The 131873-nt window shown below is 39.2% G+C and overlaps 14 protein-coding genes and 1 long non-coding RNA gene across 22 annotated transcripts; 6 read left to right on the forward strand and 9 right to left on the reverse strand.

Moving 5' to 3' along the window:
* Positions 1-921: 921 nt before the first annotated feature.
* Positions 922-9440, reverse strand: LOC108143539. Of its 2 annotated transcripts, XM_017268039.2 has the most exons (7): positions 9224-9440; positions 8979-9047; positions 3475-3643; positions 3114-3400; positions 2185-2427; positions 1673-1801; positions 922-1133 (listed from the first exon to the last, which is right to left on the reverse strand). In XM_017268039.2, exons 2-7 carry the CDS (start codon positions 9036-9038, stop codon positions 1029-1031), a joined length of 993 nt encoding a protein of 330 aa, XP_017123528.1. In that variant the 5' UTR covers positions 9039-9047; positions 9224-9440; the 3' UTR covers positions 922-1028. The 2 variants fall into 2 exon arrangements, with proteins under 2 accessions (XP_017123528.1, XP_017123529.1); XM_017268040.2 differs by lacking the exon at positions 2185-2427 and having other exon boundaries at positions 9224-9438.
* On the forward strand, positions 5064-5696 carry LOC108143541. The gene is made up of 2 exons (XM_017268042.2): positions 5064-5237; positions 5300-5696. Exons 1-2 carry the CDS (start codon positions 5064-5066, stop codon positions 5483-5485), a joined length of 360 nt encoding a protein of 119 aa, XP_017123531.2. The 3' UTR covers positions 5486-5696.
* Positions 9441-10234: 794 nt separating the features above from the next.
* LOC121466860 lies at positions 10235-11123 on the reverse strand. The gene is made up of 3 exons (XR_005977028.1): positions 11069-11123; positions 10899-10999; positions 10235-10787 (listed from the first exon to the last, which is right to left on the reverse strand). It is a non-coding gene; the product is annotated as an uncharacterized LOC121466860 (long non-coding RNA).
* A 738-nt stretch (positions 11124-11861) lies between these two features.
* On the reverse strand, positions 11862-26047 carry LOC108143465. 4 transcript variants are annotated; one of them, XM_017267905.2, is made up of 4 exons: positions 25968-26047; positions 13226-13357; positions 12330-12632; positions 11862-12257 (listed from the first exon to the last, which is right to left on the reverse strand). In XM_017267905.2, the coding sequence occupies exons 2-4, from the start codon at positions 13340-13342 to the stop codon at positions 12072-12074; spliced, it is 606 nt and encodes a 201-aa protein (XP_017123394.1). In that variant the 5' UTR covers positions 13343-13357; positions 25968-26047; the 3' UTR covers positions 11862-12071. The 4 variants fall into 4 exon arrangements, with proteins under 4 accessions (XP_017123394.1, XP_017123392.1, XP_017123391.1 ...); XM_017267903.2 differs by lacking the exon at positions 25968-26047 and adding an exon at positions 24259-24552; XM_017267902.2 differs by lacking the exon at positions 25968-26047 and adding an exon at positions 16746-16902.
* On the forward strand, positions 17979-96810 carry LOC108143461. 4 transcript variants are annotated; one of them, XM_017267896.1, is made up of 14 exons: positions 17979-18293; positions 55216-56914; positions 67373-67680; positions 75655-75829; positions 84824-84956; positions 85432-85575; positions 85699-85899; positions 87492-87560; positions 88560-88669; positions 88720-88934; positions 90234-90372; positions 90910-91015; positions 91082-91244; positions 94522-96810. In XM_017267896.1, the coding sequence occupies exons 2-14, from the start codon at positions 55539-55541 to the stop codon at positions 95676-95678; spliced, it is 4296 nt and encodes a 1431-aa protein (XP_017123385.1). In that variant the 5' UTR covers positions 17979-18293; positions 55216-55538; the 3' UTR covers positions 95679-96810. The 4 variants fall into 4 exon arrangements, with proteins under 4 accessions (XP_017123385.1, XP_041563239.1, XP_017123384.1 ...); XM_017267895.2 differs by lacking the exon at positions 17979-18293 and adding an exon at positions 40507-40830; XM_017267897.2 differs by lacking the exons at positions 17979-18293; positions 55216-56914 and adding an exon at positions 59934-60372.
* Positions 29646-31114, forward strand: LOC108143464 (melanization protease 1-like). Its single transcript, XM_017267901.2, has 4 exons — positions 29646-29902; positions 29969-30011; positions 30072-30250; positions 30307-31114. The coding sequence occupies exons 1-4, from the start codon at positions 29680-29682 to the stop codon at positions 30747-30749; spliced, it is 888 nt and encodes a 295-aa protein (XP_017123390.1). The 5' UTR covers positions 29646-29679; the 3' UTR covers positions 30750-31114.
* On the reverse strand, positions 35578-36772 carry LOC108143463 (odorant receptor 59a). The gene is made up of 2 exons (XM_017267900.1): positions 36048-36772; positions 35578-35992 (listed from the first exon to the last, which is right to left on the reverse strand). The coding sequence occupies exons 1-2, from the start codon at positions 36770-36772 to the stop codon at positions 35578-35580; spliced, it is 1140 nt and encodes a 379-aa protein (XP_017123389.1).
* On the reverse strand, positions 57418-58082 carry LOC108143466 (S-phase kinase-associated protein 1). The gene has a single exon (XM_017267906.2). The coding sequence runs from the start codon at positions 57981-57983 to the stop codon at positions 57459-57461; it is 525 nt and encodes a 174-aa protein (XP_017123395.1). The 5' UTR covers positions 57984-58082; the 3' UTR covers positions 57418-57458.
* On the reverse strand, positions 70874-72780 carry LOC108143462 (odorant receptor 59b). The gene is made up of 3 exons (XM_017267899.1): positions 72011-72780; positions 71598-71955; positions 70874-71531 (listed from the first exon to the last, which is right to left on the reverse strand). Exons 1-3 carry the CDS (start codon positions 72778-72780, stop codon positions 71463-71465), a joined length of 1197 nt encoding a protein of 398 aa, XP_017123388.1. The 3' UTR covers positions 70874-71462.
* LOC108143281 (putative odorant receptor 59c) lies at positions 73677-74968 on the reverse strand. The gene is made up of 2 exons (XM_017267596.1): positions 74193-74968; positions 73677-74136 (listed from the first exon to the last, which is right to left on the reverse strand). Exons 1-2 carry the CDS (start codon positions 74966-74968, stop codon positions 73677-73679), a joined length of 1236 nt encoding a protein of 411 aa, XP_017123085.1.
* LOC108143468 lies at positions 78525-79352 on the reverse strand. Its single transcript, XM_017267907.1, has 2 exons — positions 79208-79352; positions 78525-78787 (listed from the first exon to the last, which is right to left on the reverse strand). Exons 1-2 carry the CDS (start codon positions 79335-79337, stop codon positions 78609-78611), a joined length of 309 nt encoding a protein of 102 aa, XP_017123396.1. The 5' UTR covers positions 79338-79352; the 3' UTR covers positions 78525-78608.
* Positions 96811-105326: 8516 nt separating the features above from the next.
* LOC108143358 lies at positions 105327-106154 on the forward strand. Its single transcript, XM_017267680.2, has one exon. The coding sequence runs from the start codon at positions 105393-105395 to the stop codon at positions 105981-105983; it is 591 nt and encodes a 196-aa protein (XP_017123169.1). The 5' UTR covers positions 105327-105392; the 3' UTR covers positions 105984-106154.
* Positions 106155-109064: 2910 nt separating this feature from the next.
* LOC108143334 (cell death-inducing p53-target protein 1) lies at positions 109065-109779 on the forward strand. Its single transcript, XM_017267653.2, has one exon. It carries the CDS (start codon positions 109305-109307, stop codon positions 109683-109685), a length of 381 nt encoding a protein of 126 aa, XP_017123142.1. The 5' UTR covers positions 109065-109304; the 3' UTR covers positions 109686-109779.
* A 230-nt stretch (positions 109780-110009) lies between these two features.
* On the forward strand, positions 110010-110804 carry LOC108143344 (lipopolysaccharide-induced tumor necrosis factor-alpha factor homolog). Its single transcript, XM_017267664.2, has one exon. It carries the CDS (start codon positions 110299-110301, stop codon positions 110632-110634), a length of 336 nt encoding a protein of 111 aa, XP_017123153.1. The 5' UTR covers positions 110010-110298; the 3' UTR covers positions 110635-110804.
* An 11225-nt stretch (positions 110805-122029) lies between these two features.
* LOC108143323 lies at positions 122030-123301 on the reverse strand. The gene is made up of 2 exons (XM_017267642.2): positions 122651-123301; positions 122030-122232 (listed from the first exon to the last, which is right to left on the reverse strand). Exons 1-2 carry the CDS (start codon positions 123275-123277, stop codon positions 122134-122136), a joined length of 726 nt encoding a protein of 241 aa, XP_017123131.1. The 5' UTR covers positions 123278-123301; the 3' UTR covers positions 122030-122133.
* Positions 123302-131873: the final 8572 nt, after the last annotated feature.

Genomic DNA, 131873 nt, shown 5'->3' on the forward strand with positions numbered 1-131873 from the left:
TTTGTGCGCCCCATCTAAATTTGGGGCACCCAAGTGCCTGCGGTGGCAGAGTGTGAAATATTTTGCTCTCTCACACCTAATGCTTGGTGGTGTGTGGCGTGTGTGTGTGTGTGTGCCATATCTTGTCTGAGGTCTGGATCTCCAGCACACTCGCACACACACACATAGCCTAAATAAACAGACCCCCATGCCTTGGTATTTTCCGGAGCATCCAACCCGAATTTCCAGCGAATTTTCACAGTTCATGCCGGCAATATGTGGTTCGTCCTCATATGCGGATGCCATTTCAATTCATTTCCCTGCATTGTGTTGTGGCATTTGATTTAATGGCGAGAGACCCTTTTAATCAACAACAAACAATCCGGACTGCTTGTCGGCTGTAAAATAGTTGAGTTTTACTGGCAGGCAATTACCAGGTAAACACTAGAAAGCCCAGGAGCTGAGTGCCCTGACCAACTCAATAATTGACGGATAAGCCGAGCCACGTAAAAGCCTGATTTTCTGTTTGCATTTCAGGCAGATAAATCGTTAAGGGCACAGCACTTTTAATTATTTCCAAGCATTTACCAAGAGTTAAAGAAACATAAAAGATAAGGCTTAATTTATCTCACTCTGGCTTTCTGTTTGATTTTGAAAAAGAAAAATAGGTCAACACGTGTCAGCTTAGCACTTCCAATTACTTGACTAAATTATCAAAGTATTTCAGTACACATTAAATAGGTTGTAAGTTCAAGTAAGAAACTTCAAATTGACTTTTTTATTTTGTTTTTAATTTTACTCTAGTGTTTTATTTAGTTATAAGTGTAGCTAAAGGTCATGATATGTTGAGAATTTACTGTGGAAAAATTATTTCCTTATACATCTTGCTGCGTGATGTTGACAATATAAAAATGTTTATTTTACCCATCATACTCAATGAAATTGGATAGCATTTTTGCGTAATCGCTTTATTTATTATTATTGGGAGATATATGCATCAAGGGGATCTTAAAAATACCGAAACTATATTGTGCAATTATTTTTCTAGCTTAGTGAATGTGGACTTGAGCAGCTGCTGGCTGTTGTTGCTGAGGTGCTCCGCCGGTCAAAGCGCCTAGAGATTGCTGCAGCGATCGCAGAATGCCGATTGGAATCTGTAAGAAAAGGGGGAAGTATACATATTATATAAGTTAATAGCTCTGACATCATTAAAACATTTATTAAAAAACAAAATTTAAAAATCAAGAAATTAAATTTTAAATAACAAAATAAATATGAAAGTTTAAAAAACAATGAAAGAAATGCAGAATAAGAATATAAAAACCTTTAAAATATTTTCAATTGTAATAGAGAAATATTAAATAATAATAAAGATTCCAGGCAATGAATTTAGGTCTTTGAATTTGTGAGTAATTTCCTTTTTAATTGTATGTGCACCAAAATAAGAAAAAAAATGTTTTAAAAAAGTACTTTCAAATTAAGAACTGTAAATTTTACAGAAACTTAATTTTCTTTGACATTGGGAAAATTAATATATGTTGTGGAACAAGCTTTAGATTTAATCAGGAATAATGTTAATACATTTACATTTAATTTATAGGTGCTTTTATTCAAAAGTTTTGTGAGCTAACTTTAAATATATTTTACTGATGATTAAATAATTGTATTATTTTCTAGAGGGGTTCAAACTCACATCGAGGGCCAGGCCCACTGGTCCTTGGGCCTGAGGAGCCGAAAAGCGTTTGTTCACCACGGGCTGAGTTCGCTGGACAGACTTGTACTTGTGGGCCTGGACGACCTTGGCCTCGCTCTTCTCCGGCACCTGTGGGGATGGTGGGATATTCATAAGTTACGAAAACTATTTGTAAAGAACCAGAGCATCACATGCAAGCAGTACTGGGGGGATAAATTAAAATTATATTAAAATATATTTCACGGAAATGTAGCGCCAGCTGACCCACACCCCTCCTCCTCCTCCTCCTCCTCCTTCGCCCACATTGTCCGCAAATGTTTTCAAATAAAATTACAGGCTCAAAGCAAAAGTTTGAAATTCAGCCCAGCCTCACCAAAAAGCCAACAATTTGTTTACGTTTAAGTGTGCCAGCGTGTGTGTGTGCGTGTATCTGTGTGCTGAAAAGTATCTGTTTGGGGGCTTTTGTATCTGTAGTGAATTTGTATCTGTATCCGCAACGCAGTTGGTGTTACCTCAATGGGCGACTGATTCTCGTCCTTTTGTGCTTCCTCGTCCGGAATTTGTTGCTGCTGCGGCTGCTGCTGCTGCATCACGTATACGACGCGTTGCCGCTGACGATGACGCTTTGCGTGTGGGCGTGGCCGCTTGACAATTATCAACGAAGTGGGCGGAGCAGTCGGGGGCGGGTGTTTATCCACCGCATCGACATCTGCGGCCACTTTAACATGATTTGCAATGATTTCGCTGTGGTCCGGCTAAAACATCAATGGCAAGTGGATTGATAGCTTGTTGTTGGCTCACCGACACGAGAGCATTGATCAATATTTAACCGCATGTCCCAGTTAAATACTACTCGAGGATTTATTGCCAGCAATTGCGCAATTGAAAAGGCATTTCAGCCTTCAATTCCCTTTAATTTCACCACAAAAGTTCAACCCAATATGAGAAACTTTTGAAAAAAAAACAGATCTTAAATATCCTGTCAAATTTTTAATTGCCTGACTCTCGGAGTTGTTTTCCATTTCTGACAGGTCCGATGGTCTCGTAAATTAAACGCAAACAGTTAATTACTTTTTAGAGAACATACATTTTTATAACGACTGTTTGAAAAGCTCTAAAAAACACTATGAATCCTTTGTGTGTTCTCTTATTAGCAAATCAAATTTTACATATAATACAATTTCTTTCAACTTTAACTCTTTCAAATAATTGGATATTGGTTGTTAAGATTTTCTTGAAATCTTTAGTAAAGATTTCATTCGATAAAAAACTTTTGTATACCAATATTTCATCAATCATTTATTCTGAATAATTTTAATAAAAGTTTGATTTATAAAAATTTGTTTTTCAAAGGAGGTTTGATGCAAGTTAATAATAAAAATTTGCTGTCAACTTTTCTTATATTTATGACAAAACTGAGTGACAATGTATTATTACTTACATGGTCTGGTCTGATCAGCGAGTACTTCTTGGGAGGCTTGACCTTCTGAATGTGGCTGCTTGTAGTTGGCACCGCAGAGTCGGGACCGGAAGTGACGGAGTCGGGGACAGGACTGTCGGCATATGTCGGCTGAGCTGCATGGTGGGAAGAGGAAATCACCTTCCTACCAGGACTGTGAGCCTCGGCTCCGATGTAGCCGTTTTCGCCGGCACTGCCGCCCAGGAGGGCACTCGCTCCCACCGAAGGATTAGCCTGGGCGGCGGCATAGCCCACGCCGGCGGCTCGTCCTAAGGGAAAATCGCAGTTTAGGATACCCAGGGTGTAGATCGAATCAATTAGGCGCAGGGCCAACGACACTTACCGTCCAGAGTGCCACCCAGTCCGGCGGCTGCCCGGGAACCCCAAGGAGTTCCGGCTGAGGCGCTGAGTCCGCCGTGGGCGGAGTTGCCCGTGAGGAGTCCTCCGAGTCCCGCATCCGCGTGATATCCTGCGAAATTCACGCCAACCTTGCCGTCGTGCAGTGTAATCAGCTGCGGGTAAAGAGTTGGGATGGCGAAAATGTGAGAGCATTAGCACAAAGTTCTGGGCACGTTGCGTATACTTAATACTATTCAAAGTTAGCCACGACCTTCGAATTTCGCGTACACAAACTTTTCGGCTCAAGATGTTTGGTCCTCCCTTTTCCATTCACCAATAGTTGTAAAGTTGTGCCTGAACTTTGGCCTGACCAGGAAAAAACAGGCAAACACCCTTTTGTGCCCGCTTAACTAAGTTTGTAAACATTTTGTAAGTTGGTGTGAGTTTTAATCAATTTAAGCAAAATTTCTCAACAGCTCAAATCGGTGAAGGTCGAAAGTTTTGTTACGCAGATATTAAGTCAGTTCGGAAATGTTGACAAATATTTGCACAGTTCGTTTAGCCGTCATTCAAGAAATAAAAAAATGAAATGTTAAGAACAAAGATAAGCTGGCACAAAACCAAACTACAAAAAAGCGATTCAATGATAACGAATGTTATTGGGAGAGTTCAGTTGAGCTAGATAGTGAATAGTAAAACTCCGGTAATGAGAGCACTAAGTGAGTTCTAAAAAAAAGTTATCAATAATTGTGACATTTAGACACAGCTAGCACAACAAACCCAAACAAACACATGAGTTGTTGTTTCCTCAGTGCTTTGGTGACCTATAAATTCTCTAGTTTTTATTTTTAGGAGAGAAAATTAGTTCTTTCCGCAAACATTAAATCAAAAACTTGGGACAAATGTTGATGGCAAGATTGTAACATTAAGTAAAACCTAATAAAAATTAGAAAAAACTTATCTTGTGCTTACAAACGGCAATTGATTTATACTTTGTAAGTATGATTTCTTCAACTTATAGATGTAACCACTCAATCTTGAGTTATAGGGAATTTTATAACCGAAAATCAGTTGGTTGGACTTTTAAAAATATTCGAGTTATTAAATTGAAAAAGAAAGTGTTTCGCAGAAATTGAAACAATGAGTGACTTCTTATTTAGTTGTTGAACAATTGCTTTCCTTCTATTATAGTAAGCATACTTCTTAAATGTTAGGGTACCAAAAGTGTGACAATAAACTAATGGCCCTGGCCCAAAGAGAGCGAACGAGAGAGCATACCACACCTGTCGTTGATAAGACTTTTTCCAGGCAGACAAAACGACAATATTTAACTTGGCCTCCTGACGGCAGCTCATTTGAGTTTCACACGCCGACTAGAGGAGGAGGAGGTGGTTACTTTACTAGGTGGAAAGGCTGCAACACCCCAGTCAGAACCAGAATCGGAATAAGAATCACAATCACCACCCCAGCCCCAGTCCAAAGTGAAAGGTGGGGAAAATCGAGAGGCGAACACATGTTGTCATGTTGACAAGTGCGAGGGAGTGGAAATTGAAGGGCCGTCAGCGGTTGTCTGCGGTGTTTTGGATGTTTTGGATGTGGCTGCCGGGGTTGCTGCTGCTTTTCGTGCCTGGGCAAATAATGCTCGGCGATGCCGCCTCGGTCACCTGGGGACATGTCAACAAATACGCCAGTCTGCTGCACACCGAAGATGTCTATCTAAGGCAGGGCATCCCTGGAACCCCCCATAACCTCGTCTACGGCTCGCAGGTGAGATTTATATCAAGCTGTTGCCGTGCAAATTGCTTAATCTCCCTGGAAATCTCCGGCAGAATGCCAGCGATAACTACCGGATTACGGGTATACATGTCGAGGATCTAAATGGTGGAGCGGAGGCTGTTGTCACGGCCGGCGGCATTGGCCATCAGTTTGTGGTCCTGCGTTGCCAGAGAATCGAGGAGGTTGAAAAACCACAACCAGCTCATCTCGAGGTGTCCATCTATGGAGTGGACATATGACGAGTCACCATTTTCTACAGAGGGAGCACTCCACACTCGCCATTGTAAATAATAATTAGTGTAAAAAGTTTTAAGAACTTCAGCTGTGCAAGCCATTTTAACAAAGAAAAATTTGTTTAATAGATTTTTATTGAGATTTATTTTTAATAGAGCTATATAGTTTAAAAAAAAAATTTTAATTCAATAAACTCAAGCAAATCTTCTTATAATATTCACAGAACATTTGTATATTTATGAGTGTATAACAAGTCTCTAAATATTTTGTCTGATTTACTGAAGTTTTCGTTTTGATTACTTATCTATTTTTAGAGTGAACTAAAATAATCTCGAATTCATCGCCTTTCTGATTTTATAAATTCATTCATGGTTTTTATCAACGTCAAGATTTTAAATATTTAATTATTATTAATTATTACTATTGTTATTGTCATTTATTATTTCGTTTGGACTTTGTAAAAGCTGCCGCATACAAAGTTAGTTTTATTTTTGTTTTGTTTTAAACAAGCAACAAGTAATTTTCTTTGTTCTTTTTAAGCGTATTTAATTTTTTCTATGTACGAGAAGTAATAAATGTTTAAGAGCTACGTTGTTTGTTACATGCACTTGTAAACATTGGTGACACTGAAACTCCCGCAACGAGCTATTATTATCTTAACTGAAGTCGAAAACATTTCTCATTGAGATAAAATGAAGTCGTAATTGTAACGATATGTTTTTAATCATCGAGAAATATGTTGATGTTCTTTCTTACAAACAACATGTGCTGCGTTTTCGACAGTGAACTTTGTTACTGACTGTGAAAAGTTGGGACCACAATAGTATTAAAACTGAAAACTTGCCAGTGGCTGCGAAGTTTGAACTACGTTTTAAGGCTGTCGGGTTTTATAATTTATTTAAATAAGGCACACAACTTTGTAAGTTGTTGACAGTAGATAATAACTATATAAAACCAGAAAGCTGCTGTCAGTTTATCCTTAATAAGTTCCGTTTTAAGCAGAATTCCAATCAACTTATTTATGGCTATTTTAAATAATAAAAAACACTTTAAACAGCAAAAACATCGTGTCATGTTAGTTTCTATAAAGTTTTCTTTTTAAACAAAACCCGGATTAATCAAACCATTCCTCTCATTCTGCTGTCCCCAGACAGAAAGTTTTTAAACTAATTTCAATGGCATACTAGGTGTGTAAATAAACTAAATAATTTAACTGTTTTACCTCTCTGCAATCAACAACATGTATAACTAATGCAAACTAATAATTGATTAAATTATTTACTCAAACAACAAGCGGAACTTGTTTAATATTTCGATGGAGTAATTGACAAATATATTTTCAGGGAGTAATTTAATTGCTTTCACATGTCCGCAATCTGAAAGATGTAAATAAATACATTTGCCATATTTGCAGAACTTCCATCCCACTGATAAACATCGCGATATGACTATTCTGAGTTGACAGTAAAATGCCACAATTGTGTTCTGCTAATTTAAGGTGGCAGTAAAATGCCACAATTGTGTTCAGTTAATTTAATATACCAAAGGGAGATTAAATATTGCCGCTAGGAGTTCCCTAAATTCAAAAGCTTGGGTCATGACCCACAAAGATAGAGAAAGAACTGAAAGGATTTCTTGGTTAGACCTGCGAAATGGAAAGGCTAGTAATTTGCATGAATTCCTAGAAATGGCTGCCTCAAATTGTAAGTTGGCTGGCGGCAAACCCTTCTCAGGACTTTTTACGTGCGCTTTTAATTTCAATTTCCACGACCCACACAGAAAATCAACAAAAAATTATTTGGGGTTTTTCCATTTAGCTGGCAAACGCAAATTTCATGCATGCGTTGATTAAAATCTAATTTCTTGCAGCCCCCAAGCGGCAAACAGGAATAAACTTTTCTGTCCATTACAAAATCTCAATGAATGAAAACAAAAGAATACAGGGATGAAGGGTGCAAAACTCTTCTAGCGAAAACAATGTGCAAGGCAAGATGTGTAAAAATTCTTTTGGTCAGTCATGTTCACCTGAAAGTGTTTAAATGCTTAGCTGAAGCCCAAAATTACTCAAAATAGCCAACTTAAATAAAAGAGTATTTATTAAATTAATATACGGAAAAGATTTTTGGATTAATATTTAAACAGATTTTGTAAATTGTTTTTTAAGATTTAAGCTATAAATGCAAGAGCTTTTAAACTAAATAACAATGTAATTTAGTTTGTTCAAATTAAAGAGTTAATAAACTGTTATTTTCTGCCTAATTTAAAGCCTAGAGTTAAAGCCATGAAACATAATATATATATATGGCACTTCCGTCTTAAACTATTAATTACCATAAAGTAACGATAGTTAGCTTTAGCGCTCCTGCAACTTGTGTGCAACACTGCGTATGAGTAATCGGTGGTGAAAAATGCAATTAAATTGATATTAGTTAGCCTAGGTCGCCAAAGTTCAAGGCAGCCACTAAAACGGTAGCCACTAAACCAGCAGCAGTTATTAAAATGATGCATAATAGTTGGTCGCGGCTCGTGAAGCCAAGATTAATGATAAGCAAGTGGTGTTGAGTGTGCCATGTAATTGCCATCCAGGCAGGTAAGAAAAACCCAACGAGCATTTGCCTTGGCCTGCAATTAAAGGCTAGGCGTGTTGCGAAATCGCACACTAAAAATTCTTCATTACCGGACATTGTGCAATGTTTTTTAGCCGCAGCAAAGTTCACACTGCTCTCCCCTCGAAATCGAATATTGCACTTTCGCCTTTTCCCTTAATTTGTGGCCACGAACCACAAAATAAAATCATCGCTAGGCAATGGCATTGATTTCCGCGCTGCGGCCCTGATGGTCAGAGGCTCAAATGCAAAATTTGACTTTGTGGTGGCCAGCACTTTACGGAATAAAAGTCGTGCAACATGGAAATTCTATCAAATTTAATTAAGTTAAATGTCTGCGTTTGAAATTGAAGCTTTTTCAAAACCAACAAAAATTATATCTAGAACAGCGCATTCGTTTATACCTTATAACTCAGTTAAAAAACCCATATATTATATAAATATTTATGACTTTCAATACATATTTGTCTTGGGATATTTGGTTATTAAATATTTTTTTAAATAATCAAAATAAACAATTTAAGAACCTTATATTTTCAAATGAAAAATCATTGTATATTATTATTACATTTCTTCCCCTGCTTGAGCGATAGGAAATGCAACTCATTGAGTGATCTATTAATCAAGTTGATGAATAATTCAATTAGAGCCGAGAATTTTATACGGCTGATGGAATTTTTTGAGTCAGCTGCGTATTGACTTGCTTACGCAGGGGTTTGGTCACCAAATAAACGTAATACTGCTAAAACAGATAAATCAGCGCGACTGCAAAGTAATTAAAATAATTTCGAACCGCACTTGGCCGATGGGCAAATTTCTGGCCTGTTGGCAGGTGTCAGTCAGTGAGAGCCTTAATTAGTTTTTGGAAACCGGAATCCGGAGAAGGACTCACCTGGGCTGGCACCAAGCTAACCGCCTGCAGCAGACAGAGTACTCCAAGCAAGACGAACATTCTGCGCACCTAGAAAACAAAATCCAAAATTCGAATCAATTCCAGGTTCGTTTTGTATGCGAGTCGCGTCTCAAAGAATTCTTCCTCGCACTTTTATGGGGAGCGGCCGAGCATAATTGCGGGCTTTCACATGCGAATCGCACTTTTCTGATTAATTAACAAAGCTCTCTTGCTCTTTGTTGTACCTTTCCTAGACGCTTTGCGTTCCTATTAAGTTTTATTTTATTTCTTTAGTCTGAGCTGCCGGCTTTTCGTTGTTGTCGCTTCGCGATTTCGCTTTGAACTGAGTGGTCGAGTGGCCTGAGCCGGGCTTAAACTTGAATTTTGCCGAGGGGAATGGAATCCACTGTCTGCCGCTTACTGTCTGGTGCTTGTAATGCTTCGCAAAACTGGAATTGTGTCGCAATTAAGTATGCAGGCGTCTATTTATATAGGAGACTCTCTGGGTTCTGGTAGCTTCCTCTTTTCTCTTTCCTTTTACTTATTATAACTTTTTATCTCTAGAGCTCGATGTGCAGGGAACTCTGGACGCTGCAACGATGATGCAAGACTTTTGGGTACTATGTATACAGTGTTTTCGGCGACCTATTAGCACTTTGCCCGCACCTGTCCTAACAACTGGGTGAGAATTTGGTAACTTCTCAGGCATGACAGAATGGGTCTTTTTTGTGGTCAGTAGTCTGTTCACTTAACCCATCGAATAGATGAAGTTTAACCGATTCTTGTCACTTAAAAAAAAAGGAAATTAAGCAAATTCATAATCAACTTCTTATATTTTAAAACAATATTTTTTGATTTCTTGTTATTTGTAGTTTTATGTTGTTTATTTTAAATAATGAATAATTTTTCAGTTGATATAGGGATTGTATTTGTGCTTTAAGCTAAACCAAAATAGATTTATTTACAACGGTAATAAGAAAGCCCAAAGGTTTTAAAAAATCCATAAATTAGAAAGCCTAAAAGATTCATAAAATTTGAAAAGCTTGTAAGAACTAGCTTGATTTGTTTTTTAATTAGATAATCAGAAATTTACAGTTCAATGGAATTCCAAAAATAATTTTGATTTTTGCAGCAGATTACAAAATAATCAGAACTGCTGTTAAACTACATACATTTAGAAAAATATTTAAAATCAATACTGATGTTTGTACTATACAGTTCAAAGCCGTTTGCAATCGATTAACCTTCATAGATAACATAATATAAACTAATTTCTGATTTTCCATGCTTCACTCAGAATAACAGAATCAAACAATTGTTGAAAAACAACTATATTACTCATACATAGGCCCCATTAAAGTGCATCCGATTTGGCGAGTATTGGCCAACCGGCTTTTGTGTTTCCCCGCCCCTTCCTCGTTCACTTTTTGTTGGCTTTAAAATGGTTCGCAATTGGCTGCATTTGGCCATAAATTCGGCTTTGGTTTTGTTTTCATTTACGCTTCAACGAAGCTGCAGGCAAATTGGGTTTGCCAATTGCAGGCTGACAAATTAATAGGTACTGAATGGTAGTGATTTTATTTGTGCCAAAGTTTCCATTATAATTTTATTCCTCCTTTGGGGTTTCTCCAATTCGGCTGGCTGATTTTGAACTCCAGAGCTTATCCACTCCCAATTTAACGCCATTGGACTCTCTTCTTTTGTCGCAGCGATTCGTTCATTATATATTCAAATGACAAACAGAGCCGCCTGTGCTAATGTGCTTTTGCCTCTGGCTCCGCTTTCTGGCCAAAATTCGCAGCGCACGTGCTGGATAATTTAGAATGCGATGGCCGAAATCAAATGCCATCGAAAAGGGTCCAAAAAGAAAAATATAATTAAATTGAATTCAATGCCAATTGGGTTGGCTCTGATCCTTACATCACGCATGATTACCTAAGGAAATACCAGATAGTTGGCTGAACAAATCACTTGACGTTCTTTTTCATCATACGTTTTTTCCACGTTAATTTCGCGAGAACCTTTTTTTGCCAAATGGAAATCTCATTAAGCTTAATTTAATTAATTTACTTTAGCCAAGTAGTACGTACATATTTGAGGAGAGCAGTGTTTGTAGTATTCGAGTCCTAGGAAGTGCCATTGGCTCTATTGAAAACCTCTTTATGTTGGTCAATGAATGGGGAAGCGCTTTTTGTCGACTTGCTGATATGCGTTTATTGACTCGTCAATGCGACATAATATTTGCACAAATCCTCTAGATTAAAAAATGTATTTTTTTAATTGAGTTCCATTGCACAGCCATCATTTCACCATCAATGAATTAACTTATATTTCTACCGACATATTAACAAAAGATTAAACATATTGCTGTAAGCGATAAAAGTATGCAGAGCAACAAGCAAAACCAAAATGTTGATGATTAAAAAATGGGTTGCCTACTTTGGGGCTGTCTATATGTAAAATGTACACGGTGAACAAATTTTAAATTGTATCTTAAATGGTGCATATTCTTTTTTCAATTTTATAATTTTATTTACTGTGTATAAAAAATTTGCAAAAAATATATTTTAAAAATGTTGATTATTTTCTGTGCAACTAAAATGTTCGTTCATGTACATACATTTTTTCTTTTTTCTGTAGGAAAAGGATAACCAAACAATGTTGATTATTTTTTGTAATGTATGTAAACTATTTTCAGTATTTCTGCGAAAGCAAAAACATTCGACTGTCCTTCATAAAAAACATTCGACTGCAAAAAAAAAAAAGAAGTATATTAAATCAAATGGTTTTAGTTATTTATATAATAAAAAAGTAATCACTAAAGCTTACTTACTTTTTGTATAAATTAATTTTCAATTATCCCCTTTCATATAAACAATTGTGTACGTTTTCTTTTCTGTAGGAAATACATGTATTCTTTAATCTTATTTTTTTGGGATTTTTTTGTGGGTGGACATAAATATCCTATGTCTAGACTTACAACAAGGTCACATATATCACAAAGGTACAAATGCACACGAAAACTCACTCGAAACATACATTGACAGGAATTACAACATTCACGCAGAGTACTGACTAAAATGGGGCCTTAAATTACGCCATCTCCTCGCGCATATGATGGGTATTGGGATGGGCATGTAGAGTGGGACTTTGTCTGCCGGAAGGCAGCGCCGTTCCTGCTGCCACGGATTTCTGCGACATTTCCGTCGGGGCCTGGCGATATCCTCCGGTCAGTCGACCCACCAGATTGTTGACAGCGCGCAACGTCGAAATCGGAATCTGGGGGAAAAAATCGGATGAAAAGTGGTTTTTGTGAATGCAAATACTGCGGGGCAAATGGCGTGGGCTCACCTCGAAAATGCTGTCGATCAGGGGTCGCAAACTGAACACCGGGTATGTGTTCTCGGCCGTATGAGCCGGTTGGCTATCGCCCAGGGCCAAAATGGCCGCGTTGCTGCCGGGAACAGCAGATCCCGCTGCAGTTGCTCCATTTGCCGGGCTCATTCCGGCCGCCAAGCTGCTCAGCAGCATGGCTGCATTCTGCTGCAGGCTGCTCATGGAGCCCGCGGAGGAGGAGGGTCGTTGCTGATACTGCCCGTAGTCCTGGCTGGGATAGAGGACCATGTTCTGGACGGGCATCGGCTGCAGCAGCGTCTGTAAAAGGTCACCAAAATGTTAGCACAGCGCGAAGAATCATATCTGATTTTTAATTATCTTTAAATATTTTAAAGTATTTTCAAATTACAGCAATTTGAATACCAAATATATTTTTGTAAATTTTTTATAATAATAAATATTTGCTTTTTAGAATGTTTTTGTTCTCTCTGTGCAAAAAAAATTCTCAAAGAATAAATATAGTATCATAAAAATTTATCGTTTATAAGATTATGAACAACTGCGAGAATATTAAAAAAATATATATTTCCTTCAGTTTTGAACTTGTTATAATAATGAAAAAGATGGAGGAATATTTTTTATTAAATTTATTAAAAAATAATTACTGATTAATAAAACACTGGTTGGAAAAAGTGTCGTTTAAAATATTTGTTTTAATAAAATACTTGGAATTATTTATTTTTAGAAACTAGAAAAAGTTTAAAATATTTAAGTGTTAGATGCTAATCAAAGGTCCACTTTCTAAAATTATTTTTCCCTAAAAAACTGCCTTTTCTGATATTTTTTTTTGTGCCAGTCACCACCGCTCAGCTTATATTTTTAAAGACCTCCAAGCAGGTTTCGATACTTACATCGTTCAGCAGCACGATCTCGTGACGCTGGCCTCTTGCGTATCCGGAGACGCGGGTGAATTCGGTGACCAGATGCGACATGACCACCAGGAGGACAAACCAAACAAATCGGTCCATGGCGGTGATGATTATCTGAAAGAGCAGATGTGAAAAGTGGCATTAAGGGATGTGCATCAACTTGAGACGACAGACAGCAATCCTACATCATTGTTGAAGCTCATGCTGTCGACACATTGATCTTGGCAATCTCCGCACTTGAACGTCACTTGTTTGGTGTGCTGCGGTCCAAAACGGTATGACTGCAAAGCCAAGTGGCAGCAATGCAGCGACGAGATTTTCGTTCTGGCCAGCAGCAGCCATGGCAAAAAGCGTAGGCCAAACAATCGAGTATCAAGTTTGGAAAAGCCAGTCGAGACAGAATCTGCTGCCTGTTGCTGCTGGCTGGAGGTTCTGAAATGTGGATTAGACCAAGGCCAGCCAACCAGTTTTCAGCTGGATGCATCGAGTTTTTCCACTTGGCAGTGAGTGAATTTTCCCGCCCCAAGTATTTCGAAAGCCGTCCAAGGCGAAAGGTTCAAATCCAGCGGACTGTGAGCCCGCATTTAGTTACGAAAGCACGAGTATATTCAAAGTATAAGTATATCCATCAATGGCTGTCGCTGTCTATGTTTGTTGTGCCGTCTGGGTCTGGCTACGTAAAACAGCAATCAAAAAATGGAAACATAAAAGGCGAGTGCAGAGCAGGTCAAAGCAAGTCCAGCGGACCGTGACACTGCATGACTCTTGGCCAGCAGCGGCGGGGTACGAAGGGGGCAGCAGTTAACCCTGCAATTGCTGTTGTCTAATTGTTACTCGAAAGGCATTTAAACGAATATCTGTAAGCACTGCGAGGCACTGGAGATTCTGTGGCAGCCCTGACACAAATGCAGCCACATGCTGCCGCTTAATTAAACAAATAATTAAACAAATCTCAGCCCTGACCCTAGTTGGCCAAAAAGATTCTGTTATGTATTGTACTTGAAAACTTTAAAAAACGCCAACAAGAAATTAAAATTATACAAGGGTTTTGTTGTTGAGTAAAGAAGAAAAATATAAATAGATCTTATAATTTGCTTTTTGTTTGTTTTGCTAAAGAAAAACAATACATGGCATAATCATGCGCATATCAATAGAATCTGATATTTGACCCGCATCTATTTATTCACTCTTTAAATGCTAACGTATCCCTTGAACAAAGTTTTGCACAACTATTTAAGGGGAGTGTGGAAAAAATGTGTTTAAAATTGTAAAAACATTCCATACCATTAACACATTTTTGGTCACATTTACTATGTAAATAGAAATGGCCTGGCTTCCAAAACGATAACTTTAGCAATTTAAATCAACCAGAAGGACAAAAGTGTACAATTAAAAATACATAAAAACTATTTCCAACAAATATAAATAACAGGACTAGGACTTAAGTCCTTGTTTTGATTTATAGGAAAGGTTGCCAATCAAGCAGTACACCCTTTTACTAAGTGAATTGTGTGTTAGAATTTGAGATTCCATTTGCATGACAAAAACAGAACAAATGCCACAAAATAAAAGGGACAGAAAACGAGAGAAAAAGAAGAAGTTGTCCGAGGCCAGATCTGAGTATGGGATTTTATTCTGACCAATGCATTTGCATTTCGCAATGCAAATTGAATCTGTTTGCAGCTGGCCAAGTTGAATTACGGTCAGCCGGACTGCAGACGGGCTGGGTACAAGACTTGGCCAAAAATATTTGCTGTCCAAGCAGTTTCCGTCTGCATACAAGGCGTATGCGTGATATTTCGGCTAGCTGTATCACGCATACGCCCCAATGTCTGGTAATTGTTGCCATCGATAGTCCATGTGCATATGTACACATCTGTGGGTCTCACTGTCTCGCCTCACTGTGCCACTGACACTCTGTTGACTTGGGCGCGCAAAAATCTTTTTGTTATTCTTACTTAAAATTTTCGGGCAAATATTGGGCAAGCAAACAGAAGTCTAAACGCGCGGTAAACAAACATTTTGTGGGGGCGTGACCGAATACGAATACCAGGATCCACATATGAATATATGTTTTCGAAAGAAGATTGAATTAACGAAAATAAGCAGAGTGTTCAGCAACTCGAGGCGGCAGCCAGCCCACGAACTTCTTGTTTGTCCGCAGCCAATAAACGTTAATTACTTTGCCAACAAAACTGGGCTGCAGCCTATGAGGGTGGCAATTGGCGTCTTCTTGCGTCGCTCAAGCTTAATTATAGTTTCGGTTGCATATTAGTTTGTGAGGGCAAAGGTATTACACAATCTCATTTAACTTTGGTTTTGAGGAAACCGTAGCACTTTGCTCACCTGCTCGAGTAGATTCTATTTTTAGCCACATGAAACTTAATGCGTTTCTTAATTTCCTCATATGTTAAGCGTACAAGATTTTCAAAATTACGAGTATCTTGAAATTAAACATGTTTGACGGATGATAAAGACGCAAGCGTCTTTAAAGATTCAAAAACCAGAAATAGTTATTTATATTTGCGGGTATTTGTATTTGTTCTATTTTTGAAAGTGCAAAATGTGCAAACTTTCCAACAAGAAGATTCGAATTTATAAATTAGTTTATTTTCGTTTTGCCAGTAAAACGATTTAAAATCATTAAGTTTGTCCTTCAATAATTGATTTTTCACTGTTTGTTTTCATTACTTTAAGGCTGTCAAGTCTGTTTTCCACTTCACTGCCAATGACCGGTTTTATTTCGCTTTGTTCTTCTTTCTATTAATTTGATTTCCTGAAATTTCACTCATAATTAGCCACATTATTATTATTATTTCTTTATAATTTGCATTTGATTTGATTTTATTTTAGCCTCTGTTTCGTCGTCTCTTTTTACGTTGGCCCGCGGGCATCTCGAAAATCTGGATATTTGTTGTTTGCGTTTTACTGTTACTTTCTTTAAGCTTTAAGCCCGCAGCTGTTTGCTCGCGAAAATGAATACTAATTTATTCTAATCATTTAAAATCCAATATTGCGCCAGCGTTCTTAGAATCTGTAAGACTTTATGGGAAAGCGAAAGCAAAAGTGTTTTGGGAACGAGTTTTTCCTCAAAAGCATTTCGCGCGCTAATTGTTTTCATTGATTATTAATTTGGGTTTTTCGCTCAGGACGGAAACTCTGACCTGGCGTAAATGGGGCTTTTGTTTTGCAATAACAGAGCAGAGCAGGGCAGTCACAGATTTGTTTGCCCGACATTTTGCACTGTTTTCAATTTCTGGGTTTCTGGCATTTCTGAAGAGCGTTCTCGAGTGTCCGAGCAACTGTTTTGTTCGTTTGGGTACGCTTTTAATGAGGCAGCACTAATTAGCAGCCAGTTTCGGAGTGCCAATCGTCGGACACACAAGTAGAATCAGAAGCAGAATCGTAATCAGAATCAAAAGTGCCCGGGGCAGACTCAGTAGATTAATTTATGCCGGCGCATTCCTTTTGTGCTTTGATTTTTGGCAAAGCAGGAACTCACCTCGTTTGTGATGTAGAAGCTGCGCTGCGTTGTTGTTGCTGTGGTTCCCCCTGACATTTTGGCAATGATTTGAAACTGGGTTTTTCTTTTTATAGAAAAAACTTATAGCCCGATCGAGGTGTTCTTTTTGAGTGCAGCTGCGCGACTGCGGAAAACTCGCAGCGCATGCGCCGCTTTTATAGCTTGCGCTCCTCCGTTACAAGAAGAGAGTAACAGCAGCTCATCTGCTCTCTTTGCACCGCAATGTAACAGCTTGCACGTAAGAAAGGTGGACAGAGGGGAGGGGAAGTGTTGGGGTGCATGCATGCTTTCTCGCTGTTATTAGCCCAGCTGCTGTATATGTAAGAGATTCAGAGAGATCGCGGATATTGCCGCACTGTTAAATTAACAGTGAAAATTGTAATGCAGATGCAAAAGAGAAAAGAGAGTATTTTTACTTTCTTCCTTGTTTTTCTGTTGCACAGTAGCGCATAAATAATAATTTTAAGCAATGTCCGTTTGAAAAGCAAATATTTGAATACTTAAATACAAATATAAAAACTAATATAGTTTTAACCATTCTGCGGGAACTAATTTATTTATTATTATTTTTAAGCTTAAATATATACATTTTTCAACACAAACTTTTGCAATTGCAGTTGTATTTATCTATAGGTGGCACATATTTGAGCCTTACTTTCCTTCACTTTTCTTACATTTATATTTAACTTTCAAAATTTACTTCAATAAAGAAGATTATAAAATTAAAATTTTGAAATAAAATACAGACCACAGTCTAAAGAAATATAGAGATAATTACTTTCATTCTGTAAGTTAACAGCTTTTTTCCAGCAGCCTTTGTTGTTGTTAAAGTTATTCAAGGGAGAGAGAGAGTGCTGAAATGTTACTTTTTACAGCCAATGTTGCAACTTAATGTTTCGCAAATGAGAGAAAGAGAGCGCACGGGAGCTGCAAATTTCTTTCATTCTTTCCGTTTCCCCAGCTTTCTTAGCATCTGCCGTTGCTAACAGTAAACGGGTTTGAGGAAAAGTGGACCGCCTACTTTCAGTGTAATTGTCGGTCTGACCCACATATTCAGCGAGCTCTTTGCACCCACTGTTAGTGCGCTTCACGTCTCGCTCGCTCCCAATGCCAAGCTGTAGGTGACTGCAGTTCAGTGAACCTGCTCCAACGCTCAGCTGCTGAGTGGCTCAGTGGATTCAGTGGACTCAGTGGATCACTGGAAGAGCAGCACTACGCAACTGGCTAGCCTCATCTGGCTGACCGAGTTTCGATCCCAGACCAGGTTTCATTGTTCTACGACTTTGGCAATTAAAGTTATATGGCTTTAAGCCGATAATAATCGGTCTGCTTAATGAAACTACACCTGGAATCGACCGGAATCGACCGGAACTGCCTTGAACTCAGGCCCCAAAACAAGATATGAGGAATACAACAAATTAAACTGGCAAAAAGAAAAATAAAGCGCCTTAACAAAATTGGAAGAACGGAAACCAATTTGGCTATTCCTAAAATAAACAAGAAAGGAGTTAAATACGGCATGAAAAAGTTTGTATACTCTGTATAAAACACTTATAATATACATATTCCATCAAATCGTTCGACACAAATGTATATTGTCTTATGCAATTATTTTGTAAATTAACTTATTAGCGGTTCCACATATAGCAATATTAAAATGTAGTCAAGGATTTTATTTATATTTTCTGCAACTGTCTAAAAAAGCGAACTTTTCCACGGTTGGATCAATCATTTCTCTGTCCGCTGCGTAAAATAGTCCATCTTTTGTTTAAATAAACTAGTCCAGCTAAAGTATTTCTTTCGATCCCCAATTAAAATGAAAATTCTCTAAAGCAGTATCTTCCTTTGTAGCACCCTTGAATACCCTTAGCAAAGGTAATGAAATTCGAATTCAAAACAAGTTCAGTGAGTTCCATTCAAAAAATTATATTTATAACTTTTATGGCTAATTTGCATTAATCTGCATTAATACCTATGCTTTCCGTGCTTTGCTTAATTATTAGTTAAAAGTTTGGCTCATTAATAACATTTATTTCAGAGAAATCAATCATTTATGGTAAGACCAACAAGGAAGTACTAGCAAGCATGTTTAGTTTTATATCTTTTTAGCTAAAGACACTGGTCTTGGATATATGTAATTCCTTAGATTAACCTGTTTGGTTTATTAACTTGATCTACCCCAATACAAAATTGATTTGACGGCAGACAAATCACTCACTAAACGATCCATTCAATTGGCCAATTAATATTCCTAAGCAACAAGCAGGAGAAACTTTAACCGTCATCCCAATAATTGTTTGCTAGACTACTTATGCATTAATTATTGATATGTCGCACATCAAGTCACGTGTAGCCCTCACTTCCCACCTTGTTTTGTTTACTTCCCATTCTGAATTCCATTTTGTATGCCCTTTTTGTGTCTTTAACCTTCTCACCTGGTCGGAAAACTGAATTAAGTCGCTACACTTGCAAAAATTTCAATTTCCAAATTAATTATTTAATTATGATTTACAATTTTAGAGGGTTAATATTTAAACTGATATTTAAAAGTCTATCCTTATTTGACATTTCTTATGATAAATAAAACAAATCTAATAAAGTGTATAGTTTTCATAATATCGTAGTATATATTAATGAGGAAGTTTTCATTACAATATATAACAAAAAATTAGTTTTTAAATGGTACTTCAAAATAGTATTACGTAGCTAGAGATTATCTACATTTTCTGTGTACAAAATTGAACCTGGGAAAACTAAATAAAGTCGCTGCACTAGCAAAAATTTCCATATGTAAATATAACATTTTTGTTTACCATTTAAGGGGGTATTACAAAATCCTCTATCTGCTAATCAAATCAAGATTTTAGAAAGATATGTCAATAGACTTTAATATACCGAACTGCAGTGAGGGGAAATTGATATTGAAAAATAACAAATCAAATGAATAAATCAAATTTAAGAAATGGTATAGTTTTCATAGTATCGTAGCCAATACCAATGAGGTAGTTTTCATTATATTACAAAAATCAGATTTGAGTCAATGTAACTAGTATTGCGTAGCTAGAGATAACATATTTTTCTGTGTAGCAAACTCGACGGATGATGCATTAAGCCTGGGATGAATCACGCTGAATCGGCTCCGCCCTTAGGAATACCTCCCCTCGTCCCGCTTATACAGTTTGCCCTGGCTAAATACAAACATTTAAGGTGGGGCAACTGATGGGAGCAACAGTGAGATTTTCGCAGTTGTCGACAAGCAGCAGTAACGGCTATTTGGATTTGCCTTTTTTCGTCCGCCAATCAATATTTGTTTGGCAATTTTACAAATTGCAAACAAACACACAAAGCCGGTCTAAAATGCAAGCCAAATCAGCTATTGACCCTCAACTTGAACTAGAAAACCAAATAACCAGGCGCGCCCGCATAGCGTTAAATTGAATTGTATGTTCAACCGGCTGTTTACCCCCACTCATATTATTTCATTGTTGTCCGCTGACAATGCATAAAATCTGAATAACCAAACAACGAGCTCTGGCAACAACAAACATTGGCCACAACGGGGAACAGCATCAAATTTAGTCATTCAACAATTTTTACACCTATTTTTTTTGGCTGGTCACACTTATGTGTTTAAAATTAAAGATAGAAGTAAAATGTTTATTTCAATGTCTTGAGAAAAATGTTTACCAATAATGGGGTATGGCTTTCAAAATTAATAAAAATTATTAGCTTGGCCTGTTGATGCTGGCACAGAGCCACAAAATGTGTTTTAGCTAGTGCTAGTGCTAGTGTAAAAACTGTAGAAAAAACATAAGGACTTTTTCATATTTTAATGTTAATTTAAATGTTAAATTATTTCAAGTAAATTTTGATTATGCCTGCGTTTAAATCGATTTGCTTAATCCTATTTTAACTAATGTGATTTCTGTGCATTAGAGTCAATATTATAAATGAAAGGCGTTTATTTAATAAATGCCTCATTATATATTTAAGTTTCGTGAAATATTACACTTTTATTTAAGCCGAAAGCATTAACATTTTTAACATATTTAAAGTTTTATATGAAATGGTAGTGGAGTTCCCAAAACTAGTTTAATGCATTTAAATGCCCCCCTTTTGTAAGCCACTGTTTGACATTGCTCAGGGTCATGGAGTAACTGTAAAATCCGAAGCTAATCAGCATGGCGAAAGAGTAAGCGAAAGGGAAAGAGAGAGAGAGAGAGATGGAGCGAGAGGGCCTTGACTTTGCCAGGGGTTACCGACACACACACACATGCCCATAAAAACAAAAAAAACACTACCCATTCTGTAAGCTTGATTTCCAGATTTTGCTTTAATTTCATTACTTCTTTTTTTATGTTTGTTTGAATCGCGTCTTTTGCTTTTTGGCGTCGAGTTTAGACTTTTGTTTTTGTTACGTGACCTTTTAGGGGAAAAATCGGTTGATATTTTTTAGCGTGTTGACTTGTTCTTCTAATCTTCTTCTTTTCCGTTCACCCCGACTCCGAACCGAAACACGTGCAGATAAACGTTCGTTGAGATATAACAATAACTACATATTTTCGCTTTCCAGCATTGATTATTTGCTTAGCGGCTTTGGCGTTTGTTGTTAGATTGTGTTGATGTTGTTGTTTATGTTCGCACATGTATAATTTGCTTAGCTAACGTTTTCTTCTTCTTGGCGGATTTGATTTAATTACCGGGCCAAGTTTGTTTTTGTTTCGAGTGGTTAGCGGATAGCTAACCCGTAATTGAGATAATATTCCGAGTGCTCAGGAGAAATGAACAAGGTTCATTGGCAGAGTTAAAGTACAATTAAACCTGGTTTAACGAAGGGGCAAGTATCCCTCGTGCTATCGTTAATCATGCAGCTAATTAATATCAAATGCTTCCACTCCCATTCATCGGCATCGCCATTAAATAAACCCATTGGAGTTGCAGACACACTTGATGCCAATAAAATCAATTTCATCAATTCACTTTATATCAATTGCCAAGAAAAAGTGGGTATTTTATGTTTATTTAATTTACTACTCAGGACGAAATTAATTTTCATTTAACCCGGCACTAAGACTTTAATAAAGCTTTTGTGCTTTTTTTTAATCAAAATGTGTTCTTGTGATTACTTATTTAAAAGGTTTTCCCTATTTTATCAATCAATGTCTATTTTTTTTTATGTATTTCATTAATAATTAAGTTATTAAAAATGTTGATTTTTTACTGGTTTTTAATTGCATTAAAAATATTAATTTGATTTAAATTTTTTTTCAAGCTAAATTAAACATGAAATATAGCCACAGAACGATACACATCCAACAGCGTTGACTTTTTAGATTTAAAACATTTTTTTTAAAACAGTGAAATTAAACGTTAATTGAGTGCAATAAATGCTAATATGATTATTTGTTTTAAACAGCGCGTGATAATCTGATTAGGCGTGCACATGCTTAACCTTTTGTTGATATCAAACCAGTTTGCATATCCCATATAATTTTTAAAAAATAAAAAACCTTTCATTTTTATTCAAATAAGATTCATTTCACTCCAAACTAAAATTCTAGATAAAGTGTCTATTTAAAACTTTTAAAATAAGGTCTTAGGAGTAGCTTTACTTAATTTGTTTTAACCTGCTGAGAGTCTTGCCCTGAAGCGATAAGGTACACAGCTTTCAAAATCTCATCAATAATGGAACTTTGGCTTCTCTTCCGCTTAGAAATCTGAGATATAGGGGTTCCCGATATTCCCCCACTGCACGTGGCTTTTGATCAAAGACTACGTGACCTGAAGCACGGTCAAGAACAAGAACAACTAATCACAACTCATTCAGAATCAACTTAAAGCTCCATATGAATGCAGCTGAGCATGCGCAGTGACGCAGATCCACCGACGTATATCTATATATAGCTTTATATCGATCAGTTGGCCAGAAATACTGTCGCATTTCCGCTGAACGCTAAAGATCGTCATGACGCTGAGCGCTTTAAATACATTGTAAGCGAAACGATCGCTGAGAACCCGCATAAATTAGACATTTGAGCGTTTGCTTTCATTTCAGTCGGAACATCTTACGTAATTTGACACGCACATAATTAATTAGAATTTCAAAAATTTTGCAGAGCCCTGACTAGCAAATACATTGTAAGCGAAACGATCGCTGAGAATCCGCATAAATTAGACATTTGAGCGTGTACTTTCATTTTAGTCGGAACATCTTACGTAATTTGACACGCACATATTTAATTAGAATTTCCAACATTTTTCAGAGCCCAGACTAGCAGGCAAACAAAAGCAAAAGTTATTAACTGCCAAACAAATGCAAATGAGTCGGAGCCACGACTGAGTCACTTCCAAGTATGTGAATTCAGCTTCAGCCACTTTTGCGAATACAAGTATTCAGATAAGCAGGCGAAGATACAGAAAACATGGCACACAGAACTCGGTTCTCAGATCGTGCGAACTGGCAAAAGCTTAGAACCTGAAAAGAAAATCTCGCACATGCCTGATTAATCAGATTGCTGAGCCCAGAATAAAACCTGAATCAGAGGTCCGGCAATGAGAATCGCAAGAGCTATCACCTCACCAGCCAGCACCCTTTTGCTCTGATCGCAATCAAGAAAATAAATATGCTCTGTGTCTTGTATCATTGAAACTATAAAACAAACACTTAAAGCCGACGTAAACCGTCAGCATGAATTTGGTTATGAAAAATTAAATACTCTTTTTTTAAAGTTACACAATTTAATGGTCAATAATAAAATATTTTTCTAAAATGTAGAGGTTTCTTACTAATTATATTAACTGTTGTAATGTTACTTATTGAATTAAATTTCTTAATATGACAAGATAATTTATGACTATATCTAAACAATATTTCTTTAAAATAAAATGTTTACTTTATGCAATAGAAAAACTAATCATCTAAGTCTAAAAAAAGTTTATATCAACTTTTAAAGCTTTTATACGTTAAGTCTTGTCCAAGAAAATAACTATTTAAAACCACCACATTTTATAAGAAGTTAAGAAGACAATAGAATGTATTTTAATGCTCTTAATGATTTCTTAACTTTTTAGAACTTATTGTCTGAAATTTGGTCTTGTTAAGGAATACATCCCAATTTTGATTTTAATAGGCTCACCTATTAAGACAATTCTTTTATCAATACAGAGTGAAACTTCAAAGTATATAAACGCCCTAAAATAGTTTAAATATTTTGTATTTACTTTGAGAACTCAAGCTCAGTTTGCTAGCATATTGTTTGTGGGAGGCTATTGAGTTTTGCAACTACGAAATTCGCATCAAAAACTTCACACGTTTTGACAAAATTTTGTCATTTGTGAAACTTGCATAGACAATAACTAAATTTTATATACATTTTTTAAGGGTTGTGTACATATAGGCAGGCCACAGGAAAACTCTCATGTATAAGTTTTATTAATTTTGTTATAAAATTGAAGTTGGCTAAGAACGTCTGAGTTAAGGTCTAGGTTTTACCTTATCCAGTTGACTGCGCCTCTCAATCATTTTGAACACTTATTTTGGCACACTCCCAATTTGAGGAAATTAAGCCACTTTCGCGAGCACACACACTTGAAAACTTATTTGCTTGACCAATTTCCGCCTAATCGCGAAACTTCTTTTTTTTGTCGTTAATTTTTTGGCGTGCTCTGTTGCGGAATCGAAGTGGAGTTTTGTTTGACTCGTATTTTCGACTATTCGCCAGTAGAACGCCGCTCGGAGGCAACCGACTCGTGTTGTATGAAATTCGCAACTGAACTGAGCTAAGCACTTAAGAGTCTCTTACCCGCGCCACTCGAGCCCCAAACCTCAAGCACCGAGCTACAAACCTGGCTCCGACGCTCTGGCCAACTCAAGCCGGCAACGGAGCGTCTCACGTTTTGTTTTGTTTTCTTTTTATTATTATTTTTTTTTGCTTTTTGCTTTTTTCTGTTTTCAGATTTTTGTTCAGATTTTGTTGAGCTGCGCGGGCTGGGCTGCAAGCGGGTTGCCAGGCGAGTTTCTCAGCTTTGTTGGCGCCTAACGTGTTTGCTCTGGGCTCTCAGAAGGGTGGAGGGATAGCCGTTGGCTATGGTAAAAGGGGCTGAGGCAGGGGCGGTGGCAGGGGCAGGCGGTCACTGGGCAGTTAAGTAGCCGAGCACGTAGCTCAGCTGTTCTCCATACGCGTTGCGCGTGCGCAGCTCCAACCCTTTCGCAAGCCATTCGATCGGTGTAGGTACACAGAAAAAAAAGCGCTTGGGTATTAATAAGAGCTTACTGATACTCTACCCAATAGATTTTTGTATACTTCAAAGCCTTCTTATGATCAATAAAAATATAACATATCTTATAGACCAGAACATTTTTGATTAATGTACCTTTAAGGGACGATTTCACAATGTCATGTTAGGTTTTAACATTAAGTTAAATGGCTCTTACGGTGACATTTTCATTCTCTATGATGATATCATACTGAAAACTTTTAAAAACTTGTATCTAAACTTTAGGACGGCAAGAAAAGGAGGAAAAAAAGTTCTTAAAGATCTGACAACAGGTTCTGAAGAGAACATTAATATTTTAGTTGCTTAGTATCGTTAATAAAAAAGGCCAACTTTAACTTAACAAACAGAGAATAAATAATTTACGTGAAGTGTTTTCTACACATTGTAATAAAAGACTACTACTAGAAACCCCTTAAATAAACTGTTAAAAGTTAATTTTTAAGAGGCTCGGAGGGTCAGTTAACCACGAGGGTATCCACCGATCAGCTTGTGCATTCCGCTGGTTTTGTTTCAATATACTCGTATTTCTGTTTACTTATATCGAGTGGTGCGAAAAGGCAACAAAGTTAGGCCCGACTGAGTGGCTGGCTGATTAGTTGCCGTTTGCCGTTTGCCGTTTTCTGTTTGCCGTTTGGATATTTGAAGCTGCCCCTGCTTCGTAAATAGTTAAATATTATGTACGAGTGCGAGTAGCGATGGTGGGTTTGTCTTTTGCCTGGGTTATTGACGTTTGTTTGAGCTTTGCAGCCGGCTGTGAACTTTCTTTTCCGCATATGCGGCAATCAATTCGCCATGCACCGCAAACGTAGACTGCAATTGTGGATAGAGCTAACTTTCACCTGGCTCACCGGGCGGATGAGTCAACTGCATCACTCATACGCCGCATGGTCTAGACGTAGCTGGGTGCGAATATTTGTACCTTACCGTGTTTGCAATTGGTTCACACTTGATTTGAGTGCTGCTTAACTTTATCGTTATTTGGCTTGTGTTCGCTGGTCTAGAAATTCCACTCAACTGACACACGTCAGTCCCAAACTATTGTTATTTATGCCAAAATAGGAAAACTGATGGCGAAATTTATTGATATTTATTGAGCCATTGTTTTAATTGCTTGCCCCCAAAACTGATTGTGAATCAGGGCGTGAAGAGAAGTATTCGAAATCAAAAGCAGCTGGCCAAAAACCAATCGCTAATGATTCTGGAAGAATTTCCTCGCTTGCCACCAAATCGAATTTGATTTTAATTCGCACCCTGACCTCCTGCATACGGAATTTCGGGGCAGAGGACAATAATTGGTCGCCTGGACGCCTACGTGATTCTATTGCGGAAGTAGTCCGCCTCTGCACCCCGGAAATGTTTGAACAAACGAAGGATTCCAGGAACTGAATTGCTCACGCAGATGGATTCGATTTGGGGTAGGAGGGAATTTCGGCACACACGTGAATCCATTTGGCATCTCAATTATGGTCAGCTTTGTGTGGGTCTCCCATCCGCCTTTCCTTGCCACAATCAGAATGGTTATCTCAAATGAATGCACTCCAGCTCGAGCTCCAAGCTCATCTTCATCTTTATCCCCAATATTGCGGTTCGAAGAGAATACCAACAAAAGCAAATGGAAATGCTTGACTTGGGTGTTTCGTTTGGGGGGTGCTCTTTAACTATTCAGGATCCCAAAAGGCTTTATTTTTCTTAAAAATGTATTAATTATTATTATTATTTTGGCAAGAACAAGCAGCTAATAGGTCTGAGAATGTTTCACAGCTTTCCACAAAGATAAATATAAAAATTAAGATTTTTTTTTATTAATTTTATTTGTTATTAACACCATGCAGTAAGGTAACTCTGCATTTTAAATCTACCAAGCAAGCAAAGCGGAAATTGTTCCCAAGTCTCCAGTTAATTTCGCGCGCCGTCGAGAAACAGCTGCTTCTTGGCTGGTTTTTTTTGGTTTGCTACTGGGTTTGCAATTATGTCAATCTCGTGGATGCCGCCAAGTGCACACCCGAACATTACGTTTCAAGTTTACTTATTTTACAGCACGCAGTTTTTAATCACAGCCCAGCAGTGACCTTAAACATCAACACAAAGTCTGGGTCTTGGGTTACGTGTAGTTGGGCATGGGTTTGTTTTGGGTTGCGGCATTGGTGGGGCATTTACTTAAATGGCTTTGCTCGACGCAAACAAGAGCACTTATTCAAAATGGGACAACTGCCTGGACCTGAATAGAATCGATTAACTTATTTCAGCCATTCAAATACTTTTACTAAACCCATCAATGTGATTAATTTCTGATTGATTGTATTAAATTAAGTGCAAGCAAAGAGTGTCAGCGACTGTGTTTTCTTACAGATGACAGAAAGAAAATTTGTTCTATTACAATATTTACTAAGCAAGCATGCTTAATTTTATATTTCTTTATTCTAATTTTTGGCTGTCATATATTAAATTTTATGTTTTTCCCGGTTAGAGTGTTTCAGAATTGTAGAATTCGCGCAGGTCGTCTTTTATCTGTACATCTGTGCAATTATTTCATGTGCCTTGGCTGTGGTGGCATTTGATGATCGCAAAATTAGTTTTAAATTGCCCCTTGTCAGCCGACATTCGTGTAATTTAATGTCATTTTAACAAATGTTTATCTGTTCGGACGTGAGCGAGTCACTAAACCAAAACATGTCAAGGTCGCCATAGATTTATACTCTTAGTTTCGGAGTGTGTAGATAATGTTGATTAAAGGGAAATGATTTTGAATGGCAACAGAATATAAATAATAAATTAGGAATAATTTTAATGGCTGAAAATAAGGTTGAGCATAGCGAATAGCACTCACTGGTTATGATAACCTTAATCTGGCAGAAATATTTAACAAACGAATGAATCAAATGCCATGTATATTCAATAAATTGAATGCATTATTCAAAGGTCACAATATATGTATAGTAAATTTAGACTATTGCAAAAAGCAAACTTCAAACATTGCAGACAAACGCAAAGAAATTTATTTTATTATTTCTTTGTCGTAAAACGTAAAGTCGAATAGAATTTGCAAGTTTTCGGACCTTTGTAACCATGTGGTAAACTTAGTTTCCGTTTGACTTAACAGGAAAATATTTTTACCTTTTGTAGAGTCTGCCATTATATACCTTTCTTATTTGGCAAATCGTTGGGTAGATAAAGAATGTACATTAAACATTTGCAAAAAGAGATGAATTGCTAGCAATGAAACGCCTCATTAAATAGAAAAACGCATTTAAACGCTTTTAAAAATACATTTAATCACTCGTTATCAGTCAACCAAAGCCGTAAAAAATCCCCCTCCGTTGTTTGTTTGTTTCAAAGGAAAGAAAACAATCGTATCAGGCCCATTTGGGGTGTGGTGGTAGTACACACATCATCAGCATAATTGTTGCCATCCCCCAAAGCACTCGTCATCATGCTCATTATTGTCATTGCCATTCGGCGGCACTTAAATTTTCAATTGCCCCGCCTGCCCGCCGAAAAATTCGCAAATCGAGACCTGCACGTGTCGGGACCACGCCCCCAACAACCAGACGCCCACTGAGCCTGCCGTACCAAGGGCCCAGGTGCACTGAAACAAAATGTTTAAAATGTACTTCTTAGTCATATCATCCCATTTGTCAAGTAAAATACATTTGAAGAAATTAAAATTTATAAATATATATTTGTTATTACGTTTACAATTTTTTTTTTTTTTTAACAATACACAATTTAAATTTGCCATCATGATTTTCTTTCTCTGGGCTCGCACTGCCTTGGTTACACACGTTTTTTCGGTTTATTCGCGTTTCCATTCACATTTTCAGCATATGTAGGGTGAAATGCCTCTTGGCCACGTTTATTGCCGCCGCACAGAGTCGCATCATTTGCATTTAAACGGCAGCGCGTTACCTGTGATTAAACACAACTGCAAGACTGCTCGTAACCAGTTCATTCAGCTAGGGATTTATGCCGATCGTTTAACTCGCCATTGTAGACTCATGCTGACTTTTGAACTTCGAACTTCGATTTAAATGTATGTCCCAAAGGTTTTAGTAGGGGGAAAAATTGTTCATCACAAAACAAAGCAAAGCTTTCCTATGCCTTATAGCCTAGTTCCTATCGATTCTCTTTTTTATCATTTCAACATTTAATTTAATGTTTTCTTTAAAAACTAGTAAATAGGTATTGTCTAGATATATATTTTTGTTAATGAATGATTTCCCATTTGTTCAAATCAGTTAATAAGTTTGGTAATTAATAAAAAGCTATTTAAAAAAGTTATTTGTACTAAGCGTTAAAAAACTATAAAAAAAAGGTTAAGTTTTGTTGCTTAAAACAAAGTAGTTTATTTCTTATATTCTTAAACTAAGATTCTTAAATATACAATGTTCGTGCTAATTTGTTTAAAATATGAGTGTTCTCCGTTCGAACTCAATGTTGTGATTGTTTTTTTTCTGTGTAAGATGAACTATGCAAATAATATTATAAATATGAACGCTTGATTATATTCCTGGAAAGACTTAAACGACTATGAAATTCCTGAAAATGCATTGCTGAGTGGACTGCTGCTTATCTCCAAAGAAGCAATGCATTAAAAACTCAGATTCTGGACTGCAAATCGCTTAGTCCGGACTTAAGCATGAAGACCGCCGTAGCTGTAATTACATTGCTTTCATTTCTTACTCTGGGAAATGGACAATCGAGTGTTTCATTTCTGGAACCCAATTGCGGCATTTCCATTTCAGGATCGCGCAATCCGAAGACCAGAGTTGTGGGCGGTGAGGTGGCAGACATGTTCGGAAACCCATGGATGGCCTTTATACAGAGCAGTATCTTTTGTGGTGGTTCACTTATAACAAATCGTAAGTGCTCTATTAGGGAAATAAGCACTTTTGAGAACAAATATAAAAATTCCTAAATACTGTTAGGTTTTGTGCTTACTGCTGCTCATTGCAGATCCAATAGCCCTGCGTGAGTAATTTTGATTTTTAAATTTTAACCTAATAGATGATAGATGTCTTCCTTTTATAGCGTAGTTTACCTAGGAGAGTTCGATAGATCCACCAACATTGATTGCTCCAGTAGAGGTTGCCTGCCAAATGCTGTTGGCATCCATGTCGATGCTCAAATAGGTCATCCCAGTTACTCGCAATTCGGGCACCATAATGATATAGCTCTGTTTCGATTGGCCAGGCCGGTTCAGTATACGGGTTAGTTAATTGCATGTCTACCAAGGATCTCTCTCGAATTACTTTCTTTCTTATAGACTACATCAAGCCAATCTGTGTGCTGACCAACTACGATCCCTTGCCGCAAATTAGGTCTTTCACTGCCACTGGCTGGGGTGAAACAGCCTTCAGTCGTGGGAGCAACAGATTATTGACAGCCACCTTGTCGCATGTGGACCGCTCATATTGCTCCATTTACGGCCGAATGGATTCGTCTCAGATCTGCGCCGCAGGCCACGATTCGCATGTTTGCCGTGGCGACTCCGGTGGTCCATTGTTTGCTATGGTAAATATTAGAGGGGTTCATCGTGTCGTCCAGGCTGGAGTTGTCAGCTTCGGGCATCAAAATTGCAGACATGTATCGGTCTTTACAAATGTCGTGCCCTACGTGAACTGGATCGTGGATGTCGTTCGACGAGGTGGTGCCCAGCTCCATCCCCATGTCCCGAGGCCGAATAGGTATTGGTTTATCTCTGGATGATTGCAAATTCAAAACTAAAATACCTGCTGTTTCTTCGGAAACACTCTTTCCAAAGATTAACGATTGTATCAGCAAAATTCAATAGTATTTTTCGCTGCCCCGCTTATCGCACTGCGTCGAGATTTTCGCCCTTTACGTGTTAAAAACAATTGTTAAGCATTCGTATAATTGTTTCGGTCCTATACAAAATGCAACCTTCAGATTAATCTTTTAAATTGAAGCATACATTTTAATTACTTTGAGGGAAAACAGCATGTAAACATGTAATGATGATATGCCTAGAACAATATTGGGTTAAATGTTAAAAACTCATAAAAACAAGGAAGCTATGTACACTGATAAAAAAAATGGAATAGTAAAAATAAATATCTGGCCATTGAATTCTAATTTGTAAATTTAATATTTTAATTAAATAAAGTTTAATAATAACTGGAGTGCAAATAAAAAATTTTAATTATTTTGGAAAAAAGTTCTTATTTGTTTTAGATGCATATTATTTAAGTTAAATTTGGTTTACCATATGTACCCAGTGCAATGTTGTTTGCATATTCTAAAACAATATTGGGCTTAAAAACAGGGATAACTAAATATGCACTAGTGCTTAAGCTCAACGAGTTTAATTTTAATAGTTCTTCGTCTCTCTCATTTATTTTGTAATGCTAAGTAATACATTTTATTTAAATTCAAAAACTCTGTAAAAAGAAGAGGAAAAGAAGAGTCAAAGAATTTTTGCTTTCCTATTCCCTCACCCTCTCTCTTTCATTTTATGTCCCCCTGTCTCTGTCGCACCCAGTCGACAGTTTCTGTCACTTGTTGTCACTGTCAATTAAGCGTAATCCCATTGGCAGAGTTAAAATCCTCTCGGCTTGGTGTATTTGCAAGCTTGTGTCACAAGTCAAACTAATTTTCGACCTTTCGTCTTTGGTCTTGCGACTGAAATTTGCTGGGCGTCGGGGCACAAATAACGCTCATTAGTCGTAATGAGTTATAGTTGGACTCCAATCCGCATCGGACGCCAAACACTCTTTAGCGGCAATTATGCTGGAGGCGAAGGGGGTACTTTGCTTTTTATGGCCCTGGTAGTCATAAAGTTTTGAGCTATAAATACTTTGGCCAAAGGCCTTTAGACCAGGGCTTTAAATGGTCAAAGGGTATGGGAGATGGAGTAGGGGTAGTTCAAGTGAAAGAGTCATAGAGATGCGAGAGAAAGAGACGGGAAGCTGGCTTAGGAGACCGCAAATTGCTTGACATTTGGCACTGGCCCACCCAAAGAATCCTTTCCAGAAACCAAGTAACCTTCCATAACTCCTGCTTACCAACAATCTGTCCCGCTCACTCCCCATCCTGCCTTCCCCCTCGCACTCCCACTCGCAGTGTAGTTTCTGTTGTGTTATTGTCACTTGCCAGCGGCAGTCCTGTGTTATTATATCCAAGTTTTCCGTCACACAAGAAGGACAAACTTTTTGTTGTTAATTCGTGCAAGTTTCTGGCAAGTATTTACGTGCTTCGCAGAGAAACAGAGGGGGGAGTGGGTGGTCCAGGGTCCTTGAAAGTGTGGGCTAGTAGAGTTACACGCAGGACGGCTGCTGTTAAAGTTTTGTATGTTAATGGCATAGTTTAGCCAAAATGTTTTTACTGACGCCTGCCGCTCACTCCAGAACATCCGCGTCCTCAAATTTTGTATGTTTTCCGCCTCTGCACATTTTGCCAGACTCACATTGCCCGACCAAAATTAACTTTCACTCGCCACATCACCCCCTCATCGCTCACTTAATGTGCCATTGCCCACGTTAAGTGACTTTCTTATGCCGGTTGTAAAATTTCCCTCTTTATATGGAAACCATATGGATCCTGTTTTTGCCACCATCCTCGATTTTGGTGTACTCGAAGAATAATTGCCACAAATACCATTGCTTCAAAATTAAAAACCAAACTTCAAAGCCTACAAATAATCAAATAATTATAAAAAAATATTATTAAAAGCCTAATAAAGTTAACTTATACATTTTGCCGTACTTTAAAATGAAAAGAAATTTCAACAATCTAATTTTTGAGAAAACTTATTTTGGAATAATATTTATTAAAATGCGTTTAGTGCGAAAAAAAATTCTGTTCTTTGGAATGAACTTTTTAAGTTTTCATTCAAGATATAATTAATATTTCCTCTGAGTGTGGGATAAAACTTGAGCCAACATAGTTGTGGTTAAATATGCCCAGACTAAGAAAGCTTGTAATTTACTTGAGTACACCGCGCTGCAAAAGTCCTTTTTGCCCATTCTTCGGTCGCATGTGGCAGTTGGCCAAGCTAAGCCATTGACAAAACTTTCGCCTTAGCCGTTTTTCTCTTGATTTACTTTGGAAAACGTTAAACTTCTTGGACTGCCCACTTGAATGTGGAAACTATTAATTTTGAGTTAAGGTCGGTGGTAGTTGGGATTTACTTTCAGTTGGTTTCTCTGTTATTGCTAATTAAATACAAAGTCGATCGACCTGAAAGAACTTTGGTTGGCTGAAAATATATTTGCCCGCACCTGTTGAATTCTGTGGTTCGTGTGCCGTTGAGCAGTTCGAGAGGCTCATGCATGTAAGCACTTGGTGCTCGAGTACAGAGCAATCCTCATCAGCATGGCATTCCTCATTCTCGGCCTTATCCTTTGGATCCTTGTGGCTGTCACGGTAACGGAGGCAGCAGCCACTCGCTGTTGCAACCGTATTAACATTCAGCTTGGCAACAAATTACATTCCACCGGGGGAAGTTGCCAATGAGCCACTTCAGCTGAGTGTTGGGCACTGCAAGAAACCGCCTAAAACATTTTACCAATCCAATGATCAGATATAGTCCCTAAGGAAGCGAAATAATATAGCATTTTTATATATTTGTGATGATGAAATTGTTTGACAATTGATTTTTATGATTATGCGACGATGACATTATTTGATACGCGGTTTTTATGATTTTGCTTTGGTTTTGCCATTATATTTCGACATGGAGTTTTTTTTGGCTTACGATATTTCATAAAATTGACGATAAATGGCTAGGTTCCAAGATTAATTTAGATGATTTAAATTTGCTTTTAAAACCAAGTTCTAAGTGGATCAAATAATTACAGATTGCTATTTGAGTACACAAATAAAACAAAAAGAAGTAAAATAAATAGGAAAATTTAATTCGAAACAAACATGATAAGAAAAATATGAAATTTGAAATAAATTAGATATTTTAGAGATATATTTCTGTCAGTTCTAGTACTTACCCACCAATCATTCTTTAGTTTTAAAACTAAGTTAGAGAACTCTCGGTTTGGCAGTGCACAAGTATGGCCAACTTACTTAAATCATCCTTCCCAAGTGCAATGGACTTTTGAAGTAACCGCCTGCCTGACTTGCAGACTCCAGTTGAATGGGTGAATGGGGGGAACTCGATGAGCTTTGGCCATGATGATGGCGATGACGAGCTCCCGACCAAATGAGCCAAGTGACCAAATACAATTTCCGGCTGACGGCAAACAGCTGAGTCTGCTAAATGTACAAAGATCCAGTGCGGAAAACTTAAACAAGACGGCTTTAGCAGTTTGAGTTGTTGCTTGTTTTGATTAAAAATTAAGCATGTCCTGGTGAGGACCGAAAAGGAAATGGGACTGCGACTGGGACTGGGACTGGGACCACAGGACGTGCTTGGCTTGGGGAATTAGGCGGCAAACAGAAGTAAATGCGTTCGGTAATAAATTCAAATCAACTTTGGATGCCCGGCTACATGGTCATCAAATCGATTGAAATACAAAGTCACACCCATACACGCGCTCATTGGGACAGAGCAATCCCAGGATACTCTTTAGTTTTTGCCAGCTATAAATTGTATCGGTTTGGTCGGGTCTCTTTTTGGCTTCCGTTTTACAATGTTTATTTCGCCGATCCAACACGGACTTTGTGCCGACTTAAGCGCATTACGGACTACGGCTGAGACTCCGGCGGTGATTCCGGGGGGCAAAGTCTTTTAATGTCTTATCGCTTGTGCAAATAAATAAGCGGGCAATGGCATTCGGCTCAAGTCTCGTTATCCTGGTTGAGCAATTGATTTGTTCGTTAAATGCCTTATGCAAATTTCCGTTGAGTGATTCAATTAGCAAACGTCCAACTTAACACACGTGACGTTTACTTAAAAATTTAGCGCATGGCGAAACAATATATAAAATGATTTATTTAAAAGGAAATAAATGTGTGCTCACTCCAGCTTATTTTTAAAACGAAATCAATCAGAATAATCGTGCCATTACTTTTTATACCTATTTATCTATTTATCTGTTTCCGTTTCTGTCCATTTCCGCTTCTTTTTTTTTGGTAACATTGACGGAAGCAGCAAGGCCGCCATAACGGGAAATGGCTTCCGGCTAAAATTGCCGTTGTTTAGCTCCTTAGGGAATCTTTCTTTTATTAAACTTTTTGCTTAAAAAAATTACTGAGAGAAAAAACTAAGTCAAAATTGAGTTTTTAGAGTGTGATTCAGATATAACTAGGGTTTTAAATTCATTAAAAAATGTGTAAAAAAATATACTTACAAGAACTCAACATAGTCTTTCAAATGAAGTCCAACGGACGTTAAGTTCTTAAATAAATAAATAGCTGGTTTTGAAACATTAGTGACTTCGGTGGAAACCACAACTCGCTCATCCAGCAATTTAAGCAATTTCTTGATATGGCGTACATTTCTGAATTTCAAAGCGTACATGGTGGATTATTATAACTAAGGAGTTAACGAATTTCTTTAAAATAGCGAATAAAAAACAGTTTGGTCTCATATAACTTAATTTAATTGACAACAAAATTCTATTTACTTTCTCATCCGTATAATGATGGTAAACAGGGAATAGGCACCTTTCAGTGTGGAAAAGAAGGTGTCGATATGGATTCTCATCATGCCACCAGCTACGGCAGTGTTCTTTTTCAATGATTGCTCCACAAACAGCATCATTTTCTTTTTGAAGCTCCTGTTTTGAGTGGGCCAATTGCAGCTGAAAGCCGCGTAGTGAAGCCGTCCAAACCAGTATTCGTTGTCAGTGCCAAAATAGCAGGACGGAAAGATCTGCAGGGGCATGGCCAAGGAGTAGAAAATGAAATACATTCGGGCCATGGGCTCAGTGACGAAAAACACCAAGCCTGCAATGCCTATACAGACATTCAGGGCGGTCACCGTGAATTGTATAAACATGGGTAAAGATATGAACCCCTCAACGCGGCGGAAAAGTCTGTCGGTGGTTAAAAGTTATAAAAATTTATTATAAAATTATGTAAATAACTTACTTCAAAAGATGCTTGTGATCTGTGATGCAAGCCTCCAGTTCTCTTTCCGGATTTTTGCCCGGATCCATTCCAACCTCCTCAAATCTCTTGTAGAGCATCTTTATATGGGATGAGATCAAACACAACACCACAGCCGGAAAGCAATCGCTCACATAGTTCTGCAGCAGTTGAAAGGAGATGCCCACGATCTGGTACACATTCGCTATGTAATAGTTCCTGGTGGAGTTGAGCCAATCGAAGGGAAACCAGGCGGGATACATCAGGCCACGTTCCACCTTGAACAGAAAGGAGAGCTCGGCGAAGAGGGCGCAGGGCAAGTAGATGCTAATGAAGATGTACAGGACGTTCCGGAGTTGCACCCTCACTTGTCCGTAGATTTCACGTTGTTCCGGACCCACGACCCGTTTATCCAAAAGCCTCAAAAGTCTCTCCATTTCCAACACGTCCTTGATTCTATAGGCATAGAGCAGGCACTTTACCGAACACGCTGTGCAGGTCGCAAAGGTGGTCAGGTTGAGAATGTCCTCGGTTAAAGTGCGATTGCGAAAGAGCGACATTCCCAGGTGAAAGGGATAGCCCAGGGTCACCATCAGATTCAGCAGAATACTATAGGAGAGGTAGAGATTCCGCCAGGACTGGACACGAAACTGAGCCACTCCAAGCACTCGCCACGTGGTCCAATGGCTCCTGAAAAACTCCAGGCTGTTGACTGTGACCTCTGTCATGTTTCCCTGATTTCTTGGCCCTAAAATGTTGGGCCTTCTACTTAAATACTCATGGGTGCTACTTGAATTGGTGCGATTGCCCAATTAGGCAATTAAGCTTGCGTGGCCTCAACAATTAGGAATTAGACATTTTTGTGGCCACCTGCCGATGAACTAAGGCTTCCCATTCAAGAATCGAATTAAATTACCAATTTCCAACAATCGAGAAGGGGCTTCACTTATCTTATCCTGCTAGTCGAGCATCGAATCTCTATTGTGGCAACTATAAATTCATGGTTTACATTTCGTAGAAAGCTAAATTAATCGCTTAAATAACAATTGCTCCAAATCATATCTCATGTATAAATATTTTTAAAACTTAAAAAACAATTTAAATATATTTAAATTATATGTTATGCCGCGGCTGCTAAAGAAATTAATACTGCGCTTCGCGGCAATTTGCATTGTGTAAGTGTATGGGGTAAACAAAAGTTAATATGAAACAATATGAACACCATTATTAGGTAAAATGAGAAAAGTTTGTGAACATTTTCGGTTGGCATTTGCTACTTTGTTGTGCAACAATTTTCACTGCATGCTGATTTCAACAATTGCAACTAAAATGTGAAATTATTCATGTCATAGTTTCAGGTGAGTCCTTTGGCAAAGCTCTCATGGCGTTGCCGTTTTTATAATTAATACAACCAAAACATAAATCTGTATTCTCAGTTGGCTCATTTTGCATTGCTGCTTTTGTCAGCGGTTTTTGTCGCTCAAAATTTGTGCTCAAAAGTATGCTACAGAATTTATGGCGCACTCGCTGTCAATTTTACAAGCGTACATGCGAATTTATGGCGCATTAAATTATTCGCTTCGTAAAAATTTCATCGCTGGTAGAGCAGGCACAGGACTTACTTGATATTTCCACATGGTGCATGCAATTAGCATGTCCAGACGCAGGCGGGCAAAAAACATGTTGCCATATTGTTGACAGCCCCATAAATTGTTGCATGCACGTCCAAATGGCAGCGGGCCAAACACAAAATATAGAAAATTCGGGGGAAAGTGGGGGAAAATTCCCCTTAGCAGCTAACAGCCATCGCATATATGCGCATTTAGATGCATCGCAGCGTGCTGTTCGGGTGCAATCTAAGGTCTTAATTGTAGCATTTGCCAACGAAATTCCGGGCGACATTGTCACAAAGTGTCTCTCCCATTTATTGTATGCAAAATCCTTCGTCTCGCCCCGGAAATGCTTCCATGTGCGGATTGCGGATGCCATAACCCAATTACGGCGTACGCCGCAAGTTCCTCGCCGGATGAGAATGTCGTTCAATGTTGAGCATGAAGCATTGACTGCTTGCACCCTCCATGATGGTAGAAACAAAATTATATGCAATGTGCTGAGCATGAGGGGGAATAATATCCAATTAGTTGCAACAGGTTAAGCAATCTATTATCTCTAACTCGAAGACTACCGAATCTTGGTAATCTAAATAATCAATTTTATAACACACAGAAAAACGATTTCTAACGTTTAGTTTCAGAATAGGGTTTTATTTAAGATTAGGTTCTTATTGCTTAGTAACTTTAACTATTTTTTTTAGATTGCATTTTTTTTAGGAATGTATAGACAAAATTGGTGTTTACAAAAATTAGAAAGAATTACTTAAAATTAAAATTGAATTTTTAATTTAACATTTTCTTGTTCGGTTTTCGAAAACAAGAATTAGATTTTAAACCATATTTTCTGGCGGTTAGAAATTTACAAACAATTTTTTTTGACAGTCCTAATTACTTCTTATTTAAATTTTCCAGGAGTAAGCATATTTTTAGGCATAATGCACTTTTATATTTTTTTGGTATTTTATTAACATTAATCAAAGGGTTTCTTATTTTAAAAGATATGTTTGTAGGGATTTCATAAAAATATGGCACTTGAACTTGTGTTAATGAAGATTGATATAAGAACTATTTTTTGTTTAATTAATTTAAATCAAATCCAATCGCCTGAAATTTAAATTTGTAGTTCACCCTTCTCGAAAGCTAAAAGCATAATTGCGTTTGCCCTAACGTGGACCAGGATGTGCTACTTGCATTTTATATTAGCTCGCATGAAGCGGGGAATATTTAGGGGCCCGTTTTTGTCCAACGCCAACGATCGCCCAGCTGGTGTCAGCAAATGAGAGCGACAACAATGTAATTATCGTAATTAAAAGGCAGCCCCAGTCACCGAAAAAGCAGCCCCATCCAAGGCGAAAAATACAAAAACGGAAAACTGCAACCGCTCACGGTGGCCATGAATTTCCTAATAACAGCCGTTCCCAGTGACAAAAACAACGACCAAGATTCACGGCGGAGGCTGCCAGTGTGTGGGGTTGGCAAGGGGTTGGTAAGGGGTTAATGGGGCGACTGGGTGCCAGCTGCATAATTGGGCCAGGTCGCTAATTGTAAAACGGTGCGCATTAATTGTGTCTGCAGCGTTGCGCATTTTGCGGTTGCCTCCCCACGGCATCCCATTCAAGAAAGCACCCTCATTCCGTGGGGACCGCAAATTGCGATGATGAAACGCTTATGCAATTGCACCCTCTTTGTGAAAGATGCGGTACGTGTTGCTTTTGGGGCGGAAGCAGCTGCATCCGTAATGCGTTCTTATCAGTGATTCTTATCAGTGCCTTCACAAGCCCGAACTCACCACTCCGGAATGCCGAACAATGCCAAACAGCTGAGTGAGAAGAGTCCTTTACGCTGCGCATGTGCAGGACACGGAGAGAAAACATCGAAAGGTGTTTAAAGGGTTTAAGTGAAATCAAATTTTAAAGTTAGATTTTAAGTCAGTGAAGTCTTCATGTTTGTTTATATATTTTTATTATAGCCTTGCACTAAATGTATATTTTCAAATACTTGGTAAATGACGTCAATAATACATACATACATTTTTTTAGTCGATACCCAGCTACTCACAAATGGTATTGGCGAACTTAAACATACAAAACAAATTTTCTTAACTTCAGAGATGTTTTAAATTTTGGTTACCGATTAAAAGCCACAAAAAAGGGTAAGAACTTTTTTGTTTATCACATATTATAAAAGATGGACCCAACTATTAATAATTCAAGTAATTTTGAATTTAACACCATTGTTTTGCCTTTTATTTATAAAAAACTTATCAAGTTGTATTATTTAGATAAGCATTTAGTAAGTATTTATATGGCTTTCGATCAGTAACTTTAATAAATATAATTTTGTTAAATTTAAAACTCATACTTAAGGAAAACTTTATGAAAAAATACAACTCTAATTACAGGACCAACGCTTAAAAATAATAATTAGAATGTTCAATTATTAATTATCAATTATATGACATTAAATAAAAGCCCATATTTAATTGTATTTCTTTCTGACCATTAATGTATATGTATGTTTCGTTCAATAAGTCTTTCCGTTATTATTTTCCTTAAAAAGCTTAGTTTAGTTATTCATAATTTTAAGTATTTAAAAAAAATTATCTGAAGTTAAATGCAACAGTTTACTTTGGACTATCAAAGTTTGGCTTATCAGAGGCGAAGCCGGCGCTTCCAGTCTAATCAGAAACATCGCTGGAAGGCTCCAAAAAGAGAAGTAGAGAGAGTGCGAGAGCGGGCACTAACCTGCCTCAACGACGCCTTTCACTTTCTCGCAGCGCTCATCTGCTGGTCCACAGACCCACTCGGCTCGTAAGCCGTCGGCAAGTGGGTTCGTTTTTGGGGCGTGGTGAATAACCGAGCGATTATAGCCGACTTTAAGGCTGGAGTTACGATGTCTGCCAGCGGTTGGCAGTTCGTTTTGAAACGCGTCGCGGCGTGGTTGTGTGTCCATCGAGATAGACCCAGAAATACTTTAAAAGGCATCCCGATCCCATCGAACCATAGATCGCGTGTTTAGTGAAGTGTTCAAAATGCTAGTGACAAGTCTGTAAAAATGTCAGCGACTATAATGCGAATCAAATAAATCTGTGAGAGTTCAAAAACCATATACTCAAAACATAAATCAGCAAATCCAGTTTTATTAAAATTTTAATTTGAAGTATACCCCTAAAGGTATGTTATGGTCAACAAATTAAGAGGCTAGTTAAATAACAAGCCTACTGGAGAATTTGGCATTAAAATTTATTTTTATGCTTGGTATTGTATTTATACTTTTATTTAAGCTGCCCCAAGCAACACCAGCTGTTGGCTGAAGCAAAAAAATTTTATTCACTCTGCATAAGAAAAAAATTATAAAAAACAATTGGTTAATTGGGCTTTGGGCTAATTCTCTGACTGTTTCTGTGCAAATTGTTTGAGCAGGTGACAGCCGTTTGGGGCGTGTACTTAATGCCATTGTCCAGACAACGGCTTACGCAAATCTCATTCAGCTCCACTCAATTGGTGACCTGCATCTGTGTGCATTCACGAAGCTGTTAAGCTGGACCAGGCAGGAGCCAAAAAAGTTGTACAAGTTATAAATAAGTAAACAAGAAAATATAAAAAAACGTCACTCACTGAGTTCGCTCAGATGAAAAAAATCCTTATTAAATAGAGACGATAAAACGGGCGCATAAGGATGCTGCCCAAGTACGTGAAAAGTAAATAAAATATTTAATTAATTTACGCTAGGGGATCATAGTCAAGCTGCAAGTCCAAACAACTGGCTGAAAGGCACATCTGAAGACCGTATGGAAAAATCCGAAATGGAGCTTAACGAAATCACTCATACGCCGTGTGTGCGCTGCCACTCCAAGTGTAAAATTGTATTTTTAACATTGCCTTTGGCTCGAAACCTGGCCAAGAACCAGGGCCACTGTTTTCCTTTTGGCAATTAATTAATTAAACTCGTTTGTTTGGTTCGGAAATTACGGGTACCAATTTACTCGGACCCATTTCGCCAAATGAAGAAATTATGCTTCTTTGATGTCAGCACATTTCTCTAGCTACTGGCTTTCCGACTTATTATCCGCTTCATTCATTCATTACCTGCACGCTCTTAGCCGGTGTTTACTTTCACTTACCCCTCCAATCCACCCATTATTTCTTAACTTTGCATACAAATGAGTCGACTGAGCGCTTCTGCTTTATAAATGCAAATTTGCCCAGCCTCCTGCTGATGCCTGCAGTTTGCCATTGACCCACGCTGCGAAGGATGCTGTGGTGTCGCAGTCAGTTTCAGTAACTTATTTGCATACATTCGGAGAAATTTTGGGGGGTTATGTCAAATACTGATATTAAATTTGCGTTTCTTGATTAAAACCATCTTAATTAACTTCAAATTCTAAAAGATACTTACTAGTTAATTTTTTTGAAATCAAAGTTCTTTGAATTTTTAAAGAAAATCAGAAAGCTATTTTGGGCTTATTGTTATATCAAAGTATTTATTACCTGCCTTATATGTTTTTGTTAAATACTATTTTCCCCGAAAAATTTCTCAATTTACAGGTTTAATATATTAAGTCCTGAAACTATAAAATACATTTTTTGATATGGTGGTTCTTTGGAACCATATTTAATCAAAGTATATTCAATATATAAATGGAACTTTAAAAGTAGTAGTAGTTTTTAAGAGTGTGTCTTAGTCAACAATAACAACTAAATACACAGAAAGCTGCAAGTAGTTGGCCATTATTGTTTTGCCTTCCACTTATTTGGCGTTTACTCAGTGCTTTTATTTGTTTAGGGCTGTTCTAGGGCAAAACAGATATTGCCGACGCGGACTCCCAAACAACGGATTCAATGTAAATAAGGAAGCGGAAGCCAAGAAAAGCCAGTCAAAATTATGGATTTAAAACCTAAAAACAGCCACACGTGTTCGGGCTCAAATTTCATTGACTTTTGTTTTCTCTCAGTCATTCTTGAAGCTTTTGTGGCTTCCCACTTTATCCTTTTTGGTCAATCTGCAGAAGAGTTTGCATAATTTCCGAGAACCTACAACTACTTAGTATACCTTTCATGAATTTAATTACGTGTGCGATACATCTATGTTTATAAACTTGAGTACACATAACAAAAATTGAAGAACCTATAAGAATTTCATTACATGAATATGCCCTGATATAAACAGTAAGCAAAACTAATTACTGAGATTAATTAAATGAATAACAACTGTTATCTGCTGTCTTTTATATATTTATTGTGGTCTTAATAGTATTATAAAATTCAGAAAGAATATTTGAAAGCTGTAAAACATATTAATTTACACAACAAGATAATTTGTTCTGTGTAAGTGTGCGGTTTATGCATGCGTTTCATTTAATTATTATTTGGACTAATACCTTAATGCATTTAGCCACAAACACAAGCTGCACAAATGTAATTAAAATATATATCACAAAAACACAAGTATATTTAATTAAATTTAAACATTCTGAGAGTGTTTACACACTCCTTAATTGAAACCTGAATTTGAATGAAATTCTGGGAATCAAACTTTTTTAAGTCCTACAAATCGGCTTAAACGGTTGGTAAAATATTAATTATGCACTGGTAATATGTACAAAGATTCCCTAATTCCACTCGAAGGCCAAAAAGTAACCCAATTAAGAACACTGTGAAGAGCCTCTATGGACCAATGTTTGTGCTAAGCAGTTGACATGCAACCTATTAATTAAGGACAACTATGTTCACAGTCATTTAAAAAAAAACCCGCAGACAATCAATCTAATTGACCGAAAAGCAGACAGTCTAAATTAAATTGGCCCACAAAGTACATACGAAAAGGGCCAAAAATGTTGATCTTTTAGTCGGCCCCGTTGGCACGCCCAATCGTTAAACAATTTAGTTATTTTATCATTTGCCGACTGGCCCACAATTTTACATTAAATTAGTTATGACTGTGGCGTGTTAAACGTTAATTAAATTCGCCAGATTTGTGGTGAGGCCAAAACAAATCAATTATTTAAGCGATTTTAAATGCCCTGATTGACGGCCTGTTAAAATCCCGCCCTCAGACACCCACTCATTAATGGTTATAGATTTTGTCTTGCTTTGAACATCAATTAGGGGTCAACAAGGTAAAAGGTTATTTACTCTCCAGCTTTGATTGAGTATCCTTGAGACCACTGCTTTTTTATGGGCAGCGATTAGGGATGACAAAGTTATATTGATTTAGTATTATCGTTAAGTTAATGCAATAATGTATATTTAAATAAAAATCATTTTTAGTACTGGAAATTATATACAAAACTAGTTGATTATTTATTATTATTTTCAAAATTTTTGTCAATTTTTTTTTAATTAAATATGAAGAGATTTACTGATATAAATATTTATACCTTGAGTTAGTCATATCGATTTCAGTATAAGTACATAGTTAACTATTGCGTTTCCTTATCATTTCTCTCCATTACGATCTATGTACAGAAAGGTTCTCGATTTCTGGGCCACCAGAGTGCCATTTCTTTGGCGGTCAGTAAAAGAAACGAATGACAGAATAATTGCCGTCGAATGCCAAAGTTGAGTTACCATCTAGGCGACTGGCTTTTCCCGCCAGTCCATTCTGGGACTTTTGCTCGCTGTCCCTGCAGATGATTTGTGCCTTGCTTTCAGCACTTTTCTTTTCTATACTTGTATTTTTTTTTTTTTTTTTTTGTTATTGCCCGAGGCAGCAGGTGCTTTGAAAGCGGGGTTTCTTTTGCCTGTCCGTGATTGAAGCGCTTGCAAATGGCAACAATTGCGGCGGTTCTCGTTCTCTAAATAACAAATGGCCAAAGAAGGAAGACGGAAGGCGGACAAGGGGGAAAGTTTTATGGCCCGCCTCCCTAGACATTTTCCCAGTAACTTGTTTGGCCAAGTGTCGTTGGCAAGTTTTCCCTTCTAGTTTTCTGATTCTGGTTCACCGGCAAGGGTTTCCCGGCTGTCCTGTAAAAGTGAATTATGGCGACAGTTGTCAGCGTAAGTTTAAAGCTGCCTACGGAGAGAGGCACAGGCAAATGATGCGACTGCACTCTGATGGCGGGAAATAGGAAGAAAATGGCACTGAGAAACTGAGAAAGATATCATTTGTCAAGCATTAAGGCCCGCCAACTTGCAACTTCCTTCTGCTCCAATTGAAGCACAAACTTTAGCAACAGTCAAGTGTCAAGGACTGGCTGGCGAAAATGGTCCTCTTCAATTGTCATCTGTGTGTGCGACCTGCACGCCAAATCCCCATCCACAATCCCCGACTTCAAGACCTGTTCGCGGGTATTGTCCTGGGCCAAAGGACCATGCCATGGAGGCTGGCAGCCGGTGGCAGAGCTAAGACAAGCATTTCACCGTCACTTGACTGACATGGTGGGCGTGGTCGCTGTGAGAACTCCACCGCCCCACTTTCACCCCCACCTTTCTCCCCTTTCCCGGCCTCACCACTTTGTGCCCGGCTATTTTAGGACACGTTTACAGACAGGTTAGGTATGCTTCTGCCAAGGGAAATACCGCGTAAAGCAAATAACTTAGGAATTTGTGATGAGGAAATAATCAAAGGTATGGGGCAAAAAAATACTTGTGATCAAGGAACAAACTAAAGCACAATATTTAAGTGGGGCAAAAAAGCTATAAATATTCAGAGAGAACTTAAACAAAGATGACCCTTAAAGCTAAAGAAGTAAAGTAGCATATGTTTTTAAATTCCCAAAGCTCATAAGAGATATTAATCCGTCGAACCCTGAAGTAAAGCCCTTGAAAAACCTACTGGCAGCCATATGTTGGTGTGTGGATTTTTGTGTTTAAGTGCTGGCACACACACTCACCCACACACGTTTGTATTTCCCTGGCAATGTCAGGCTACGAGGATACGAGTATCCTTTCGCCGTGCTGCCTGTGTTATTTAATGACGCCATTGTCGTGAGTTTGGTCTGTCCTGGGCCAAGTTGATGCGTTGATTGCTGCCTCACTTGTTCGCCGCTTTTATTAATTTACGAGCTGCGATAAAGGCGAAACCGAATGAAAATGACCCTTGGCCAGGGACCGAAGGAGGTGGGTCCTTTGAACGAGATAGAAGTGCATAAAGCGAAAGTTATGTAACAGCTGGAGATACTGGGCACATAAACATGGCCATTCAGGGCACTGGCGTTCACCTGCTGCTGTTGTACGCTGGCACATGTCAGGCTACTCCCTTCGCTCTTTTTTTGTGCCAGACAGGCGCAGAGTGTCGCTTCATGTTCAAGGTCCTTGCAAATTGATTGACACGGGCAGGAAATTAAAACAGGTTCGCCGAGGGACTCGGCTTTAAGTCTATGCATTTTTGGGGGGCACAAATCAACTGAATATTGGTTAAACAGATAGCTGGTAATCTGTAACGAACATTAATAAATTTTTGTTTTGCGGCCTGATGTTGGGCTTGATCACTGAGCGCACGCAATGTCTACCTCGGCTCTGGCTCGTCAGCAATTGGGGGTGTTGTTCTTGCTCAGAAATCAAGGCGGCCTAACTAATTATTAACAAATTCAATTTGCGTGCTGCGACAAGCAAAAAAAACTACTTCGAACACATCCTACATTTTTGGGCTATTGCAGTTGGCCAAGAGAGGCCAGGCACTTAACTCGATCTGTTACCGCATCTCCACCTCTGCTGTTAATGAGGCTGGCTTTGCCCACCCTTCCGTCGGCCGTTCCCCCTTCCCTTCACTCCCGGAACAGCCCCTTTGCGGCATTGGTTAATCAAGGCATCGTCCGCCGAGGACAAACATTAAAATTTAAAACATTATAAAAATTTATTTATCGACTAAAAAAAAAAACAGTAAACTAAAATTTGGGAGCACTCCATGATTTCTTAATAGATACACATATATATTAATAAGAGACAAATAGCAAAAATTATAAAATGTAAGATAAGGTATAATAGACAATATAAATTATGATTTGGGTGCAGATCTTAATAATAACGTGATGTTCTAATTTAATTTAGTTCTTAATTACTTAAGGTGTTTGATTGAACAAAAATAAATATATCTTTACGGAGGAGGCAAAAAAATTAATTTAGTTAGCTAAGAACCTGACCATTTACGATATTCGCCAGAATGCAGGGTGACTCGAGTTACTTTGTCTCTTCCCACTCGAATTCCACTCAATAGTTTTAGTTATACTTTTTCTTCCATTTCTTTCTATCTTCCTTTTGAAAGTCAAAAAAATAACTACTTTTTTTTCTCTTTTTTTTCAAAATCTATATTCTCTTTGCTTTTCTTTTACTCCCTTAATAGCTTTCCTCGCGATTTTACTCTGCACCACGAAATCATTATGCTTTTCATTTTTTTTCAAACATTTAAATAAAAATGTATATGTTTTCGCTCACCATTATTGTCGCTGCGGATCCAACGAAGAAAGCGCTTTCTTGAAGGTCGCTGAAACGCTGCAAAAGAATTCACTTTTTTTTTTTTTTTTGGTAAAACAGATCGTGGGGCAGACAAGTCTAGAGATTATTTCTTCTCTTTTTCTTTCACTTTCAAAAGGGGACTGGAGGCGAATTTACATTTTTTTTACATCGGCGTAAAATGACAAACAAACTCAAATCACTCTCACATGTACAAATATAAAAGAAATATCAAAGCTGAATCTTAATAACTAAATTTTATAATTATTTTAACACATGCTTTTCTCTTCCTTTTTTTTTTTTGAATTTTCTTTTTCTCCCTTTTTCTCTTTTTTTTTTTCTTTCTTCTTGAACTTAAATTTTCTACATTTTTGGGTTAATTTCTTCCCTTATTTTTTTGCTTTTCGTTTCCCTTTTTTACACCGCCGAATTTGCACTGCCGATATTCCTTTTTTTTTCCTGCCACCACGGGCCACAATTACTTTTTACACCTTAGTTCGGGTCGGGACATGGGAAGTTACATAATTTAAAATTCAATTATTTAGCACTTTCCGTCGATCTCCTCCGCTCGCTTTGCGAGGCGGTCGCGTTACCACTGTTTCCCTTCCCTCGAAGAACTCCAGGCGTAGGTGGATTTCGACGATCGGCTTGAGTGTTCCCACTTCGTTCGGGTGTTGCGGAAAAAAAAATACAGCAAAGCTGCAGGCCTAATGTGAACAAATAAATTTCTTATATTTTTGCCATCACATTTTTTCTTTTTTTTTCCTATGCAAGCATCTACCAAAAAAAAAAAATCTCTTTAACCGCCCTTTACCCCAATAACTCACCTAGTTTCGTTGCCTTTATCTGCACTTTGAATTATTGGCTGTGTGCTATACACCGCCTCTCTTCCTTCCGATCGAATATTTCTAACACCATAAATAAAACTTTTCACTGTGGTAACAACCGCTCTGGTGGAAGGCTCAAAAGGAAAAGAACGCTGATGCCGCCCAATTATGGCGGCAAGCCCCTTAACAGCGAAAGAATAGAAATACTCTCTCCAGATCAGTGCTTGACACTTAGCCCTGTTGACCCGCCACATTTGCCACGAACTGATACCGCCACCTGCTCGTAGATGGCGCCAGCAACTGGGTTCAGTTTATGCTACCAGCGCTACAAATCCGCCCAGCATGGCTGGCCATTAACGAAATTGGATTTGATTATTTATACATGAGGGAGCATCGTGGAGCTGTTCGCAGCGTGATCGGCCACAAAAAGAAGCATGTCATAAATCACATTACAGAGCACAACAAAGCACAACAAAGCGCAAAAAACAAAAAACAAAACGGGAAGTCCTCCAGTTTCGGTGGAAGAGGAAGTGTTATTGATGAGCATTTAACATTTGTTATTTCCGCAGTCTGGCGTTTGGCTTTAAACTTTTCGCCGGCATGGCGTCATCTGGGTATCTTTACGACACGAAACGATACTCCACTCAACTCCACTCCACTTGCCCCGCTTGTCGATAATTTAGTTAATAGTTTTAGTACGATTCAGATTTTGCCAACGCCAGCTTTTTGCCCTTTGGGCCATTCAATAGGGATTTGGCTTGGAAGGGGGTTGAGAATGGGGCTGGGGATGGGGAGCAGGGCAAATGGGATTTGGAAAAGAATCTCCGCTTGACGAGGCTGCTGCTGATGATTTGCCTTTCCGACTGGCCTGTTTGGTCAATAAAAGGGCAACGTCATGTTTTATATTGGCTCTCATGTTGTCGAGGCCCATAAATTAGGGCAAATTCCATTTGACTGAGCATTGTGCGTCGACTTTGTGCTTCAGCTTTCCTTTTCGTAGCCTATTTTTTATTTATTTTATATTTATACTTTATGCGCTCTTTATTTTCTATGTAAAGTCCTTGGGCCAATTTATGGCTACACACTTTGTCCATTAGGAAACGGTTTAAAGGCCAAACTTTCAAGGCAGTCCATTAATAAGGGGAAAAAGTTAAAGTCGCATTCTACATGGCGTATGCGTAATTTAGCATTTTCTTTCTTTAACTGGCTAGACATGGTCTGGCCACTGAATTTATTGACCTGCCATTGTGGCAAGGTCAACTGCGATTGTTTTGGAATATGATGAATGCCATTAGTAGCTTAACTTTTAGCATTTATCAAAAATGTTTTAGTACTCACCACCAAAATAATATCTTAAAAGCAGGCCTGTTTAAATCAGTTTAGGCTCCAAAAAACAAATCGTTACATAAATTTTGCCCAAAACAATTCCAATACAAAGTGCCTTTGTTTTGTTAAGGAAAATCTAGTTAAAGGTTTCGAGTTATGGATGACGCTTTGAATAATTTATTAATTTGCATGTGAAAATTACAAATTATAATGAATGTAATTTGTTGAATCTCAATAAATTAGGCTGTTTATTTTGGGGCCCTCAAGGGTTTTCCTCACAGAATGAACACGTTTTGTGAAAATCGAAACACATAATTAGCATAATCCCCAGATAAGTTGCGGCGAAAAGGCCCACTGTTTTGCATACCCTCTTTGATTTTTAATTGCTATGCAAAGCACTAACACAACCATCATGAGCTTTAGGCCCCAAAGCCAATATTTTTTCGATTTAAATTTTTCAAGGAAGAGCGCAAAGTTTTGTTTGCATGCTTGAGCACATAATTCCGGTTGTAAATTTTCCTCGAAATAAACTGTTTCTACGTTTGGCAGGTGTATTCCTTTCGGCTGTAAGCCTGGATTAGGACTACAGCTTCATTTTGTTTGGGGCGGCCTTGTCTGCCTGATTGCTGTATGCTATGTGCTATGACAATAGCCCGGGGCATCTGGCACACGTCTGAGTTCCGTGGAAGTCTGTTGCCGTGCAATTTATGCGCGCACGTATAAATAGAATTGATTTTGCTTAGGCATCGCATATATTTTACCTGCTCCGGTGATTTAATGTTTGGCGACATAATCTGCCATTTGGCACTCGCTTTCCTGCCATCACGTACGTACGTAAGTACGTAGGCTTGTCATCCTATTCGCCGTGTCTTTAAGCTGCGCGCAAATCCGAATCCATTTTCAGCGGATTCCATTTTGAGAGGGATTGGATAAACAATGAAAAGCACACACAACAGGGGTATGCCATATCCATCCACACACGAGCACTTGAAAGCAGCGAAAAATAATTATGTAGAAATAACACTGGAATATATATTTTTGCTCTTCTAAGGCGTGGCAGTCTGTTGTTTTTGCATTATCTGTGTGTGTTTGTATTCCAATCCGTTTACCGTGGAATTAATCCAAAGGTCCTTCAAACTAGTATTTGTTTTAAGAACTCTGATGCAAGCTTAATAATTAAAAAGTATTGAGATCCTGTTTAAATCCAGTTTCCATTGAATTTGAGGTTCTATAATTATTCTATAATAATTAAGCTAGATGCTATAAGTTTAGAAAACCAAAACAATCGTATAAAAAATGGTGCAAGAACATGCTGCTGACATCTACTTTGTTCATCTTAAAATTAGTAAAAACAGATATTATATTCTTAAAATAAAAAATTAAAGAATATACAATTGGAATGAAAGGCATGTGTAGGTGTTTTCATTTAAAATTCGGCGCTTAAAAATACAATACCTAAAACAGCAGTCAGACAAACAAATAAATAAAGAAATACTTCCGAATATAGCTGGTAGAAACCTCCGGTTGTGCCCACAAGTAGAAGCTAATGAAGGAAGCATTTTTCTGCCCCAAAAAAAATAAGACTTTCTTTCCGCAGAAATGCGACTGCTGGCTGACTGCCTTTTGCAATTTTTGTATTCATAAATTTTCAAAGCATGTTTGCCAGCTCATAAAAACGCAGCCCACACACAGCACATACACAGCACCTCACTTGGAGGAAAAGCAGGGAAAGCCGGAAAAGCCATGCCCAAGTGGCTCATAATCTGAGCAATTTGCTTGCGTTTTATGTGATTTTTGTAGCTAGTATTAGTGGCTGTAAAGAACACACCCCAGATGAGCTCGGGCGTTGGAGTGTGGCGTGAGTTTTCTGCATCATTTGTATGCAAATTGGCAGCATCTTTTTGGGATCACACAAACATGGTAAGAGAGGTGATGCATGTGCAGACGGTGTTGGCAATGTTGCCAAATGAAATTGAAAATATTATCAATCTCCTTTGTCTAATATTTATCAACTTCTCATCGAAATCAATTACATTGCATACCATATTATTTGGATGCGATGCCAGCAGACAGACCCTTTCCCTATCCGCCCGTTGATTGGCAACCAGCCAGGCAGCCAAAAAAAATTATCCAATTTAAAAGTCAAATGTCATTTTTTCTTATTCTATCCTCGCTGCCTTTTTTGTTTGTTGCTGTGTGTGTGTCTTTTTTTTACGCCATTGCAGACACACATAATGTGAATTACCTAACAAAGGTGGCCCTGCTGATGAGTTGACGGTGACGACAAAAAGGAGAAGAAGGTGACGGGCCGCCATTTCCATTTCAGCCTCTTAGAATACCCTTTCAAAAGGGTGTGATAACTGTGAGCATCAGGTTTGCCTAAGAAAAAATTTAAAACGTTTGCTTCCATTTCAATGGTAAATTAAAAAATACCAAAAACATGGTTTGAAATTATTTTAAGGACTCATTGTTACATTCTTTTGTTAAAGTAGTTTTTCTTTGATATTACTTATAACAACTTTTGAGGTATAAGAACATTAAAAGCCATGCAATGTAGTATTCTCAGAAAATACTCTTTTAGAGTATAAGCAGCTTCGCAGAGCTTACAATCACCTGCCCTACTTGAATCTTATTTTTGACGGGCTTTGCTTCCGCTTCCGTTTCTTTTGCTATTTTGGCAAAAGACATTTCATTCTTTCTTTGGCAACGACAGAAAAATTACCCGAATTTCATTTAACGCTCCAACTTTGTCACCGGCAGCAACAAGGGCACTCACACACATTCGTAGTGTTTTGCCCGTGCACAGCAAATGCGTTGAGTTTGTTAATGTGTTTGCATAAATTTTCAGGAGTGGAAATGAGGCAAAAACTTAGAGTGAGATGTGTTGGTGCCTGAGTAAATGGGTGTGCGAAAGCAGGGTAAAAACAGCAATATTTTTTACTCTTTAGTTTTGGGTGTCACACGGAAGAAATGTAAGCAAAAACTACACCCAACAAAAAACGACCATAGAAACTAAATTGTTGTTACATTATTTATTAAATCAGTGGGTATGGAAACTTTCTTGGTAAGAGAAGTACTAAATGAATACCACGTAAGGATAAATAAAAAAAAATTATGTGGTTGGAAACTAAGGCCTTAGACTGCAATTTTCGACTCTTTGGTATGAAAAAAGGAAAATAAAAAGAATAGGGGCAAATTATTTAATATTGCATTAATACTTATACTTTAGAACTTCCTATGTATGATTATTTTCAAGACACACTTATTAAAACATAACTTTAATATTTTTTTAAGGTGTATCAATAATAACAATAATAAAGATTATGGCGTTTAAAATATGTTTTCGCTTTTCCGTTGGCAACAATCAAAAAATGTATTGTCTTGTTAACCTTAAGCCCTTAAAGTAAAATATTTCTAAGTAATGTGTTTAAACTTCATTTGTGAATATTTATAAACTAACATTGTATATAAAAAAAAACTAAATGAATACTTTGAAAGAATTTTTTTCCATGAGACATAGATATTTTTGTCTGTCAGTTTTGGCGAATCCAATTGTGTAAAGTTGACTGGGCAAAGTACTGGCCGAGGGCATTAATCAGACCGAGCACACTCTAGCTCTCAGTGGCAGATGCAATAGCTATTCGCTGGAAATTGGATTGTTAGTTTTGAAACCCTCCCGTCCACGTGTGGGGGTCAAAGTTCGGAAGGAGGCGTGTTCGGGGTTCGGTTACGGTTACCTGCATCAGCAGACACTCACCTGTGACGAAGGGTTGCTGTGGCAGCTGGAAAAAGCGAAAGTTAAACTGTCACCGAGTTCACAACTGCCCGCATGCTGTCCGCATGCTGGATGGTTGGGTGTCAAGGGTTAAGTGCATGAGAATGCCACCGTTAACCCCACGCTGCCCGTTCGTTCGCTGTAATGCATTAGCCGTGTGAGTGGAGGAGTCACGGGCACGAGCACAGGCACGGGCCAATCCAATTCCGGAAAACCGGAATCAAACTTTAGCCCTCTTCTCTCCGGAGATGCCATTTCCAATTGTCCGACAGCAAAGCCCCCGAGCAAAAAGACCCCCGATTTAGTTGTCGTTTTCTAGTTGGGGACCCGCTTGACTTTCCCTGGCATTTATGAATAATAGATACTGGCGCCCTCACGCTCCGAGGATGTCAATTGTTTATTTATTGTTCGATTGTTTGTCCCCACCATCTCCAAGCCGCGACATTTGCAAATACAAAATTCATTTGTGTTAAGCTGTGTGAGTGGAAAAATGTACAATTCGGAAAATTAGTTTATGCGCGGCTTAAGCTAAGAAAATGTTGATTACTGTATAAAAAAATTAGATAAAAGACTATGAGCTACTATTACAGATTTTTTATAGATTAAGAAAAGTTTTATTTGTCAGTGCTAAATTTGAGGAGAGACAAAAAATTTAACACTATCGAGGAAATCTAGAGTAAAACTAAAAAAATCGTTAATTTTTTAATATAGAAGAAGAGCATCACATAACAAGATTTGGTTTTTGTTTGAGGTTCTACTGATATAAGACAAGGCAAGCCAAGAAGTCACGAAAATACTGGGCTTTGCATGAATTTAAACATTAATCTTCATAATAGTCTTAGAGAGCAGGCACAGCTTTAATTCAAACTTAAGCTTTTCGTAAACTACAACTTAATCTGCACTAATCATACATATATGAATATGGCACCAAGCTCAAAAGTAAGAGTCACACCTCCATGTGGCCGGAGTGTCAATTACTCTTACTGGCATGGCCATTATTCCCTCTTCTTCACCCTGAATCCACCCGACCTCTTATCCATTGTTGCCACTGTGCTTGTTGTTTGTTGTTTGTCTGTTGATGTTTGGACTCGCCTTGGAGAAATTTTTATGGCTCATAAAATTCGAAATTAGAACTGGTGCTGCCTGTGTCTGAGATACATAGTATAGTACTACATTTCTGAGTGCCTTTGTGCGGAGTATAAAATGTTTATGCTCTGCTCAATGCCGTTCAGCCTGTGAAATCTGGACCCGTCAAGTGGATTTCCTTTTCAGAATTAGTATTACATTTAAATGGCATATAATTTGTTAGCGCCATAATATTTATGCGAGCTGTGGCCGTACACTTTTATTTATGTTCACTTGGCTGCCTCAGTTGCCCCGCAATACCCCAGCTGACAATCAAAGCGCACTTCTTAAGAATTGCGTTTAATTTGCGTGCTACAAGCTTTGGCTTTCCACAATGCAGCGGTGCCACGCGGCGTATGCGCAATTTTCGCATTCTCTCTCTCAACGACTCTTGGGGAAACAATCATTTATGTGTGTTGTTTTTCCGCTGCGTGGATGCGGAAATTTTTAATTGCCGCCCTAAAAGTAATTTGAGAGCATGACTTTTTGTTGCTTCGGATGTTTTTGTGTTCCATATTCGGATCCAGCTGTGCGACTACGTTAAGTTGCTTTCCCAGAATTTACAAAAAAAGCTGAAAACTGTGCTCGACCTTCATTTCTGTTCACGGCAAAAAAATCACAAAAAATCTCATAATTCAAAGAGAAAACTCAGCTTACATTCAAAAAAAACAAACGCAAAGGACAGAAAGAAAAGCAACGAGAGAAAATTGTGAAAAATGAATATCTCCCTGAAGAAATGTGGATATCTGAAATTCTTAATAAGGTTTTGCATCATACACTGAAAGAATACCAAAAGCCACAAACACCACTTTACACTTAATTTAAATTTATGCTACATGAAATGTGGGAATAACAAAGTTTGTTTGTTTTTCTTTAGGTTTTTTTTTTAATACATTTTTTTTTGACTTCCCTTAGCCCTTAAATTTATTTTTTTTCTGCATGTACTGCATTTAAACTGTTTTTTCGTAGGTATTCGAAAAGCTTTTATTTATTTTTCGTTCGATGTTTTCGAACTTATCATTCTGTTTCCATCATCAATGCCCTGCGTGCAGCACTCTCCATAAACCTGACTTTCCCAAAAGTAATCACTGGACTTTCTCTTTCCCATTTCAGCATCCAAATTAGAGCGTGAGGAAAGCGAGTGGGTGGAACGGGGAAATGGGCGCCAGTGGCATAGCGACAACGGCGCCCTTGTCCATCCGCCCGAATCAGCGGCCGGGCACGGTGCGGATGCGTGATGTTCTCGACAACTGTGATGTCCTCGACAACTGAAAATGCCAAGAGGTAGTGCAGTGCCAAAGCAGCACCAGCAGCCGTTGCGAATCGATAGCCACAGCACACAAAGTGCCGATCAGCCAATCAAGGCGATTAACTAAGCGATATAGGGGCATTGCGATACTCAAAGCGACCTCGAAAGGGAAAGCCGGAGCCCCAGGATGCGGATGTGGATGTGGATGCCGCAGGCTGTGCAGCTGCTGTTTCTGATGGGCTTGTGGGTGATGCAAGGTCAGGCGCAACTGGAGGCTGCTGAAGCTGGCGCAGCTGCAGCAGCTGGAGCAGCCGGAGGATCCCCACGGAACCGCATCAAGGCGGAAGCGGATGCCCTGATGACGGGAGACAGCTTCAACATTCGCCACGGGCGCTCTCGTTCGCATTTCCTCCACGGCAGCACCAACAGCACAAGCAGTGGCAGCAATGGCAGTGCCAGTGGCAGTGGCATCACCCGCCTCCTCCTGGTCACGCCCACCCAGCATCCGGGGGCGGGTGGGACATCGCAGCCACCCGTCACGCATAAAATCCGAAAATTGCACAAGAAGAAAATCAACGAGAGCATACGCAAGAGTGTGGACAAAAGTCTGGGTCTCCTCCATCCGCCCAAGAACCACCGCAGTTTGGCCGAGGCCGAGCATCTGCAGGGTCGTCCTGCCAGCGAGGACACCGAGGACACGGCCCTCAGAGAGGTCATGCAGCTGGCGGACGAGCTTGAGCTGGAGAGTTCGTTCGCCACGGCGTCCCCAACAGGAGATCCGGATAAGCAGGCACGCCAATTTGTGCGTGATGAGGCCAGTTACCAGGCGGACGACACTCTCGAGGAGGAGGAGGATGAGAAGGAGGAGGAGGATGAAGAGGAGGAGGAGCCCGACGAAGAGAAGGCATTAGCAGCCACCACGAGTGAGTCCAAAACAGCCAGAACCCGTCTGCTGCCAGTGAATGGCACTTGGGAGCGAAATCGTGACTCCTTCTCCGAATCGGACTACAACGAAGAGGAGGGTCAGCCATTTGGCAGGCTGCAGCTGCTCAACGACAGCCTCGCCACCACCGAGTGGATGGACGAGGGTCAGGGTCAGAGGTCAGCCCTCAGCGAACCGGAGGCGGAAGCACGATCCCAGGCGGCCAGCATGGAGGTCAAGCAGATCAGTTTCGACAGCGATGCGGACGCCGATCTCGACACCGACACCGATTCCGATCCCGGCCTGGACACCTCCGAGGTGACCATGGACGATGGCTATCCGCCGGATGTGCAGGTCGACGACAAGACCAAGCAGCTGGTCATCGGCGACGTGGAGGGCGAGGAGACGGGCGACAACATGGAGTCCAGCCAGATCACCGCCGACGTGATCAATGCGCGCGACAGCAAGATCGACCTGGTGTCCAAGTTCCTGCAGTACATCGAGCAGCAGCACCTGATGGGCTCCAACTGCGTGGCCGGCACCTCCTTGAACCTGGGCGAGGGCGTCGTCGATCGCTATGCCCAGGACCGCTTTCGCGTGGAGGCCGAGGTGGCCGTCAATCGCGCCAACATGCTGACCAGGTGAGTAGTGAGCGACAGGACAAAGTTTTCCAGTCCGGCCTGCCCCCATCATATTATTCACATGCCAAACTTTTCCAATCGAAAGTTTTCGTCCAGACGGCCGGTAAGTGCAAGTGGAAATGGAAATGGATTCCGAAGTGAATGTGAACAGTTGGGGCCAAGACATTAGTATACTATTTAGCTGAAGGTTGTGTTAAGGTCAATTAAAATATTATTTAGCTTGCATACTTATTTTTGGGGTTTTTGGTAAGTAAGACTTGTGTTTGTTGGGTAAATTTCCAGAAAGAAAATGTTAGGACTTTTCAAAAAAATCTTTATCATATGCCTCACAAAAATAAGTGCAATGATAAAATAAATAAATGGCTTAAATAAAATGCAGTTTATCCGAAATATAACTTTAGTGAAAAATTGTTTTAAATTAAATGTAGTTTGTCAGAAGACTTTACAAAACTCCTAGCCTATTTTAATTTATCTTTTCCAAGCACTCAAATTTAACCTATTCGTTTTTCTCTAAACTTCTTTTTATTTAATGTTCCCTCCATATTTAAATATCACCATAAACCGTTGGCTCTTCCTCTTCTTCCTCTGGGACCTCGGCCTCCTTGGGCAGTAGATCCTCTTCGGAGGGCGTGAAATCGTTGGTGATGTGGAAGGTCTGCCGAATCTCCTCTGCCGTGTGGCCCTTGATCATGTTGGCCACTGTCATGCAGGCGGCATTAAGTAGACTACGGATGTCCAAATAGTTGGCAGCCAGGATGAGCTCGAAGAGAGTGCCCTGATCCATGGCCAGAAATTCGGCATCCCAGGCACTGATTTCTACCATTGGCCTGGCCGCTTCTCCTCCATACTCGTCTTCATTATCGCCCTGATGGTGCTTGGCCCAAATCAGTACCTTTTTCAAAATGGCCGAGTTCACATTGGGCAGCGGAATAAGTGGGTCATTCTCCGCCTCTGCCCCCAGGCCTCCACAATCGTCCAGCAGGGTTTTAATCATACTCGAACATTTGGCCGTTTCGGCATCGGTGTGAAAAATTTCGCCATCAGAGGTCTGCAACTTGACGACCGGCATGGTATTTCCCCTCCAAAAGGGTGCCCTCTGGAATTTATACAGTACAATTTTAACTCGCAATTTGAATGTGCCTATGTGACAGTTGAAAATGTACAAACGTGACTGTTTTGATTAATTAAATGGAAAGAATATAGAGTTGTTGAATAACATTGGTAAAATAGTAATATAAAAGAGATTCGAGTCACTCCAAAAGGTAAGATAGATAGATAAATATAAATATAATAGATTTTAAAAAAATATTTAATTTATTGCATTTGGGTTTTTAAATAATAAAAAAGTATTCAATGTTGGTATAGAACGTTTGAGTGGAACTAAATCCTATTGGTTTAAAAAATAATTTTATACTTATTCTTAAATGTAAAATACTTACTTTTTAGTTTTATTTCTTCAATTTTATTTGTGTAACTCTTCTTTTATTTTTATTCATTTTAATTTATGCAATTATTCTTTTATTTTTAGAGAACACAGATTTAGATAAGAGGGCTTTAGATAGCCGCTCACAATAGCAAAAAAACAAAGTTGAGAACTCTCTCTTCAGCGGAAATAAAAAATCGAAAATAAATACCAGGGAGCCCTGGATTTCCTGAGCATTTTTCTTTTTTTTTTTGCAACCATCTCTCATCGTTGGGCGTTCACGTTTCAGTAGTTATTCGCCAATTTCTGCTCATCCAGATTGGCAAGTGGCCTTTGTCAACAGCGAGCATAATGTGCTTTTCTTGTTGCTGTTGCTGTTGGCCATAGTTGACAAAACTACCTCCGGTTCTCCACTGATTTTCCTCCGATTTTCCCAGAATTTACACTCAGTCCTCGCGTCTGCTTGGCTGCATGCAATTTTTTTTTTCTGATAAAAGTTCAATTACTTAGCAGAGTAGGCGTGCCGTGGAAAAAGTTTGCGACATTCTTGTGGCCAAAAGTAAAACGAAGAGCAGGACATTGATTTACCTGAACGATGGCTATTCATTTATTTTTTCTTGGAATTTCCAGCTGTCCATGCCGAGCAGGTCGATACGGGGCTTTGTTTTCTCGAGTCTATTCCGGTTCCATCATCGATTTGCCAGTATCATGTATCTGGATGAGCACCATACCCAAAACTTTTGCCAACATTTTGAAAGCTCTGCTTTTCTTTTGCTTCCCAGCAGCCAAGCACAATAAAAACAAAGTTTCATCAGATGTCGCATATGTGGGTCCAAAGTCCGAAGTCCAAAGTACTGAGTCCTGTGTCCAAATGTCCCAATGTCCTTGCCTGCATACACGCATCCTATGTGCCAATGCCAATGGCTGTGTGCTTCAAGCGGACATTAGACCTGGAATTTATGTATTTCTGCTTTTCTTTAGTGCCTGTGTTTTTCGTTTGTGGTAAAGCAGTAGAAAAATGAGCGAACCGAAAAAAAAACTTAATTTTTTTTTCATCGACTAACGAAAAGTGGGTGTAGCTGAATTCGTGCAACAGGCCATCGGATGGATGTGATTTGGTCACAAAATTCCAATCACATAATTTTCCAGCAAAGATAACCACTTTCTGCCCACTGATTGGAACAGGAAATCAAAGCCATTTGTCCACGAAAAACTCATTTGTTAAAAGCCACAGGAAAAACGACGACATGACTACAAGTTGGCGAATCTAAAGAATAAATGCTGCCGCTTGTCAATAAAACGCACAAATAAACAATTAACCCGGCCGGCCGACCAGCAGCTTGACAAATTAAGTGACAGAGGAGCTGGCGGCGAAAAGTGTGGAAAATGGGAAAGTGGAAAAGCGTAAAGTGCTGTAACTTGGCCTGGGGAGCAATAAAATGTCAAAGCCTCGCTGCCGTTAACGTCCAATGTCAATAAATTAAATTGTACCCGGCCATGGATCTGGTTTGGGATCAACATTATTGCATTTAGTGTCATATGTCAGGCATTTGTTTTCATTATTTGTTCAATAGGGAATGTGGCCCCTGGGACTGACTTAAAGCAGAAGCCTCTACTGATTTATATAGTTGGCGTTCCATAAACTCAGTGGCAGACACTGGTGGCCCAGTCCCTGGTTCATAATTTCAAGAACGGCGGCGGCTAATCAGTGGCTGTTTTAATCAGTTTTGCCTGTGTTAACATAATCAAGGATGGCCGGAAAACTTTTACTTGGGCCGTGGTATTAAGGAAATTACGAGGATAGGAAGAGGAAAAGCCCGAGGTTCCGTGGCAGGTCTACACAGATATATACTAATTGAAGTTATTGTTTTGTGATACATTGTTATCGCCCTGCCAGCCCGGGATCCTGTCTTGTTCCTGCTCACTTTTTGTGTTTGGGCATTTCCCGTTTACTTTGTTGCGCAAACAAAAACAAGAATAACATTTAAGGAAAACAAAGGCCGTTTCGGGCCGTAAGGAAAAGCTGGGATTGAAGGTGAGTGAGAAGGGAGGAGAAGGGCGGGGTCTGAATGGCAGGCAGTCAGGAAAAACAATATCAATTCAAGTTGAAATTACGAGCTTCAATTGTTTTCTTGCCTTGGCCACTTTTCGTTAGTTTCCGTTCACGCCGCCCAAGTGTAGACGGCAAACAGAAGGGAAAAGCGAATTCAGCACAAACGCACATAGAACACGAAAGTGTGGCAACATGGCGGATGGAATCGGAAAACTTTTAAGTACTTAAATGTGTTGTCGTCGCGGAGAGGTGAGAACCGTGAGTGAAAGGCGAAAGCCGAGAGCCAAAAGGCAAGGCAAAGGACCTGCTGAAATTGAGTTTCCGGTTGCTTGTTCTTTGCCATCTAAACTCTTTTGTTGCGACTTGCTGCTGGCTTCAAGTGCACATCTCACTTATTTGCCATGCAATGATTCTGTTTTTCTGCGGAAGTTCGGCGATAAACTTGGCAAATAATTTATTGCCTTGCCGTCGTTTGTTTCAATTCGCAGTGCCTTTGGAATTCGAGTGGCATTTGCCTTCAGTTCATACAACAAATCGAAATTGAAATCTGCATAAGCGATGCAGTTTCCAATTGCCAGCGGCAATAAAACGCGACAGCAGCAAGGACACCATCAAAGGACGATCCCGTTCCCTTAGCTGCGTCATTGTCAACATCCTTCAAAAGTTCTACAAACGGAAGCAAACAAATATCTGTGCAAGTCAATGTTCAGGAAACAGTTTCGCACTGAGAGAAATATAAGAGCAAAATTTGCCTTGAAAACTTTAAATATCTTTTAAAATATCTTTATCAAGGCGTTATCCCTTGAGCTAAACATACTAATCTAATCAATGTTCAGTAAACCGTTTCGTGCTAAGAAAAATATAAAACCAAAACCTTAAATGGAAAAAAAAAACATTTTAATCAAAGTGTTATCCCATGAAAGACATCTTCTAAAACATTTTTAAAAAATTTAATCGCTTTATTACTAAAACAATTATATGGGGCTACCATTATTTTAAAACCGGAAGTGCGATAGATTTCAAATCCGAAAGTGCGTTCAATTTATTATAAATGACAACTATTCTACTTTATGATTTTTGTAGTTAACATAACGGCATATCTTAGACGATATTTTTCTGAGTGTAGAAAACAAGGCTACAGAAATGCATTTTCAGCTGACTTCTCGCAGTGTGTGCCTGGCTTTAGGACTTTGTGCCGCTTGATTTACTCGCCTCGGCTTTGCCCAGCGGGCGGTGCTAATAACGCTGCCTTTTCCCCGTCCGCCGGTCCGCCCCCTTTCAACCTGCCACGCCCACGACCCACTGTTCCCGCTATTTTTATTGTTCGCCGCAGCAGAATGCAGTTGTCTAGTCCCGAAATGGAAATTGTTTTCATTTTGGCGCAAAAAACAATCCTAACGTGGATTGTTCGTTCTTCGCCCGCCTGCAAAGCCGCAACAGCAACAGCAATAGCAACAGCAACAGCAACTGCAACTGCAACTACAACTGTAACTGACGCGGACGCGGGCATGGATGCCTTTGTAGGCCACCGGCGGCATAGGGTCCCGTTCCACTCCCTCACTGGGCGTAAATGAGGGGCTCCTCTGGAACCACTGCACCATGGCAACATAGCCTCGTAGCATCATAGTACCACTCAGCCACGACCCTTTTTCCAGCCGGTTTAGTTCAGTACTCATATCTGGGCTTGACTCTTGTGCCGGCGAATGCTGCCCTTGTCGGCAGCCTCCTGGCGATGTTGCATGCGAATGCATTGCTTTCTGGATCTGACTCTGGTTCTCTGATTCCCCCTTTCGGGGCTTTTCACTCCGCTGCAGTCAAACCTCTTTAAGTCAAACCAGAATTGCATTTTATTAAATTTGTAATTATTTTCCCAAATTAATGAAATTATATGAATAGTTGTTAAAGATTTGTACAATTATTAATAATTATTTTAAAATAAAATATTACAATATTACAATATTTATTAACAATAAATCTTTGACATTTAAAACCAAGTTCTCTAAAATGGTTTAATAAATGTATGCAAATATAAGAATTTCCTATCAAGAAATAACAAAAATATTTATTGTTACAACAAAATTTAACACTTAACATTGTATTTACAAACAACAAGTAATATTTAAACAATAATTTTCCTTTAGTTTCTGTAGAAAAAAGACCCTTTAGACTTTATAATGTAAGTATCTCTTTTTTTGCTGTATATCTCTGAAGATAAAGTACACAGCAAATGAGTTTTCGCAATCAATTACAGTTTGGGAAGAGCAATCCATTTATAAAATTTCAAAGTTTGAGTAATTGAACTTAGACTGTAGGAAGTTTAGTCGCTAAACGCAGTTCCAACTCAATTTAGTTGGGTTACAGAGCGATTCAACTTAGGGTAGATGGTCTGTGAATGTTTCTGAGGGTTACCCTCATTCAGCGGCTTTACAAACTACACGACTGCATCGCTTTGCCGTGCTTTGTGCAACACATGTTGCCATAACTTAACAGCTTAACAAACTTGTCGAGTATCCAACCCCCCCCCAAAAACAAGTCTTTCGCCTATGTGGCATTCAAGTGGCTGGCCCACTGGCCGAATGCGTAGCGTTTAAGCCGCGCCCCAGTGGCAGCCGCAAAGCTTCTTTCTCCGGAGTCTATTTTTTAGCCATAAAAACATTTGGATCGGAACCCAGAGCCGCAGACAGGCGGCCAAAGTTTGTCTTTGCCAGGATGCGAAAGGCGCGAGCTCTCGACTCATTATGCTCGGCAGCAGGAAATCAAAAAGGAAAAAGGGAAACTTTTTGGCCCAAATGTTTGCCAACTTTACGCCCTTGCGCTGCGCGCCTGCAATAATAAAAATAATAATCATCGGGCTGGCAAAGTGCGTTGAAAAGAAGTTACCAAGTTGAAAGCAATTAATGGACTAAATCAAAAAGCATTTTTTCCACAATGGATGAAAGGCGGGGGTGACTCTATGGCCAGCATAAACATGTCAACAACAAATGCCTGGTGGTGGAGGCTCAATTAGCCGCAAGCCAACTAAGCAGAAACCAGGCAACCAAACTGGGCCAACATGGGGTAACTTTTAATTAATTGAACTCCTTTTCCTGCTTCCTAATTGAACACACACTGCCAAGACGTAGGAGTCACCAGTGATTTGCCAACTTTTGATCTTTTGTGTTTTATGTCAAATTAGGTTAGAACATTGCCTGGCTAATTTGCCATTTAGTATATTTCGTTTTATTTTATTTCCTTAAAGCTTGGTAGGATTTGGTTGCCTTTAAGTTAACCTTAATAATTATTGTATATTTTAAATATATCTCAACATATCTCACACTTCATATTTTAATTTGATTATTTTTCAGGCATTGAGATAACAAGACTTTTATGTAAATAAAGATTTCATTTAAAGATATACTTTCCTAACCTTCACCCCAGTATTATAAAACATAATTCGCAGAAGTCAATTAGCATGGAGGAATCACATCAAAATCTATCTGTTATCAATTTGCCAGTTATGCTTTGGCCTGACCGTTTGATCATTAAATTATGGCCTAATTAAAATTGGCAAAAAGCCTTGACCGTTGTGGGCCATTAAAATGCGCACCCGGAAAACGAATAAAGGCTGCCCAACTTCAGACAAAGGGTACGCCGTCGTCTGAGGGTTGAGCTTGGCTCTAAAAAAAGGATCACTATGGCCATTCAGTCATTCAGTCATTCAGTAACTCAGCCAGGGTGCTTTTCTGGCCAAGGAGTGTGCCGAAGTGTCCTGGCTTTGAATAATTAAACCGGAGCATTTCGCTTTCAATTAAGATGTCGACACGCAGTCAGAGTCGGAAAGCAAACGAAAGCCACGGGTGCTTGAGGCCTTTGGCCAAAGGACACAGGCCCAGCAAAGCTGGCAAGTCGGGAAAACACTCTAGGGCTCTCAGTGTGTCTGTCTGTGTCTGTGTTTGTGTCTGTGTGTGTCCTCCCTCCAGGTGGCAAATTTTCACATTTTATTTCATTTTCCTTGCGTAATTAATTTTTTGTTCACACTCCGAAATAATAGAATTTAATTTCCTTGTTTATGGCTGGGCAATTAAATTATTTGTTCGTTTGGCGTACTGCTTGTTGTGCTTATTTCCAAATCAATAGAGACCTTGGCATCGACTTGAATGCAAATATCAGCTAACAAGAGGTCGAGGGACGCGGAAAAGCGGCTGAAAAGCCCCTTCCTCGTCGACATGCAACGACCTTCTCAAGTCAAATAACAAAAAAAAAAAAGCGGCTTAAGTGCCGCCAGGCAGCTTTTCCTCCATTTCGAACATTCTCAAAGCGCTTCAAGTTTCTAATGCGCGTTTTATTCAGCTGACTGGCATCATGTGCTAAACAAATAAGCAAAACAGCCAACTTAAGTCCCATGGTGGACGGAAGATGGGGATTTTGACAAAGCAGTGGATATAAATTGTAATGCTGCCGGCTGTAAAGCAGAACGCAAAACAAATGGAAAGTTTTAGCCTGGTCAGTGATGGGCGAAACCGTTTTTTTTAATTAAACGTCAGAGAGATTCACCGCTCAACTTACCGATGCAGTTGCGCAATTACAGCACAGGTGGGGCACAGAGTAGTCAAGAAATTCCCAAGCAACCGCAACATAGGTGGTTGCTATGCAGGTTGGAAGCCATTTTAAGCAAGCCTTTAATCCTCTGACTTAGTTAACGCTCGCCTGCCCCAAATACGCACGTAGACAAAGACCCAAAGGGAGGAAACACTTTCGAGTACTTAGTGAGTTACTTACTCCAGGATCTCTCACTCTTTCGTCCTGGGCACCGGCACCGGCACCCGAAGCTTGTTTTGCGCTTGTTTTCACCTCTTTCCCAGCACTCAAGTGCTGAAGAGTGTTTTTAGCACACTTTAGGACCCCGTCTCGAGGGGTGTCCAGTGGGCGGTGGTTGGAAAACAGGCAACACTGCAACTGTAAGCGTCCCAAACTGTTCTGTTTAAGCAAGCCAACAGTTTAAGTTGTCTGCGGAGAATGTTAATTGGGGAGCGAGGACTTGCTAGATTGCACTGTAAACAACGTTTACATCTAACAAAAACCATTAAATCAAGAACAAATGATTGGGTTTAAAAAAAAATAGTAGTTAAAATATAAATGTAATGTAAAAGAGGATGTTCCCATTCTCCATTATCATATAAGGCACAATTGTAAAAAAAAATATGAAAAAGGAGCCCTTCTTTCAGCAGGTTAAATTATTAACTTTTTTCTATAACAAAAAGTTAAAAACAAAACTATAACTAAAAGATCTATGAAATTATTTAATTGACCTGTATTTGAATATCAATCTATTTAAATATCAAACTATTGCCGGTTTATTTTAAAGTTCTAACTGACAAAGAGCCATTTCTGATTTTGAGAAATGTTAAAGAAAAGGAATTATGATGCATTTATAAAGACAGAAAAGAAAAGCTTAGTTTATATTCTATGCTGAAGTCAAATGCAATGTAAAGGCGATGTATTTGCACTCATCATTGGCCATGTTCAAAAAAATTTCGTGTGAACCATAAATAATGGGAGGCTGGTGGAAAAAAGCTGTCAACTTCATGTCGAGCTCCCAGCTAAGTCAGCATTATCGCCAGAGAACAATGTCGGCGCCGTCATCATCATTAGGCGACTTTTGAGCCCCGACTCGGCCTTGGACACTCGCATGGATTTGGATGGGCGTCGGCGGATTGGGTGGCGGTTGGCAGTGGGTTGGTGGGTTGGTAGGTTGGCAGTAGGTGTTAGGAGGGGTGCTGACAAAATGCCTTTGACATTTACAAATGAGGCCCGCCAGCGAATTAATGAGCCACGCCCAATTAGCGAGCGCGTCACATGAGAGAGTCGCAAGATCGAGAGTCTGTGCCCATAAGCAGCTTCTGTTGTGTTGCTCCTGGCTAATGTATTGGAAAATGGAATTGAAGTCTTTTCTTTTGTTCTGAGAGCTCCTTATTTTTTTCATCTTTACTCCTGCTCCCTCGTAAGGCAACAATTTAATTAATATTACGCAGACAGGAAAGAGGTGGCAATTTGGCCTCACCCTGAGCAAAAGTCTTCAATGTAATTTTCTCGTTTACTCATTTAAGAGGAAGCAAGTGGGTTTTTTGGAAGGGGAGGCAGGATATGCCGGCATCCTTCGCTGGGGCCGCAGACAATAGAGAGCCAGGAGCGCACTTGAGCACAGTTTGAGGCGACTTGAATGCGCCGCGCCTATAAGTATGCAACTGTAGCAGCCAGCACCCCAACACCCAACATCCAACGCCCACTTTTACCGCCCCCAAGACTCTCAGCCCCGGCCTGTGTTATAAAAATAAAAATGACAGCCCAACAAAAATGAAAGGAAGCCAATTCCGGGGGGGTTCCCGGGCCTGGTCCCCTGAACCACTTTCGGCGCTCTGCTTGACTTGCAACAAAACTTATTATGTTATTCATGCCCTGCCACCCGAAAGGGTTGTGCGTCTTTTTGGGTTAAGCAGAGCTACGTGCCTTCATAATTTTTTCATAATTCGGTTAACTTCCCCTCAGTAATTAAATGCTTGATTGAAACCAATTCAAAATTTAGGGAAAGAATATTATGATTTGAATGAATACTAATTTAAAATAAGCCTTTAGGGATCGACTGGAATTTTAAAGATTCAAATTTATTTTCAAAATATTTTGAATATTTTTGTTACATTTATTGCTTTTTTAAAGATTTAGGTAATTGTTATAACTATATATTAGGCTTTAAGGTATGAATTTAATTTTTTTGTAAATAAGTTTTTTATGTAACAGTATGAAAATTTAAATGCAAAACAAATAATTATGATGTTTTAGGTATACTTTTGGTGAGGTTAGAGTATATGAGATTCGTTATTGAAAGACCTTCCCTTCTCATGCATTTGAAATGCAATTTCCTGGCCAGGCCGGCGCCATAAATTCAATTTTTTGCGCTGCCCTGCAACTAATATCCGATGTATGCCTTGCTTGTTGTCTCCGGCAGAATCTTCAAGACCACAGGCCGCTCGGTGCAGGAGGATGTCAACCTGCTGCATGCCTCCGTGCTCTCGATGGTGGAGTTCGACGATGATATATTCGCGGCCGGAAATTGCTTCGATTGGAACGAGCATCCCGCGCAGCCGGGCCTCTTCTGTCCGTTCGCCTACCGCCTGCCGCCGCCGAACCTGGGAGCGGTCTTTGCCAAAGATCTGGCCATGGAGTACCACTATCTGGGCAACACCTCCGAGTGGTTCTTTTTGGCCCGCAAGAACGCCGAGAAGGTGATAGCCCGCAACGAGCAGTATCTCAAGTGTAAGTATCTCGGGTGGGGATTGTTTCGGGGATGTCCCTGATTTATTTGCAGCCTGGATGGCGGTGGCCACCCCCTTATTTATGGCACCCCGATAGCGCAGGCCCCCTCATATACATATATATACATATATATGGGATGGCATTGAATATTTATATTTGGGAGTTTTAATCTTAGACTTCATTAGTCACCGCCCAGACAACAGACGGATTCAGTGAGGCAGGAATGTTTGGTCCTGCCTAATTGCGTATATTTTACCCAGCTTTATCATGGCCAAATGCCCGAAAACGTCGCCTGACAGCGCAGCAATTAAGCCATAATAAATAAACGGAAAGGTATCGTCGTTGCCTTTAACTTGGGAACTCCACTTTAAATGGAAATTAACTGGTCTTGGTCCTGGGTGCCTGCCAAATTAACCAGTTCCGTTCGTAATTAGCCGGATTCCATCTGCGCCGGCGAGCACCTAAGCCATTCCCACGACCTTCTGCATGAGTGTCCGGCGTATTTGACAGTGATGCGTGTAAGCTAATTTAATGCACGACGGCTCGTCATAGTCCGGGATTTCCAAATCAGCTGTCAGGGCTTTCCACTTTGTTCCCTGCCTGATTCCTTAAATCTTTAATACAAATGCCAAAGTGATGGCATGTTGCGTCAAATGAATTTTAATGAGATTTGCCTATCCTCGGCTCACACTTGACCGAACGTTTGCATAACTTCGATGAGACCAACCCGCCGGCGGGAACAAATGCACTTGACACGACCATGCCGCAACATTTCAAAATAATTCGCAAATTAAAGGTTACGGTTACGCCACGTCGCATCATTCCCCGCAATCCGCCACCCAAACCCACATTTTCCCCTGTTTCCCCATTTTCCTGTTTTCCCCTTTTCCGGCTCGCGTGTGCTACGCTGGCATGCAAATTATTTGTTTGTTGCCTACAACTAATACTAAATGCCGTGGTTGTGCCAGTACAAGGGCTTTCAGGTATTTCCCTGCAATGTGCACTGCACAAAAGAGCGTAAGAAACATAAGTTCTAAGTTCGGTATCTACTTTTTTAAGTTTTTTGGTTTTGAAAAGATACTTTAGACAAGGGCAAAAGACTTAAAAACTTATGCCAATACATACTTAACATAATAGCAACCTACCATTTGTTTATTTTTGCGAGCTGTTCGTTTTCGAAACTTCTTTTAAAACCGAAATCAAGCAAACTAAAAGCAAAAAAAAAATGATTCTCTTAAAAAAGCAATAAATTTAGCAAAAAGTATTTTAAAAACACACTTAGAGAAGTATACATTCAATTTATAAGTCCCTTAACTCAAATCGTTTTAAAAGCCAGATTGTATAATGGAGCAAGAGAAGCAAATGGCGTAACTTGACAATCTGGCATTTATCATATACGCTATTTCCTGTTAAAACAATGTGAGTTAAGTTGGTAAATATTTTCTCTTGTGTGGCTGCTTTTACTCCTTTCACTCCTTTCAATCCTTGGCCCGTATCCGAACCCTGAAAATCCCACTCTGCCGTAGGCTATGGGGCATACAAATTGCATGGGCAAAATTGCATGAGATGCCGTTGAAAAATGTGTGTATGCAGTTCGTATGCATATTACGTATACGCCGTGTTCGATTGTTCCCTGTGACTTTGACTGCGACACTCGAACACCCGATCTGTCCCTCTGTGGCTGAGGGAAAACAAATGGAATCGAAAACAAACATTCGGCAGCGCATTCTGGTAGAATAGGGGGGGCGGGGTCGTGGTCGGGGTTTGGGCGGGGGCGGGGGCGGTTTGCCTGGCTCATGCATGCTAATAGCATTTTGGCCCGGCCAAGAGCTGATTGCAGGCTGGCAGCCAACTATTTGCCATAGATAGAAGTCCGTTCCTCATTCGTTTGTTTGCAAATTGAAAAGGACGGCCAAAAAAAAAAACGAACTTGCCAAATTATATTTGTTGCTCTAACAATAAACAAAAGTGGTTCCGTTCTGGCCGAGTTCTTGTTTGACACGGGGTCATTTATCAAGCGGGAAAACTCCTTTAAGCTCTCACGAACCATGATTTATGGGGTGATGAAACTGCGACCGGATGGCTGCCATCCGATTTATGCATATTTGCATAACTGCAGCCGCCTTTAAAGTTTTCCAGCTCAAAACTTTCACCGCGTAAACTTTCTTAGTGACTCGTTACTTGCTGTAATGTGACAGTACACCCAAACAAACTGTAAGTTTAGTTTAAGTAAGTGAAGTTGGTAAACTACAGCCTGTATTAATATATATCCCCAGTTCTAATTAGTTTATTTTATATGCAAAAGTTTCTTAAACCAAATGAGTTTAATTTTGTTACCTTTGTGGTATTAATTTAATACTCATCTTATTGAGACATTTTGTATATCAAATATTTAAACAATAGTTAAGTTTCTAAGACAAGTTTTTATTTGTGTGTAAAAACATTATTGCCAAGGACATTGCAGCTGTGGAACCTATTTCACACCACAACCCATTTGCGGCAAATCATGTGTAATTAATTTGATTTTAAGTTTGCGGTGCACAAAGCAAATGTCGCTTCTTTTTATTGGCTGCCGGATATAATTACTTTTTCATTGCATAATTAATAATATTTTTTGCCATCGGCTAGACCCTGTCGCCTCACCGACTTGCGCCATTAATACGCATTGAGCGCTTTTAATAGCTTTTTCAGTTTCATTGAATTCTCTGTATTGGTTAGAATGTTCGGAAAATGACGATTTCGATTAAAGTGCACTCAACACTCTAATGTAGCATAATTGCTCAATGGGATTTGAAAATGAAGCTAATGAATTCAAACTGAAATGTCTAATAGGGCATAACATTTTAGCTACATATTTTGAAACCCGTGGCCAGATGTAATTTATAGATTTACAATATTTCAACCTTGGCAAGGATATTAAGCTTCCTTTAACATTTCGAATAGATAGTAGATTGTATTTAATATTAAAATTTATACTTGCGTAAATATTGTTCTCTCTCTAACTTGCTTATTTCCATAGATAGAAGAATAAATTGGCATATAAACATGAGTTTTTGTCCACTTAGCTAAGGTTTCTATTGCCAGGGGAAAACTTGAAAAAGCGCAAAGTATAGGTGGACTTGCCTTAGCTTCAATGCTTTTCTATTGTTGGTTTCCATTTACTATTTGCAAACATATAACAGGGTCCATCTATCTTGCCTCCTTCTAACCACTTTACATGTTTATGGACTCCATCGTGGAACATTCGTATGTGGGGGCGATATGATGACGCGTGTGCGGCAAGTAAACCGCAAAAATATGTCATAATATTTGCCTTTGCCACAGTCTGGGCGATCCGTTTTATATTATTATACTATATTCCTACTCCGCCTTTTTGCTGGTTACAAGTCACGTGTTTAACATAAAATTTAAATAAAAATCGCATACAATATGTAAACGGTTATATGTACTTCCTGTGGTTGCTCCAGTGCTCCTCCTCCAGTGAAATATTTGGCGAGCTTTGAGCCCATTTGCTCAGACTGCTTGTTGTTACACTCGTCGAATCGTCTGGCTGTTGTAATTTCCGTCTGCTAACGCAATTTGCAAATTCAGTCTGACTCTCACATCCTTTGCCATGGCCATTACCATTTACCAACTAAATCAGCCAAAATCTTACCAGATAAGCCACAACATATACACATTTTATGCAAATCACGGCTATAAAGAATAGCTGGGAGGCTTCTTTTTGGGGACTGCTATATACTGTGTGCTGGATAATTCGAAATCATTTTTGTGAGCTAATTTTACTGGAACTGCTCGGCCAGATTCATTTGTCGCACTATTGTAATGATGCTGAAGGCGAACTTGGCCACCTAAATAGGGTGAAATATGAAAATGGGTCGAAATGGGGAGGGGAGGGTGAAAAAAGCGTAACTCACGCTTATGTTGCTGTTCATGGAGATGGGAAATATGCCTCCTGCTATGAAAATAATGGGCTGTTGGACATGGTGCATAAAGTGAACCAAAGTGGCCTTGTAACGCGGCTCTGCGTCCACCCAATTGGATTGGAAAATCGTGTTGGCCAATTCCTGGGCGTCGTCGATTAGCAGATTGCAGGTGTAGCAGAAGGGAAACGTCTGCAGCAGAATGGTGATGACGAACAGGAGTGAGGCCACGCCCTTCCAGAAGTTCGAGAAGAAGAATACATTGACCAGAGTCAGGCCCAAAACGGATCCAATCAGCGCAAACTGCACGAAGATAGTGCGCGATATCATGGGTCGAATCATGTCACAGCATCTGGAGACAAGAAAGGCTCTTAGAATTTTCTAAATAGCGATCTTAGTGCAACCACCTCAAGATCATCTTGTGGTCCATGACACACTTTACCAAATCCTGATAGTTGTCGGCCTCACTTCGCTTGGGATCCGTTCGCAGATTTCGCACATGGTCCTTCAGTATGTCCATGTGCGCCCGAAACTGAATGGTGAACATCAGGGGGTATGTATCGGACAGCTGGTCCTGCAGCACGGCAAAGGACATGGTGATGTACTCGAATATGGCCTGAATCCACAGGCTGCCCAGGCCATCGCGCCAATCCACGAATGGATTGTAGACCGACCACGGAGGACGACCACTTAGCGCATAGGACAGAAAAGTGGAGCCCGCATAACCGCAATATATGAAGCTGTAGATCAGGAATGCATAATTGCAACGTGCCACCATATTGTGTATTTTCTGGTGATCGCTGTCGCCATTAAGTCTCCTGTCCAACGCGTCCAATAGCATCTCCGTTTTTCGCAGTCGCCAGAGGAACAGATAGGTAATAGTTGACTTCACCGACGCACCATAAACATTGATGCACACCTGCAACGAGGTGAGGAACTCGCCGGGCGTGAAGTTCTTGAACTCCTGCACATAGCTGATGATGAAGCCAACGGGCAGATAAAATACCCCAAAGGCGAAGGGCACACAGGTCCAGAAGAGGTACACGTATCGCAGCACACCCTCCTTCGGCGGAATCCAACCAATCAGCCACATGGCCCTGTACAGGTATATGTTTCCCTGGCGGGATTGCACTTTTTCGGTCAATGGGGCCGGGTTAATCAGCTCGAACAGCACCATGTTTACTGACCGGTTCACTTCTCACTCGCGCATTTTATACCATCACCCACGCCCCGATAATTGAACAGGTGCTCGATTCCCTGGCCAAACCACGCCCCATCGTTTTGCGGCCTGTAATTAGAGCCAACCACCACCAGCAGTCAGGTGTTAAACTGCCAAAGGGGATTTATTATTGAGGCGCGAGCAGGCTAGCCAGGTTAATAGTTAATTGTTGGGGGCATTTGTGAATAAATCAATCAAGGATTTTCGGTTGAATTTAATTTTTAAGAGGATGTTGCGGAATCCCAATTGTTTAATAGTGTTGAGTTTACTTTGCAAGTCAATTTCAAATCGATAAAAGATCAAAAAGCAGGCTTGCAAATAAACTACTTAAAGATGAGGGTTAAGTGCCTATGAAACTACCATTATCTAAAAGATTTAATTTATTTTGACCAACATTTAAAGATGCTATATATTTAAACCGTTTTAGTCCACATCACATTCATGTGCTTTTTAAAAATGCTATTTAAAATAATAAAGAATGGCAAATTTTAGAACAGAAAAATTTATAAAACCAATTAGCTTTTCAGTTTGCTAAAATAAAGAATAATGTTCGTGTATATTGTGTTTTGATTGGCGTAGTGCTTTAATTAAGAAATAATTTTACACAACAACGACTTACTGATCTTACTGAATAACAGTATTTGAGTTATGTTCAAAACTTCGAAGCATATATCTTGTTTTTCTAAATTCAAGCATAAAATACTTGATTTTGTTTCTAAGTGGATGCACATGGCCCTACGATGCTTGAAATCTTTAAGTGTATACCCACTTCTGCAAAGTTTACTGCTGGATACTACAGAGAGCAAGTGCTGAGAGGCAAATATTTGTTTTGAAACTTAACTTTGCATTGCACTTTAAAGGTCGGGTTCGGCGTTTGCCCTGTTATTGAAGAACTTCTCGCCCAGATTCATTTGATTGACGATTGTGATGATGGTGAAGGCAAACTTGGCCACAGCAATGTTGCTTTGCACCGAAATGGGAAAAATCGAGCCGGCTGTAAACTGAATGGGTTGCTGGACCCTGTGCAAAAAGTAAATAACCGTTGACTTGTACCGCTTCTCTGCACTTATCCAGTTCGAGTGGAAAAGTGCGTCGCTGACATGGGCACAATCGTCGATCAGATGTTCGCAGAGCATGCAGCACGGAAAGGACTCCATGCAAATGGCCAGGATAAACGAAACATTCGCCATGATCGTCCAGATGGTGTTCGGAAAATATAGGATGCTGATGGCGGCCAAACCCAGATCAATGCCAACTAGCATGAATTGGGCAAAGATGGTGATCGACAAAATGGGTCTAATGACTTGGGCACTTCTACAAAATATTTTCTCATAATAGAGTGATAACTTCATTGGGGTTAGCCAACTTACTCAACAATGGTGCGATGATCCTGGATGCAGGCCACCAACTGCCTGTAGTTCTCCTCCTCACTGAGCTCCGGATCCTGTCGCAGATTCTCGATTCGATTCTTGAGCACAGCCAGATGACCCCTGAACAAGGAGACGAAGACAATGGGATAGGCATCGGATATCAGTTCCTGCATCGTTCCAATGCTGACGACAAAGCACTCCAGGAACGAGGCAATCCACAGTTGCCAGTAGCCGTTTTGCCAGTCCACAAACGGGTTGTACAGCTGCCAAGGTGCCTTGCCCGCCAGCACCGAGGTGAAGACGTTTAGGAAACCGAAACCCAAGTACATTGATACGAAGATAAACACTGTGAGGTTCACCCGAGCCACCACCTTATGGAGTATCTGACGCTGCGACGGAGTGTCACATCTCGCATCCAACGGGGCAATCAGTTCGTTCATCCTGCGGAGTCGCCACATCTGGGAAAAGGTCACAAAGCTCTTGACCACGTTGCCGATGCAGTTGATGTCCACTTGCAAGGAGCTGAGAAACTCGGTCGGCGTGAACCTATCGAAGTGCAGCACATAGGTGAGGGTTAGTCCCAGCGGCAGGTATACAATGCCCAGCCACATCACAATCGCGCTCCACAAAAAGTAGATCCATCTGGCCAAACCCTCTTTGGGCGGCGTAAGGCCCAAAACAAATGTTATGCGATAATAGTAATCGCTGGCATCCGCAGAACTGGCCTGCTGGTCAACAGGAGCCACTTGCATGCGTTCAAAAAGCGCCTTCTTCATCTCACTTGCTTGGACTTGGTACTTCTATAGCAGGGCTGCTCCAGAAAGAGGCTTTTATATGGCCATCTTGCGCACCCTGATTTGTTTTTAATGCCTTGCCATTTTTGGTTTATTCATCAGGGAACTTCCGAGTCATTCAAGGCCGAGAGTTTGCACTTATAAAGTCATTAGTCGCAGGATTGGCTTAGGCAATGCCAATTAACAAGGTGGAACACTCGGAAAATGACACTACTAAATATGTATCAACAAGGTATATAAATATATAGATATATACATATATATCGTTCAAATATGCTTTCAGATAACCATTTTAAACGAAGTCTATCCTAACCAATAAGATACCTGCAACACTCTTTAAAAAGTATGAAAAAAAATGTTTTTGAATCTTAAAGAAAGCTTCCTGGGATTTCTCACTGTGTATCCCTTGGTGTATTTAGTCACCCATTGTAAACGACGTTTACAACCCTTAAACTAAAGATCAACATAACACAAGAAAAGTCGTATATTTTTAAAGTTTATAGAAACCCCCTTTCGATTTCTCACTGTGTACCCCTTGGGGTGCACTGCACAGCTCGCTGAGTCGCATTGCTGCCGACTGCCGACTGCCGTGAACGGTTTATCGATTGCTGGGTCCTCTAATTACAGTTTGCATAATGGATAACGCTATTGAAACCCTTCTGTTGCAGCCTTTCATCTCTACTCGAACCGCACGGAGGAGCGAATCGAGGACGACACGCTGGCTGTGAAATATGAGGACGGCAGATGGTCAAAACCGTATTACGATTGCGGCGGTGGCAACATTTGGATGCTGACCTACACAGTGCCCTTCTTTGGCTATGAGAACGGCACCTATCACTTCAAGTAAGTAGAAAAAAAAAAAAAACACACACATTTTTAATAATAAAAACAAGAAAGGAAGCAAACTTCGGAAAGCCGAAGTTCATATACTCTTGCAGCTATTGCCATGGGAGCTTTAATGTTATAGTCGTCCATTTTTGATGAAATTATAGACTTATAATAATTTTTTCACATATTTTTCCGATCTGGCTCGTTCCGACTTATGTACTACCTGCAATAGAAAGAAAACTTTTGGGAAAGTTTCATGCAGATATCTTTAAAGATGAGAGACTAGTTTGCGTGGAAACGGACGGACAGACGGACGGACAGACGGACGGACGTATGGCTAGATCAACTCTCCAAGTGATGCTGATCAAAAATATATATATTCCTTATAGGGTCGGATATGTCTCCTTCACTGCGCTGCAAGCTTCTGACTGAAGTTATAATACTCTCTGCAAGGGTATAAAAAATTACCCAAAAACCTTCAGTTTTAATTTCAAAAATCCGATTTCAAAATGGTATATCTGTATAGTCTCTAAAACTCTGCGTTTAAAAATTGGTTTGTAATTTCGGGTCGATTTTTTGTCATTTTTATGATGTAACCCCTTTCTAAATATCCGAAAAAATCGTCTTTGCAGAAAAGTGACCAAAAACCTGCAGCTTTAAATCCATAACTTTTATTTCACGCATCCGAAAGTTGCATCAAAGTTGTATATCTTCAAAGTCTTGTTGCTCAATCTTCTAAAAATTTGCATTTAAATTCTGTTTTGAAAGTTTGGGTTGATATTCTTACGACATAACTCCTTAATTAAATTCCGAAAAAAATCATTTTAAAAAAGGTACCAAACACCTTCAGTTTTAATTCCATAACTTTTCTTTTAAACATCCGATTTCAAAATGGCATATCTTTATAGTCTTGGGGCTTCAGTCTCTAAAACTCTGCGTTTGAAAATACATTTTCTGATAAAAGAGTGAAAAAGGAATAAATATGTTTCTACTTTACTATTCATACCAACATATTTAATAAAAATTTTTATTGAAAATTAAACACTTTCAAATATGGTCTTACAAAGCTTTAAAAAAATTAAAAGGATTCCCACACTTATGCATAGATACATTTTAAGGTCATTACGGCTGACATTTACGATTTTTCAAAATACAATTATAACGAAGACTTTAAAACAATGTTTTACGTGGGGTTTCAAAAAATCATTCCAAATAATTCAACAGCTGGCATTTATGATTTTATAAACATTAATATAGCTCATATATTCATTACTTTGATCGATCACGATTACTGATTAAATTTTCTCTGTGCATGGGCCACAAAAGCGCCTGCACTAGAACATGCAGATGACGGATGCCACCAGATGAGCATTTTATAAATAATTCGCAGCATGGGAAATATGAAAGAAAACTGCAATGGTGCGCTAAGTGCCAGCAGAGCAGTTTTCCCAGCCAGCACCCGCTACTGCCAGAAATAGAAGGACATGTGGAAATGCGAGTGCCAGTTTTTGGCTTTTGTCTAGGAACGGAAAAAGTAATTGAATAGCTGAATGGCTGCTCTTGGCCAGAGTGGTCGGGTTTCGCTCTAGTGTGGCACGTGCAATGTGCCACCAACTGAGTTTAAGTTTTAGTGCCTTTCACCCAACATCGACTGCTACCAAATTCCGCTCACGCACCGGTCCAAAAAAAGCAAGTCTTTTAAAAAAGAAACCCACAACATCTTATGAAACGTTATAACGTGCTATCTTTTCTTTTTTTTTTTTAAATCTTTCCGAGCTTTTTATTTTAAATAATTTTCGTTTTTTCTTTCTTTCTCCGAATAGTTTTTATGACTTCCGGCTCTTTGGAAGTTTTTTCAATTGAATGTTGCTGCCAAGTTAACAGAAAGCGCAAAAAGAAATCAATGAACCAGTTATGTAGTTTGATGAGAATTTCGTTGATTTTGCTTCAGATCAATAAATTTGATGCCAGTTGTTAAATCCCTTTCGTTTTTTCAGTATTAAAGTTTTTAATGTCGAAAAGATATCGAATAAGACAACCACTGACTCTGCAAGACAACTATTTCCTAGAAATATTGTGTTAGAGTTTCGAGAATTTGCTAAACTCAGAGTTTGCAAATATATTTCCAGAAAATTCATTATTATTAAATAACGACTTTACAAAAGAAATATTAAATTCTTCCCGGAATTATAGTTATAAAAAAAAGCGCTTATGATACGACAAAGCCATCAACCTAATGGCAGCTGCTAAATGAAAACCCCTTTGATATTTATGACAAAACGCCGTCCTGGGCGTGGGCGTGGGCTTGGGAAAAGGGGGCGTGTCAGTCAGTCAACGTTGCCGTCTGAATATCCACTCTACTTCATCCATAATTCGCAATTATCAATGGCTGGTAGCAGACAACAGCAAAACAGACAGCAGACAGCAGATTGCGGAGGCAAAAGCATATTTTGGCGAGCAAACTATTTTCACTTAGTGGTTGAATAAGTGTCGGTGGGGAGTCGCCAGGATTACGTGGCTTTTGTTTTTCGACCAACTGAAATTGCTTCTGACTGGTTGGATAGGACAGACGGCTGCATGAAGTTTATCTGCTACTTGTCTTAAAAGCGTCAGGGAATAATCACCAGATTCGGCAATGACTTAAAGCCCTGGATTTGGTAGGATTTAGTAGACTCGGAAAACGGCATATTAAACGAACTTGCGACGAAAGTCCAATGAGTAAATGTATTATATATTTATTGTGTGAATTTTCTGTGATTAATAGAACATATTTTATGGACAATTCCAATACGCACTACTTGTTGAGGAAGAACAGCTCCTTGGGCTCAATTATTCGCTTTTCCACCGGGCTGGCAGTGGCCAAGTCCTCGAGAGATGGCTTGTAGCAATAGCAGGGATACACCAATCGGGTCTCATACCACTCAGGAGTAGCTCCCGGCCTGGGAGTAGTCGTAAATCGCAGCCTCTGCCTCCCTGGATGAATGTTTTTTTAATAATGAGCATTTGTCCTGTCCATCGAAATCAATTATAAAATAATTGTTTATAGTGCATTTCATTGTTCCAATTAATTTAATATATTTACGTAAAAAATCAGTTTCATTTAAAAGAAATTAAATGGTTAGGCACTTTAAAAACATCTAAATTAATAATTTTTTTAATTGTATTGGTAATACAATTACACAATTGCATTGAGAAAAGCCCTTAAAAGTATTAAAAATCAATCCATGTGAATCTGCATCTGTGTCCTGCATTCTAAAAAACTATTTGAACGTACATGAAAAAATCTGTTTTAATTAAAATATTTATGATTACAATTGATAGACATCGAAATTGTTTAACTTTGAGTTTTTTAATATCATTTGCACGTAAAATAACAATTTAAAAAAAACTCACATAATGATTGGTAGTACTGCTTCTGCCACCATCCCAACGGCCGTTTTGGCCAATCGACATGAAACAAATACGACGAAGTGGCTGTAAGACCAAAGAAAAGCAGAACCAACTGCAGCCACGTCGAGAACATATCTGTGTGGAAATTTTTCAACCAGTTTTCCGCCCCATTTGAGAGCGTGCCTAATGGCTTCCGTAATTATTGCAAGCAGTTCACTTCGGCCTAAGTAAGCGTTTAAAATTTAATTACACACGGTTGCGAAAGACTGCTGTGCTCCGTCCCAGAGCTATTTCCGCCGGCAGGTGGGCTGGCAGACAGCGCTCTCAAAATTTAATTAAAGCAATCAATTATAAAGTTGGCGCCCCTCACACATGCCTACTTAACGTTCGATGACTTTCCACGCTCAATAAATTTCACACGCTGCCAGTGGGACAATTCAGAGAGGACCAGGGGTCAGAGGGTCAGGCGCTCGGAGGCTGCCACCGAGGACAGGACCTCAAAGGAAAAGCAAAGGAAACTGTCTGCCGCTGCCGGAAGCTCGGCAACTGCCTGCAATTAGTTGCAACATAAATTTGGTTGAGAAGCACTGTGGGATAAAGATAAAGCAGAAAGAGTGCTGAATTTCCAGCTAATACTGTTGTCTACCTAGAGTAATTTTTCTAAAAGCACACAGAAAAAAAAATTATTTGTTTTATCATACCCTTTTTCTGGTTTTTAAAAGTAGCCTTCAAACGCAAAAGGTCTCGTTTGTAATTTTTATTTACCTATTGCTGGTAAAAAAACAAAATATCCATATGTTCTATTTTAGTTCTAAGTCGCTTAAAAAATGGCTTTTAAACTTAAAAATTTGTACTTTTAACCTTTTTTTTTACTGTATGTGAAATTTGTGCATTAGGACCTTAAACAATATATTTTTTATAAAACATTTTTATTAAGCTTTTTTTTATTAAAAATAAAAAACAGCCGAAACTGTAGAAAAACCAACACTTTTTTCTCTGCTTTTATACGCCCAATTTGCCTCCTTTAACCACTGTAGAGCACGGGCGGAATTAATGTGCAAATGTTAAAAGTTCGTTAGTTCATTTTAGTTGAGACCGCGTGGCGGCTGCACAGTAAGAATGGTTAGAATAGACGGAATAGAATGCAGTCCGGCACCAGGACCACGTCAAACAAAGCTCATTTGTTTCAGCGGCTTACGGAGGGAGGTAGCCGGAAAAATGACTAAAGTTCAGCAGGAGCAAGAGCAGAGGCAGGATCTGCGGGCAAAAGTGGGCATCTCTCTTGCGGAGCCGGACGCAGGATGCACCATTCCAGACCATGTCCGTGTCCGGCTCGTGTTAATAATGTGCTGCTATCAGTTTCCCATTAGCTGGCAAAATTAATTTGTTTACGTTGCGGCAAAAGCAGAAAGCACACAAAAAAAAACAAAAAAAAAATGAGGGAGTACTAAACGAGGAGCGTGGCGGAAACTTGCTAATTAATTTAATTTGCTATGCGGTGTGTGTAGCTGCCTCATTTTTCTTAATTGCATGAAATATGCAGGTTCAGTGGCGGAAAAGCCAAAGCCAAAGCTGAAGCCAAGCCAAACAATAAGCATACACATTAAGTTAAAATGAAGTTTATTATAAATTATTTGGTCAAACGGCTGGCAAAGGCACAAATCACATTAAGCGCCCGCTGCGAAAAGGACACGAGAGGCCTGGGCAACAAGGACCTCCTGCTGAGGCAATAATTTTATTTGATTTCATTTAAGTTTCGCTTAGCGCTCACAACTCTGCGGGTACCGACGAACTTGCAATATTAAACGGGGCCAAGGGGCGTCTGCAAATGTGGATTGTAATCCCAGCATTGTATTTACTTGACTTATGCTGCAATATGGCTCAGACCTCAGGTCCTCCTCCCCCTCCCCCTCCCTATCCACTCCACAATTTCTCGGGACTCAGCATAATGATGCAAACGGAAGCGGAAATCTCAAATATCAGGCAATAAGCCAGCCTTTGTGAGTCAGCTGCAGAAACTGAATATGCGCTTGATTATGGATTTGCATGTGTAGCATACAGACTTCAACAGAGACCATAGTAAAGGCTAAAACTTTGCAATTTCATGTATTTTAGCTTGTGGGTTAAAAGCAAAATATTCATAATGTTGGATTTCTGAAAACCATCGAGGAATTCTCGGGGATGACAAGTTGGTTTCTTGGCCATACGCTCAGATTAAATTTTGCATTTTCAAAATTATGGCTTTAATGTGTCCTCTGTTAAGCCGCCCTGTCAACGGGCCGTATTTTAAATTAGTTTGTAAATGAAGGCTGCCTAGCTGGCAAACAAATATGGCAGATTAAGAGTTTTCATCAGTGCTGCCTGCTTAGGTATTTTTCTCGGCAGATTCTAAAAGTAGGTTCTTTAAAAAGTAATTGTTGGTGATGTAGAATATATAAATCTTATAAAATCGGAAATATCATCTTCCCTGCGTTCTAAACTTTTGATTAAATTTATTCTAACATCTGCCAGGGTATAAGTGTAGACTTCATTTTACTTAATAATCTGAAAGTCTTAAATCAAATACAATTTTTTTGTTGAACTTACAGAAGTTAAAGTTAAAGAAGTACAACTTCCAAAAAGACAGCCAATAATAATGTTGCTTTACTTATATTTAGGTTCCCTATCTCCTTTTGGCCTTTTATGTTCTTATTTTGAAATAGGCATCTGCCAACACTGTGTTGGCCACGAGGCCACAGCTCACTTTGGCGGTTAGGTGCAAACTACAAACCTGATAATGTGCATTACCTGCCACGACCGAAAATTGGGCACGCATGGCGTATACGTAATGTGGCGCAGCTACAGCAGATGATTTGTTTACAAGCAGGCTACAAACCGGTACGCGTGATGGTGAATTGGTTTGGTTTGGTTGGGTTTTGTTGGGCTTGGCCTGGCTGAGTGTGATGATGGTACATGCCATTACGTTCGCTGCAATAAAGTTGTTGCCATATTTTGGTTACGCGGCACTGAATACAACCATCTTTATGAACCCGCAAATGGAGCAGCGACGGAATAACACTCCTGTCGCCAGTTTTTAAATAGCTGGCACGTGTTTGTATGAAGGCGTATTAGGATGTGAGAGTAGAGATTCCGGCAAGAAAAGCTCTTCAGATGCATTTCACTTATTCACGTAGTGCGTGTTTGTTGCACGTGCTCGGAATGGCAAGTTGCAGTCCTAGAGACCTCCTAATCCACCGCCGAATGTGCCGTGATTTTCGTTTGTCAAGCTTAAAGCTGCACAAGAAGCTAAATTTAATCAAATCGTATTAAATTACAAACCAATTTAAGACAAGCTGCTATCAAAATGTCACATTTAATTTCAATTCAACAGGCCTGGCCTGGGGGCTTCATCATTTTGTCGGGGCTGTTAGCAATTTCGGACCCAAAAATACACACAAAAACAACATTGATTATGGCTCATTTGTAGGCATTAGGCAGAGCACTCTGAATGGGCGTTTGTCATATAAATCAAGTGGCCGCCAGATAGGCAAACATTGTCACATCAGCAGGCATCGGCAAATAGCTTAAGGCGCAAACTAATAAATCAATACGAGGCACACACGTACGTCTCCATCTATTTACTTCTGGCCAGGAAACAGCACAAACTCATTCGGTCAGGCTCAATCAGCTTATTTTCTAATATCCGTTTACAAATTATCTTCAAAAACTGTCAACAACAACAAAGCCAGACAGACAAAGGGCAATAGCATGAGAAGGGAAAATGAAACCACAGCAAATAAATGGCAAAGGCAAATAAGAAACGAGAAATAACACACGAACACACATCTCCCAACTTTGCCCAATAATGCGGCAAAAGAAGAGGAAAAAAGGACTTTCGGGTTACAGGACACAAAGGCGTTGGGATCAACTGCCTGGGAATTAACATAATCATTACGATAATGTAATATGGCCATTGTGCAGCCAGTCCCGCCGCCGCTGTGCATTTCCCAGCAGTCCTTTTTCCGAATTTCCCGAATCGCAATCAATAAGTTGTCAGAAACAATCAAATAAATACAAACTGATATGTCAATATTAACTGACAGCCACCATCCCGAGCGTACAGTCTAGAGCTCGAGTCACGAACTCCGATCCCGGGAACTCGAATCCTTGCCCAATCCATTGGCCACCGGATATGGCCGGGACAAACACATTATGCCCTACGGTGGGTGGCCATCGCAGGAGTCGGGATATTGAAAAATACAAGAAAAGTTGGAAGGGAACTTCTGTCTTTGAAGAAATGAAATGGAAATAATACTTTACAATTTTACAATTTTATTGGATACATACTCATTTTTAGCCAAGAAATGTTTAGAGTTGGATGCATATGATAAATTAAAAACTAAAGGTTTTCGAAGTTATTTAGTTGTTATTATTATTTTATTCCTACGAAAATATAAAAATATTACATACTACTGAGTGTTTTTTAGAACCCATTGTGTTTTGAGAGTTTTTAATTTGTCTAATTCCAATCCACAAATATAAATAGAAAATAAGCGATTTTACTTTAGCTATTTCCATAAAAATAAATATAAAATAGGCGTTTCTAAGCACGAGTCATTTATTTTGGTGACCAGATAGTCATTTTTAAAGATATTTTATTTAGATATTAACTAAGCCTATTCAAACTATTGCATAGCCTTTTCATTTAAACCTTAAACTGCAATATAATGACACCGTCTTAGAAATTGCAGTTTGGCAACTTTATCGAGTATCAAATATAGTTTAAGTAAAAACATTAGGAAAGAAATCCTTTAAAAAAACCTTGAAAAGAAGAAAGAAGAAATTCGCAAACAAACAGCAAGGCAAATGCCACAAGAAAACTTTCACCCTATCAGGGGCGAGTTAAGCCGGAGAAAGGACGATATTGGGTGGCCACATCTCCGGCGTGAAAATGTGGACGAGTAGGAAGGCCGAGATTATGCGTAAAAATCTACATGTGTTCCGGCCGAGAACCGCCAGCTGCCTCCCTCCAGGATTCTGCTTAGGTATGCGTGTAATTGGGTGGCTGCCCATTGCCAAGAGCGACCTTTGTGGAGGCATATAGGGTATATGGGATATATAGGATATGTAGGAATATGGGATATGGGATTTCAACTAGCTGACGAAGGGGCGTGGGCACGGGTCGACAGCTTAGTGCACCCTTTTCATGGCTTTATGTCTTTGTAAAACGACAAGGCCAACCCATTCCCATCAACGACAGCAAGAAAATAATTTTCTGCTATTTTTTGCGGGGCTCGGAGCCGGAACCAAACACGCATGTTAGTTTATCCTTTGCTTTGTGCGAAATCTCCTACACCATCTCCGGTCAACTTGTACCGGTTCTCAGACATATGCACAATCAGAGCAGGAATTTATTGTTGGTTATCGCCAAGGACTAAGGACTGGGGACTGGGGACTGGACACCTACCATGCCCATAAATATACGCCGTCGACGGTACACAGGTTTTATTGAATCGAGTTTATAAATGGCGCCATTTGGCTTAAGTGCCGCCCAGTTGATTGTTAAGCTGACAAATTAATAACATAAATTTTTAACGCCTTCTGCTGATTCGCTGCTTTTGTTTTGTTTTCCTCCTGCAGGGGCACATCTGGCATCGATATTGACTTGCGGCGCGTGGACATCGACCAGTGTCCGCAGCGCCACACGCCCGGCACGAAGCGACCGCTGAACATCTTCGCCGGCACAGACAAGTGCAAGCAGCGCACCACAATGGTACGAACTCAGTGGGGCTACACAGAGAAAAATGCACAAATTTTCCCATTTATCCAGTATCTTTCATCATATAAAATCAGGGCTTCTCTGCTGATAAGAGATTAAGTTCTTTAAAATAGTAAAATAGTTTCATGCGACTTGATTAATTAATTAATCTTAAATCCTAAAATCTCTTTGGAAAAGAAAACATTCAAAATATGTATAAGACATTTGACTAAACCGAATGTTATTGCACAGCTACCTTTGCTGTTTTATAGGAACCCAAATTTATGAGAAAGATTTTGTATCTTAAAAACCAAATGCCTAAATAGAAAAAAAATTCAGGGATTTTAAATCAAGATTAAGGTCTGAGGTTTTCTGAAATAATATTTTTTGTTAGAGGAAAATATTTTTCCCTGTGTTGGCCGCTCAATTTCTTCGCAGTCAGCACTTAATTTTCATTTCCATTTCCATTTCCCTACTTGCTACTTGGCAGTGCGAAGCCATAATGGGATTGGGCTTTCGGCGCGGCTCCTACAAATGCCTGTGCCGCAAGGGATTCTACTTCCCCGACATCGTCTCGCTGCATAAGTTCTTTAACGGCAGCCTGCTGGAGGAGGAGTACGAGAAGCTGATGCTGGTAAGTCGTTCTGGCCAACTGCCGAATGTGAAATGCCAAACGTCGAATGGCGGATGCCAAGTGGCCAAGTGGCCACGTGGCCAAGTCGCCGTAAGAGCCTTACTCTCATTAATTATGTATTAGGGCAAGAACTCCACGTACAACAGCAACAGCGAATATGAGTGCCTGCCGTGCGCTGAGGGCTGTGATTCCTGCGAGGACTCCTCGCCCTGCATCGCGGCCCTCAACTGGCCAATGCGCACCAGCATCCTGGCGCTGGCCTGCATCGTGATTGGACTCCTGCCCCCGGCTGCCTGGTTCACCTTCCGCTACCAGCAGGTTAAGGTGAGTTGAGTCCCCCATGGAGCTGTAGGTACTTCAACACTCCGCACTCTAGCCCTCTAAGTAGAAAATCAGTGGGTTGGCAGAGTGTCACCATCACCTTTCTGCTGATGAAAACACTTTTACATCAATGGAATAGTTGCAAATGAATTTAAGGCTTTTATATATCCAAAATAAATTAAACCATGATTTTATTTTTTAAAATAATAAGCGACATTTTCGATTCTTCTTTTTGATTTATTTCATATTTTATAAAAAACAATTTAACAACTAAATACTTAGCTGATGGGTGGCACAGACAGAATCCTTAAACTCACAAATTGCGAATCACAGTTGTGGAATTAAGAGCCCTAATAAATCTTTTTAGACCCAGACCAAAATTGTTTAACCATCACAATGGCATTAGCCCTGAGCAGTCGGAAGCTGTCCACCGTTTTTTTTTTTATTTTTGTATTTTTTTTTTTTTGCCATGTTTGACAGTGCGCACTGTCAAATTCCGCTGATCCCGGGCAGCGGCAACCTAAGCTGCTGTCATCATTGAGCCGCTAAGCGGCTTAGCATTGTTAGAATCGAGTTAATTTTGAACGGCCAGGCCAGGAGTCCTGGCAGCCAGCAAGCCGATGACAGCCGGCAACAAGTCGAACCGGACGGCGGCCATAGTCGCGCATAAGCGGAAGTGCAAACACTCGCACAACTGGCCACTCGCACATCCTTCTGCTTCCTGTCGTCGGGTGGATGGAGAGGTCCTGCCCCGTAAACTGCACTCGGAGTGTCACTTGGTCGCTCATTAGACCAGAGAACAAGTCCAGCTGGCGGCGTCCAATTGTCTCCGACGTTCAGATTTAAGCCATTCGCAACTTTCTCGTCGACTGGGGATGTAATAAATAAACACATAGAAAAATATTATGCAAGGAGAAGTTAAAATGTACATAAAACTTAAATAATGAAAACATAAACTTTGCAAAAGAATGAAAACAAAATATTTAAGGAAAAGTAATATTTTCAAACCAATTTCAACGTAAAAAAGTTTATTTAAAATTTTAAACAATATTTTTTTTTTTAAACCAATGCACTTCAGGATTAAAAAAATATTTTTTCTGCATTCTTGTAAAGAAAGAAAAAAAAAAGGTTTCCCCCAGTGAATGTATGTTCAAGAGGTCTCTGGTGGCTGTGGCAAGTGAGTTATTCTGTTCCCTTGTCGTTGTCTGACATTTGTGTGCTGTCTGTTCACCCATTTCCCCAGTTCCCCACATCCCCATCTCCCATCTCCCCGATCTCGCAATCCCGTTCCACTTGTCCGCGTCCCAAGGCAACTAGCCAACCAAACTGTTTTCATTCGTAATGCGATTCTGTCGCATTTGTGTCTGCGTCCATGTTCCCAGTGGGTGTGTGTGTGTGCCAGTGCCAGTGCCCAAACTAATTAAATGGCGCTAAACATGCCACCCGACATCCGGCCAAGTGCGGGTCCAACCTCGAGCCGGAGTCCTGCAGTGATTTTCTTGCGTCCTTGTGAAATCGTGCGGATTAAACGATTTCAATTTAAATTTGCAAACTTTTTCCTGCCGAGTTCTAATTGGAAATGTCTTGTTTTTCAGGTTGTAAGGGCAGCCAGTCCAGCTTTGCTACGGGTGATCGCCTTGGGCGCATTCTTCATTTACTGCACGGTAAGTAGGGAATTACATTTTCAATAAACTGCAACGGCTTAGTCAATCAACTGCATCCACAACATTTTAGAAGTTTCAATTGAGTGGCATAATCAATAGCAAGCCGATTTAATTGAAATCGTACAGATGCATCCACTCAAATTGAAATATTTTGCGACTGGTGAATGTGTCTGTTCATCATTATTACAACTCAATGGGGGAATTCATCGTTCGAAGCCATAAATAGCCGCAAACTAATTTGCATTTAGTGAAAAATGAGATGGAAAACCGTTTGCCAAACGGATCCACTCCCCGGCGAACTCGAACCCAATTCCCATCAATTTCTACACAATTTAATTTGATTGATTTATGGCTGGCAAAGGAAACTAATGGGATGCCCGGCCAAATAAACAACTTTAAGCGAGAGTTCATCGAGCATCCGGCGCTCAACAGACGGGCGTTTTTATTTATGTGTGGCAGATTTATTTAGCCGCCATGAGTATCTCTTGACGAGCACACAATGGACACAGGACTAGGATGAGAATGAGGACGAGGACGAGGACGAGGGTTCCTGTCAGCAGAGTTTGCTTTATGATTTTTTAATATGTTCAAGGCGTAAAGAAAGCCGAAAATAGAAGCCAATCGAAATCCTCAAAATAACCTATTGTCATTCACAGCCAGCAATATAAAAGGAGGCTTATTGTTGTATATTCTTGAGGATTTCATTGAACTGCGGCATGAAAGACAAATGCTAGCTTGCACTTCACATTTTCAATGATCATCCAAAAAATTGGCCATTGTGTAATGTTTCTTAGAAAAAAATCTCAAAAAAGATGTCGGTCCGCTTTTGTATTTCATATCAACAAAGATTACCCTTTAGAGAAATCTTAGAGAAATCTTAAAAATAAACAAACTATTTTTATAAAAAGAATCATTTTTATTTACGTTTTATTTATATCCCTGTTATCTGCCTAATTTTCCACATCTGTTAAAATCTTTCCAAATATTTTTTCTTTGCAGAACATTGTGATGTACCCAAATCCGAATCTTTACACCTGCACAGCTCGCATTTGGCTGCGTGAGATTGGTTTTTCCCTAACCTACGGAGCTCTGATGCTGAAAACCTGGCGGTAAGAAATACATTCTCTGTACTATACCATAAAAACCAATTTGCCTTTAGGATATCGGTGATTTTCCGAGTTCGTTCAGCAAAGGCTGTGAAAATTACTGATGCCGCCCTGCTCAAGAGACTGGGCATCATCTGCGGGGCCATTGGCACCTGTCTGCTGGTCAGGACTCTCGTCTCGCCGCCAGATGTTGTTGTGGGACGCACTGCCGATGACCTCAAGGCATTCCTATGCAAAACCGACTGGTGGGACTACACATTCACGTCAAGTAAGTTACTTGGCAATACCTGGTTTAACCGAGCTTGGTTGCCATACCAAACGCCACTTAAAGGCAGCTATGGCTTTTTGCAAAAAAGAAAAGGTCATAATAAAAAAAACAACAATGTCATCATAACGCATACGCACTGTTGGCAGTGGAAAACATATGAAAGGCAAAGAAGAAATGAAAAATGCGAGAGTGCAGCAACATGAATACGTTGCCTGGCCAACCAATTTCTTACGGCAGAAAAAACCGAACACATGCTGCTCGTGGTAGTTTTTCCCATTTCATTCTGGACATCGAAATCCTACAGTTGTCTTTAAGTGAAATTTTAAAACATAGCTCTTAATATGATTTGTTTTGAATGGCCCATTCTACCCTTTTGGTAGAAAGAAAACCAAAAGGTTTTTTAATACTACTACTTACATCATCATGATCTAATATATGTTAAGCTTAAAAATATTTATGGATTTATTTTATTTATAAAATAAAATACTAACACCAGCATTGTTTCCTAACATAATAGACCGTTTTAAAAAGTAAAAACTAATTTAGAGATTTAAAGAAACTAATTTAAATAACGATAAGTTAAATTTTATTCGTTTATAATACCCGCATAAAGTTATATCGAATAATATTGAACAATTCTTGCCTTTGCCTTTATGATGGAATTAAAAAAAATAAATGAAATTAAAATAAAATAAGAACTGGGGTCAACTGTATTATGCATTTGAATGATTTTTGCGTCTTCACAAACTGACAGGCGACACAGGTCCGTTTCATAAGCTGAGTTGCAGCTGCTGTAAATTGAATTTAGTTGCTTTCCACTTGCCAGCTCGCTTTATTAAAAAAGTTCAGCAACTACTCGAATGCTTCTATGTGCATTTGTTCTTTTGTCTGCCACACACGCACAACAATTATCGCCGATTCTCGCGTTCATTACGCACACTAGCGGCTGCCAGCTGCTAAATAACTTCATTTGACTTGGCTACAGCCCAAAACGCGTATTACATTTATAATTGCATGCTTGAACATTTTTCCAAAAAAAAAAAAAAAAAAAAAAAAACCAAAAACTATTTTGCCTCCGGCGTCATGCATTTTCATATTCGCTGCCAAAAAAAATTACAAAGTGATTCTGACAACCATGGAAGTACAGTGGCGCTGATGTTCCAACCACTCGCTCTTTGTATTTAACAATATTCTTTTTACTTAGTTGTGGCGTTTATAGTAATTAAGCATTTAAAGGAGGAGCTGCAAGTGCACAAAGGAACTAATCCTTTCTCGCGTTTTTTTGTATCCTTTCTTCAGTGGAGGTGCTGTTCCTCGCCTGGGGCGTTCGTTTGTGCATCATGGTGCGGAAGGCGCCGTCCGAGTTCAACGAAAGCCGCTTCATTTCGATGGCCATCTACAATGAGTTCCTGCTCACCTGCTTCCTCAATGTGTCCATGTAAGTGTCATAACCACAATTCTTATGTTAGCCAACAAGCGAAATGAGCATCAATCTAAGACCATATAATTTATTTGACATAATACCGTTTCTGTTATTGAAATCATTCATTTAAACTTTGATCGAAATTTCCCAACATTGCGCATTTTAGTTGAAGTTCTTGTTGGTTCAACATCTGAAGCACTTATTATGTTTCTCAAAATTTGTTTTTTCCAGCAATTTTTATTTCAACACACATTTAAGCCAAAAGTTCCCTACGTTTGCATTCCTAGAATAATTAGCTTCTACTTATTCGGAATTCAAATGCGTTGAACTATGAGTTTAGATTAATTTTCTTTGTGATTCTAAGTATTGATTAAAATCAATTGTGCTTTTTTTTGGTTCATATTTCCTGTCTTAAGTCAAACTATATTAAATATATACCTATTTTTCTAAGCATTGATTTAAGTCAATTGTGCGCATATTGGTTTCATATTTCCGGTGATAAGCCAAACGAAAGTGAATGTACACCTATTTGACTTGCCTCTATTTATACAGGCTCTTCCTGCAGTCGCCGGCCAATCCGGATTTGCTGTACATCATCTTCTTTTGCCACACCCAGCTGACGGTGACGCTGCTCTTGGCCCTAATCTTCGGCAGCAAGGTGAGTGGCCCCCTTGGACCGACTGTTTTGGCTTTTCCCTGATCCCAGATCCCCACTTTGACGCAGGTGTACATCGTGCTGCGTAGCGGCAAATCGCATCAGGAGAACATCGGCCTGGGCACCAAGGCATCGGGGGCCAAATTCAATTTTCGCCCTCAAGTACGCACGTTTGCGAATCCCAGTTCGGTGACCACCTCCACGGTCCCGGTGGCGGGCACCACGTCAGCAGGTGAGTCTACTGAAGTGGCTATTGCTCGTCCAGCGATTGCGGGCAATTGCCCCATTTAGCCTAATGGTCCCAGTGTATCGACGTTTATGACAAACGACAGTGGACACTGTCTGTGACAAATGATCTAAGCAGGGGATATGGTGTACTCTGTTGCACAGTGAACAAATTTGGTAGACTCCTTAATTTAAATTTTAAGAAGAAGAATTATGAATTATTATGTATAACTAGAAAGACGTTCATTTGTATGATGAACAAGAAAACTTTGTTAAAACTTGTTAAAGCTCGTTTTGTTTATAAAGAAAGTTCTGACTTCAAACTTATACCTACATCAATCAAAAACACTACAAAACTAAATTTATACACAACAAGAACCGGTTAGTGAAAAAGAATATTCATTGGGATTTGGAGTAAAGTGAATAAAAACTTTTCATTTACAAAGGAAATATGTATTAACATTTTGAACACTTTTAATTAATTTCAACAGTCACATGACGTTTATAATATTTTGTTTAGTTATATTTCTTATTTTTTTTTGTCAAGACAACCATTTAAACAATTCTAAATTACTATAAAAGTACTGTATTAAACAGTCCAAACAAATAAGTTTAAGATCATTCAAAAGTCACTATTTGGTTTTCGAACTTAGACTGTTTTTTTCTAAGTGCAGCGTCGATGAAGTCCTATCCCGGGTTGACTGTTATTTATGGCGTGTTATTTGGCAAATTAAAAAATGAGCGGGACAGGCGGCGTCACCGGCACGCTTATCGCTGCTGTCTAGACATGAGCCATGGCATATCTGGTTGACAGCCTCGGATGCTGATTTACGGCCCGATGCTGCTCAAAAACAATCTTAGCTGCGGTTAACCCGAGATTCATGTGTGTGTGTGTCCGTCCTTTCACGGAAGGAAGCAGCTCCAAAGCGCAAACTTCCGCCAAGTTGCCGCCGACGCCATATTTGTTTATCGCTTCGCTGGCTTTGATGTATAAACAACTATGTACATGTATGCGAACTCCCTGGGGGCTTTCATTTTCCATTCGGGGCCGAAGCAGTCAAGTAGACCATTCATCCGGCCAAACACCCAGCCACCCACCCACTCACCCGAAATTGGGGGTCAGGTGGACTGCCTTTTTGGCTCCCGGGGAAGTTTCGTTCGCAGCTTTAAAGCTGTGAAGATTCGGTAATTGAACTATGAAATTACTCGGATGCCACGACAACGGGCAGCCAATAACTTTTGATTAAAAATCAAATCAAAAGCCGAAGCTAATTTCAGGAATCAATATTGAGTTTGAACTAACTGCCACCAAACTTAGAGAGATGAAAATGTATTGGCCGTTTCTTAAAATTATATTTTTACTGAGGGTTTCCTGTTCAAATTAAGTTTGGAAACTGCTCAATAAATTATAGTTCGACTAAAAAATGAGGAAATGAAAATACATATATTGATAAGGCAGGAAAAGTAACTTTTTTTTAAGAACAGGGCAGGGAATGTTGTAAATCCAAGCTCAAAGATCTAAAAAATCAAGCAAGCAACAAATCATAAAGCAAATATCATTCTTTATGAAGTGATAAGTGCAAAATGATAAAGAAAAAAATAGCATAGCAAAATAATATTTGAAATGCTGTTATTTGTATTTCGTTTTGAAAGCATAAACTTACACATTTGCCAGCGATATTAAAGCTAAAATTCGGCAACTTTATAGTAGAAAGAAAAATTGAAGCACGAAAGATGCATTTCAAATGGCGGTAATTTTCGGCGTTAGGTCCTTTTTGCCATTATACCTTTTCCAGCCTTTGTTATCGCGTTGTTTTCTATTTGGCTTGATGGCAAAACCTTTTTAATTTTCTGCGCCCCTAGAACTTTATTGCCAGAGAGCGACGCTTTATGTTTTAATGCTTTATAGGCTCTCAGTCTGACAGAGAGGTTTTTTTATTTAATTTTTTATTACTCGTATTTCTATTTTAACGCAAAACGTAACGCATTTTTGTGGCTGCGTAAATTGTGCGTTAAATTTACATTTTTTCTGCCGCTCAGCCTTGTCTCTGGTTTTTTTCTGGTCGAGTTTTTAAGCGGCTCTCAATTTGCATATTTAAATTGAACAATCACAAAGTAGCAAACACTCAGCCACCCACACACACACACACACACATGCCGAGTTGTATCTGTGTGGCGAATTTTAAATAATTCGCGAGCGCAAAAGGAAAACAGTGTTGCATACTAAGAGGGGCACACATAATAAATTCAATTTTGGCCACTGTCGACTGGCTCCACTCGCTTAATTTCACAGCCATAAATCTAAATTCAACGGACAATAGGAAAAAAACGCTGGCTCCTTTTAATACACTTACAGGAAAGAAGGGTCGCTAAGCCTGTTTCAATCCGTCAAGGAATTTATTCCGGCCTTTTAAGTAGGTAGTCCTGATTTTAGAGTGGCAAAGTATGTTTCCCATCGGTGTGCGATTCTACTTTGTAAATTTATTTGTTTTCCCTCTTATTATTTGAAGGTTGATAGCGAGTTGCTTTTGAGTGGACGTGGCTTAAATCATACCGACAGGCTTTCAACTGAATTGAATGGCCATTTATCATTCCGCCAGCGAAGAGGAAGCCTGCCAGTTTTCCCGGCCGAAGTCAAAGCCACAACAGGGTCCAACTTTGCTTTCTACTTTGCTTTCTACTTTCCACAGAAGGCACCGACATTACGCATTTAAATTTCGGGGCTGGTTGGGGTTCGGGTAGTGTGAAACTTTTGACATGGACGGGCAACTTTTTTAGTGCAAAAGTTGGCAGCGGAAAGCAAAGAACGATGCTTTTTAACACGGCATGAAATTCAGCTTGGCACTTAGAAAACAGATCGCATCTCCCATGTTTTTATAGCGATATTGGGTTAAGCCTTTGGGTTGTCCAAAGAACCAAGAGCACGCTGATTCCTAATCACCTTGAAATAAATTTCAGTCCTAACATTTTAAAAGTTTTTTTTCAACTTTTAGAATGGGTTTATTTATATCGTCTAAAATTTCATAATTTTTATTTATTCGTAGTTATATGTTCATAAATACACATACATTTATATACAGTGGAACGTTAATAAGTCAGACTTGAGCCTTAGACTACAGTTTTAAGCCCGTCGGTATAGAAATGAAATTTAAAAGTTTAGTTTTAAAAAATGACTCATACTTTAATACTGTTTTTAGCTTATTTTAAAGACACATTATCTGAAACAAAATTGAACTTTTTTCTAGGTTAAGTTATTTTTTCAAAAATAATATTTTTCTCCGCAGAAACCAAGCTGTCCGACCAGGAGGCGCTGGAGGAGATCCGGCAGCTGAGCATGCAGCTGCAGCGCATCCAGGAGATGGCTCCGCCCAAGGGCGTGGCGGTGATGACAATCTCCAGCCTGCTGGACGGCCTTAAGACTCCCGGCGGCTTGATGGTGGTGGCGGCCGCGGCCAGTGCCACCACCCATGGCCATTCGGCTGCCACCCGGCAGAGCGCCCTTCCCCTTCTCGCCCTGAACGTTGAGATGCAGAAGTACAACCAGCAGATGAACAATTCGAATGGGCGGAGTGGAAGTGGTGCGAACGCCAGGACCAGTATACCGACCATGGTGCTGGAGACGCCGCCCAGCTCCACGCCCCCCTCGACGGCCTTCGAGGAGCGGGCCGTGAACACGGAGCTGAGTGGCGACGACTTCCGGGAGCAGCTGCTCCGGCGGACGGCCGACGGCCACATCATCTGCAGTCGCTGCCTGGACGCGTCCAAGGAGCACTACTACTGCTGCCCGCCGCGCAGCGCTTGCGACCATTTGGGCTCGCCCAAGGACGAGGGCAGCCTGAGCTTTGCCAACATCAAGCTGGAGTGCATGTGCTCCCAGTCGGAGGACCTCGACCAGGACCAAAATCAGCGCCAGCGGAGGCCCACGGTGCGAACGGCTGCGACCAACACTCCGCCGACCAGCTGCAAACGGGCTCCGCGCAACCTACTGGAAACCGAACTGAGCATTTCGTATCAAATTTGTGATAACTGTAGAAGTAAGTACAAGCTAACTGGGCGCCGGCGCAGCGGTAGCTACTCCCAGGCGCAGGGCAATTTGCAGCTCGGCCAGCAGCCGAGTGTCCAGGTGCAATTGCAGTCCCAGTCCCGCAGCAGCGAGATCCTGGACCGCTCCACTGCCGCCGATGTGGAGGGCGAGGCCAGGACCAAGGCGGCGCACTCCACGGACGACATTGTCCTGTACACCACTGGTGCCGAGAAGGAGGAGAACGGTGCCCAGGATCAGCTGGCCGAGCCTGTGCCGGCACCTTCGCTGGGCAATGTGTCCACTGCCTCCAACAACTCCACCAGCGGCAGTGGGGGAACCTCGCGTCCCAAGCGTCCGGATAAGTTGGTCCTGGATCTGAACGATCGGTCAAAGTACACCAAAGAGGTTTCCGTGTAAAGAGAATGAATTTTGGCCAGCCACACAAAGCTGTTCGGCAAAAGTCCCAGTTAAATAACATTATTTACTTTGGATATTATTAAACACTAACTAATTGAATTGGTTTTGCTTTGATATATGAACTTGTTTTATTTTTATTTAAATCACAAATATTCATTGTATTGAAGGGTATAGTTTTTGGATAAACCTTTTCCAATTTAAACCCATTCTATCAACGGTTTTTGGCTTTAACTTGTCGAACAGATTTTGTATTGACTGGCGGCAATCAAAAATGTTTTATGCTTAGGCCAGTTGAATTATCAAAGACTTTATTACATTATATTTGTACAACTAATTAGATAACTGATTGATTTAGCTAAATATAGACATAAGTCACGCCGACAAACACCCGACTTCAATGAAATTGCAGTTTTTCGATTTCCATTGCTAAGCAAAAAGATTTGCAACTATAATGAGCCCCAAAATGTTGTGAATTTATTGAATTTGGCAAACACCCACACCGCACACACGCGAAAGTCACCAACACATTTTGTTGAACGTCATGTGTTTCGGCCGGAATATAATTAAATTTGCATTTTATGTATGTAGATAATTAAAACTAAATTGCTTACTAATTGAAAATTTCAGCAACGTCGTTTGCAATGAAAATCGTATAAATACTCATAATTATGATGGTGGTAAAATGCATTTGCTGTTATATTTATTAAGCCATGTTTAAGTGCCGATCTATTCAAAATGGGAGCCCAGCCACATACACATGCCGTTTACAATGGCCAACTCTGTAAAATAGTTAATGAAAGTTGATGTGAACTGTAAAATACACATATCTCCATTAAACTCAAACACTACCTTCCAACTAAATGTAGCGAATAAATAATTGTAGTTAAATATAAGCATTAACTAGCTGTCGTACACTTAGCTGCAATATTATAAATATTTCAACATCAATTCAAAGCTAGCAAATGCCCACCCCTTTGCCGAATCCGAAAAATTCAATTTGCATTTCAGTGTGTTGTCGAGAGGATTGCATGTATTTATGTACTGTAGTTAAGCGTTGATGTTATTGAGTTGGAAAATATGTGCATTAAATGCGTTTGTTTAAAGCAATCCAATAAATGGCGAATCTACTGAATGTACACCGAAAAGCAATCTATCTTTGGCCAGGTGATTAGAAATTTTCAGCGCAAAAACGATTCATTTATCTGCTGGCAACTTCATTAAGTATACGCAGCGGGGTACATGCATTTCGAGGTGAGTATTTTAGATAAACTGCACTCGGAAAAATATTTCTTTCAAATATTTACTGCGTTTTTGTCTCGCTGAAAACCATTTCTAGTTTCTATTTACTTTTGATTAAAAAAGGATGAAATGAATAAAATGATAAGAGGAGGCTGAAAAATTAAGCTTCAAGCTTTTGAAAAATAAAGTCGAAGTTAAAGAGAATACTTGATAAATCGCAGAATAAAGGTTTGCTAGAAGTTAAACAAAAGATTTGTTTTAAAAGAACTTTCCATTTAAACAATTTGTTTGTTTAGGCATTAAAATATAAATAAAAAAAAAGACCTTTGTCTTTATTTTTAGGGTTCACATTAAAATTCCTTTTTAGCATTTCACAAGGCAATCGGAATCAATTCTCTAACGATTGGAACACTCAGAAACCAAAATAATATTGTTTCGTGCACCTCAGTGTATCTTTCTATCTTCGGGTGGCAGTAGATGAAAAGTGTTAGCGCCTTTTTGCGCTTTATGAGCACGTTATGGTTTTTATCTTTATGGACATGCCAGCGTGTGACCCTTTTTGCCATTTATGTCTACCATTCCAGGAATGCCTTTTCAACTCAGGCACACACATTTCCTGCTTTGCTGCTGCTTACAGGGTTACTGCTTTGAGGGAGACGTTAATTTAAATGTTTTACGGCCTCGTCGGATGTTGTTTTGTTTGTACTGCTCTGCTCTGCTCTTGCTCTTGCTGTGTTTTGTTTTGTTTTGTTTTGTTTTGTTTTGTTCTCTGTTTGTGTATCAAATTAAACTTCAGCAGTCAGGCAGACAAGTTTAGTGTTATCAGCCCCAAAAAGGACATCCAGGATGCGTGTGCTGGCGGCGTGTATTGAATTTTAAGCACTCGCCAAGGAAAAGTGAAAATTCATTTGGCGCGTCACGTTTCCAGAGTTTTCTTTAAATTGAATTTCAATCATTACACCACTGACAATATTCCCGAATAAATATAAAATATTTAAAATACGCCTATATGCCTAAAAGTATTCAGTCCTTTTGGGAGTAATTTACAAACGAATTTCATCTTCGCAGTTCGAGTACGTGACAACATTAATTAAACTTTCAGCATATGCGTCAGTCGCATGCCCGGAAAACTCTGGGTGGAAAGTCGGAAAATCTGCTGACATAAGCACAGACGTAATCGACTGAGTTTCCGCCTCGAGGCTCATCGCCCGTTTCTGATTTTTATTTTTATTAACTTTGCAATGGCCCCGAAACGCGAAATATCGCCATTTATTGGTACAGTCCTCCACCTCACTCGCCATGCATTTTCACTTTTTTCGTTTAATTGCCCCGCAAAATAAGAGCATTTTGGCTTTTTCATGGCATTTCGAATCTGTTGAAACTGGTGGAGAGCAATTATTTAGAGCGTTTAATGGAAAAAATGCAATACACAATGTATGGATAAAAAAATATTTCGGTTTTTCACATGTCCATTTGTTAAGTGAATTCTGGGTAAGCAAATTTAAAGAGATTTTATTGAAAAAATAATTGATTTAAGCCGAAAAGCTTTGTTTATAAATTAATGTTAGGGCTTACATTACAATATTAGTTTTCAATTTTTTTATAAAATGTACAGATTAAATATCACTATTAAATGGCATTTGTAGACATTCACACTATTATGTTTAATTTAGCTTAAGAAGTTTTCCAAGAGTATCTTGAGTATGAATTCGTCTAATTGACTGATTCTCAAGAAATCGTACAAAGTTTTAAAGAAAATTCATCGCACCGCTAGGCTAAACGATTCGTTATAAAGCAAAAGGATGTTTGTTTTTCATGAAAACATACATAAATGTATTTTTGACGACGGAACAACATTTTTTCCTACAAAATATTCGAGCACTTGGCAGTCATTTAATAAGCAAATTCAAGAGTTTAGGTATTGCTTTAAATTAATAATATCTAAATGGTTGCTAATTTAAGGCATTGTAATAAATAACATTTTGTAAAGCCAATACTTTCCTTAGGGAATGTGAAACACTTTAAAGGGATTTGAAACCGAATTCCTATAAAATTTCATTAACTTTAATGACTTACTGCCACTGGCTTAGCCACTTGTTCAGTGGAGCTGTGGGAGGAAGCATTAAGAGCGTTTAATTAAACGCCTGTTGCAGAAGCTGGCACACCAAAAAGTCGGAGGTAAAAACTTGTTCCCAACTGGATCATAAATTTCAAAGCGAATTGAGTGACGGCAGACTGGAGGCCTCCATCCAAACAAAGAAATTGCCACTTACCAGAAAACACAAATTGCTTTTCTTTTTGTCGGCTGGCAATTGCAAAATCTTGAAGACCGACTGGAGCAGAAATTTATTTCCCTGTCGATGCTGGTCCTTGATGGCCAACTGTTTTGCTTTTGGGCCTGGTCTAAAGCCAGTGCGTTGTAAAGCATTTCAAGGATTTTTTTCCATCTCTTAATTACGGCAATAAATGCCAATGGCAATTTCTTTGGCATTAAATAAGAACATGTTAACGGCCTGGCAAGCCTTCAAAAAAAGTGCCTTCGAATAAAAAAGAATCTAGGGGCGGCAAAACTTCGCACACACATGCCGCCCCCGAGAAAAAACAAAGTCGAAATAAGGGGGAGTTGGGCGGAGAAATGGCAATTGAGTAACAGGCTGCTGGCAAGGACACGTGCTGTTGGGCGTCGAGCCAATTAAAATTAAAGGATCCTCCCACGGCAGTGGATATGTGGGTGTTTTGTTGTGTCAGAAACCAATAAAATAAAATTGCTCAACACCTTATTAACAACAGCTGCCTCAGATCCAAAATTCAAAGAAACGAGCAACAGCTAAATGGGTTAGGCTAAATCGGCCTTTAAGTATTTTCTACTCGATTTTTGCCGTTCTCAAATATTGCACACATATAATAAGATAATAATCTTTACATTATTTGACTAATATTGATTTAATATATAAATAGCAGGTGGGTACAAAAGGTAGGTTTTGTATTGTTCTAATTTATTTTTACTCTATTCTGTTTACTTATTATTCTTTTGTCTGAAATTTATTTTTACTATATTTTGTTTACTTGTTATTCTTTTGTTTGAATTAAGTCATTTATAACGTGTTAAGAGTGTCAAATATTTACTTCGGCCTCAAAATCTTAATCAAGAATACCTGGGCCCTGATTGTTTGCTTAACATGCTGATAATAATTGCATTCTATTGTTCTTAGACTTTTAGCCACTCAGATAACCGGGGTCGGACAAAACTTTATTTGAGGTATTAAATAAAACCCCGTTTTGCATATTCTGCAGAAGTGTTGCACAAATATTCCGAGCATAGTTGCACACTCACATATGCTGCTCGCTCTTATTTCGGCTGGCTGGCACTGAGCTTGTGCAAATGTTTATAATGCATATAAAATGCATTCTAAGCTCGGTTAGGAAACCACTGTGGCAGGCAGCTCAGTCACCTATTCAATGCAAATGGACTTCTTACGGACATTGCATTTTATGCACCACCTGGATATGAAGTGGATAAGTTTTCGTGTGTTCTGGATATGTGTTTTAAACTCTCCTACACTCAACGCCACGCACTGACAACCTTTCACACAATTGCATTTATGTGCACACGTGAATTGCATTAGAAAGTTGCCAGCAAATAAACTAAATCCAACTCAAGTGCAAGGATCCCAGTCTCACGGCTGACAGGAACAGGAAACGATACCGACAGCAGCTCGTAGTTCGGCGTGCAGATGCGACAGGACATTTGCATTTTGCAGGGATGAGCTCGTGATTCCCTAAGTGGATTAGTCACAATATTTAAAGCCAGAAAGACTTGTTTTTCACAAATTCACTTATAAGTCACAATCGAAATAAATGTTGCATAACTACTAAATTCACTTACCTAAATTATAAACAGTAAAAAGCCTTCTTACCTAAAAGCTAAGTTTATGAACGCAAAATATTGTTTTAACTTTAAAACACTTCTTGATTTGTGTTCTCACTGAAATATTAGAGTAATACATTTTTCAAGAAGCTAAGAAAATGTTTTATAATATATTTATATATTTTTAAAAGCTTAAAAATGTTTAAGCAAATTTCAATAAACTAAAACATTAAAACAACAAAATTGTTGGAACAATTTTAATACATTTTAATAGTAACTTACTAAAAGAATGCTTAATATTTTTAATTAAAAGCAATAAGAAATATGATTTTGATATTATTTATTAATTTTTATTTTATTTATTAATTTTTCTGACTGTGCTTAAACGAGTTAAATAAATAAACCTAAGCCAAATCGAGCAATCAACGCAATCTGATTTATTGAACAACTTAAAGGTATGCAGATACATTTCCATCGTCTCTCGTGTAAATTTTCATCTCTAAGCGGAAATACAGCCATTTATTGCCTGGCACTCGGAATGGCGCAGCCCATTCGACTTTAGTTTCTGCGCTTACTTACGTTTACGTTTGGACGTGGTTGACGTGTCAGTTACAAGAAGCAATTGTGCAAATGTGTCGGTTACCATTTTTGGGATGAGATGTGCGATATGCGATAAGCGGCAAATGCTCAAATGGAGCTCAAGCTCCTTGAGGTTGGATATGGAATAAAGATGGGAATAGCTCCATGTGCTTGGCAGTCGGCATTCGGCAGCTGCAAATTGAGATAAAAGTGCGAGACTTTGCTGGCATCAAAAGTGGCCGGAGACAAAGGTCGTGGGAATAGTTCTTTGGGCATGCCAATCAGGCTAAATCGTGCCTGCTGGAGGCTAAAAGAGAGTCCTGCTCATTGACTCACTAGCCGCATATGCTGCAGGTCCTTTTTGACTTTGCTTAAGCACTCAGTATAAAACATGCACTGAAGGATCGTTGAAATCCGCTCTTAAAGCCACCATGACTGTCATTAAATGAAGAGCTAAAAGCATGCAGAGAAAACCCCCTTGAGTGCCCTCAACTCAAAGGTTATGTCGGCAAGTGAGAGTTTAACAGCAGAGTTGAAGAGGAAAAGCAGAGTGCCAATTAATACTCCACTTACCTTTGAGATACCCTGCTTTGCCCAGCTTAAATCCAAAACAGAGATGCTGAGATCAGCCTTTGTAAATCTAAGTAGTTTTGCTTTTAGTACTTTCCCATCAGCAAAAGGACAAATTATTGCTCAGCCGGATGAAGACATTAAATTAAGTCACTTCAAGTGCGTATACTTAATTTTCTGTTATGTTCCACTTTTACGGCCACCACACAAATATGTAGAAAAATACTAAATTCGCCTGGGGCAATGCATGATATTACAATTTGAGCCACAAAGCCAGAGCCACACACACACGCACAACACAAAAGTCAGAGAAAAGCAAAAGGTCTACAGATGCGAACTGTGTACTAAGGCCATACAACATCCGCACTACAACTTCTAGCCACTTCCGCATCCGTAGAGCTCAACTTTGCAATCCACCGAGCATGTGAATGTGAGCACCGTCGGCCGTGCTTTATGCTTTATCTTGCGCCACATTTAACAATAAAAACGTGAATTGTTTGCAATGAAAAGCGCAAAGATGGTAATAAAGCGAACAAACAAGGAAACACACATGCACACTTGTGGGTTTGCAAACGTTTAAATGTTAATGCACAGAAAAAAATCTAAGAATTTTCGTGATCAAGCCAAGAGATTTCAAAATTCATCTACAAGTAGCACTAAATTCTGCGATTTATAATTTTTTAGAACATTCTTATAAGAAATACAAAGTCTTAATTTCTTTAGCTAACATTAATACAAAAGACATGTGTTTAAGTTTAAATATAATTTCAAAATCACCATGATCGCATAATTGTTATTAAAAAGTGTCTATGCAGTACACAATATATAATTATCTTGAAGACCAATGGACTTATAACGAAAAACGATGTTTCTGATTTTCTTTTTATACTTTTTGACCCCCTTATAAATTTTTCTAAACTCTACTGATTTCTGTAACACCCCCAAATTGTTTTATTAAAATACGAATTAGATAAATAAAAACTGTTGCCTTCAACAATAATTTCACATACTCGCATTTGTTAAGATTGTTAACCGCAATTCTAAACAATATTTGTCGAGGTGTAGGCGTGCGTGTTTCTCCTGCTTTTACCTAATTGCTGCACTGAAGCACATTTCAGGTGCTTGGCCAAGCGGAAGCCAGTCAGATACTCACACGAATCGAGGGGAAATGCAGTTTGTGGGCAATGTTTAAGCCAATGACCATTAGCGCGCTTTGATGTCGGCACTTAAATTGAATGGGCAAACTGTTGGCAGCAGCAGAAAACTCTATGATCGAGACAATGAAATACATTTACGGCATTAATTGCCCCAACGACATAGAACTTGAGCAATTCACACAAAGCTAAATTAATTGCGTCACACATCCAAAGGTTCATGCGATTGGAATTTTCTTGAAAATATCAAATGCCCATATGAAAATTAATGATAATACTTTTACAAATAATGTCCAAAATGTCTGAACTTGTTTAACATTTAATTTATCCTGCCCGTCAAAAAAAATATGGTAGTAATATTTTCACAAAATATTTTTGGACAGTTGTTGTTATCTTTGTTATCTTTAGTCATTTAATAATTGTTTAAGAAATAATTTAAGAAAATGATATCTAGTTTTCTAGAATTCTAGCTGTTTGCAATCTACTTGATGTATAAGCCCCAATTGGTTTCCCAATGAAACCTCAATACATTGTATTCTGCCCAACGAGGCCAGAAATTAATTGAGAGTGCCATCATAAACATGCCAAACGAGAAAATTGTAATTAATTCCCAATTCATTAAGGGACTGTGGATCCTGTGCGATTTGTGACAAAACACTTAATCAATGGCGAATTATCGAAGCAGGCGATGCAATTTGATCTGCCCAAATTAGCAGGGACATACATAGGTTCCATGAAACATAAGACAAACGAGAAGTGTAAGCCTGCAAAGAAAATGCGGCTTAGCAGTGAAGAGCAGCCATAAGTAATGTTCAACCATACGTCTGGATCAGTAACAGCATCCGTACTCGTAATTTTCTTCAAACTAATTACGTTGAAAACAGCAAAGATGCCACTTGACACAGTACTTCGCGCTATAACTCTTTCTGCTCCAAGTTTTCCCCCAGCAAGTGCAATTGCAATTGCAATTGCAAGCGTGGCTAAATTAAATGGCTGACAAAGTGAGCAGCATCAGCAACCCGCATCGCATCCCGCGAGGACCAGAGTTTTCTTTTATATTCTGTCACCCATTGCAGTTGGCAAGGACATGGACGTGAGAGTGGAAAGTGGAAAGTGGAAAGTAGAAAGTGCCAAATGGCAACTGAGAAAAGTTGCAAACGGGCGGTGAAAGTTTGTCATAAATCAGAATATTTTAAAAGTGTTTGCCCTGGCAGAACAAGGGGACGGAAAAAATGTGAACTGTGGCAGTCATAAGCCAAGACTATTGCTGGCAACTTGTAGCCATGTCGAACAGAAACTATGATGGCAAAAAAAAAGGCGAAAAAACGAACTTCAAAGACCCTTGCTAAGGAAAAAAAATCGGAAATAAGAAAATCATATTTAATTCGGAGATTGATAAAGTTTACATGATTTATTGCCAGCCAGTGAATTGCTTGACAATTGTTATCCAACGGGAAATAGTTTACTAAAAAGATGGCACACATTCTTTGTTAAGAAAAATAAGTTCACAAATATAATTATATTCAAAAAGTAAATTATAAATGTCAGTTTTAATATATTCATAGATTTTACCATTTGTATTGCCAAATAAGGTATTTTCTTGAAGAATGCAGCAAAAATACTTTTAATTTTCAGCTTTTGGCCAGAGTATAATCATACCAACTTTTATACGAAGAATTTTAAAAAGAAAACTTCTGACCTAGAGTTTTTCAGCAACAAATTTTAACAAATGAAAAACTTAAAAATGGGCAGGTTAAAAAAAAGTGCGTTGGAGAATATTTTGTTCGGAAACCAGTTTCATTTGTTTGAACAAAAGTAAGTAAGGATTCTTACAGAAAAGAATTTATAAAATATTTAAAAACCGAAACCACAGATTTTCTTTATGCTTTAGACTTGTTGGGTGACACAGCTAACCTGACCGACTTTCTTAAAACCCTTTGCCGACATCATTATGCTCATCAGCACTTCGCCTTGCACTCAACTGAGTGCACCTAATGCAACCATTTTAGCCCATCAGCCGTGCTAAATGACTTTCTACTCCGCCATTCCAGCTGCAAATGCCAATTTAACTTCAAATGCAGACTCCGACATCAAGTTGCAATGACATCGGATGTCCAGTGATTTGCATTTGGCGATGGTGATAGCCATGGCGACGATCCAATCGACTTGTTCGGATAGTTTTTCGATACCGCAGCAGGCGACAAAAACCACAACAGCTGACAGCCAAAGGCCAACAAATAGACAGGCAAAACTTTGATTGACATTTCAATTAAATTATAGACAAACTGGGTGTCGCTGGCGGCGATGTTTCGGGTGCAGAAAGTTTTGCTGGACGAATTCGAGGAGATCTACGAGCCGGTTCTGGTGGAGAATCCCTTCACCCTGGTGGATATCCGCGGAGTGGGACTGCGCCAATATCATATAGGCCTCACCTGCAATTGCCTGCTCTTCGGCTGCGACAACTTTTCCAAGTACGGGGATGAGCTGAGTTTCGTGGACCGCGGATTGGACCCGGAAATCGAGAGTTTCGAGCTGGTCAGCATTCTGCCGCTGCAGTTAGTCCGGTTTCACTTTTTCCGAAAGTCCAACCGGTATCTCATGATGCTGAACACTGTCGCGCCGCTGGGAAAACCCGAGACGATGCTGGAGCACCCGATGATCTTTGAGTTTGGCGGGCACATCTACAAGCAGCACTTCTGGCACACCTGGCGGGAGCGGGTGGCCACCATACGGGTGATGCAGCCCCTCTATAGCCAGATAACTGGCTCCTCGCCCTTCTCCAGCAGCGATGTTCAGCTGGACGAGGAACCCACCGTCCAGGTGCAGGTGCATCCTGTCCCAAGGACCCCCTCCGTCTACAATGCCTGCCATGCGGCAGTCGGGGATTTTGGCTAGCCAGCGTAAGAGGCTTTTGCCCCGTTTCCATTTTCGGCCAAAGGATTGGGCCCTACGTTTCTATTAACAGATTTAACCCGTTTCCATTTGGTTGCTGGACCTAAACTTTCAATTTGGCCAGCAGCCTGTTTATTTATTTATATTAAAAGCAAATCACTCTTCCCACCTAAAGTCAAGCTGTTTATAGTTAGCTTGCTAAAAAGCATCATGCTTAAAAAGTAGGTTACAATGCTTAGACGAACTGAAATATGAAACTTTTACATTTTTTTAAGACCATCTAGTTTGTAGTCATTTTAAGCAGGAATTTGAATAAAATTAAATAAAACAAATGATTTGGTGCAAGATTTAAAATTATTTTCATTATTATTATTTTTAACCTTTAACAATTTCGTATAAAAATGAATTAGTTTTAAGTTAGTAGAATAAGATTTGCGGCAATCTTTCCAAGGTAAGTTTCCAAGGTGTACCATTTTTTCTTTAAAAAGCATTAATGACTTTCCTTCATCTTAAGGATATCATCGAACTCTTTAGCCCTCAAAGGTATTTCCAGCTTCGATTCTGCCCTTAATGCCGCTCTGATTTTCGTTATTGTTCGACTCCATTTTGGTTGGTTAATGCAATCAGCAGAACGGCCAGAAATTCGACCACAGCAGGCGACCGAGCCTTCTGGTTTGGTTGTTTATTTGGGAATGGACTGAATTCGGGTTGTAAGCGCGATGGTGGGGAGATGACGACGAAAAAATGTTGTATTGATGTGCCCCGGGCCTGGGGGCTATTTGTTGCGGCCCCGCCTTCAGGGCGAGTTAACCAACAAAGTTTTCAATTTGCCGACAAACTTAAGCCGCAACCACAGCATTTGCCGGGTGCGGTGGCAAGGAAAATGTGGGAGAACATGGGCGGCCAGGACCTGGACATGTCTGTCTCTGGGTGAGCGTGCAGCTGACACCAAAAATCAATTGCAATGAAATGCCGGGCAACTTAGAACAACTTAGAACAAGCGAACGAAAAGCAAAATATAAAACCTAACAACAAGTCGTCATTGGCCGTATTTGGTTTAGGGCATTTAATGGTCAAAGTTTTTCAACTTGTCTGTAATTTATTTGATTTGCTTTAGCTGTGGCTTTGGCTTCGGCTGTGGGGTTGATTCGTCGACTACTCTCTGCTTTTGATAAATTACAATTTATTTAATGAAATGTGCAGAGTACCGAGCGTCGCATTAATCATACGCCATGTGGTGCGGCACTGCAAATACTGGAATGAAATTACAAATTACTTTAAAATTTCACCACATTTTCGCTGCTTTAAAATCCTTTTCTGCCTAAGCTTTGCCACAAAATCCGTTCGCATGGCGACGCCAATGCGAAAAGTTAATTAAAAGCCATGAAACACGGTCGGGAGTCAATAAAAGCCATTGCAGCACCCCATACAAACTCATGGGCGTTAAGCATCTTCGTTGAGTTCTACTTTTTTTATTAATTTTTAATACACCTGCTGACGCCGTCAATTAAGCGTGGACCTGTTTCATTTCGTTTAATTAGCCATAAAGTCGCTTAAAATGGGGCAACAGAGCTGCTTGTCGCTGTTTTGCTTCTTTCGGGCAATGTGGTAGGCATTCAAAATTAAAATAGCTGCCGAGAATATGCCGACAGACTTTAGGGATTCCGACGCCTGCATTCCAGGCATTTCGGTTATGTTACTTATTTGTCGGTATAAGTATATACATATTGGCTTGCGGAGTTCAAAGAACCTAGGCAGCCACATCAAAGCCTCGTCGTGAGTAATTGCTTTTGAAAAATTTGAATTTTGAAAACCGAACAGCAGTCAGCGTCTGCAACTGGCCGTAGGAAAAATTTAATTTTAAGCACCCGCCTGCGAAATTCATTGACAGCCCCGCCTTGCCTAGGACCACATTGCGTATACGCAATACTGGCAATTGAATGTCTGCCTGCGTGTGTGTTGGCCATATTTCATTAGCACACCAGTTAGACATTTTGTCGGTGCTTTAAGCGCAGCGTTTATGGCGACATTAAAGCTCGACCCACATGCAGCTTAAGCTGACAGTGATGGATGAGCTTAATATTTATTGAATTCCGACGGAATTGCCAGTGTGTGCCCCTGCATACATGCAAATTCGTGGGCTCAACAGCTAAATGCCAATGGGAATATCTTTGCATAAATCGAATTGATCGCTCGGGGACATTTGAAAGAACCATTGAGATTCACTAAGTTGCCTTTGATTGGAATGATATCGGGTGATTAAATTAAATCTCGTATTTAAAATGTAATTAAATTAAAACAGATGCTTGATTTTAAATTTGACAGGCATAGCTTTGTATGTAATTGGAGTGATGGTTGGGGCATTTATAATGAATAAAAATAATTTGATATGGCTATATTAATTTACATGTTTTTAGACAGCGGTCGTTTGATTTTTCACGGCTACAGTTTTTAAACATTTGTAGCTACATATTGGCTTCATGACGTCCAAAAATGTATATTGTTATATGTATTACTCGTTTTACGCTTAGTTTTAAACTTAGCATATTGAATGTCCTTTGCAAATGAGGGGTTGCACAGCGAAAAAGTTGCTATAGGCTTATATGTAATACTAGAAAACTTTGCATATATTTAAAGCAAAGCAGCAAGTAATATATTGTTACACAAATAAATTATTTTAGTTCTAATTCATTAAAATAGCAATAAATTTAAAAAGAAATAATTCTCATCCCGCTACCAAAGGTCAAAGCCTATAAACAAAGTGTAAAGTACACATAATTCAGATAGTTTAAATAATAAACGTATTTATAGGAATTTTAATACTCGTGCTTTTAATTGTAATATTAATCATGTTAAGCGTTGGCTATGATATTTATACACCACGTTTTTTTTGTTATTGTAATACTTACGTAATCAGCAATTTTGTGTAAAACCCGAGATCAGCTATTAATGCTATTAATGCTTATCAAGAATATGTTATATATGTACATATACTGTTTCCTCGAACCCATATACTCTTGTTCTCGAGAATCGCTTATCAAAATTCGTCGGGCTCAGCAAAGCAAATCAAGAAAATCATTTTACTTCGGGCTCTCGCATTTAATGGTTGAATTCTTCCACTCTGTATTTAAGTGTGAAACTTATTTTGCATTAATTCTGAAGTGCAAAACGAGAAAAATCGTACATTGTATAATTAATGTGTTGCGTTGGTCGTGAAGCAAATATATAGTAATAAAAAAAGTATAAAATGATCAAAAATCTGTGGCAAAACAAATAAATAATAAAGGCGTCACTTTCGGCTTAAACATCTAAGATAAGGTCAAAATGAGTTCGCCGATAAGTGTGCCTGTACACTATCCCCTTATAAAGTCCCTGACTCCCCCGCCATCGTATCAGGAGGCCATGGGCTGGTTGCCAAGCAGATCGGCAGAGGAAACTACCACGATGTGGACCACCAACACACGGGACCACCATACCACCGACGGAAACTCATCTACGCAGATGATCTGTCCGTTGTGCCATGAGGTTATTGAGACGACAACGGTCATTCGTCGTGGAATGACTGCCTACGTGGCCTCGTTGGTGGTCACCTTTGTCACCTGCGGCTTAGGAACCTGCCTGGTCCCTTACATCATCAATGACTTCAACGAGATTCATCACTCGTGCCCCAACTGCAAGAGCTTCCTGGGAACCGTACTTCTTTAAGATAAGATTTCTCAATTCGGTTTTATTGAATTATTTACTGTAGTTCTAGTCATTTGATTTTGGATGAATCTTAATAAATTATATAAATTATCTAGATTAACTTCTTTACTTTTACTTACATTTTTGGGTCGAAATAGCTAGCTCCTTTCCCTCGATGTCATTAAAAAGTATACATAATAAAAATAAAAATATTTGCGTTACTGATATCGCTTTGAGAGATTCAACATCAGCTTACATCAATTTAAAGTACTTATTACTTTTCCACGAATGCATATACTGTTCCAACAATAATTCAACAGAAATTTCTGTGTCGTTTTTCTGAAACTCGAAAAAACTCAGCAAAGCACACCCACACAATTAGTTTGTTTCAATCTGTGGAATACGAAGGTTTGCGAGTCCCAGTGAACATAATAAACTTTGAGATTTATGTTTATAACCAAAAATTTTGTACTTTTCGTAATATTACTTACAAATTTAAATTCTTGTTTTTTGTAATTCCAATATGTAAATTTCGGAAAGATTTGTGATGAGAGTTAAACAACAGCAAGAGCCATCTGCATACAAAATCTAATAAAAAAGCGCCTTCCCCTACAACTTTTGAGATAAGGGCATAATGGATAAAGGGCCCCCACCCTCGTATCAGGAGGCAATAGGCTGGGGACCGAATATATCGGCGAATGAAAGTACCAGAGCAGTGACCACTGAGGAGACGCTGGGCCGCACTTCGACGCACATGCTCTGTCCATCGTGCCATGCCGAGATCTTGACGACCATCATCACCCGGGCCGGAGTGTTTACCTACGTGGCCTCGTTCTTCATTTGCCTGTTCACCTTCGGACTGGGCTGCTGCCTGTACCCTTTCTGCATCGATGACTGCAAGGTGGTACACCACTACTGCCCCAACTGCATGGAGTCTCTGGGTCAGTCGGCAGATTTGGATCTGGACTAGTCAATGAGTTCACCATAACCGACATTCGTCGTCTATTATTTTTGTCGTAGTGATTATAATATATATGAAGCCACAAATAAGTTTCGATTTTTAGCCTGATTTCTGTTACATTGTCACTTGGAAATGCCATTAAATAAAATATGTCTACATATTAAAGAAAAGTTGCTGATTTTAAACCTATAACTATATAGTTTTTAGATGTTTTCGAATTCTGAAATACGAGTGCCTTGACAATAAGATCCCCGTTTCTCTGCAACCAAAAATCAAAATAAATAAATTGGGCACCAATTGCCAAGTTTATATAATTCTTATCAGCTCATGTACATAAAAATACAGTAATTCCGAAATTCGGTGCGAACAAAAAATTATAACGCTTCACTCAAAGAAAATATTTGTAGCTTAAAAAAATATTGTTATTGTTGTGATCTTACTTTACATAGAATAAAATGCTTTATTGCTACAAAAAAAAAAAACAATTAAAGAAAACAATTTTTTTTCTAGTATTTCAAACACTTTTAAAAATAATTTTCAAGGGGAAGCTGAAAGAATTTTTTTGAAAAGACAGCTCAAAAATGCTTGCATTTCATCATAAAGCGGCCTATCATTTATATTTTAAATTGATCAATTTATTTAAAACATTTGCAAGTCAAAGGTTACGTCAACGCTAGTTTTTGGGGGAAAAACATTTTTTTCTAAGTGCAGAGGCCATGAGTCATGTGCTTAAAAATTACTTATCAAAAATCGTCAAGAGGTCCGAAAAGCGTGTTCAGAAAATTAATTTGATTCTAGCTCGCGCATTAAAAGGTTGATTTATTCGCATTTTCGACGCAACACATTTGCTTAATTTGGCTGAATTAATGTATAGAAGTGTGGTAGCTAGTATTACGTTTGCTCAACGGTGAAAATTAAACTGATCAAAACATTTTTCCGTGAAGCCTAAGACTAAAAATAACAAGAAGAAAAAAAATAACCGGCTTTGGCAGAAATAATAAAAACGTCCATGAGCGATCCTCCGCAGTCTCCCAATGTGCCGCTTGAAGCACCGCCGCCCTCGTACGAAGAGGCAACGGACTCATTTAGAGTAACAGTGCCAATGGAGGTGAACTCGGCCCACAGCTCAACGCATCTAATCGATTCTTCGACAGAGGACAATGATTGTAAAATGATAATGGCGGCGGTTGCTTTTAGCATCTTCCTCTTAAAAATCGGATGGTTGCTGTTCATTCGATAACTACCTTAATTCTATGCAAACATGATAAGCTATTGTTACCCTTAAAATAAATTACTACCCAGCGAAAGTGCTTGCAATAAAAATAAAAAATGATCGTAAAAAAAAGTTTATATTGTGCTCTTCCTAAAACCAATTTTTGTATCCGCTCAACACAGAGTAGTTGCAATAAACAACACTGTGTAACACCAAATATTTATATTAAAAAGTTTACATTCCGAATAGATTTCGAATTGCTGAATCCGACTTGCAAGGAAAAACACTTTGTATCCGCAAATATTTATAGTTGGACCACTTTAAACCTTACCAATAGGGGAAAGCCATCTTCGTTAAAAAACTACTTGGCCTAGTAAAACTATTTGGCTTTTATATTTTTTTTCGAAACGATTTAAAAAATACTTCTCAACGGAGGTTTTCTGCTAGTAACTCAGTTAAAAAAATCTTAAAATTTTTTTTTTAAATCTATAAGATATTTATTAGTTTTTACTTGGGACATAAATAAAGATCTAATTTTATACCAATGAATTCAATTAAAATTAATAGCAATACAAGAGAAGACGGCTTCGAAACACTCAAGTTTTACTCCATCCACGCATATGGGCTAATTGAATTTGATTTTTACAGGCGTTGGGTTGAAGTTTTAAACGAATCGAGACGTGCCGGGCATGCCAAAGGTTTCTCAGCTAGTGACCGCAAAAAAGGAGATCCAGTGGCTGAAATGCTTTACCTTTAGACCCAGACTGGCAGGGGGATTCCGCTTTGTTTGTTTACCGGGCGGGGGCATTTATGCGGTTGCAGCCGCTGAGTGTGTGGGAACAAACATAAAGTGTGCGGCAGGAACTTATTAAGCAAACAGTTTGTGGCATGCCTGAGAAATCGCTGCATCCTCTGGCCCGGATAGTGGTATTTGCTTTTGTGTCGAGTGCTAAAGCGACTGTCACGACGTAAGTAAAAGCTGTTAATGCTTATGATATAGATGATAGTGAGTCCTTCTTGTTTCCTCATACACACACACAGGTGCCCTTCCAGTAGCGTAAAATTTATTGCATACTTTGCAGGGCGTGCATTAGCGTGGCAACTCGTCACGTCACAAATCTCACACGAACAAAGAGCGCGGCTAGAAAATGGGGTTACTTTTGGGGGGAAAACTGAAAAGAAAGCAGAGACAACGCCGAAAGCCAAGAGAATCCAGACGAAAACGTGACTTGGCACTGGCATCAGTGCCCCCGATGACGTTGATGATGATGATGCTACTCCTCATGATGGCCACACATCAAGGCAAAAAGTTGTCATTAAAAGTTAGTTTTGCTAAGACAATGCCAAAAAGAACTAAACGCAGCTATCATCAAAACACAGACCTTTGTGGTTGACCAAAGGATTGAATATTGAGATCCGGCTAAACTAAATAACAGTTTCAATTCACATTGAAACCCAACAAAAGTTTTTTTTTTTTGTAAAAACTTTTAAAGCGTCTCTCTAATATAACATTATTATATAAAATGTTTTGAATAAAGGTGTATATTTATGCTTTAAGCTCCTCATTTCGGCTGCTGCCACTCCCCGTAATTTTGATGCTGCACCCAATAGCCAAGCTGTTTGAGCTCTAAAGACTAATTCACCTTGATCAAATGTGTATTAATTAACTACTGTTTGCCGAGGACCTGCCAGGGATGGCAGTCTGAGGTATTAACTTTGGTATCCAAGCATTGCAACCTCGGCTAATTGCACGAAACAATTAACCCGATTGCTGGCCCAAAGCAACCATTTCGAGCTTAAACAAAACCCCCTGGCTGCAATGCAATGTGTTTGGGCATTCAAAAGCATATTTGGTTCAGGAGAACGAGTGGACCGAAAATTGGCCAAACCGAAAATGCGATAGCATACAGAACTCTGTGCAAATGGGTGGCCACACCTGACCAAAAGGACCCAAACTCACTTCCCCAGACCTGTGGTAATATAAACAAGCAGAGTGCAAATGGTCGGCAGTTAAGAGGCTATTAAAATGCAAAACTATAGACGCAACCCCAGCTGGATGCAAATCTTTGCTCGCTTTCCGGCCCACTGACTCACTAAGGCGATCATACAGGGCCAACCCGGAAAACGGCAAACAAATAGACGAGGGTCCTCGTCGATTTCCAGAATTGCATTTCCCACTTCACATATCACTGGATGTGTTTTCAGTTTTCAGTTTGCAGTTTGCAGTTGCCATTGCCTGTAAACGCCTACCAATTGGCATTTCGGTTCAAATCTAATCCTTGATGGCAAACATCTGGCGTTCGTCTGAGCAGTTGACCCCCGGATGCGAAATCGTAAATGTTAATGGCTGCTCGGATTTAATGTCCTAGGTTTCTCCATGACTTTCGGTTATCCAAAGGGTTTGTGCTGAATTGAAACACCTTACACTGAGAAAACCACTCAGTTCTTCAACAAAATCAAATTTATAAAGAAAAAATTATAATAAAATAATAAATAGTAAAATAATAATAAATTATTATAAAAATAAGCATACTTCGGTTAACTTAGTTTAAGAAAAACTGCAATTAAAAACCAGTTTCTATTGTTTCTATTTATCGAGTTATGTATGCTAAAACCAATGATGTTATACCTTTTTTACTTTTGATTATATATGATAATTGATATAGTCATCTGATCTCAACGGTTCCGACAAATACATCACTATCTTTTTACTGTTCTATTTGTCTTGCATGTCCTTTAAATAATAAAATATTATTTTCTTACAAAGTTAACTAGCCAATTTATACAAAAAACCCATTGAATTTGTTATAATCAACAACAAAGAAGAATATGAAATGAAACATACATGTATGAGTAAACATTATTTTCTAAGCTGTATTAAATTTTAAAGAAAACTGTAACATCGATTATATTAATTATTATAATAACTATTAGCTACATTGCACATTAACTTAAATATTATATTATTGCTTGGAATAGCTAATAACATGCTTTTATTCTCAAATAAAGAATGGGTAATATAATAAAATAGGAGCACTAACTAACTCTTTCTGTTTAAAAAACTTCTCTGCTGACTTTTAAGAAGTTTTGATCTTGATAGAAGGCAAAATCTTGATAAGAAGTATCTCCATTTTCACTGTGCAGACAGAGGAAACGTTCGTTAATGCTCGTCTGGGAATTGGGACTTGGGGACTTTGGACCTGGACCTGGTCCTGGTCCTGGGAATTTGAATGTGGAGCATCCGATAGCACCGCCTCCCAACCACATTAAGCCTTTGTTTGGCTTTCAGACAGCTGCAGCAGGCAACTGCCTTAAAGCCACTCTTTCCCATGAGGGAGATAATCAAACTTGAATTAGGATTTATGCCCCAACGATTGCAGTTTATTTGTCTTTCTTGGGAGCACACAGCTGCCTGAGATTTGGCCGAGATTTACAAGACATCCACTTGGATGTACCATATACACTCGAACATATTCGTCATAATTCATGGCAGTCCGGCGGCGGTTGACACGATTGTTACCATCACGTACAGCGCGGCTAGATAAATCTCTTGGCCCAGTCCTGGTGGCTTTCAGCACTCAACGCCATTGTCGCCACCTTTTGGCCAAAGCCCAGCCGCCCCCCTTTATAGCCCCTCGTCTTTTGGGCCAGCACGTGCACGCTGTTAACCTCAAAAATGCGCTGCTAAAACATTTTTTAACGCTCTCTAGCTCTCCGACACCTCGAAACCGGGTCCCTTCCTTCCCGTGGCAATGGACCAGACCAGACGGTCAGCTAGGTTGAATCCACAAAACATGACCGCAAGGACGCAGCCAGGCCACAACATCTAATCGAGCTGATGGCCAAGGACCAAGGGCTAAACTCGACCAAAAGCGTGGACAATCCTTTTCGCGGCAGGCATACGAGAGTCCCGTACGTGAGTCGGATGACAAAGTGGTCGAAGCATATGCTCTCATACAGGGTGACTACTTTCATGTTAACGAATTACTTTAATTCGCAATTAAATAATAGGGTTCAAGCTGGCGATTTAGAAATATGCGTTAAGTAATACTAATATTTTTTTTTTTATTTTTCCATAAAGTTAAGTGAAAGTAACGTTTTAAGTACTATAGCCCACATATTTAAACAAAATTTAACAATTTTAAAAACCTTTTCTTGCATAAATTGCACTGCTTTAAAAGTATGAAAACTACATCGTTTTTACTTAAATTAAATTAATTTGCACTAAACTTAATACTAGGTAGTATTTTAATAAACAAAGTCGCTATTATTTCAATGTAATGAATAAGAACATATTAATTTAAGGAAAATATTAAGCTTTCGCTGATTAGATATGGTGGCTTTAAAAATCTTTAATGCTTAAAAAGTTAGACCGGATAAGCTGATTAAGTTAACTTATCATCAAGGTACTCGAAGTTCCCTGACCCAAATATAACTTGGACACCCTGTCGCCGTTTCACTCCCGGGATGTACGTGTGCGGTTTTTGGTGACGAAAGGCGCGCGCTCGCTGGTTAAACCCCAAACACACTTGCCTTCAAATTAATGACCAACAATGGCAAATGACCGTGGGTCGGCAGACGGAACGCGACGCGTGCCAAAGTCACGTACCGACCGACATATAAACAGGGTGTTACGGGGGTCCTCCAGAGTTTGCCATATTGGACTTGGACTTGGACATGGACGATGGACAGCCCGTGGGCATGCTGCAAATTTTTAGCGTTGGCATGCAAAGTGCAAAAAATTCAGAACGCTTTAAGGACCTTTAAGCAGAAGGGCGCAAATCGGGGCACCCAAAACGACACACAAAGCGCCAGTTTATCTCGAAAACATTTATTTACTTGGCCAACCCCGACCCCGCCTCCCGCCTCTCTTGGCCCGGTTTTTTTTTTGTCCTGCCCTGTAGGTTAAAATATTTGCGCTGGTTAGGAAAGCAACGCCCGCATGGCTACTTTAGAGGCCACAAGCCGATGGGATTGCGAGGGGAGGGGGAGGGGTGGGGAGTGGGGCAAAACGCTTTTCCCAGAGCCAGGGCAAAATAGTTGGCAACTGAGATAAGAGTCAACAGCAAAAAAAATAATAATATTCCTGCTGACTGAAGTTGGCAAACTTAAGCTCGCCTTACAACTGTGCTGGGGCCAAAACTATTTCATTGCCCCAATGTGTCTGCGCTTCTGAAAGGAAGTGTGCATACAACTGATAATTAGAATATTTGCCAAAGATTCGTATTCCATTATAATTACTACTGCACGTCCATTCAAAATTTCAGAAAATGCTCATAGTTTTCGCTTTTACTTTATCCGTTTGGTGCTTTTTGTGGAAAATGCATTGGCCTGCTGCCAATTGATGCTTTTCACTTGTAAAACATTTATGGAATTTAACTCGCCAATTATGCCGACTGCAAATTAAAGCCCTGCAATGCATTATAGTAAGCGCAAATAATTGATGTCAATTTGCCTGCAGATATTTTCGAACATAGGGCTTTGTATCAACTTAACAAATTTACAGGCATTAAAATTAAATTTTTACGAAAACACATTCAGCAAAAGACTTTTTCGTTCATTTAATGAAACTGTAATTAATTGGCCAAGAGTATCTATATAGGTTTCTTTTTGGTTTTTGATTCTGAAGTGAATCTTATGTTTTCAGCTGGTCGGCATTTAAAGTGGAAACTTTAAGCCTTCATTGTTCAGCTCGACGATGAGGAATTGCAATAACTGCTGTATCCCTCCTGTGTTCGCATTTTTCGACCATTCTTTTTCCGGAATTGGCATGAAGGCCATTAATTTATACATTAATGGAAACCGCAAAATTCACTTAAACACGCTCGTTAAGTGTGTGAAGCCGATCGAATTGCCACAGCGAAATCTTGCAATGCAAGTACAATTTATCTGGGGAATGTGCACTCCTCTTGACCAATCGACGACCGCAGATAAGCTGCTTCTGGGTGGGATTGGGTTTCGCAGATGGAAAATTTCATCGATTCTCGCCGGCCAAGATGGCCGGGGTCCACGTAATGAGATTTGCTAGCCGATATTCCACATTTATTTATGGCCATTGGCCCGTGCGGTTTCACTTACCCAATTCGCCGGAGGGAGACCAACGGAGCACCGATAGCACGGACCATAAATCTGAAGTGTTATGAGAGCATTGAGTGGGAAAAGTTTTATCAACGAAACACATTATTTTAGCACATTTCAGGGCAGCTCAAATTCCCAATAGCAGAGAACAAAGAGCAAAACTAAGTAATAGAAATCGGACAGAAGAAGGGTCCGAGCCTTATAGAAAAAAAAAGGGCAATGTCCATAAAGAACAATAAAATAAAATATCATTTTATCAATGCTGCCATACTAAGCAAGCCAGTTTGAAAATATGCAACATTATAACTTTTTTTGACTAATTAAAACTACTATAGCTATAGCTAAAGTGAATCTTCAGAGCTTGCATGAGAATTATTGCAAATTCTCGATTTGTAGCCAAAACATTGAATGGTAAAAGACCCAGCATATTGCACTTAGCAATCGAATCGTTGGTGGAAATCAATCGACTCAAATCGCATTTGTTGCAAAGCTGAAGAGAATGAACGGCATTCGTTACCATAATAAAATTTCAGAACAAATCAAGCCAACAATTGTTAGCAATTCCCCTTCGATTGCACTGTTGCCTTGACAATGACAAATTTGCAGTCCATTGTTTGGGCCAGTTATAAAGGGACTACAGAAAATTTAGCATAATTTATTAACCTTCGATGCTAGGGCACTTTAAAATGAATTAGCTCTAAATGTATATATGTTTAGTAAAAAATGTTTATTCGTATAATTATTATTTAGAAAAATGGCTTTAAGTCAGCAGAAGCAAAATTTGCTAATATATATTTAAAAGTTAACTTTAATAAAGCTTTAATTATAATTCAATTGTAATAAATAATTTCTTTTTTGTTTATTTTGCTAAAGGTCAAACTCTATAGTATCAAATACAAAAAATCATTAAGCTAAATGAGCATATTAATCACGTGAAAGATTATTTCTTTAACTAGATAATTTATGTGAATTATTTGGGCATTTACGTTGCCAAATACTCAAATTTGGTTAACCACAGTAGGCATTTGCAGTAATTAGTTTCCAACCATTTTCTGTGAATTTTTTTAATTGACTTTTGCGGATCAATAATTAATTGCAATGATTATATAATTGGATTGTAATTAATTCATTTCTTTGGTTAGTTTTAAAGCGATTGCGGCGGTTATATGTAATATATATGTTCACCGCTGATTCTTATTTATTTTCGCGGATAAAAGCTGGCATCCCTCGTCATTAGTGTCGAATGTACACATGTCGATGCAGAAAAAAAAAGCCAACAATTTGAATACTTTTCGACCTTTTGACTGGTGTTGATGGATCATTTGCACACATTACACATAAACCGACGCTGTTTGGAAACCAAATCACGATTCCCGCCAACGACAGCGTTAATTAATTATTTTATTTCAACATGCAAATAGCTTAAGCGTAATATTTTTTTGCCTTGTTTTTGCTGGTTTAATCTACTGCATACGCCCAGAAAAAAAGGGACTGACAGCGTAATGAATTCAATGACACGTAGTGCTCGCGTTCCTCGATTTTCGCAGGCGAAAGCAAGAGGGAAAATTGTTTGCTCACGTAAGTATGCAACGATTTATTTCGCCCCTGTTCGCTGACAGTCAGAATCAGAAGGACGACGACAGGCGACTCACGAGCAGATAGGCTAACGTCTTTCCATTTTGACCATGGCAATGGCAGTGAATAAATGGGCTTAGAGTGGAGGTTCGGTCAGGTAGTTACCCCTTAAAAAGTTACCTTCGTTCTGGGAAAATACTTATTCGCAAGTTGTCAATTTAAAAATCAAAAATTCTCATGCGTTGTAGGATCACTATTAGAAGTAGAATTGTATTAGTTATTATTTTTATCAGTCAGTGGATATTTCTCGTAGAACATGATGTATAATTCGATTTTAAGCAAGAATTCCCCTGTGGAATTAAACGTATATTTAAGATTTGTCTTTGTTATACTTGTAGTGTTAGCTATAAAAGAATATTTCAAAAACATTCGGCTTTTATAAAAAAAAAACTTAAAAAAAAGAAATAACAAAAAAAAGTTAAGTTTATACTATTTAATTTTTTACCATTTTATTTTAATCTTGTTTATGGGGCTATTTAAAATAAGCATACTGAGCAAACGCATAGTGAAAGGTATAAATTTTCTTTGTTTTTGTATTCCTTGTGTTTGGCTTGACCAAAGCCTCTTAAAGTCACCCACACTGCTTTGAAGATCTGAACATTAAGACAGCCCAACCGCAGCAGAAGAAATAGGTAAACAAGAGTGTGTGGAAAGAAAAACAACTTGTCGGCCGCATTCGCCTTGGTCCTGTCAGCATGTCCTTGTACCGATGCCGAGTAATTCATTAACATTTAACTTGATTGACACACGAGCCGGGGGTCTGGCCAGGACTCGGGATTCAGTATCCAGATTGGAGGATTTGAGTGTTTTTTGTTCCTGTGCGAGGCACGTATTTCGGTGGGGGTTGGCACGCACACGATTTGTTTATACAGTTATAATGCATAATGGCATCGGATTTGGCCTGGCCAGGATAGGCACGCCTACACACAAGCACACGGCGGTGAGGTTGTTATTTTGTTAATTTAATAAGAGCAGAGACGACAACAGGTGCTGCAGCCCATACCCCGAATTCAGATCCGAAATGAAGTCACGTCGCAGGCATAAATCAATTGCCATGAGCAGGCATTTGTGCCGCTCAAATTGCACGATTGCATAGGTAGGGAGTCCTTGCTGAAGGATGTTCGAGTTAGAGAAGGGGGAGGAGGAGGAGCTGCCGCCAGCTGGCAGCTCGCAAATTGAGCGCAGGCTATGAAAGTGTAACGAGTCTTAATTCGTTTGCCAAGTGCCGCCAAGCGGCCCACAAATCCTGATAACCATCCGATAAGCAACTCCCTTCGATGACTAAAAACATGTTCGCAGCACTGATGGTAAATCAAATACCCAGCTGGGGCTGCCAAGTGGCAGTGGGAGGTCGGCCTTCAATAGGAAAGTACTTTAAGTACGCGGTGGTTACAACTACTAAACACAAACAGAAGCTGATTAAAGGATTTGTTTCTACTGTCATTTTTGATTTCATTTAAATTTGATCCGATTATTTTTCGAATTCATCAAATTGGCAAAAAACAACAATCTATTTTTGAGTTAAAGAGCTTTATTTCTATGATTTGGTTAATTTCAATACTTTCAATATAGGATTTCATAAATTGTAGATTAAATCAATTGCAGATTAAATCATAATGATTACTTTAAAATGTTATCTTGAATTGGCAAATACATTAATCTAAAAACCGTTCCGCAACGTGTTCAGTGTAGAAGTGTACCCAGACATTTGTATCTAAATATATGTCTTCTTGGTAACTTATACCTTACGGTAAGTAACTTATACTTATGGGTACACAAATAGGTGTTTAGTTTCTAAAATATTTTCATTTATTTCTGTTTTCAAATAAGCTTGCTAACACTTAATTAAATATTGGACTATTTTCGCAAATATGAAGTTTGAAGATAATTTAATTCCACCGCATATGCAAGACAGAATAACGTTTCCTTTTACATGTTTCTATATCCAGAATTCATAATGTAAAAATTAATTACGATAAATAAAACTAAGTTATCAAATATTACTTTAAGGGAACAAGTTTTGAACTAGCAACCAATTGTATTTAACTCTTTTTCTCTGCTACATAGAAATATCGATGAATTTAAATTGAACACGTTTTACAGGTCTATCTCTGCTTACAAAATCCCTAATTAGCAATGCATAGTTAAGGAAATTGTATTTAAGCCGTTCCAAGAAGCTTAGACGGCGCTGGGATTTTCTGGAAATGGCAAAGAGTAAGCTGAAAGGAAAATTAGGGAAGAGGCACTCTGTGTCGAGCTCAAAAGAACAAAGGGAACAGAAGCCCACGAAGGACATCATGGATTGATTATCTCCAACACGAATCCTTCCTTGCTCTTCCGCAGCAGTTACAAATTGATGGAAAATACAAATGGAGCGTGCTGAAAAAAAAGGACACCTGAAAACTTTTGATGTCCTGCCGTTCCCAGCGGGTGGTTATTGTGCCACCCACTTTCCAAGCAGTTAATGGACAGGTGTCGGCCATGGGGGCCCCCTTGCGGAGCTATTTCCTTTCACTTGTTGCTTTATTGGGTTTACATACAATAGCGAGATACTCAAATGGGCACTCAAACGAGTGGTCAGGTCACCACTGGAAAATGGTCAACATGGCGCGGAGCAGCTCCGGGATGTCCCAGCCATTCTTGCGCAGGGTGCGTAATGGCTTAACCACGTCGCTCTTCTTCTGCAAGTTCGTTGGTATGAGAATAAGGTAACAAAGGCATCAATATACATCATAAATACATGACCACACTATCACAAATGAGACTTTTTACAACTAATAATATATAAAATTAAATTAAATCACAAAAAGCCATAAATTGTTAATATTTATTACATTTTATGTTTCTTATAAATAAATAAATTCAATGAAATATTCAAAATAAAATATATTTCTTTACTAGCGTTACCAAAAACCTTTAGAAAAAACCAAAAAACCTAATTTTAAAGCAGAATGTACTAAAGGTGTCGACATGGACATAATTTCAGGTAAATTGTTTCTTAGTTTATTAAAATTTTGGTTTTTATGACCCTTTTAAGTCCTAAAATGTATGAACTTGTTGGGCACTCTACAACGATATTAAGAATCAAAGTGTACTTACAACATTGGCCTTCAGAGTGTCCTGGAACTCCTTCGAAACTACCGCCTTTGTGAAATTTCCAAAATTGGTCTGGTTATTCTGAGACTCTGCGATATAGTCATGGACTGCCTGGTGCGGCATTATATACAGCAGATCGTCCACAAACGAATGGTGCCTGACGGCCTTGCAATCACAATTTCTGTCCAGTTTCTTGACTGGCAGGATTATGCAGTAGAATATCTGTGCAACGGTTTTAATATCCGCAATATCCACATCGGCTTCTTGGAGCTGGCTAAGAACGGTTTGGTAAGCAGTAGTATCCGTCAGTTCCTGGGTTACTTTAACGAAACCCGTGGTATTGTAGAACCGCATGGCGCGCCGGAATTTCTTATCACAGTTGTAGTGCACTTCGATCAATTCCCGCAAAGCCACCTGATCGATCAGATCGCGAATGTGCTGGAAGTTCGGACACAGAGCACTGTCATCGTCCCTACCTTGATTGTTACCACCATTATTATTATCACCACCATTATTACCATCCGGTGGACATTCCTCGGAATCGTCGATTTCAACTGGATCGGCATTCGTGTGGCTGGCAAAGATGGCCAGAGCTGCGGCTAGCAGGATCAACGTCTTAATATCCATCATCGTCCAGCTGGCCAAGATTCGATTTCACTGTGATGCAACCGGCGGCTCAGCACCCGCTTTTATGGCCCTCTCATCGGCGGCAGAATTAATTACATGCATTTCCTCTTTCCTCGGACACTTACACTTCGCTTATCAACCAGCAATTAGCGGAACTTGTCCGGACAACTTTACACCCATCAGCTAGCCAAAACAATTTCTCGGCGCATTTCGCTAAAACTGAAAACACTGCTCATCATTAGTCACAAGCGCCAAGATAAGGACAGTCAACTGAAATACTTGTGTTTTCAGTGATTTTTGCAGTTGTTTTAAACATGTTCTTAGATAAAAACATTTCATTCGCAAACGAAAAATATATTTATGATATTAACGTGTTTTTGTAACTAAAAAATGTAGGATCTAGAAATATTTTCTTTTTTAATAATTAAATATTTATACTTAATAATAGCAATAAAATTGTATATTATACATATATTAATTTTATAGATAGATTATTTACTTGCTTTAAAGACATAAATTATGAAATGTTTTTTTCTGTACTTTTATTGTGTTATTAGTTTTGAAATATCCTTTTGTGTGCATTATATCTTCTTTTCTCAGATAAACTTAGTACTTGTATTGTATGCCATAATTTTATTGACGAACTAAATATTTTTAACAGTGCAATTCCAATTGTGTGATGAAGGGGCGCATAATTCCAGAAAATACCTTATAATCTCCCTGTTGCTCGCTTCATTAATTGCTAATTAAAGTTGGATCCCCCACACACATCCCCTGCAGTTACAAAAGCCTTGTGATTCATGCACCTGATGCTCCTCGTTTGTGTGCATATGATTATCTGAAAACGGATGGACGGTGGGGAACACTGGGGGGACGAAGGATAGTCCACTCACACATTAGTTACCCCTGACAAACGATGGAGGAAACCAATCCCAACAAGATTCGTCCAGGCAGGGCCAACATGTATTCGCAGGACCTGCATAGACAGACCCCAGAGTGCAAATCACTTTTGGTGAGAGGTCAGAAGTGGGAGGACTTCACTGCTTGTTTGTCTAGGGGTTTTTGGGGGCTTCAACTTGATTCATGGCCTTCTGTTTGCCAAACATGTCAGAGGAGATTCCGTTTCAGAGCAAACTTGAGCGCAGTTTTACAGCACTTTTGCAGGATTCAATGGTCTGAATGAATTTTTGCAAATACAGAATGATTATCATAAAAAAGATTCCTTTGTAATAATATAAATAATCACGCGCATCGCTGCGCACATTTATCTTTTCACAATTGTCATGAGTTTCTGGGCCCTCTAGATATATCGTCCGCTTTCATGGCAAACAAAAGTAGCAAATATTTGCCAACCAATGAAGCGGAAATAGTTTCATTCAGAGTTTTTTTTTTTTCTTTTTTGTTTTCATGTTTACCCCTTTTTCGTGATACTCACACACTCCATTGGAAATTTAGAAACACGAGAAACATGAGAAAAATACCAAAACACCAGCCAATATTTAAAATAAAAACAAATTGTTTCAATTTTCCTGCAGTTAAACTTTCCTCCATTTAAGCTTAATGGCCCATTTATTTCATTGGATAAAATAGTTGGCAGAGGAAACTATGAAAATCGAAAATCAGCAGCTTAGATATGGCAAATAAAATGCATGCAGGGTGAAAACTTTTGGCAAAAGGTAGAGCTCATAAATGCTTATAAAGCGACCAACTTTTTGGGGAGCAAATTGGGGAAACAAGAACATGTAGCAGATGGCTAATGGCTGATAGTTTTATCTTAACTATCTGGTAGCAATTTAATTGTGGTTTTTCCGACTTTCATTGCCGATGCTGTGCGTTGACATTTAATTAATTTTGGCGGCTAATAAATTGCCATTACCAAAGCAAACCGCAAACATTGTAGGCCACTTTTTACTTTCACCCGGATATGCCGAGGATGACAGTTCTGAACCACAAAAACAAGGCAATTTGTTTGGCAAATGTACGACAATGTATGGCCAGCCATTTTCGTTTCCCCCGATAATTTACTCAATTAGAGCTTGAACTTGAAGGCTTTGCGGCATTTACGAGAATCGCTTTATTATTGCACTTGAGGGTGCTCCGAATTCTGCTGTGGTGACACAGCCCCACTACCAATTTCACCGCCACACATGCAGACAGCTAATTTAGTTAGCTGATATAACTAAACTGAGCTGATCATCTAAGTGCGGGATGGATAAAGGGCTGTGGAGCGAAAGTTGAACAGCTAACTTACTTCGATAAACAGGCTTAATTAGCGACCAAAGCTGAAAGCCAACAGACTGCCAACTGGAGCTGGCACTAGGCGCATTATTTCCCAGGACCCAGCACAGACACACACTCACCCTGCCACGCACACAAATACAGTTGAAGCCAGTGGCATTAAGGCTAAAAACACAATCAAGTATAATACAGTGGTTGAATCCAAAATATCCTATAAGCTAACCACAGGAAATTATTCCATCTGGATTTAAAACACAAATTCCTCAATAAAACAAGGCCATGATAAGCTTAAACTTATATAATAGTTAATTGACAGTAATAAATATTTGTTATATGAAAAAAAAGTTAAGTTAAATGGTTAAAATACAAAATTATTATCTATTATTCAAGCAATACCTAATATCTAAAACGTATTCTAATGGAAATTCCAAAACTTTTCAAAAACAAAAAGTGTATTATAATTGTGGCTAAAATTAAAAACAAAACTAATGCACTAAAATTCAGTTTGTCTACTAATTGTATTTTTATAATTATTTCCAATTGATAACTGCTTAACTTGTCCCACTGTAAGTAAGCGGTGGCTGAAAAGCTTTGTCGACTGTCCGACTTAATTATGTGCAAGCAACAATGATATTTATATTATCAGCCAGTCAATGTCAAACGTCAGCACCGCCCACTGACCAACTACCCCTAACACACAGGATTACCAATAAGTCCGAAGACAAAGGCGTCGGCCAAGGTACCAGGATATCGCTTGGGGTTGAGATGGGGTGCTGGTTGGGCTTTTAATAGCTCCTCCATGCTAACCGATATGCCATTCCACAGGCCATAACCCGAAATTATATTCATGCACACATGGCTCCCCAGACTCCCGATTTTGTTGTGTGGGCAGAGAGTTGAAATGGAGGCCCAAAAGTAAATGCAGATTCATGACTGCCCAGTCAGCAGACAAATGATGTGCGGCGCAAAACCAGCGAACTCGAAAATTTCAAGAGACCGCCATTGCATGTCCTTGACCCCCAAAAATTTAAAGCGTATAACTTTGAATTCGTTTCGTTCCAATTTAACCTCGAACCTGTTGCATGCAATCCAATTTTTATTTTCTGCCCTCAATTTTTGTTTTATTTTTTTTGGTTGCGGAGCACTCCTGAAACGCATCGAATTGGGGAGGAAAACAAAAGCTTTGTCCGCCCATTGTTTTGCAGGTAAACAATTAAAAATGTCAAATGGCTCTGCGGTGGCGAGGATGAAGGACCCCGGACCACGGAACCCGATGACGGGGCACATTTAAATGGGCGAACAGAAGGTGCCAGCTCAGGCACAATACCAAAGTGTTGGCATGACTCACACTCATGTGGCAGTGACATCTCACAATTTTTATGACAGCTCACCGAGTGGCGGTGTAATAGGAATACAGGTTTGGGGCACACAGACAACGAGCACAGAAGCTATACCAATTATATTCGCCAATCAGCTTATACTCTTCCAAAAATGATTCACTAATTGGACAACCACAAAACCGAAATCACAGTTTCAGCAAACAGAATTTAAGTAAAATGCAAACAAATATCTGAAATAAATATCTATTTGTGATAAAATGTAGTTCTCTTCCAATTAAAAGCTTATCAGCGCACAACTGTATTTATTGTTTGTATGGTAAAATACCAGTGAAAATGTAAAATGATTTTTGTAGTTAACGAAAAACAGCAACACCCGTCGGCATAAAAACAAGTAGAAAAATAATACACAATATATTTGTTTCACCAATTAAAAACTTTTATTTAAAAAATCAGGCAGCTTACCAAAAAAAAATAATAAAAATACATTTTTGTAAATTGCCTTAACCATCATACGGAAAACTCAAACAAGTTTTGGTTTTCACGTTTCTATTTTCCGTTTCTAGCTAACATGAAATTCCAAGTGCTTTGCATATGATGGCAGGGTGTAGGTACAACATAGATATGAACAAAGCAGAAAAATATGGGAAAACAAAGTTAAGCTGGAGTTTGTCTAGACAAATTGTGTCCTTATGGCTGTCACACACAATCGACCCAAAGGCGAGTGAAGGATCCTTAGGGCTGTGGGGGCGTACATTTATCTTTATGTGGGGGGTTTATCTCTTTAATGGCCGCCATATTTGCCCTGCCTCGATTCTCATTACATTCCAGCTACCTGAAACTCCGAATTGGCAACATGAGTTGGCAACAACATCATCTGCGTGGGGCAAAAAGTAATTTGCAGGCAAATTATGATAAATAGACTTGTGACGAACTCAATTTCAGCTACGAAATTTCCCACAAACAGGAACTCCATCCATTTCGTAAATTATTTTGCATTATTTCGTAAATCTTAAGACCTCTGCAGCGAAATACTCTCCATCAATTGCGTTTAGGTCAATGCGGATTTCTATCAAATTTATGACTCAGCAATTGCCCTTAAATTGCACTTTTGTGGCACTTATTAAATTAAACGACATTCAAATGGTTTTCCATGTGTTCCCTTTCTTGTGCCATAAATAACTCTTGGGGATGTCTAAATTTGAGAATAGTTTTTTCGAGGTAATACGTTTAGAGACCCCAGACATTGGTCGGGCAGCTCAATTAAAATGACACTAAATTGCATTTGGATTGCCTTGTCGTGGCTCGGGCTGAGCTTCTCCTCACTCCATCTCTTTGTTTTACTTGGTTGGGATAGCCTTTTTGTTGAAATACCACTGAAAAAAATGGCATTTCTTATTAACATAGAAATGTATTCTTTAAATTAAAGAGTTCACCAACGAAAAAAATATTTTATATATAGTTTTTAGCATTTGCTATTAATTTTCTGTTTAGGCAAAAAATGCACTAACAAAAAATAAAACATTATAAAGTAGTAGTTTTGTTCAGTGAACTTCAGCTCGAGCAACAGCAGCTGTCTATGCATTCGGGATTTAAGCCTGGGACATAGACGAGGACACTCCACTCGAGCGACTTGCCCGCAGCGCCATCATCTTCAGAACCAAGAGCTTCGGATCCTGTCCCCACTTCTGTCTTCGTCCTTCGCTGTCGTCCTGCCATCCTGCGTGTCTGTGCATTCGGCGCTGTGATATTTTCCATGTCGCTGCATTGCTTTCAGCATCTGGCTGGCGACCAACTTTCAAGTCAGAGAAGACATCTTGGCATTTAAGGAATTTTCAGGAATAAATTCGCCTTGTCTGTTTGCCTTTAACGCCGCCTGCAGTCCTTGCAACTGCCGTGCGCCATTGGCAACTGGTGATTTCATGTTCATTTAATTAATTGACAACATGACATTCAAGTTTTGTTGTTTGACAAATTCTTTTTACTCTAACGCTCGCCAAATCGAAACGGAATTTAATTTAGCAAAAATAAAAATTTCCCCCGGGTAAGCACTTTGATTTCGAGTGATGAAAATTCAATTTCGAATTGCTAACAAAATATGCAATAATGCGAATAATGTTGTGGGGAAAATCATTTGTTGGGATGTGGCTACAAATGCGGCTTGATAAAATGTATGTAGATCCAGAGATATGTATTCTTTAAGATTAAAAAAATATACATATTCATTTTTTTATGATTAAGTAATAATGTTGCTAAGGTAACAATCACAACGTTCGCTATTTTTTTTAGATATTAAAAATACAAATGCCATTTTTTTGAAACCAAGGATAATATCATCTAGCTCCCATGAAAACAATTGAAAAGTGTATCGGTAAATCGATTGTTTTTTTAGCATACCCCTATTAAAATCGCTATAAAAGTCTTTTTATTTAATCTTATTTTATCTTCGGCCTGCTAAAGTGTGCTTTCTTTGGGTTAATTTCAGAAGCAAAAATGTTTTGTTAAAAATTGAGTTTACTTTTCTAAGCCCATGAATGTTTCATGTTTTTCTAATCTTAAAATCCGATTATAAACGATTTAGAATTTAATTTGCTCGTTTTGTACGTGTAGCAATTCGAGGTTTAGTGCTCAAATGCCGCTCGCACATGATGTATTTGCTGTGCAGGTCAGTGGAAGTTCAGCTGAATCTCTAACAATGCCAACTAGTTGCCACCCACACAGATACTCACCAACACACGGGCACGGGCGCCATAAAGTATGCATCAGAAGCGTGAACGTACTGAGGCCCCAAGCCGAGGCGCTTGATAAATATTCAAAATTCGATGGCAACGGATGGGATGCAGGAAGCTGGATGCTGGATGCTGAATGCAGGAACAAAGGGGACACACTCACACTCACACTCACCTCACACAGATACCCAAAAGCGCCTTCGTTTGCATACTTGATTTGTGTGCATGTGCCACCAATTTATGTGGCACCGAGAACTTTAGTAGATTTGACATTCTAACGCTCGCCGACAAAATATACTCGCTTGTACATATACATATATGGATTTGTGGATGTGTAGAGGGTCGTAAATATGCCAACACGACGTGTAATTCGATTTATATGCATGGTTCATATAAAAATATGGCTCTGGCCACCATCGCACATCGGCAATTGACGCCTAACTAACTGCATATGTATGAGCTAAATTAAAAACAAGCAGGAATCTACATACATAAACTGGGATCAAATTGTCAACAGTTAGTACGTCCGGAGGCTTAAAAATATGTGCAATACGATAATACATTGTATGCCAAACCTAACATACATTCTAAATGAAATATATAGAAAAGGATTATCAAATTCTCAACATTTAATAAATTATGTTGCAGCTTAAACTGCAGCTTAAACAAGAAAGCAAAATTATACATTTTTTTTTAATTTTTAGAGCAATTTACCACTTAAAGCATTTTGCATTCGATTAACTCAGTATGATAATTAGATAAATTATTGGTAATAAATAGTTCTGCTTTATTATTAAGCAAACTATTCGGTGACAGACCATTTAAAATGATGCTGAATTAACAATTGAATTTATTTAAAAGGCTGCAAGGCTGAATTAATAATTAGTAACAATTTAAAATTAAATATTCTTAAATAAAATTTAACAAATTGTAATTCACTGAAGGGGCTTTGAAATAAATTATGCAAGCAAAGAGGGACTTAAATCGAGCAACGTATTTTAGCCAAATCAATAATAGAATGATGGCAGTTACAATTAGCAGGACTTCAGAAGTGAGTTGGCAATCAAAGTCAGAGAATGCTAATGGACAATTTTAGACATGAACCTATTAGTTGGAATGGCAGGCACCTGAATGAAGTGAGCAATTTGCTGGGACATAGAAGTTTTCGGTTAACCAAAATTGTGTGGGCAAAGGCCTGCAGGCGGTGCCGAATATAGGTATTATAGTATATATAAATTTGCTTCTTGTGTTGCCTGTCTTACCTTGATTACATTGATGCATTTCTACATCATTAAACCGTCTAAACACCATTAGCAACCAGCCAAGATGTTGAGGTATATTTGTGCGTGCGTAGGTGTAAGTCAAGGATATTTGCCAGGCATCTTAACACACACACCCACACACACTCTCTTGGGATCTGCGTGTGTGAGCATCGCTTCCGGATGAGTGCACCTACACAGATACAGGCGAGTGTGGTGCGGAGCCAACTCATTTGGCATTCCCCTAATGGTAAATCAATGGTCTGACTGAGCCACAACCTATGTGTCCTATCCCCCGATGCCACAGGAAGTCCAGCTGGCTATATAGGACTAAGACCTAGAGCAAGAACAGGACCCCAACCCGAACCCGAAACCTAAACTGAACCATCAGACTGCCTGCTAAACGCCTTGATGACACTTGAATGAGTTTCGGTGTCTTTTGTCGCCGGTTTTTTGCCGGCGCCTCACGCTAAATTGCACCTATTATTTATACATAAGGATTCAACTGACCATAAGTTATGTATATTAGCTAATCGGTAAAGTTGCTTTCGGTGCTTTATGAACTTGCCAGCCTTGACTTCCCACCACTTTGCCAACTGACGACCACATTTACCCATTCAATTTAACCTTTCGATGTGCAATCAATTCACATTTTCCGGAATTGGGAGGAGCACAGAAGATTTAATTTGCTTGGCAGCTCGTACGGTTTATTGATTTTATATCAATTAGACTGGAAAATGTTTTTGATGTCCAATTTCGAAAATTTAATTTGAAAATAAGTTTTTATTAATAAATCACTTAATATGTTTGAGAAAGTTTTTGCTTGAATAAGTATAATGATGTACCGTATTTGATTTAAATTTTTTTTTTGTTTTAAGTATTTTTATAATCTTTCTTAAGCTAACTTTTCATTGAAATTATCAAGTTCTTAAAATAAGGTAAGCCATTCATCTGATTACAAAAGCAACCCATTAACAATTTCGGTGCCAAAAATGTTATTAATCTATAATGCACGTTCATCGTAGACCCCCCAAAG

This window comes from Drosophila elegans, unplaced genomic scaffold (assembly GCF_018152505.1).
Source record: "Drosophila elegans isolate 14027-0461.03 unplaced genomic scaffold, ASM1815250v1 contig_183, whole genome shotgun sequence".
Taxonomy (NCBI): Eukaryota; Metazoa; Arthropoda; class Insecta; order Diptera; family Drosophilidae; genus Drosophila; species Drosophila elegans.

What these genes read in the sequence shown, in the direction of transcription:
- LOC108143461 (XM_017267896.1), top strand. Translation starts at nt 55,539, where the DNA reads ATGCGGATGTGGATGTGGATGCCGCAGGCTGTGCAGCTGCTGTTTCTG. An exon ending in TCCGCTACCAGCAGGTTAAG is followed by an intron (nt 85,900 to 87,491) that starts GTGAGTTGAGTC and finishes CTTGTTTTTCAG; the next exon opens with GTTGTAAGGGCAGCCAGTCC. An exon ending in GGACTACACATTCACGTCAA is followed by an intron (nt 88,935 to 90,233) that starts GTAAGTTACTTG and finishes TCCTTTCTTCAG; the next exon opens with TGGAGGTGCTGTTCCTCGCC.
- LOC108143344 (XM_017267664.2), top strand. Translation starts at nt 110,299, where the DNA reads ATGGATAAAGGGCCCCCACCCTCGTATCAGGAGGCAATAGGCTGGGGA.
- LOC108143334 (XM_017267653.2), top strand. Translation starts at nt 109,305, where the DNA reads ATGAGTTCGCCGATAAGTGTGCCTGTACACTATCCCCTTATAAAGTCC.
- LOC108143539 (XM_017268039.2), bottom strand. Translation starts at nt 9,038, where the DNA reads ATGTTCGTCTTGCTTGGAGTACTCTGTCTGCTGCAGGCGGTTAGCTTG. An exon ending in CGCTGATCAGACCAGACCAT is followed by an intron (nt 2,428 to 3,113) that starts GTAAGTAATAAT and finishes TTGATGTTTTAG; the next exon opens with CCGGACCACAGCGAAATCAT. An exon ending in AGAATCAGTCGCCCATTGAG is followed by an intron (nt 1,802 to 2,184) that starts GTAACACCAACT and finishes CCATCCCCACAG; the next exon opens with GTGCCGGAGAAGAGCGAGGC.
- LOC108143281 (XM_017267596.1), bottom strand. Translation starts at nt 74,968, where the DNA reads ATGAAGAAGGCGCTTTTTGAACGCATGCAAGTGGCTCCTGTTGACCAG. An exon ending in GATCATCGCACCATTGTTGA is followed by an intron (nt 74,137 to 74,192) that starts GTAAGTTGGCTA and finishes AATATTTTGTAG; the next exon opens with AAGTGCCCAAGTCATTAGAC.
- LOC108143466 (XM_017267906.2), bottom strand. Translation starts at nt 57,983, where the DNA reads ATGCCGGTCGTCAAGTTGCAGACCTCTGATGGCGAAATTTTTCACACC.
- LOC108143463 (XM_017267900.1), bottom strand. Translation starts at nt 36,772, where the DNA reads ATGACAGAGGTCACAGTCAACAGCCTGGAGTTTTTCAGGAGCCATTGG. An exon ending in GATCACAAGCATCTTTTGAA is followed by an intron (nt 35,993 to 36,047) that starts GTAAGTTATTTA and finishes AACCACCGACAG; the next exon opens with ACTTTTCCGCCGCGTTGAGG.
- LOC108143358 (XM_017267680.2), top strand. Translation starts at nt 105,393, where the DNA reads ATGTTTCGGGTGCAGAAAGTTTTGCTGGACGAATTCGAGGAGATCTAC.
- LOC108143468 (XM_017267907.1), bottom strand. Translation starts at nt 79,337, where the DNA reads ATGTTCTCGACGTGGCTGCAGTTGGTTCTGCTTTTCTTTGGTCTTACA. An exon ending in GCAGTACTACCAATCATTAT is followed by an intron (nt 78,788 to 79,207) that starts GTGAGTTTTTTT and finishes ACATTCATCCAG; the next exon opens with GGAGGCAGAGGCTGCGATTT.
- LOC108143462 (XM_017267899.1), bottom strand. Translation starts at nt 72,780, where the DNA reads ATGGTGCTGTTCGAGCTGATTAACCCGGCCCCATTGACCGAAAAAGTG. An exon ending in GACCACAAGATGATCTTGAG is followed by an intron (nt 71,956 to 72,010) that starts GTGGTTGCACTA and finishes TCTTGTCTCCAG; the next exon opens with ATGCTGTGACATGATTCGAC. An exon ending in CCATGAACAGCAACATAAGC is followed by an intron (nt 71,532 to 71,597) that starts GTGAGTTACGCT and finishes CACCCTATTTAG; the next exon opens with GTGGCCAAGTTCGCCTTCAG.
- LOC108143541 (XM_017268042.2), top strand. Translation starts at nt 5,064, where the DNA reads ATGTGGCTGCCGGGGTTGCTGCTGCTTTTCGTGCCTGGGCAAATAATG. An exon ending in ACCTCGTCTACGGCTCGCAG is followed by an intron (nt 5,238 to 5,299) that starts GTGAGATTTATA and finishes AATCTCCGGCAG; the next exon opens with AATGCCAGCGATAACTACCG.
- LOC108143465 (XM_017267902.2), bottom strand. Translation starts at nt 16,802, where the DNA reads ATGTCAGGGGGAACCACAGCAACAACAACGCAGCGCAGCTTCTACATC. An exon ending in AGATCGTGCTGCTGAACGAT is followed by an intron (nt 12,633 to 13,225) that starts GTAAGTATCGAA and finishes GACCTTTTACAG; the next exon opens with ACGCTGCTGCAGCCGATGCC. An exon ending in TGATCGACAGCATTTTCGAG is followed by an intron (nt 12,258 to 12,329) that starts GTGAGCCCACGC and finishes TTTTTCCCCCAG; the next exon opens with ATTCCGATTTCGACGTTGCG.
- LOC108143464 (XM_017267901.2), top strand. Translation starts at nt 29,680, where the DNA reads ATGAAGACCGCCGTAGCTGTAATTACATTGCTTTCATTTCTTACTCTG. An exon ending in TGGTTCACTTATAACAAATC is followed by an intron (nt 29,903 to 29,968) that starts GTAAGTGCTCTA and finishes AAATACTGTTAG; the next exon opens with GTTTTGTGCTTACTGCTGCT. An exon ending in CAGGCCGGTTCAGTATACGG is followed by an intron (nt 30,251 to 30,306) that starts GTTAGTTAATTG and finishes TCTTTCTTATAG; the next exon opens with ACTACATCAAGCCAATCTGT.
- LOC108143323 (XM_017267642.2), bottom strand. Translation starts at nt 123,277, where the DNA reads ATGATGGATATTAAGACGTTGATCCTGCTAGCCGCAGCTCTGGCCATC. An exon ending in ACACTCTGAAGGCCAATGTT is followed by an intron (nt 122,233 to 122,650) that starts GTAAGTACACTT and finishes ACGAACTTGCAG; the next exon opens with AAGAAGAGCGACGTGGTTAA.